Source organism: Grammomys surdaster, unplaced genomic scaffold (assembly GCF_004785775.1).
Source record: "Grammomys surdaster isolate TR1022 unplaced genomic scaffold, NIH_TR_1.0 149, whole genome shotgun sequence".
Taxonomy (NCBI): domain Eukaryota; kingdom Metazoa; phylum Chordata; class Mammalia; order Rodentia; family Muridae; genus Grammomys; species Grammomys surdaster.
Window position 1 is genome coordinate 6879482 of NW_021604607.1, and position 125918 is coordinate 7005399.

The window sequence follows — 125918 nt, forward strand, 5'->3', positions numbered from 1 at the left end:
ACCATACCACACCACACCATACCACACCACACCACACCACACCATACCACACCATACCACACCATACCACACCATACCACACCATACCACACCACACCCCCACATAGGTGAGCATTCAGAGTAGAATTCTAGCTTCAAGAGAAGTGGAGCAATAAAGCAGAACATCAGGCACCAAGGCCAAAGCCCATGGAGGCTGTAGAAAAAGTTATATCTCAGAGCTGATCGGCATACTCAGTGGTCAGCGCAAGAGCCCGCAGATCTCAGGTTCATTGACTAACAAGGATTAGCAGGGCAGTAAAATAGATGCAAAGTTCTTCAAAACAGACACCAGCTATGGCAACTGTCTGACTCTCCGCCCTATTGGATAGTGGATGATGAGCCAGAGAGGGCTATTTATGTGCTGAGCCCACAGAGCCTGTGTTGGACTAGGGAAAATAGAGGAAGAAGAACCAGCATATGAGACTGGCCATCCTTGGTCATAAAGGGCAATATATTTACAATTAAAGTAGCATCTCACTATTTTAATTCTGGTCTTCTGCCAGCCTGAGGTGGTAGAGGAAATACCAAAACGAGAGTCCAGAGATCTCTTGGCTGCTCTGGCTAAAGCCAGTCACCAGTTTGGGACTCCTAGACATGTCTTTTTATTAACTGTTGGGGGTCTGTTTTCCTTGTTTGTGAAAATCATGAAGTTGAGCTAAACTAAAGGTTTTCAAAGCATCCTCAAACTGGCATTACCAGTTATCTGGGGGGGGGGGGGGAGACTTATGGGAAATGTAAGTCCTTAGGTCCTACCTTAGTTCTAGCAGATCAGAAACACTGAGAGTGACCCCTGGAAACCTGTGCTTTAATGAGTTTCCAGGTGGTTCTGAGCCCAGCAAAGTCTGAGATTCGATGTCCTAAATAATTCTACATCTGTATGCCCAGACGCCTCTGTATCTACTAGGATAGATGAAAGGCCCCACCCCTGCTCCGGAACATACTGACACCCCTGAGCAGGTCTCAGCACACAGCCTTTCTCCCTAGTCTGTTGCTAAGCTAAGGCTGCCTCTGCAAGGGATGGATTCATACCGTAGCCAGCCAGTTAGAGAGGATACACTGCATTCTGTCTCCCTTACCTCCTGCCCAATTAGCCAGAGATAAGTTAGGAAGATTTATTCTTTTCTACAAGCAAGGTCACAACCTGAGGTTGTCATAGAAGCTAGTTTCTACCCTGGTTGCTCCCTGGAGCAGCGGATTGGCTAGTAGGCAGACGGCCCTGCCTGGCAGCAGAGATTTGATAGGCAAGGCGTGCAGGGAGAACCAAAGGGAGGAGCAGCTCTGCTAAGCCTGTTGCCTTTTGCTTACAAAAATTTATAGGTCTATTTATAACCTGTCTTGCTTCACAAAGGATTTCAGGCGGCTGCCTTCCTTGTTGGAAAATCCTTGATGCCAGTACTTGGCATCTGACACCAAGGACTTCCTGGTCCCGAGCAGGGGGCCAAACCTTTGTTCATGCGGCCTCAACAGAGCACATAATGGCAACCCTAGGTGTGGAGGGTAGATATCCATCTTCCTGCCCCTCCTTCTTGCCTGCCTGTCTTCACAGAGGATACAGTCAGCATCTTGTCTGCCCTTGTTTTCCATGGTACCGTCTGATAACCCCTGGTTTGCATCTTTTTCATTTGGGTTAGATAAGTAAGATCCATTAGGAAAAAGTACCAAAACCCAGTTTCAGGACTGGTTGTCTGAACTCTGTATGTAAAGGGACTTCTCTGCCTTTTCTCAGCAGTCTCTTCCTCATAGGAAAATGCCAACTGCTCAGTCATTGATTGAACTCATACTTGGAGTCAGTTTGGATTTTGAGGGGTCCCTAAGAAACATGCTTAGGAGAGAGGCAGCTTCATAGCAAATGCTCGATAACCATTAGCTTAAATAAAAAAAATACATCCCAGGGGCATGGGTTGATACTAGAGCCTCTTAGGAAGTTACTGATCCAACTAGGTTTGTCCCCTTGCAGGAATAATTGATCACAGTGAGTCTGAACCCCAAATTCTAGTCTTGCTTTTCCTTTTTCACTCATCTTCTTAGCCCAGAGCTGAATTCAACAGTTAAGTTATTTAGCTTCAGCTCTTTCAGAGTGAGAGGTTCTAGTTTTTAACAAATCTCCCCACCACAGGCTCAGTGACACAGAGTCACTGACACATGGAGACAGCCCCATGCTCTGACACTGAGTGAATGCCTCTCTAAAGGGCTGCCGTATTCTGGCTCCCCAGCTCTTGATCCTTGGACTTCAGCCATGCCTGCCCCACATGGCCTCCCTCTCACCGCTCTGTCTGTCGCTGCCTTCCCCTGCCCTTGCTGCTTACACATGATGTTCTCTTTTGGAATCTGACTAACCATGACAAAAACTGTCAGGAAACAGCCAAGAGCAGAAGATAGAGGTGATGCTTCTAAAGAAGAGAGGCTTAGCTTACTAAGTATCAAAACTCATCATTAGTAGCATCTGGGTGGTTTGTTGTTATTGTTGTTGTTGTTGTTGAGCTGGTGGACAAAGACTTAAAAAGCAGGTGTTAAACAAATATTCTTTTGTAACCCAGAATCCACTGTTCTGTTTGCGTTCTGGTAGATACAAGAAGGAATACTACCACAACAAAAGAAACGCACTCAGCAGTAGAAATGATAACTTTGTTATTAGTGCAGGGATGAAGTAGCACACGATAGAACAGAAGGGAGAAGGCAGAACAGAGCACCCCTGCACACACATGACAGAGGAGGCACTAGAGCTGACTGTAGGTGGTGGTGACTATAGGTGGTGGTAGCTATGGGAGATAGTGGCTTATAGGAGTTAGTAGGCTTTCAATGAGTGGTCCTAGAAATCTAGTTTTCTTAAACATAGAAAAAAATAAAATGGATCTCTACAAAGAAGAAAGAGGATAATGAAGCATACACGATATAGATGTAGAAACAAGAGACAGAGATAGAGGTGATGCGGCAAATGCCAAACAATGTTGAGCCTACATTTATTTGTTTGTTTATTTGTTTTTTGTTTGTTTATTCCTTTGTTATTCAGGGTGTGTGGTGTGGCATGTATACAGAGCTGAAAGGACAATTTGAGGAAGTCATTGGTTTCTCATGTTATCAGATTGGTGACAAGAGCCTTCGCCTGCAGAACCCCCTCTCTGCCCATGAGAAATGTTTACTAAGTGGGTCCTATAAAATAAACTGGACTATACTACCCACTCATAATGACAGCAGTAGTATCCACAAACCACACACAAAAGAACAGTTTTGGAGGGACAAAACAGTATTATTCTCATACATAAAGCACAGGGGTAGGTATGCAACAAAAACAGTTACTCATGGGATTAAAATGTCAGTGAAGTAATTAAGGGGAAGTCTGAGAAACATTAGAAGGTTGAAGGGCTGAGGGTATGGCATGACTGAGGCCATTCCTCACAGGTGTCTTAGTCACTGTTCTATTGCTGCAAAGAGATACCATGACCACAGCAGCTCTTATAAAGCAAAGCACTTAACTGGGGCTGGCCTATAGTTTCAGAGGGTTAGTCCACTGTCATCGTGACAGAGTATGGTGGCTCACTTGGCACTGGAGCTCAGAGCTGCATCCTGATCTGCGAGCAGAGAGAGACTGGGCCTGGGCCTAGGCCTGGCATGGGCCTGGCCTGAGCCTGGCATGGGCTTTTGAAACCTCAAAGCCCACCCTCAGTGACACAGTTCCTCCAACAAGGCCACACCTCTTAATCTTTAAAATCCTTTCAAACAGGTCCAGTCCCTGATGACTAAGCATTAAAATATATGAGTTTGTGGGGATCTTTCTTATTCAAAGACGACAGACATTCAAGGGCAAAGTAGACGGGGCACACATTTCAACACTATAGTTACCTCTGAGGGTAGGAAGGGTGAAGGTTGAGACAAGGGAGGTAGCCATGGGCTTCAGTTAGCATTAAAGCATTCTGTCCCTTCAGCTGGTGGAAGATGGGTCCAAAAGTATTTATTTCTTTCAGTAATATGCATAGTAAGTATATAGTCATGTGTAGATATAATCTATTTCATAGAGTTGTTGTTGTTTAATTGTCAAGGTAGTAACTGGAAAGCTGAGGCAAAAGGAAAAGAGTATTTACTGGCCTGGAGACCAACGCTGGGAGGATGGGCTAGAGGATGGACTGGGAGGATGGGCTGGGAGGATGAGCTGGGAGGATGGGCTGGGAGGATGAGCTGGGAGGATGGGCTAGAAGATGGGCTAGAGGATGGGCTGGATTATCTGGGAGGATGGACTGGGAAGATGGACTGGGAGGATGGACTGGGAGGATGACCTGGGTGGATGGACTGGGAGGATGGACTGGGAGGATCGACTGGGAGGATGGACTGGGAGGATGGGCTGGATGATCTGGGAGGATGGTCTGGGAGGATAGGCTGGGAGGGAGAATGGTCTGGAGGATTGGCTGGGAGGATGGACTAGAGGACGATCTGGGAGGGAGGATGTTCTGGAGGGGAGGATGAGTTGGGAGGATGGTCTGGGAGGGAGGACGGTCTGGGAGGGAGGATGGGTTGAGAGGATGGTCTGGGAGGTTGGACTGGAGCACAATCTGGGAGGGAGGATGGTCTGGGTGGGAGGATGAGTTGGGAGGATGGGCTGGGAGGAGCCATGCCTGCTGCCTCACCTTGGGCTAGGCTCTGCTGCACAGGCTGCATTTCACACCTGCTGCTCATCTGAACATCGAGGTAACAAGGTCCAGTTCTCTGAGTTGTTATGATTAAATGAAGTGTACATAGTCTGTGGAGTGAGATGTTCCACCAACCAAGGCCTAGCAAATATTTTCTCCTTCCCTTATCTTACCCATTTGATTCTGTGCCTCATGGTTTATGTCTTTCTGAGTTCTTGTGTTCCTGACCTCCTTGGTGTCCCTGGCTCTAACTCCCACAGACTGAGTCCTACATAAAGACCTGGGTCTGTGTCCTTCCACAAGTCCAGCTGCCTGGCTCAGCCAAGAGCCCCCAGAATGCTCAGCTCCCAATGCTGCCACAGTCCCTGACAAACTAGATGTTAACAAAAACAGAAATTAAGTTGCTATCATCAAATACAATTGGGACTGCACTAGCCCTACTTTGTCTAGGATCTCTAGAGGATGCCAATGGCCAGAGAGTACTAAGACCTGTGAATACTGCTTTCCCAACATCTGTGAACACTGCTTTCCCAACATGTACATGTCTATGGTAAAGCCTAACCTATCAGTTAGATACAATAAACCATTAACAGCAATATATAGAAATAAAATAACACAATTGTACTATAATACAACTGACAAATATTTACTTCTGAAATTTGTCCTTTAGAATTTTCAGATTACAGCTGATAGTTGGCAACTCAAGTGTGGGAATCGAAGCCACAGACAAAGAAGAGCTAGTGTAACTGAAAAAGTCACCTAGAACCGTGATCACTGCTGAAGGCCCCCTCCCCATCTCAGAAGGTAAAATGAAGCATGCCTGGCTTCAAAACTGTGGGCTGTGGCAGTGCATGCCCACAGCCCCAGAAGACACCTGCCTTTAAAAATACAGGCTGTGGCGATACATGCCTATAACCCCAGAACTCAGAAAGTTGAAGCAGGAGCACCAACAGACCAGCCTAGGCTGCACAGTACATCCCTGTCTTAAATAATAACAAATAAATAAACAACCTGAGTTGGACAGACATGCGGGTCCTTGACTGTCCTAGCATTGTTTCAGCCATGTGAGATAGCCCCATCATCATTTTCTTACACTATTTCTATAAAATGGAGCAAGAACACAGTCCCTCTGGAAGCCCAAGGTCAGAGAGCTTGCAACAGACATGTTACCAGGATGACTGTCTCTCTGAGTACAGTGCCAAGCTGCACAGTGCCCTCTAAGTTTTGTTGAGTTCAACAGAGCTGTTTGGCTGGCTGCCGGAGGAGGAGGCTTGGAATGGGAACAGAGGGTAAGCGGTGGGATGCAGGGTGCCAAAGAAAACTTGACCTGAGCTGTAACCAGTCCACAGTGGTTCTTGATCTGAAGATCAGGAACAAGGCATGGCTTCAGACATAAAAGCTTTCAACCTCACTTGTCCTTTTTTGGTGTCTAAGATGGGGCCCCTCAGTAAGGGAGGGGACGTCTGATGGTGGAGACAGCAGGCTTTAGCAGCCCTCATTACCCAGCTTCTTTAGAGTCTCCTTCATCTGGTCTGTGTTAGGAAGTCAGATCCTAGTTCACAGCTATTTGCAAATCTAGCCTGGCCCTACGATGCTGGTAGTGCTCTTGGAATTAGAACTTGTGAATGTAATTTCCTAGGGCTGGTGAAAAACTTTACAAATCCCTAGGATTACATACATGCGCGCGCACGTGTGTGTGTGTGTGTGTGTGTGTGTATATATGTGTGTGTGTGTTAAATATGAATATACACATATGTATGCATGTGTTCAGAGATCTTTGACTGTCTAAGCACAAATTGCACAGGAATTGACGTTAGGTGGTGTCCTCCCAGTTTACAGTCCCTATAATTTCTCACTGTTGTACAGACGGTCTTATTTTCCATAAATATCTTATTTTACCTACACAGATCTCCTAGCATCTAGGGGAGGCCATGCAAGTCCAGCCTTCTTGGCATAGCAGGACCTGGGACAACACATAAGCACAGGCTCTTGCTGGAGCACTGGCAGTCCAGGGGAGTATGGGAGCTACACGGGAGTGCAGGCAGGCGCTCCTCTGCCTACCCATAAGCCTAGTCAGGAGAGATGCTACCCAATAGAAGAAGGAGGCTCACTCTCTGTGGCCCCTCTTCAGCACCTCACCATTTATTGCCTGGTTGTGTAATTTGGGTTCTGAAGATGTTTGGATTGGGCAGGAGGCAAGTATGCTTGTCTTTTTGTTTTAAGTCTTTTTTCTCTAACCTGGCACAGAACAGAATTGGTAGAACTCTCTAGAATACTTTCCTGATTCGAAGATATTTGAAGTATAGCCCAGAGAGGCTCCTGACTTCCCCCAAGTCATTCTGCTAATTGCAAGGGTGCTACGTGTAGCTTTCTCTTTTCTTTTTTTTCTTTTTAAGAACTGAAATGTTAAATTTTTCTCATTAACTTTTACACTAAGAGGATATTAGCATCTCTGTCATCTAGTTTAGAGATTTTGTTCAAGTTAGTTGATCTCTGTTTTCTAATCTGTAAAATAGAGTAAATAATACTTTCTGGGTTCACTGTAAGGTAATGAGTATGACACACACCCCAAAATAAAAACAAAACAAACATCCACTTGGTCCTTATTTCTTCCTTCCAGCCTTTTCAAGGTCATAACAAACCAAAGAAAAGTCCCATTCCACGGGCAGGCTAAGTTCAGATCCGCATTGCTAAGCAGTAGAAATGGAAGTGTCCTGGGCAGCCAAGGGCATCTCACAAGGGCCATGTGTGGGCGACTCAAGGCTGGGCAGGACATGAGCTGATGGGAAAGAAAAGCCCTCCAAAGGGAAGCTAGAGAGGGAAGCTGAAGAGGTTATTCCCAGCTTTAAAAACAGTGCTGAAGGAGAGACCTACAGAGACAGAGGGTTGACTGTGACTGCAGAGAGCAGCTCCCAGGAGTGTGGCCAGTACTCTTAGTAGGCATAGACACCGGAGACTGGTGGCTTCCTGGGAGCCCAAATACTCTGGAAGGAAGACAAATGGGGCAAGCGGCTGCTGCTGTGCACAGCAAGCATGTCATCTCAGAAAGCTGTGCTGGGAGCATGTCTGAGGAGACAGTCCGCAGCTCTGTAGTCACACGAAGTAAGGGAGTGCACTGGAGTTCCTGAAGCCCCATGAGAAGAGGGACTTTAGTACCAGCCACCAAAGAAGTGACTTAAAACTGTTCTGGGTTCGTTGTTCTTCTGGTTATGGCCCCTGTGCCAAAGGTGCTTGCAATGTACAGAGGTCCTCTTGATTTGCATTGCTTTCATTCCCACACAGAGCACATCAAGAGACAGTAAATTTCATTAAAGTTTCAGCCTGGGAACTGCGGAGATGGCTTTCAGGTTAAGACTGCTGCACAAACATGGCAGCCTACGCCCTGACCCTCATCACCCATATAGAGCCTGGCACGACCCTGAATACCCATAGCCCCAGCTCTGGTGGGTAGAAACAGGAGGTTTGCTAGGGCTTGGCAGCCATTTAATCTAGTCAAAAAGTGGCAAGCTTCCAGGTTTAATGAGAGGCCCTGTCTCAAGAGGATAAGGCAAAGGGTGAGAACAGGACTCCACAAATCCTCCTCTAGTCTCCACACAGGGAACATGGACACGTGCACTCCCACAGACATGTGCACTCATCCACATACAGCACACATGTGCACACATCCACACACAGCACACATGTGCACACATCCACACACAGACATTCAGTTTGGTGCAAACAGCAGTGATGGGCAGTAGGAAGGTCTCATGACTATTGCTGGCCCAGAGTTACTATAGAACAAATCAAAGTTTAGTTGAAAGGAGTGTGCATGACATTGGGCTGAGGCAAACTGAAGTAGAAACACAGCTCTCAACTGCAATGCTGATGGAACACACTCAGGCTCAGTTCCAGAGCTCATTGTCTTCAGGCTCCTCTAGTAGAACCCAGAGATCACATGATGAGGTTCCCTGGCTCTTACTGGCCCAGAGGCCACATTGTTCTGGAGAGGCAATCCATTTTACATTTTGGAGGATGTCTTAGTTAGGGTTTTACTGCTGTGAAAAGACACCATGACCAATGCAAGTCTTATAAAGGACAACATTTAACTGGGGCTGATTTACAGGTTCAGAGGTTCAGTCCATTACCATCAAAGTGGGAACATGGCAGCATCCAGGCAGGCATGGAGCAGGAGGAGCTGAGAGTTCTACATCTTCATCTGAAGGCTGCTAGAAGACTGGTTTCCAGACAGCTAGGACAAGGGTCTTAAAGCCCACACCCACAATGACACACCTACTCCAACAAGGCCACATCTACCCCAACAGGGCTACACCCTCTAATAGTGCCACTCCCTGGGCCAAGTATTTACAAACCATCCCAGAGGACAATATGATCTATTCCCTCCCCACTGTGGTGAGCCTTCTGGTTGTTCAGCTCTACCAGAGTCATCCATCTGTAACCCTGAGAGCCAAGAACCCAAGGTTGAAATGCAAGACACCCAGGCTGATTCATCCATCTTTCTTGTCCTCTACACAGACCAGGGGTTGCCAGGCTTAGGCCAAAGCAGGAAGTACTACCCAGATGGGGAAAAGTACTGTCAAATGCTAGGGATTTAAGGAAGAGAGCATTGAGGGGTGAAATACAATGAATTAAAAATAAGACTGCCTAAGGAGCTGACTGATTCCGAAGAGAAAGAGGATGGAGAATCCATTTGACCACAAACAGTGCCGATGATGTGAACTCCTTGAAGCTGAGAGCACAGCTCCATCCCCAGAGAGGGAAGTGGGTATAGGTTGGCTGGACAGTTGTGTAGAACTGCTCTTATCCCAGAGAAAGGTTTCTGTTCTGAAAGTTGTTCCTGTTCTGAAAGGGAGGAGGCTCTTGTTTCCTCTCGGTAGCTACAAGACCTACTGGTGCTTTCCAAAATACAGTCCATCACCTACCCCCACCATGGAGAATGTGGGGTGACTTTGCCAGGACCCCAGGGCTATTAGAGAATAGCTTAACCACGTCTCTCTTAAGGGAAAATCCTCCAGCCTTACAGCCCCCATCTCTGGTCAATTGTCTTCGTTGGGGAGGTGCCTTAGCTTAAGGTGAATGGAATGTCTTGATTGGAGGGGTACAGTCAGATGTGGAGACGCTGAGGTGGGCCAAGGCATGTCTAGATAGACAAAGCCTGAGGATAATGGTGTTTGTGTCGGCAGGGGAAGAGAGAGTTACCATAACAGAAACATGGACCTAACTCAAGCTTTCTGTACCAGGAAGCTGCACACACGGCCTCCTCGGCCTGGCTCTTTCTGTGGCCTCAGGAATCTAAGTGCAGGTCTTCATGACTGTGCAGCAAGAGCATCTTGTTAGTCCACACACACACACCTCTTGTTCTGAAGCAGGGTTTTGCCACAGCCCAGGCTGGGTTTGAACTTACGACCCTCTCATGTCAGTCTATAAAATACTGAGGTTACTTGGCACCACTTAGCCTGGCTCTGTACTGTTGGTTGTTTTTGAGTCCATGTCTTACCATTCCAGTTGTGCAGCAGGTTGCTTTGGATTTAATACAAAGTTTACTTCGTTTTAAGCACTTTCCTAAGAATACTGTGTAGACTAGTTTATCTAATGTTCATAGCAACCTTATGGGGCAGAGGCCATAATGTATCATCCCTATTTTGTTGAGGGGAACAGAAGCTTCAACAAACTCTCTTAAGATCTTGTAGAAGATGAGAACATTGTAACTTTTCATCTATAAAATAGAACAGCTAACAGCAGCTGCTTCTTAAGAGTGCCAGGAGGAGAAAGTGAGCTATTGTGTGGAAAGCACTGGAAACAGGGCCTGGCCCCTAAGCACTTACTGAAATGAGGTAAGTAAATAAATGAATGAAAACCTTCATGGTTGAGCTCAGTGTAGCCAGGTGGTTTGATTCCTGAGAGTAAAGTCTTGTTTTCCAGTTCTCTCTTGTTGACTTTTCTCCTTTTTTCCTTCTGATATCTTTTGGCAGGGATCCTTACAGATGGGGAGAACCTCTAGAAGTCACAGTCCAGAGAAAGCCACACATTCATTCTTCTTCTTGAGAATGCCATGGCGACACTTCCTCCATCCTACAGGCCACACTCCTGTGTTAATTAATATTGCTGTTATTGTTATATTGTAATATTACTAACATTGTCTTAGGGATCAGGAGTGTCCGTCTGTTCTGTACATGGGGAAGATCAGGTGCAGAGTTGTCTTAGGGAATAGGGACTGTCCATCTGTCTTACGGATAGCAACTGTCCATCCATTCTGTAGACAAGGACGATCAGGCACAGAGTAGCCTGGCAGTGCTGCCTATGCTCCAGCTGAGCCCTCTGAGGGCTGGGACCAGCCAGTTCTGCCCATGATGCCCACAATAGGAACTGGTATGCTAATTTAGAAAACTACTTTTAAAAAAATGAATCCAGACACTGAAGGCAGATATACTCTTACTGAGGAACCTGTGCCAACTTTGTCCCACCTGTTTTGCGGTGGTCTATGACTAAACCTTCTGATGGACCCCAGATCTCGGTATCTGCCTTGGCTTGACTTCAATAGGTACATCAAATATGCCTGGTCTGACCTGTTGCTAAGCTGACCAGTTGTCTAGTTCATCTGGGACCAATCACTCGAAAGTCCTGTGTTAACAGGAAACACTTCAACCCTGCATTCTTCACAGAGATGCTTTGGTGATCGCTGCTCAGTAAAATTTGCATTTTCCTATGGATTTCCAGAGAAAGCATATCCTTTCTTCAAATGGTCCCTGTCTACAACACATCTATTTGGAAGCATCTATAACACATCTCCAATCACCAGGGCCTAGGGAGCAGCATGCGCTCTCTGTCCTGGGGGTGGGACAGATCCCTGGGGTTTACTCTTTATAGTCCTGCAGAGTTGCACAGCTTGTCAGCAGCTCTCCCCGCTTCCATGTGGCCCACGCTGTGGTTGCCCCCTTCACATCTTCATTCTCCCCGAGCACCTTTGAAGGTCTACTTCCCACAGCATTGGACAGAATAAAGAGAGCTGGGTTTGGCCATGGCTGATGGTAGGGGAGCATGTATAGAGGAAAGAGCACAGCCTTTGTGAGGAGAAAGATCTGGCATTGAGTCTTGTCTCTCACAGGTCATTCTATAACTGTGGGCGAATGTGTCTGCAAGATTATAATACTATTAAAAATCAGCAATGCTTCACGGGATTCGGCTTGAGCAAGAGGGTATAGTTGGCATTAAACGACGGACTCAATGCTTTATGGGACTTGACTTCGTGGACAGGGTGCAGTCAGCATTAAATGACAGATACAAGAGGTCCAGCTTCAGACTAGGGTACCCAATCACTGCCATGAGCCCAAATGGGGTTGCTATGTCTGTCTGTCCAGGGAAATGCTGCGGAGAGGCTGCTACGCGTCTAAGGTGACCCCATCTGCTCTTCTTTCAGTGTCACCGCCACAGACAAGCTTCAACTTAGACTCATGGCACCCCGTGCTCCTTATGTTTGTTTCTGTTATAAAATGAATTTATTTTTGTCAGTTGTTTATATTCAGACTTCCCTACTTGATGACAAACTTTCTGAAGGCAAGACCACGCCTATCTCTTCACTCTTGTAGCTTCAGTGACTAAACAAGGGACTGGTACCCCACAGGCATTATCAAGTGCTGTTGAACAAAACAAACTCATCAAATGACCATTCATAGGTACATGGAGAAGACCACGTAAGCCGCCGCTGTAATCAGCCACTAGATGGCGCAAATGCCTCTCAAGCAAACTGTCCCACAGGCTTTCTCAGACCTGAGGGATGGGTGGCAAAGGTTCAATTTCCAATTCCACTTGGAAGGGATTCTGTAGAACATCTGGCTTTACTGAGTGCCATGTTAGGCAATTTACAATGTGTACAGTAACTCTTACAGCTAACACAGGCCTGCTTTACAAGAGAGGAAAGCACCTTGAAGTAACTTTTCTTAAGATACACAACACACAGCAGGAACCTGAATCTGTTGGCCTCCATGTTTGAGTTCTTTCTAGCATATTCTAGTGCTTCTTTTACAGTGGCTCATAAGCCAATAGTATACTTCCTTCTATTAAAACAATCCTCACAAGTGATTGGTGTTTTATCACAGACTCAATAAGAAGTCTGGCTGGCCTTTGGTTTCTAAAGTCAACTTAGAGAAGAAGGGAAAACTAGTCAGAATAGACCCAGTATCTTTTGGGTCAGACCTTTAGTCTTGAGTTCATGAGTGATCTAAGCATAGTTGGTGAAAGGAGAAAATAACCCAATGTGTATTAACCAATCATGAATAGCTACTAAGTTAATTCATGAATAACTATTAAGTTCATTCATGAATAGCTAGCTACTAAATTCATTAATTCAGCAACTAAGTTGGTAACTGGTTTGGCAGAAATGAAGATAATCTAAAGAGATACTTGTGTCTCTCAATCTATCAGACTACTGAAACAACGGATCCCAAAGAAATGGGAACTTGCCTAGGAATCTCACTCTGGGAGAAGGAAGAACAGCTACCAGAAGGGGAATTTTTCTCTTTAAAGAGACACAGTAAGAGATGAGGTTAATGATGAATCAGTGGTGGACAGGACCACATCCTGACTGAGACTGCTTAAAGGTGCATATCCTTGGCCCTCTATTTAAACTGCAATCTGACTTCAATCCCCTAGAGACAGACTTAAAGGGTTCACTGGATCTTTTTGTCCCTTTTCCCAGTGTGACGACATGGAATATTTCTCCTTTTTCTGCTCTGCACTTACTAATTGTGCTGTCTTGATTGGCTCATTGAGGACCTGACTTGGGGCACAAGGCACAACCCCCTACTTCAATAACAGGTTCACACACAGGGCTGAGCAAATGGATGGGTTTACAACATGGTCAGTGATATGAAATGTGTGCAGGTAAGACATGTACACACCACGCTACTTCAGTGCCACACAGATGCTATTAATCACAAGAGCAGCATGAGTCTGGAAGCCAGAAAGAGTCCTGCGAAAGTCACAGGTCCGAAAGTCAGAGGTGAGCAGAAAACACATCCAGAAGACAGCAAAGAAAGTATGCCTTTTTTACTCAAGGTGCAAACCATAAATCAGAGGCATTGGTCCCAGTTGAGAAAGTAGGAGCACTGAGGAGTACTGTCCCAGACCTCCTGAATAAGAATCTGCATCTTAACACGCTCTCTAAGTGATCTGCACATGTTTAAAGGCTTCCAAGGACCACAATATACTAAAATATACTAGTACTTTAATTTAATTTTTAATTTTAATTTTGGACTTTTGTCTTGCTCATGAAGGAGTTGTACTGTATCCTCTGGACTCCTGCTCTTAAAGAAACCTCATAGTTACTTTTAATGGCTAAATTTTCTATAAGCTGGTAAATTATTACCTAGAAGAAAGCTCTTACCCAGAAGTATTTTTTTTGCATATGTTTATTTGACAAAGTTTCAGGAAACTAGGTAGGCCTTGAAAAAAAAAAAACTCCAAAGGATGAACTTTTTAATCACTAAAGAGACTTTAACATATTCATTTTAATTGTGGTATATTGTAATCATTTGGAGATCAATAATTTATACATGTTACATACATCAGGACTCCCCCGTCACTCCTTAGCTCCAAGGCTGTCCTTACTCATCATTCTGAGTTCATGAAAGTTGAAACATGGAGTCCATGTGTACTGTGATGGAGAGAGATCTCCTAGGAAACAAGCACATCCAATGGACGTGATTTAACACCTTAGTGAAGGTAGCACTGTCCTTATGTTCTTACCCGTGGCTCCTGTCTGCTCATCTACTCATGAACGTTGTGCGAGCCCACGTTGTGCGAGCCCACGTTGTATGAGCCCATTTGGATAGTCAGTGTGGTCTAAATGTTAAAAGCACTCAAATTTTCTAAACAGAGGAACACGATCTCTGAGCCGACAGGTCCCTGTACATCATCACTTTTCTGAGATTCAGATCCCTGTGTCTAACTACGTGGATGTAGATGGTTGCTAAGGACCCTTCCCTGGTCTAGTATTACATGCGCCTGGTTACCTAGGAGTAGGAGCATGGAACCCAGAATATATATTACCAAATAGAAATGGCCCACACTATCCTCACTCCCAGATATAAAAGTTGAGAATGCTGGTTACCATGGCAACTCACCTTCATGGAGTCATTTAGAAATCCAATTCTGTAAAGTGACAATATTATGTACCAGCACCTGCAAAGCTCCATAATATTTCCTCTACTTCTCTTCTTGCCCTGGGCTATGATGACAAGAATTGTCATAATCTGGAGAAGCAATCTGAGTCCTCAAGCTGCCTTTCGGGCTCTGGAACAGAAGGTGCTGAGCGGGTGGGAGCATCAGAAGGCCTCACTCTGGTTTACTAATTCTGCAGCCGCCCTTCACAGACTGCAGCAAATATTTTGTGATGTTGAAAGGTGTTATGAGGAGTGAAAAGCAAGCTGTGATTCAGCCAGCGTGAAGACTTTGCAAACACACAAGGGTGGTGTGTTGTGAGGCTGAGTTTTACCTCTGTGAGTGTGCAGAGCAGAATGTCTGACTAGTGCTTCCTGCCAGACACTGTGATCATGCATACTGGATTTTCAACCCAAGACCTATGTAAAATTATTTGATCAAGTAGGTCTCATTTGATGGATCCTGGGCCCTTGGGAGCTCTGAAGTTAACCACAAGGAGTCTACAAAACCCCTGTGTTCTTTCTGTAGAGGGAGTGAAACATGCTCATTTATATGAGTTAGTTTTCAAATGTGTATGTGTATGACCATGTCCAATGTGCATAAATTAAAATTAATTAATTTGCAATGTTACTATGTCTTAGCTGTATTTTTAATCAACTGATCACAAAAGCAGGGTCAAGTCATTCTTGAGCTTAAGGAAAGAGGTTATTTTAGGTGGAGTTGGCTGCTGAAGCAGTCTCACCTTTCAGGTCACATTTTGATCCTGAGGGCTGATGACAGGGGCACCTTACTGTTAGGAAGGGCTTTTCCTCAGTTACTGGCTTCCTTTGCATGCTATAGGTCCAGAGAGTTCATTTACCCTTGTTTTTAACATCTTTGGCCAATTGTGCACATTTTCTCCAAGGGAAATGTCATATCTGAATATAAGCTGTGAATGATGGATATAATTCTTAGTTCACACATTTTATGACAAATCTAACCATAGAACTAAGAATTAGACTCCTGAGGGGCAGACAGATAGGGAGGAGGGCAGTGATTAGGTAATATAGATTGTGAACTTCCAAGATGTCTGGCTTCTCCCTCCTGATCCCAAAACAAATCTCTCAGTTTAAAACAAAGGCCTTGTGAACCTTTTCTCCTGCAGTCAAGCACCCTACTGATGGACTGGCTCAGCAAGTAAGATGACATTAAGCGTAAGCTGGAGGCAGGACAGTTCACCAACAGAAACATAGCTACTTAGTTTCAGACTTCCTTAGTTTTGCATTGTCAAAGTGGAACCTCAGAGAAATTATGCCTTTCAACCTTGCTTTTTTCCCCTGAGGCCTTGTCTAGAGAAAGGGAGGGTTATGAGATATTCAGTGAGTGAGAGTGGGGGTGGAGGAATAGGGCCTGAGGAATCTGGTCCTTAAGTACATCCTTCCACGCCACTGTGTATTGGGGCATTCTTCATTGGTTCAGGGCTGCCTTCCTCTTCTCTGTCATTCTCTTGGGCCCCAGGATATGCTGAAGTTCCAATGGGATATAAAAAGCTGCACAGCTTCAGATGACAAAAAATATGGTGTGGTGCTTTGAACATGCCTGGCCCAGGGAATAGCACCATAAGAAGGTGTGGCCTTGTTGGAAGAAATGTGTCACTGTGGGGATGGGCTTTGAGAGACCTTCTTCCTAGCTGTCTGGGAGTTAGTCTGCTCCTGGCTTCCTTTGGATGAAGTTGCAGAATTTTCACCTCTTGCACCATGCCTGCCTAGATGTTGCCATGTTCCCACCTTGATAATAAAGGACTGAACCTCTGAACCTGTAAGCCAGCCCCAGCTAAATGTTATCCCTTAAAAGAGTTGTCATGGTGTCTTGGTCATGGTGTTTCTTTAGAGCAATGGGAATCCTAACGAAGACAGATGGTGTGTCACACGGCAGGACGGTGCTTCTGTTGGAGTCCAGGAACTGGAATCCCAAAACAATTTCTGCAGATATTTCTGTTGGATATTGTGCTGGTTATGTTTTGTAAATGTAACACAAATTTAGAGTCATCTGGGAAGAGGGACGCTCTAGGAATTGCCTTTGTAAGATTGATCTGTAGGCGTGTCTGTGGGCATTTTTTTTAAATAATATTTGATGTGGGAGGGGCCAGGTATTGAAGGTGAGACCACCCATAGGCAGGTGGGTTTCATAGGAAAGCAAGGTGAACAAGTCATGGGAGAAAGCCAATAAGCAGTGTTTCCCTCTATGGTTTATCTCAGTGATAAACTATAATCTTCGAGTCGGTTTTGGTCATCGTTAAATCACAGCAATGAAGAGGAAAATTAGTGTGCATGTATGCATGCCTCTGTGTGTGTGCGTGTGCTTATATGTGTGTCCCGTCATGCCCGCAGACAGACAGACAGACAGACAGACAGACACACACACACACACACGCGGAAGCACATTATTTCTTTCCTGAGGTTCTCCCACTTTTGTGAGGACCCTACTGAGGTCACAGGGAACATGTACTCTCTCTGTTCCAAGTCCTACAAGCAGCGGAGACTGCTCATCTTCCAGGTGAAGGTGAGTAATGGGGTAGAGCCCCTGACCCCAAATCCAATCCTGTCTTCCCAGAGGACTTACCCCACTTCCATGCTACTCTTTTCTTCCAAACATTGTCTGTGCCGCTACTTTGTTTTTTCCCATCCCCAGGGAGCTGCTAAAACCAAAGATTTCTGTTTGCTTGTTTCTCTGTTTCTTGCTGTTATGCTTTCTCTGGGCTCAGAGAACAAACTAGGCTATCCTGGGAGAATAACAACCAGGGAGGGACATGAATGAAGGAGCATTCATCACGGTGCTGGTGCCACGTATGCAGATCAGCAGAATTGCCTGGATCCAGGGTTTGCAGATGGAGCAAACAGCCTCAGATGAAGTTAGATACTAAACAAGAAGTGAAAATTTTGACTATAATTAAAATAGAACCCCCTTCCCCAAGCATCAGACACTTTGTCTTCAATTTTTTTTAAAGGGGAGTGGGCTTTCAGAACTCAGTGCCTGTGCCTGAGCTTTTGGACACAACACTAAAATAAGAATATTTTTTCAGGACTGGTGAAAGATGGAAGCTGTTGTTTGTGGCAGCCCCTCAGCCGAAGTCTTAGCAGGAAATGGGGGAAGAAACAGCAGTTACTCTGCTGTGGCTGCCCCCTCGAGACTCTCTCCCTCTCCCTCCCCCTTTGAACCCCCCCACACCCCCTCTTTGGAAATTCCCTAACCCTCAGACTCTTGGAAGTCCAGCTGCCTCTGATTTGAGTCATTTGTACCCTAACAAGAACCAAAATATCTTAAATCATTAATTTATTTGAAAACTTCATTTAAAAACTACTGACTTTCTGTAGTGAGCTATGAAGTGAGAATAGATATGTCTGTCTTCATCTTGGCGACTTTATCTAAGGGGCCTGTTGGACAACAAATATGCTATATTTGGCTGTATGAGTCTTACAGTTTAGTTGAGGGGATGAAAGGCCTTGTGTTAATTCGAATGGAGTAATCTTAATATTATGAGGAGGAGATATGGGCTGTAGGGCACAGATAAGACAGGATACATAGCAAGGCCATTGGGTATCAAAGAAGGCTTTGTGAGTAGGCAAAGAAGGTTGAACAGGTGGAAACGTAAGAGAGAGCTGCAAGGCTCTGGGTGCAGGGCAAGTTCTGACAGGCCAGCTGTAGGTAGACTGCTTCTTCAGTAGGAGAGGAACAGGAAGTCACTGGTGCGGCTCTGACTCACGTTTCTAGAACTGCGATGGGATACATATTTCAGCATTGGTCGTCATGAACACACCTTGTCTTTCATCAAAAGAGAGAGCCGCTGCAGGCCTAGGCAAGAAGACTCCACCCCCACCCCATCCCCCACCCCAATTATCGACATGTGCTGAGGGAATCAAGAGCTTGTGGAGGGTTCTTACAAAATGCAAAACCATGGGTTCTCTCCCTTGTTCCTGGGGAGGAGGAAGCAATGCCTTACAGGGTTTATATTTCAGGCAAAGGAGTTTTAAGCATGTCTGAGGCATTAGAGTGCTGGAATAGACCTTTTTCAAGGAATGTATTTTTATCATTAAACCTTTGGGTAACTTTGCCGGAATGGGCTGCCTTAGCTGAACGCTTATCTGAGTGTGGGGTAAACTCCTTAAAACACAAGCTGGTTGCAAATAATCCACAGAGAAACTGAGTTAGAATTCATTTTATAAAATAGGAACTGCCTGAGTTGTAGGCGGCTCTCTGGGCCACTGAATCCTGAGAAAGAATTGTGTTTCTGCAGCTGTGAAAAAGGAAACTTGCTTGGGAAACGCTGCACATCACCCAAAGGCCAACTTCACATCACGGAAGCGAATCAGAGGAGTTCATAAAGTCTAGATAACACAGGAAATAATTACATACTATTATTATTGAGTGAATGTAGCAAGAAATTATGATCCTTGAGTAAATAACCAGAAAAGTACATTTGTGCTAAGCTGCAAACACTCATGTGGATCAAATTACTGATAGTTTAGTTCATCAATGTACAATAATATGTGCTTTCACTCATGCCAGTAAGATAATCTTCAGAGATATCTGAGAGACTTCTTGCCCTAACATTAATTCATAAAGTTATTAAGGAATTGAAAAACAATAAGAATAAACCAATGCTGGGCAGCCATTAACCTTTCTATCAACTCAGTTTCTCAAATGTATTGATCAGTTCTAACTAGAATAAAAATTGGAACAGCAAACTTATTTTAAGGAACAAGTAGTAAATGTTTTAGGCTTTGTAATCCTGTCCTCTTACAAAAAAGCAGCCAGTAAATGTTTATGACTACGTTTCAGTACAACTTTATCTGTCAAATAGTTAACTTGCCCGTGGGTTGTAACATCCTCATGCCTGACACTGAACAACTACATCAATGCAGAATGATTATAAATTCTTTGAGAAAAATTAGCTCTTTGAAGGTTCACAGCAGACTTTTGTGAAAGTGTATTTTTGAGGGCATATTAGTCACTGGCAAAATAAACAGTGTCCTTTAATATTTATAAATATTGCACGAAGAAGCCTGGATGCTTTTGTCAGAAGCCAGATGCCTGATCAAAAGGCAGACTTGGTGCTGGGATTAGGGTGAACTGTTCATCTGAAGTATAAAACACTTAGGTGAAAGGAATAACTATAGCAAGCATATTCTTACACATTCAACTTCAACAGGGTTAATTTCTTACATCCTCATTAATCTCTCTCTCTCTCTCTCTCTCTCTCTCTCTCTCTCTCTCTCTCTCTCTCTCCACTCCAGTTTTGCCTTTGTTATGTCCCCATTATTTCTCCTGTTAGAGGATTACATTTGTGGGTCAAAAATCTAATCATTGGGTTGGTGGCATGGCTCAGTAGTAGAGAACTTGCCTAACATTTGTGAGGGCACCACAAACTAGATAGATAGATAGATAGATAGATAGATAGATAGATAGATAGATAGATGGAAGATAAACAGATAGACAAATAGATGGAAGACAAGGAAGATAGATATATAGCAAGACAGACAGGTGTGAGTATGAATGTCTGGTGAACATTAGGAAGATGACAAAACTATAAAATATATGAAAATGAAGTTTACGGGAAGTGTCAACAAATAAAATATCTAATTTTGATCCTCAACTTCCTCTCTAAAGCTACATTACCAGTATTTTGGAGGGAAATGGTGTGAACCCCAAAGATAGTGAGGGAAGGTATCAAAGGACACAACTTTGAGTGGGTGGAGAGAAACAAGTGGGAATAGACCTGTCACTTCTGGAAAAGCCAAACTGCAATGACATTAAGTGAATATGGGAACAAATTTGGCATACACTTGAGTGCTAACTGGCTCACAACCTTATGACACCTCTGGAAGTGGGCTGGAAAGCTGACTTAAAGAATACTGGCTGAATGAAGGACAAATGAGAGTCATAAGACTTCCTGACCCTGCAGCACAACTCCTATGCATACTGCTGGTGGAGAAGTATTGCTCCTCCTACACCATGGCCAAAATTTAGAGGTGCCAAAGATGGGGAAACAGATTTTTACAATGTGCAGCTGATGGTGGACATCAGACCTTAGAGCAGGAAGAGGCAGTGACTGAACACTGACTATTTAGGCTCTTTCCCTCCACGTTAACCTCCAGACAAGAGAAATGAAGAGTGCTAGTTACTGTCTTCCCAGTCAGAGGTATCATAGTCACTGTTGGAGGAGCTGGCCTACTAATCAGTGTGAGTAGAGATGCTGAACAATCTAATAGTCTCTCCACTGTTGGGTCTGCATGGGACAAATGGCAAAAAATGTCAGAGAAAGCTGTCCTTAGAAATAGGGAGGCGGAAATGAGAAAAGCAACTTGAAGGGGGCAGAGCCTGTGGGGGAAAAAAAGAAACTGTACAAGACCAGCCAGACATGGGCATGCAGACCTTGTTCATGCCAGCATTTGGGAGGCTAAGGCTGAATCAAGAATTCTAGGCCAGCCGAGGCTACACAGTGATACTCCTCCCTCCACCCCCACCCCCAATAAACCCACAGATAGTCCGCTACTTATGACAGCTTGACATCAGATCTGAGTTTAGGATGGTGAGGAAGCATTATACATTTAGAAGACATGTATTAGGATTTGGATGGGAATGTTGAGCTTTCCTCAGACTAGTGAGAGGTAGTACAATGCTTTTTCATGATGCTGGCAGCAGCATGTGGTGGGAGGAGGTGGGTGGGGGATGACAACTGACACTCCAGTGAACTATCTGTAAGCTGTGTTGTTCAGTTGCTGGGTGTGTTTGTAACATTTTCAGCCTACAGTGGGTTTACTGGGATGGGGACTTTATCAAAACACATATCTTAGTCCATCTGTAATGGTCATGGGTGACTATGACAAAATACCAAGGGCCGTATTTACCTTCCTGCTTTAATCAATTCTTAAAAAGTGGGCAAAAATGTGAAAACCAGTTTTGGATATTGGAAAATAGGCAGCACAGGGCTGCAACTCCTGAGAGGGAGTCAGGTCCATATAGAAGCAGATCCTATTCACCTTAGCGAGTGAGGACCAAGGCTAGAGGTAAGGCACTGCGGGCAGTTCAAAGTCCTCGAAAGGCAGCAGCACCACAGACGTTCAAAATCCTCCATCAGCATCCTCACGTATGTGTGTCACATATGAGGGTGACCATATCTACTGTGCAAGCCCACAAGGCTGGGGAAGATATATATCTATATACCTATATACCTATATATCTATATATCTATGTATCTATATATCTATATATCTATATACCTATATCTATATATCTATGTATCTATCTATGTATCTATCTATGTATCTATATATCTATATATCTATGTATCTATATATCTATACATCTATATATCTATATATCTATATATCTATGTATCTATATATCTAAATATCAATATACCTATATATCTATATATCTATATACCTATATATCTATATATCTATGTATCTATATATTTATATACCTATATCTATATATCTATGTATCTATGTATCTATCTATGTATCTATGTATCTATCTATGTATCTATGTATCTATCTATATATCTATGTATCTATATATCTATACATCTATATATCTATATATCTATATATCTATACCTATATAGTGGAGCAACTGTGATTAACCACTGGGCCATCTCTCCAGCCCTGAACACTGAATTTATCAAATAATCTTTTTCTACACTGAGATGGTCATGCATCTTTCGTTAATTTTCTATGTGGGTACCTTTAATGGGTTTAAAAAATGTCAGCCAACTTTGAATTCCTAGAATAAGCCAACACTGGTCACAAAACATTATTGTCTTATGTTGCTGGATCCGTTTTCTGATATTTCCCATCTTTGTTCTGAAGTTTGCCCTTTTAACACCATTTTAAACTTATTTTCCAGGGTTAAAGATTTCTTTTTATTTGTATGTGTGAGCCTGCTCATATGTGCAGGAGACTATGGAAGCCAGGGGTGAGGCTGTGAGCTACCATGTAGATTCTGGGAACCAAACCAGGTCCCGGGTAAAAACTGAATGCACTCTTAACCACTAATCCCCTACCCCTGCCCATCCCCACTTTAAAAAATATAGTCTTGCGTAGCTAAGAAATGTTAAACATTATATAGCTTAGTTCTTAAGCTACTTATATATAGTTCACAGCCTTAAACTTGTCATATAGTCAAGGGTCCTTTTGCCTCTAATCTTCCTGCCTCTACCTCCCAAGTGCTCATCAGCACACCTAGTGTATATAGCACTGGTAATCAAACCCAGGGCTTTGTGTGCTCAGGCAAGGGTCCTATCCACTGCCCTTATTTCCACACTTTAAATGTTTTATGATAAACTTCTCCAGCTATCTTACCACAATATAATCTGAAACTTAAGCCTACATGATTGATCTTTGGGTTGCTTTAACTGCAAATATTTTATCATGGTTGCAAATTAAAACCAGGAAGAGCATCGTTGCCCCCTGGTGGAAAGGCCTACTATTACCACATGGAAAAGGCCCATAGCTGCCTCTCCAGTCAGCTCAGTCTAGCCAGTCTCTCACTGGGACCGGCAAACCTGTATCTTTGTTTCCATTTACTCCCACCATCTTAGCTTAGCTCCCAACTTCATGGAGCTAAAATCACTGCTTTGAAACAGGCTCAGCTTCTACTTTATGTACAAACATTTTGGAGTAATAAAGCAGAAATCCAATAAACACTGGTTGAAGTTTAAAAGCACTCAGCTTCACTCACTAAAGTTACCTGGGAGAGAAGCAAAAACATACAAATTGTCAGGCTCTGCCCAGGGTGAACAGACGATACATGATAATTACACATTAACTATTTTGTGGGTTTGCCCAGACATTTTACAACTTGATCCAGTGACATCTGGACAAACAACTCACTGCAGGGCTAAGGTGGGAGGAGAAAGTAACGGAGCCCACGACCCAACAGAGCGTCCTGTGCTGCAGGGTAAGGAACCGCCATGAGTAGAGCACACCGACAGATCTGCGCCCAGCTGGGTCCTTCATGACTTCTCTGTGTTAAGATTTTGGTTTAAAAATCCCAACACTTCGAGAGGTCACCTTGGTCTACAGGACAGCCAAGGCTATGTAGAAAGACCTTGTCTCAAAAAAACTAAAATCCAATCCCTGAAAAATCCCAAGTTAATTAAACACAGGAGGATATTTTTTACACTGAGAGATACTATTTGTTTTTGTATTTTGTTTTTCCAGACAAGGTTGCTCTATGTAGCTCTGGCTGTCCTGCAACTCACTGCGTAGACTAGGCTGGTCTTGAACTCACAGACCCTTCTGCCTCTGCCTCCTGGGTGCTGGGATTAAAAGTGTGTGCTACCACCGCCCAGCTAAAAAGTATTATTTGTATTCTGTATTATTTCTGTAATTTTTCTTATAAACACAAATTAACAAAGCACCCTGGAAAAACACTGAAAAAATCTAGCAGATAAAATGAAATTAAGACTTTTTCCTCAAAGTAATTTTAAAACCATAATCAATGTCTATTTTTCATTGTTTATAGTAGGTCCCATATTACACAATGCTGTGTATTTAAGATCCTGCAGATGAAAATAGAGAATATGCTGTTGGTCTCTGAGGAGGCTGAGGGTGTTAAAGGTGGAATGCCCAACTCTTAAGAAGGCAAGAAGAAAAACCTTCATTTGAAACCTCAGAACAGTCCTAGCAGTCTACAATAACATCATTGAAGACACAGAAAGGCCAGGACGCTTGCTTTATTTCTGAGGGAGTGGCAGCGGGAGTGGGGGGAAGTTAAGGAAAGTTTTGTTTCCTGCTTCAAAGAACATTCCAAAACAGAAGAAATCTATCCCCATTTGATTGTAAGATGATGCTGAGAATGCACATCTCTGAACTTCAGTGCAAGCCTGGACGGTCGGGCCCCATGGCCCTCAGTCACACGTGAAAGGAACTGCACGACAGCATCAACAGCAAATTTAAATAAAAAATGCAACTTGTCTTAGACTTGCAACAGGACTGGTCACTAAGGAACCACTCTGCAATAATGGTCTCAAACATTTATAGCTCATGAAAATGCACTTAACTAAGGTGCTGCTTACTCTAAGAACTGTGATGTTTGTGAATAAGAGAGAAATCTGAAGTCTGGATGTCACATTCCAAGAAAAGGATCAGTAATTTCACATTTGCAATATCTATAAATAAAATGCATGGATCAGATAAGAATTATATGGACAATGTTGAGTAGACAGTGCGTACAGAAGCTGGGAACACCTTATTCATTAAGTATATAAATATTTTGAGTAGACAGTGCGTACGGAAGTCAGGAACATTAATTCTGTCACTTATCTAGTTCAGTAAAATGCTCACAAGGAAAATAACCACTTAAGGCAGAACACTGGTTATATCATTTGCTGTTCAAAATTTCATGAGAGCAGACAAATCAATACTGATCAGCCACCCTGCTTCAGACTGAGTCTTTCATCTTCAGACAGGTTATCTTGTAAGACGGACATCTGTGCTATGCCTTGACAGTTGAAGCACAAAGTACAATCGTGGACTCAGAATCTTCATCAACATATCTAGACAGAGGTCTGCTTGTAGTTTTTGGTATCCAGAACCTTTTTGCCACACATCGCACAGATGCCTGAAACAAAAGAAAACATGTGAGCAAGCAAGTAGTACAACTGCTTGGTTTATTTATGTTAATCTAAAGCTTAAAAGTTCACCTAGTGGGACTGGAGAGATGGCTCACTGGTTAAGAGCACTTGCTCTGTAATCATGTAAACTAGTTGAGTTTGGAGTTCAACATTCACATATGCTCACAAGGCCCATAACTTCAGATCCAAGCTGGGTGCAGACAGGAGGATCCTTGGGGTTTGCTGGCTTCTAGCCCAACTGAGAAAAAGGAGCCTCAGGTTCAGGGAGAGACCCTGCTTCAAAAGGTGCAGTAACAGAGAAAGATACACACTGCCTTCTTTTGGCTTCTGAGCACACCTGCCTAATGCCTAGGTGAGCTGCACACACATGTACACACATACTCACTCAGACACAGACACACAGATAGAAGGATAGACAGAATCTGTAAGAACTTCAAAACATCATAAAAGAGGAAAAGGAATATCCTTTTGACTACAAATTTATTTTAAATTCTATTTTCTCTTAGTAAAAAGGAGTATTTGACTAGCAACTTATGAAAGGTTACTCCTTTCTGTTTTTTAAACCAATAGCTAATGAGACAAATTTGATATAAGTCAAAAGATTAAGTTAAAGACACATACCCTTTTTGTAGGCACAGCCTTGACAGTAATGAGAACCTGGCTGGTGAACAGAGCTTTTACAAATTCTGCAAGTGGAGAACTTATTCTTTCCATATGGATCAAACCTAGAGAATTAAAAAAAAGATAAATATTTATACTACAATAGAAACTTTCGTGTGTGTGTGTATGTGGAAGCCAGAGGGTTCGGGTCCTTTAGAGATGGGTTACAGGTAGTTTTGAGATTCATAATGTAGGTGCTGAGAACCAAACTCAGGTCCTCTCTCCAGGACCACTCCCCTTCCCTGAACACCCCTCCCCTTCTTTGGTGAACCCAGCTGGATGACCTTGACCTCCTGATGTTTCTGTCACCAGCACACAGCACTGGGATCACAGGCACGTGCCATCACACCTGGCTTAGTGTTTGCTCCATTCTGAAGGTACAAAATATATATTCTAGTGATGGTTTATGTGAGAATATAAAACTCTCGTCAGTAGACCTGACTGTAAAAGCTTAATCTCAATATCCAACAATAGATGAATAGATCTACAGTTTGTTTTAAAATAAAACAGGTACATCTCCTAATGACTACTCACTTTAACAAGCATTTTCAAGTGGCTAGACTAATCCCTTTGGATAAGGCTTTTCTACTATATGAACATGGTATCCTATAGGAAACAAAGGGCAAATAACTTTATAAGAAATAATTCTCCCAAAACTGCTGTTTGCCTTCCTCCAAAATAGCTATTTATATTTTCTTTATGAAACATCATAGTCCTGGTATCTTGTTTGGGATACAGGATGGGATATTCTTTTCTTTAAAAAAAATTTTTTTACCTTTATCTATGTATTTTAATTTTATGTGTATAGGTATCTTGCCTACATATATGTCTGTGTGTCACGAGGGTTGTGCCTGTGGGAGCCAGAAAAGGGAACTGGATCTCCTGGGACCAGAGTTAGGGACAGTTGTGAGCCACCATACAGGTGCTGGGAATTGAACCCAGGTCCTCTGGAGGAGTGCCAGTGCTCTTAACCCCTGTGCCATCTCTCTAGCACCATTATTTTCAATATACCTTTTACTTGTTTGTTCCTTTGTTGTTTAAGACTTTTTGGCTCCATAACCCATATTGTCATGACATTTACTATCTTCCTGCTCAGCTTCCCACATGTACCATGATGGCTAGATAACAGCCATTTTTAGAGGTTAACTTTTCTAAACTGAGTCATTTTACTCCCACAAGAGTAAGTAAAATTTGTTTAGATTTGAATGTTTAGAGTCCTTTTCTGAAACAATATTTTTATTGTTCTAAAATGACATTTTAACCAAATAACTTTTACCATTAATTGGCAGGGGTTTTGTTCTTTTTCTAAAGATTCTATTATTTTTAAAATTATGTTTACATGTGTGTTTGTGAGAGGTTGTGCTGTTAAGGCCAGAAAGCAGTGCTGGATCCCCTGAAATTGGAGTTACAGGTGCTGCTAAGGCCAGAAAGCAGTGCTGGATCCCCTGAAATTGGAGTTACAGGCAGTTTGTGAGCCCTTGATGTCCAAACTGAACTCAGACAATCTGCAAAAGCTGTGTGTGCGCTTAACCTCTGAGCCACTTCTCCAGCCTCCCAGAGTTTCTTGCTCCTTATAAATAATGGTACTGAAAATTTAATGTAATACAGTAGTATTTTTTCTAAACCAAGCTAGCTAGAGTACTCAAAAATAATAGCTACACTTTAGAAATATCAGAAAAATTTAAGAGCATAAAGGAATTGACTGTATATGAAGTTGCACAATTTATGTAAGTAACTAGTAAAAACTGGTTTTGGAAAGCATCGTCAAGCAACAATATATAGCATGATGCTATGTGCCAGCCTCTTTATAAAGGAAGAGCTTTATTTTCACTTCTTTTAACTCCTAGGATAATGGCACACAGTGGCTACTTACTCATTTAGCAAATATCGACTGAGTAGTTACTATTCCCAAACACCATTCTAAATACCAAACATGGACATCACAAATGTCCTGCCCTCACCAAACTAGTGTTACAAAGAAAATCCCAGCTGCAAGCTGTGGTGGTGAAGAGATGAATGCTGGTTAAGGACTCCTCTCTGAGACCAGATCCCAGCCAAGTTTCAAGTAACAAGAAGTCAGGAGGAATCCCAGAGCAGCGAACATACACGTCCTTAGGTGACAGCAGGATCTCAGAAGAAGAAGCTGTCATATCATGGAAGACTTGTAAGAACGTAGTAGAGAGCTCAGATTCTATTCTACCGGAAAAGGAAAACCAATGGAAGGCTTTAAACAAAGGAATTATGTGACCTTTCTACGTGACCATTCTGGCTAGTAACCCTTCACTGTGGGAAAAGGAAGAAAGGCAGTGGGCAGCAGCGGGAAGGACTCATGTGAAAGTTTAAATTTAATATAATGAAGCATCGTGCCAAAACTGCAGAGATTTTGTTCTCATTCTCAGATGAAAGGTGCATTTCAGAAAGGGTAAGAAACTTCAGGTCATGTGACTAGAGAGACAGAGTCAGATTCAAACTCAGGGCCAACTCCAAGGCTTATGTTTTTTTCCCCATTTCCTTTGTGCCTTTGATTTGTAGGTGAATTAACAAGTAGATAAAATAAAAATCATGTGTTTTGTTAAAATAGTAGAAAGTAGCACTAATATCGATATATGCTGGTACAGGGTGGAGAAGTGGCCTATAGCAAACAGTCTGCCTTTGTATGCAAATATGACACACACTGGGATCAGGCGAGAGTGGACTGCACTAGGCTTGCCACTTAAAAACGGGACGTCATGACTGCCCCAGGGGTGTTCTCACTTACCTTGCTTTTTTTGAAGTCAGAGCTTTATTTTCGTTCAGCTTCCTTCCACCACTTTCTATATATTAAAAAGAAACAAGTGCATGTGTTGTCAGTCAATGTACTCTTGTGCATTTAACATATACCATGTAACACCCAAGTTCACTCTTTGACTTTCTATCAATAAACAACCCTTACTCTAATGTTTAAAATCCTCATACAATAGCCAGCTCTCAATGAACACTGCATAAAGTGTACTGGTTGAAAGTGGTGCTTTGACAAGGCTTACACGCTCCTGTATGTGTAAGATCTGTGCACTTTGATATCAGAGAATGAAAACAGAAAAACACTGGGTTCCCCCACCATTGAAGATATATTCTGCTGTGGTGGTGGTGGTGGTGTTTTCTTTTGTTTGGGGGACAGGGTTTCTCTGCGTAGCCCCCTAGCTGTTCTGGAACTCAACTGTAGACCAGGCAGGCTTTGAAGTCAAGAGCTCCGCCTGCTGAATGCTGGGAGGAAAAGTGTGCATTAGCACACCAGGCCTTGCTGTATGGCTTTAATAAAAAAGTGAAAGCAGTCTAGGTTTGTTCTAGAATGTAAAACTTAGATGTAGGAAGGAACTTTAAATACAGACCTTATTAAGCTGAATCAAATAGGCATATATTTAAATAATAATTTTAATACTTCTTGACTATATAAGGAATCCATAAATGTAACTCAGATGATGAAAAGATAAGACTTCACAAGAGAATCCGGTCCTCTTTGTGTTTAATGGACAAGATACTCAGCACCTAACACTGCACTCTGCAAACAGTGAAGCACTCCAGCAGTGTCCACAAGTGCTTGACCGAGCTCCTATCTCCTACCAGCAGACACTACCTGTGGTGTTCCGGGCACCATCCTTCCATGTGTCTGGAGTGATAACTCTGCCAAGTTTCTTTTCACCTGGGGTAGCAAGATAGCAAAAGAGTACAATCGTCATCTAATAAGCAAACTGTGTGGAAACAAAATAATGAAACTCATTTCTTTGCTAACTTTACAATAATGATTTAAAAATGATAAATATATTGTATCATGTCTGAAGTACATAATGCTATGAAAAGTCAGATTACAGTAGGAGCCTACTAATGCCAGGGTAGAAACCAATGAATGAAGACTTAAGACAGTAACTGTGGGCAACAGATATTGGTTCTAAATGAAACTAAAGGACAATAAGATGCTCCAACAACAGGCCTTCACTGATTACACTTTAAACAATTCTAACAAAGTTACTCATTCCTCCCACATTTTCTAATCACCTAGGATGAACAAAGCACTATTCGAGGTACTGATGCAAACAAAGCCACGAATCTAGATTCAGGGGCTCATACCCAAGTTCTCTAGTTCCTTAAGAGCTTGTAGGCAGATCATAGGAAAGAAATGAACCAGGCAGAACTGAACAGAAACCTAGCATGTGTGTTTATAAGCTTTTATTGCTAAGACTCTACAGCGTTCATTAGATTTTCAAAGTGATTAGAGACTTTAAAAAGTGAAGCCTTCAGTAAAAATATAAGCTGGGAAATAAAGTATAATAATTGTGAACCAATGAGATAGAGTTTAAACATCTGGTAAGGTACATGAGGAAGATGAAGTTAAACAGTAGCTAAAGTACACACCCCGAGGACAGGCACGGGATGTTCAGGGGGCACAACAGTAACAGAGGAATCTGGCTAACGCAAGCGTGAAAGGGGTGAACCGAGGTTGGAAGGATAAGCTAGGTCTTTGTCTGTAGAGGGCCTCGAACATCGAGCTCCAAACGGACAGTTATTTCTTACTGTTTAAGTAGGGAAAAGGTCAGGGTGGAGAAGTAGACTGGATACTCACTGGTATGGATGTGCTACCTGAGGCCAAACGTTCCTCAAGGATCTAACGGAGCAAGAGAAATGAAGCAGACGCAAACCAAACTCCCTGGAACTCAGTAAATGAAAGACATTTACCAGAGAACATTTGAAGGTTCATTTAGTATAGAAAGCAGTTTGTACTTGTCAAGTTCTAAGAAGTAACTCTGAAAATTTGGAGACAAAATAACTTTTTTGAACAATTTATGATACAAGGAAAGACAGAACTGAGGTGACTGCCTGACATTGCAGCTTCTGTATGAGCAAGATTTCAGTTTACTTACAGGGTGAGTTCAATGAGCAAACAGACTAGGAGGTTACAAATAATAAAAGGTAAGATTTTTCAGAAGAGAAGTAAGTAGTAATAGAAATGACCTTTTATGGTATAGCACAAAGGACACCTTCACAATCTAAATACATTTAAGCCACATTTAATAAAACATTTTCCCCACTTTCAAAAAGAATAAAAAAACTGTTTAAGAATGGTGGCTGAGTCTGATGGTACAGCTACCTTGGGGTGTCTGTGTCCAGAGTTCTACGTACTGAGGAGATGAATAAAATGGGTTGTGTATACGAAACAGTAACTGAGATGTGAGCTGAAATTTTGTCAGAGAAGGCTGTCTAGCCCAAGAAAGAGATCAAGAGAAGAAAGTTGTTTTTAAACAAATCATCAGCTTTTGCAGTTAAAAAAAAATCAAATATTTTCAACAAATTTCAAGGGTTTCATTGGAATTACTGAATGGTAACTAAAAGGGTTTAAAAGACCTCTCAAAAAGCTAGGGGTGACGACATAGATTTCTCCAGTGATGATGAGACTCTCTCCTGACCCAATGCTGTGAGTATCAATGAATTGACGGGATGGTACAAAATATTCAATTAAAGTTAATTTCAGATAACCACTTAAGTAATTTTTAAAGTAAAATCTGTATTAAATGCGGCATGTTTTTGTATTAAGGAACAACAAAAAGGTCAAGATTTAAGTATTATACAGGACATATTAAAATACTAGAAATTAATCATTGCTTGTAATCTTAAAAATGTAACTGAGAGCCTGGAATTTATATTTGTTACATCTGGCAACTCTAGATGCTACCAGAGAGATTTTGAAGATCCATTTTAAGCCTCTGGGAGCCAATCAAGAAGTTGTAGCTTAAGAGATCCAGGAAGGGCTCGAGGACAACAGAAACAAACAGAGAGGAGCAGAACTGAGACCATTCTGAACCCAAAGCATAGGGCTATATGGTCCCGGGACAGGCAAGGGCAGGGCAGGAAAGGAAGACAAAGGTTATATCACAGAGGGAAAAGCAAAGGCCGAAATCCCAAGAGAATTTCGTCAGGTTCCTCCAGCCTCCACCTCCCACAGAAGCAGCGCCTTAACTTACACTTTTCACACACCATTCTTCCACGGGGTGTCCCTATCCCCCTCAACCCGCAAAGCCGAGGCAGCTGCCAAAATAATCAACAACACAGCTGAGAAGACTTCCTCTTCCGGCTACGTCAGCTTGCTTCCGTAGTCTCAGCCCTCCTGCTCCGGCCTATCCAGCAACTCGAAAGTCGCGGGAGGGATAAACGCGAGTTGATGGGCGTGGCTTCTTTCGTTGGCCCGCCTCTCCTCTTCAACGATTGGCTGTGCGCTTGTGAGTCCCCGCCTTCTGGTCTGAGCCTGCGCGAAGGACCCTGGTAGCTATCACACCTGAGGGTGGGAGGCGGTGGCGTCCCCTTGCCTTCGGCGGGCGGGAGAATTAGGTAAGCCGGCCGGAAGCTTCTCACGCTCGCCTAGGGCGGGTGCAGGTCGCTCCGCGGACCGCTGCGGTGGCTTCCAGGGCGCCACGCTTCCTGCGGACCAGAGGATGCCCTGCGCGACCGACCCTCTGAGATGCCAGCCTCTGTCCGCGGCACCGACCCTCTGTCACCGTCTCGCAGGTCACCGGGTCAGCCGCACGGGCTCTCTCTGATGACGCTCCTCAGTTGTCCACACTCGCGCCGTCCGAGGTTGGGACAGAACCACCTGGGTGGGTTTGAGCTGTGGTCCCCACCTGGGCAAAGGCTGCTTAGGAGGGCTCGGGAGCAGCAACGTCTTTCGACTCGACTCTCGTGGATCGCGACTCCGGAGGGCGGCTTCCCAGGTGTGGTGTGCTGGGGGAACTCACCCGCCACTGTCCGAGGAAGGGCTCCATTCAACAAGCCTTTGCGTTTGGGTACCGCTCGCCCTATTAGATGGGAATTTACCGGTGGCCCAGAGACGCGCTCTGCTCAGAGGAGGGATTTCTGATCTCCCTACCTGCCTGACCCGGCAGCGGAAGGGAGAATCTGAAAAACTTTGCCCAAGTCTTTTCATTGCTATTCAGTCTTCTCCCGACCCTGAAGGATATCTTCATGTTAAAGAGGCGGTGCTTGAAATGGCTTTAGTGTGTGTAACCTTGACTGTATCTGCTAACTTGTTTATCCAGTTTGCTTAATCAGTATCATATTTGCTTTCGAAAACGATAGTGGTTATTAAATGAGGGCTAATAGGACAATGCCCAGACTTGCGCTTTTACCTTCCCCGCTGGTTCCTCTTCCCTGCTAGTTCCTCTTCCCTGCTGTGTGGATGTTCTTTTTGGGGCCAGATTTTTACCACACTGTAACATTTGTTACTTTAAGTTCTTATTTTAGTCAATATAACATAAAAACTGTTCTTTAAGTCAAATGTATTTAGAGACAGTAACCCTTGTTTCTCCAACCCCTCATGTTCTGCTTTTACTAGAATTTAGCATCTGTGTCAGACACTGAGCCCTTAGCATAATGACCGGCTTACTATGGTTCTTCACCATTTGCATATCTAAGTTGTCATTTGGATACTGCTGTGATTTCATCTTCCTGATTTTGGCCAAAAAGTAAAATTAGTTGCTTGTGTCTGATACATGCCCCCTTTGAAGAAAACAGTCACAAATATTTAAATTTTTACTGAGTTTTTCTTTTTGAAGCTCTGAAAGATATTTGTATCATATTAGAGATATCTAAAGGAATGATTAAAATCTACATATGCATGTTCTGTGTTTTGAAACAAATATATTGCTTATAGAAAATTATTAGTACATGGTTTATATTTAGCATGTTGAAGTGTTTGGGACATGGAAAAAAATTATTACATGTTTTTCTTTTCTTGTTTTCTACTAGATAGCTACCCAAGAAAACACCATGAAAGAGACTGACATCAAGAGACTTCTCTATACCAATCTTCTGTGCATATTTTCAATTTTCCTAAGCATTTGTATTCCATCCGTCTTCTTGGACAACTTCTCAGTGTTGGAAACTCACTTGACCTGGTTGTGCACGTGCTCTGCTTTTGTGACGGCTGTCAATCTCTTGTTATACTTAGTAGTGAAACCAAATGTGTCCTCTAAAAGAAGTTCATTATCACATAAGGTAAGGGTTACTTCTACAGAACCAGTTTTTAGGTGGAGGTTATAGTGTAAGAATGAAGTATTGCTATGTCCTTATCGAGTTATTTACAGTGTATGGGAACCAAGTCCCACCTCCCAAAGCAGTAGCCTGTTACTGTCCTACAGGGTTTGATAGATCCTCGTGCATTAATTGTGGAATTATGACTCCTTCAATGCGTCACAGTGTAAATGACCTGCATAAGCATGGTTTTATGTCATCACTGAAGATAACTTACCAGACACTGCAGTTTATTTTAATTTATTTTTGTACATTTTTTAGGAGTGTGCGTGGAGGGAGGGGTTGCATTACATGCAAATGCTTTTAGAGGCTGGAGGACAACTTCAAGTGTTATCTTTAGAAACACTGTCCACCTGCTCTGTACAGGACATTCAGTGGCCAGAAGCTCACCAGTTAGGCTAGATGGAGGTCCTCTGTCTCTCCCCAGTGCTGGGATTACAAGCATGCCCCATTTTACCGTGGTTCCAGGAATCCGGTCCTTGTTGCTTACTGACTGAGCCATTCCCTGGGCCATGTATATTTTTAAAGTATATTTGTTATTGTTTGATAATTTCATACATGCACACAGTGTGTTTTGATCACATGCATTCATCTCCTACTCTATTCCTACCCCTTGGCCAACTTCATAACCCTTTGTCGTTGTTATAACTTTGAGAAGCCTATATCTAAACAGATATGGAGCCATCCACTGGAGCTTGGTCAGCCTACCAGGGACCACACTCCCAAAGAAAACCGACTTTCTTTACCTTAGTAGCCATAAGCTGTCAGTAGCTCCCTCAGCTAGGGGTCAAGTCCAGGCCCATATTTTTGTACTCCTTAAATAAGTGAGTTTTCTAGAATTCATTTCAAATGAAGTCATAGCAACTGTTATTTCATATGTGGCCTTCCTTGACTAAACAGTTAAATGTTTTCAGATATTAGAATTAATTTTTTCTGGAATAGTCACTGTGCTATGCCACTGGACAATTATGTTAAATTAAAATCCTCACTGAATACTCAATACTATGTATAATTTCCTGTTAGAACATTTTAAACACATATGTGCGCGCACACACAAGCACACAAAATATATAATCCTTTTTCATTTAAAAGACAAATATCACACAATATACACTACCCACTATACTAGCATAAGAACCAAAATTGATTTCTATTTATATGGTGTGATTATGATATTATTAATTCTTAAGAAATATTGATAACAGAATGTTGAGATACAAAAAAACCACAGCGACCTTAATGAGACACATGAATTACCTATAAATAATAATGAATGCTATACTTTTTTTTCATTTTAAAACAAAACTGGGTAAATTACATCTAAAAAGCAAAACGCTAAATAATTTCCCAAATCATATTCATATTATAAACAATATTTAAAAAAGCCACACACACACAAAACACTTGAACATCTACTAATAGGCCCATGCCTGGAACATGATCTGAAACTTCAAGCGACGTATTTATAAAACACATGTTAACATTTTAAACTGTACATACAACACAGCTCTCATATGGAGGTCAGAGGCTAGGTCTTTATCATGTGGGTCCCAGTCATTGAACTCAGGTGCTCAGGCGTGGAGGGGAGTGCTCTTACCTCTGTTACTTGCTGGCCGCAGCTTTTAAGGTTTTTTTGTAGTCTGTTTTGAGAGCTGTGTATGTGGTAAGACATGTGCTCCAGTTTGAAGTTATCCAACAGAATGTTCAGCTGTTTTAGACATCATGGAAACAAGTTGTATTTATGTAAAATGGGAGAATTTATGGCTTTTTAGGTATCTTCTCGAGTCTTCAGATTCTTCATTTTTCTTTTAGGTAACCCGAATTTTGAAATGCTGTGTCTACTTTCTTATGTCCTGTTTTTTCCTTCATATCATTTTTGTTCTATATGGAGCACCACTAATAGAGTGAGTTTTGAGTATTTACTTTATGTCTTACTGTATGTAATAGCTAACTCTTAGCAGCTAGAATGGAACCATAGTGGGGTTGGTTCATGGACCAAGGTAGGGGACAGTTGTCATTGTCCTGTTTTCAGTACTGTTGTATAAAAACATCACGACAAGTAAGCTTCACACATTTCAGCTGGTAGCTTTCTGGTACCCAGCTGTACATCGTAAGCAGGGGATATTAATGCCATTACTATTTACTATAGCAGTAAATGTGTGCTTGTTACAAACCTCTAGATGCTCAGCCTGTGGGCATACACAGTGTGGTCATCTACAAAATTGTATTTAACAACTCTGGAATCGCATTACCAAAAATTAAAAAAAAAAACAAATCTGCCAGTGCTCTAAGCGGGTTATGATATGGGAGGTATTGAGAGCTGTCGCCAGCCAAGGCTACAGGCCAGCACGCCTGGATTCTGCAGGCAACTCACTATTGCAGTGTGTGCAGATCGGTTATAGATAGCATTTCAGTGATTCATAAATGTGATTCTAGATTCCTTTACCAAATACCAATGTTTATATTAAAATTTAATAGTTTTTAAAACTGGACCAAGTTCAAATTAGTGGAAGCTAAATTCATAAATATTTCTTACATGAGACATTTCAGTTTATCAGTGATTAACAATGATGGTGAAAGGAATGATTTCACATACACATGTAGCTACAGACACACACACACACACACACACACACACAGACACACAGAGGCATACACACAGTTGTATACACACATTAAACTAACAGATTGTTCTATTTTAGGCAGAGCAGGAAAGTCTTGTCATGAAAAATGGTTTCTGTCTGTTCATTATAAAAGAATCAATGAATGCACAATGTGTTTCATAGTTACAGGTTGTATCTAAATGTACATTATTAGACCTTAGTCATAAACTCCTGAGGTAATATTTGCTGATCTTTAGCCTCTTCATGTGGGAAAAAAAGACAGTTCAACTTTGAGAGTTCTGGAAAATGATAAGAAAGAAAGCTAATTATTTAAAATTGAGATGTCTTTTTCCTTTCTTTTTTTTTGCAAGAAGGCAAAAAAAATGAATCTTCAGATTTTTAACATTTTGAAATCTATGATTAAAACCAGGTAATTTGGCTTATAGAGTAATTTAGTCCTTATTTAACAGGGCTCAGGTAGTTTTTGAAGTGAAGTATAAAGGAGATACTGGAGTAGTGGGTGCACTTACCACGATAATTAGGTATGCTTTATATACATGTACCTCTACAACTTCTGAAAAGTAACAGTGGTTTTTTTCTCCTAGGTTGGTGCTGGAAACATTTTTATTTGCAGTAGTTTTGTCTACTTTTACTACAGTACCTTGTCTATGTTTGTTAGGACCAAACCTCAAAGCATGGCTGAGAGTTTTCAGTAGAAATGGGTAAGTTTAAAGTTTACACTTTAGTGACATTAGTAATTGAAAGGAATTAGAGAACTATTTTCTATTTGTGTCGCTATACTCATCCTATGAGTGTTTTTAGGCAGTGCCTGGCTCTCAGGGACGTCAGAAAGGGCCAGTGCGGTTAGAACAGAGACTGAAATAGAACTCCACACAGCCATAGCATGGCTCCTCCCTCCACGTTTACAAGATAAAGTACTACAAGTATAATTGTTTCTTAGCATTTCATGATGTGGAAATGAAGTTTATAGTCTACAAGTGTTTAGACTAACAGTCTCTTCTTTGGTTTTTTTCATGGTAAGATATGAAAGAACAGGCATTCCCAGATTTCACATCTGTAGCTACCATATATATTGTCAGCATAGCTAAGATTAATGTCTAGCTTCCTTAAAGCCCTTGCAATGATACATACTAAAAATGGTTAATTTTTAACTAAGAAAACCAGCTGAGTTAGTTCTCATCGGTTTGCCCTATTTGTGACTCAGCAGCCAGACTTTGTGAGCATTTACTGTGTGTTCCCCATTACCTACCTCTGTGGGGATTCCAGAATGCTCAGATTACCCCAGGACCTTGTCTGTTCAAGGGCAAAGAGTGACGTGAGCTGACAGTAAGCGACTGAAAGTATATAATTGTACAGTAGCAGAGAATGGGGCTTCAAGGGGACTGACTGATCTGTGGTGGGCGGGGTCAGAAATAGACGATTTGACGCAACCTAAAAAGGGAAAGATACTTTCTGCAGGGTGTTGAGGGAGCAGAAAAGCTGAAGTAAGCTTGATATTGTTTGTGTAATTTGGAATTCAGCTGCACAAGGAGCACACAGGATGAGTTCTTTGTAGCCTGTCTCTATAAATTACATTTTTCTTTGGGAATGAATATTAGTTATTTTATATATGTGTGTGTAGCTTTGGTCTTGCTGTGTTTTATTTATTTTCTGGAACTGTTGACTAATCATAAAGTTTCTAGGATCAAAAACATAACAACTGAATTTCCCTCTCCTACATTATTACCATGGAATCTCCAATGTAATTCATTTATTTAATTTGAAAATTTTAAATATGGAAACTGCCTGAAACTTTAATAGTTTATTTAGATTGTTGATTTAGCTTTGAATTTTGTTTCTCAGTTACATATTTGCTGGACACATTGTCATATGGTTTTACAGATGATTGTTCTGTCCATTGACTTATATGTTTTAAAACCTAGCTGTACTTTGCTAAAATGAGTCAACAAAGACCACAGAGATTTTGTATAGGAAAGGATGGAATTAGGTACATCTGCTTGGAGACTTCATTAATGACACAGAAAGAGAAGCTAGGAACTTAATACACAGTTTTATACTGAAATGGTTCAAAACATACAAAGATTACATTAAATAATATTTTTTCCAGGAAAAGACTTGAAATGTGTTCGTAGTCAATTATTGAGAAGCAGTAAGAGCTGATTTTTGGCGCAGACCAGCAGGTGCTATACGTAACTCAGAAGAGTTCATTCAGGGCAGTGTGCACATGGGCGTGGACAGGAGTGGAGCAGAAAGCATCATGGCTCCCATTCGCTAGTGTAGGCACATGAGGTGAAATGAGCCTGAGGTGTTGAGGGTGAGCAGGCCTACATTGAACTGACATGACATCAGTCATGACATGACCCAGTCAGATCAATATAAACAGTTATACTATTTTAGCTGTGATGACTAAAGTTTCATTTACTTGTATTTGTTTATTCATTCTTATGTATATGAGTGTTGTGCTTTCATATATGTCTGTACCACATGCATCCCTGGTGTCTAGAGGCCAGAGGAGGCTGTCAGGTCCCCTGGGACTGGAGTTGCAGATGCTTGCGAGCTGGCATGTGGGTGCTGGAAGTCAAACCTGGGTTCTCTGAAAGAGAATCAGGTGCTCTTAGCCAATGAGTCCTCTCCTACCTCTAGGTTTAATTCATTTATTTGCATATTCATGTACATTCAGTGCTGAGCAGAGGATAATCTTGTGTAGACTGAAAACTAAACTTTTGACCTTGAAGATTGAGAATTGTATCCTGAGAGTAAAGGATCAATTCTGATGCTTTTGAGATTTAGACACTTAATTTCATTATCTTAACAGTTATCCTTAAAGTTATTCCAGAAAAGTAAACAAAACCAACTGCAAGAGAATGTTTTGGGAAGAAACTGAAGATAAAAAGTAATTTTGTTTCTTCTTATTGGTATTCATAATATTAGACGTGCTCCATTTGTAAGTTTCAGTTTGTTGCCTTGTTAATTCCCACAAAGTGTGCTTCTTTCATCTGTGGAGTGTGTGTGTGTGTTCTTTTTTAATGTGTGAATGGTCTGTATGCACATATACCTGCATGCCAGATGAGAGCATCAGATCCCCCTGTATCAGATGGTCATGAACCACGTATGGTTACAGGGAATTGAACCTCTGAAAGAGCAGCCAGTACTCTTAACCGCTGAGCCATCTCTCCAGCCTGTGGACTTTGTTATAAAGGAGCATAGCAGTTACCTATCAAAGACCTATGTTTTGTATTGAAGTTTGCTTTTTGGTTTGTCAGTTCCTTTCTGCTGTTCTTTAAGCGTCTGAGTTTGGTCACTTGAGCTAAAAAACGTTCCTGGATAGGATGGTCAGTGGTCTTGCCAAAGTGAAAGCTCTCAGTAATGCCTGATCTGTAGATGAAACAGCTAAGTCTGGTTTTGTCATCTTTATATTGATACAGATTTTTTATTGAGAAAACCACCACAGATATTAAGAGTGAAAGGGGAGTAAATGGCCAAAAATTTACACATATAAAAATTGATACCTTATGTAGCTTTTATTTTTTTCTTTCCATTCAGTACTTTTTGAACTCTTCTGTGTCTCCTAGCAATGTCTTCTCTGGCTCAGCTCAGCCTCTCCTGTCTTGATTGTCACCAACTGTCATCTCTTCTCACTCTGCTCTCTGAACCTACTCTTCTGTCTCCTGGAACCGCCTCTCTGCTGCCCTTGAATCCTACTCTCCTGGCTCACCCTCTGCTGGCTTTTTATAGCCTCTCCTGTTCCCAGAATTCCAAGAGGCAACTGACACTGAGGGGCATATAGTCTTTTAAAGGACTAGGAACATAAAATAAATTCTGCTACACACTTAGCCCAAATGTGGTCAAAAAGAATTAATAGCAAAGAGGCAATGAATTTAATATTCATTCATTGTGGAAAGCCTGTACTTAATTGTGTAAAATGTTCTTAGTCACCAGGAGGGGTTGCACTCCCCTTTCTTCCAAATCTTTAAACATGTTTTGATGAGAACCTCTCTAAACCACATGTGTTTACTGTTAATTGCATTCAAGTGGCTGACACATTGACATACAGAAGGCACTCAAAGGGGCATATTACAGTTGACATTTGACATAAGGAATTTCAGTGAAGTCAAATAATATAGACGGGTACTTAGGCCTTTGTCATGAAGCGTGATCTATAACATTTCTTTAGTTACCTTAAAAGTTTATTCAGAGAATAATAGGCCATTTAGTCTGTTCTCAGCCCTATGGTTTATGTACAAATATTCTATAATTATGAAGTGTTAGCAGTAATCACACACTTCAGACAATTTATTATAAAAACCTGTGAAATGAGAAGCCAGTGTTGGTCCTGCAAAAATTAGTTAGTAGGAATTTGCCTGTTTCGATTTTTTTCTCAATTCTTTGTTAAAAAAGAATGCATGTTTGTATATACTTTTCACTCTAAGTAGCAAAATGTATAAATTTTGTAGTAAAAGTATGTAATATTAGATGTAGTTCATGTTAAAAGCTCAAATAATTAAACATAAAAGTCTAGAGAGCCTAATCATACTATTGAAGGGGTAATAACAGTATATGAACTCTAATTTTGTTTCTTCATAGAATATGCAATTTTGAAACAAAATTATAATTTACTTTATTCCACTGATGTTATGAACCACTATTGTTGTCTGTGCATATATATGTGTGTGATGTACCACTTTCTGCATAGCACATTTGCACAGCACAATTACCTAGCTTTAAGTGAAATGAAACCTCAGGCTGTGTTGTTTTGACCGTGAAGGAACATGGTTATGCTGTAGTATAGACAACCAGTGCTTCTGGATACAGATAGGACATGGCTATGCCTCTTAGAGATTCTTCTGGTCCTTGACCTTGTTGGAGGCGGGAGAAGACAGTAGGTTCCTTTCCTTGTGCTTCCTACCCTGATTACTAAGAAGGAAACTAAGTCACTGTGATCAAATTAGTCTAATCATCATATCATTAATATTCTGTGATTAATTTATTATTTAATGTTATAACATTTTCACAATTGTAAGTAAGGTGACATACATCTTTGTTTCATCAAACTTGAGCAAGGAGTTTCTTGTTTGTTTGTTTGCTTGCTTGCTTTTAACAATTGTAAGTAATGTGAGGTACATCTTTCAGCAAAACTTAAGCAAGAGTTTCTGTGAACTAAATGCCTGGAATAGAACTCAGGGAACAAAGGCAGCTGATTGACACTGTCAAATTAAGATTCTAATACCAAGAGTGTGTATACCACTACATAGATTTTTCTCACCAACACAGCAGCCAGTCCCTGACTCATTGTCAGGTCTCCTTGCTTTTTATGAATCCACAGGGCTGCTTTCTACTGGGCTTCTGCCAAGGACACAGACGGTACCATAATAGATTCATCTGGTTTCTAAAAGGGTGTATAAACCCTGGCCAGGATTTTTTTAAATTCTGAATCATGGATCCACCATTTACTACATTTCAGCTGAGTATTACTGTTGAGTCACAGAGAAAGCATCTACCTTGTTCTTCTCCTTTCTTTCCCTCTGACTTATGATTTTTTTTTAAAAAAGGCATAAAATAACATCCAAGGTTCAAAATACAGATTCATAACAGGAAAAAATAGAGCCAGTTAAGATGGGAAGACGGCACCAAAGTGAATTCATTTCTTGTATCTGAGCAAACAGTAGCCAAGACAGCTTGCCCATGGGAAGGATGAGCAAGAAAAACAGAAATGGTACAGCAGCCAGGAAGGGAAGGTGGGGATGCAGAGGAGCGAGAGACACATGCACAGGCAGATGAGTAACGTGATGTGGGAGAAAAGAGCCCTGGACCAAACCAAGCAAATCTCACACAGTTTACCACAAAACGTGTTATTATGCAGATTAGTTTAATAAAAAGAGCAAAGATGAAAAAAATCACCCAAAATGAAGACCAGATTTCAGAATCAATGCCATAAATTCAGAACCTAAACCACATGTATAAAACATACATTAGAAATACCGAGAAGCAGCTGAGTGGTGCACACATTTAATCCCAGTACTCAGGAGGCAGAGGCAGGCAGGTCTCTTGAGCTCAAGGCCAGCCTTGTCTACATAATGAGTTCCAGGACAGGGCTAGGTAGAAAGACCCTGGCTCAAAAACAAAACAACAAAAGAAGTATAAAGCAAGTTAGAAAATCAAATTTTGGCATGAAGGAAAGGTTTGAGCTAATCAGAACGAATAAGGGATACAAAAAGAGTTGGGGAACATAAAGTACTTACAGAACATGATAGATCCAGAGAAGAGACAAAGGAGAGTCATCAGTGTGCTACTGTAGTGCGAAGAAGATTTAAAGATGGTTCTCCTGACTGAAAAAGGTGTTCAGTTTTTGTCTGAAAGTGGCTGGTTATGTCAAGAGAATACTAGAATGAATTAGGGATATAGAAGAGAAGCTACTATACAAGCAACACAAGTTAAACCATAGAAGAGGAGGAGTGGAGAAAATATAATTACACCCCTAATAGCCTCAGCTGTTTCAGCTAACTCTAATGTTGGAGTTGTCCAGCTCCTTCAGGCGCTCCCTTACCCACGAGCTTCCCCAAGGAGCTGGCTTCTCCAACAGTTATAAAAGGCAGAGAAAAATAAAAATCTTGAAATATAATACATGAATATATATATATATGTATGTATGTAAGTATATATGTATGTTGGGATGCTTCATATATATATACATATATATGTACACACACACACATATATATATATATGGTGTAGAAATCAGGAGGAGACTTAATCCTGATTTTAAAGCAATATAAGTTATTTTTGATAAATATGTTTTCATAGAAATACAGGCTACAGAATTTTTATAGTTTTATAGGTCTTGTTTCTTTTTCTTTTTTTAACGTTTATTGTATGTAGGATCACAAACACTCATGGATATGCCAAACAATCAAAATTGAAATCAACCTCTTGGATATTTGCACTTTTTATTTTAATAAACAGAAGTCAGTTACAAATGTGCTGGAATAATGAAAAGACTGTGAAGGGAGTTGTTCTTGCCACCAGTGGCTCTGATCACATTGTTAGCTTGACTGAAATCCTTCAGTACTTTCTATAGCGTGACTTTAGTGCGGTCTTAACCATAAGTCCACTGTATTGAGATAGCATTTCACACTGGCTAGAATGACTGTAATGCACAGATAATTAGGAAGATGTAGAAAAATTGGAACCTTCACACATGACTTGTGGGAAACCAAATGTTTTGGCTGCTTTAGGAAACTGTCAGTTCCTCAAATGATTAAAGAGCAGGTGACCCAGCTATTTCTTTCTAGGTATAATCTCAAGAGACATGAGAGCACATGTCCCTACAGAGGTCTGCACACAAATGTTCCTAGCAGCATTATATGTAACACCAAAGGGCAGTAACAGCTCAGATGCTCATCAACTATTGCATGGAGAAATAAAATCTGCAGTATCTATACAACGGTGTGTGACCCACTGGGGTGACTGAAGTGTTGGCACACGCCACACTATAGATGAATCTTGGAAAGACTATTCTAAGGGAAAGAAAATCAGTAAGAAAATTCATGTCACAAGAGCCCACTTACATGAAATACTTATAGCAGGCAAGTCCATAGACATAAAATAAAATAACTTGGTTGCTTAGGGCTATGGGAAAGAGAAATGGAGGCTTACTGCCAAAAGGTGAATACTTTCTTTTTATAGTGATTAAAGTATTCTAAACATGGCTGGCAGTGATCATATAACACTGACTGTCCTAAAAAAGATTTTGTTATAACCTTTAGCTAAATAAGTTACATGGCTCAAACAGAATTTCCTAGGGGTTATTTTTGTTGTCATTGTTTTTTGTTTTTTTGTTTCTATACTCAAAGTTATTTTACTTTTTTTTTTTCCAGTATTCCTCCTGTCTCAGCCTCCTGAGTGCTGGAATTACAGGCAGCTTGAGGTTGTTTTACAAATGTATTTTTCAGCCTCTCGTGTCTTACACTTGACCTCTTAGCTGTAGTGCATTTTCTAGCTTACTGCCTCACACTGCTCATTCCTTCAAGTCTTGATGGTTTTCCTTGTCTATATACAGACAAGTCTTTCCAGCACTGCACCTCTCTCACACATCCCATCTCTGGGCACATTATTGCTGGATGAGCTGTGTGCTAATGTCATTTGTCACCACAAGCCTTGTCAAAACTTACCTTTGAGAATCCTTTACATTCCCTGGACAGTACCAGTCTCTTTATATTTAAGTCAGTTTATTTCCTCTTCAGTATAGGAATAGTTTTCCCTATTCCTGCTGGGTGCTAGTTGAAACTGGCTAGCATTTACAGATAGTACCTTAAATGCAGAGCAGTAGGTCCAGTACATAATACAAACGTGGACAGATGGTGATTGTCTGCTACTTCCTCCAAGCCCAGAGTTTTAAAAGAAGTCAGAGTCTCTTGGATGTGGGATGCCAATGGACAGGGCTGGCAGGACCCGACTGTCACCTGATGTCTGTAATCCACTGTATATGTTATGTGCAGTAATTGGAGAGTTCCTAATGAAAAGTTATCTAATCAAATAATTGTCCTTTTGCTGCTAGAAGATGCTGCTTTTCATTGACTCACTTAACCCCACCATGTATTGTGAGCTGGTGAGTCTTTGGCCGCACTCACTGCATTTTTGTGGGGCCTTTTCTAGACACTGTTCCACATGACTGAAGCATTCACATTATGAGACTGATACCGAATTCTCAAATTTTGGCATCTTTAAAAAAAAAACCACAGTAAATTATAATATTGTGCTTTTGTTTAATCCCAGGTGTGGGGATGTAGGGCTGCTTCAAACTGTCCGCTGCAGCTGACTATGATTTGCCTTGTGCTCTAGCAGAAGCATGATTTTCCAAGCTGCAGATAGTCTCTACAATTGTGTGACATTTGGAATTCTGGGAACTTTACAGAGGGTACATAAATGCTAGGACTCCAAGAGGTGGGTGAAAGGTTGATGTTCATTGAGGGAGGTTATTTGTGGTTTGTTAATAGTCATGGTCAAAGAAGAAATAAAAGGAAAGAAATTTGATTCAGGGAGTGCTGAGTGCTGGGTTTATAGGTGTGTGCTACCATGCCCATTATCAGGGGAGCTTTGGAAGTTCTTGTTCTTTGGCCCTAATTTGTCAAACAAATGAAGTCAAGTTGGGGAATGAAAGATAGCATGAGGAAGACTAGTTGAGAAACCATTCTCCATCCATACATGGATTATTATAGCTGTTCATACAGAAAACAAAGCTACATCAGGCTTATAGCATGGTGCATTTAAGTCTTAATTGGGAAAATACATCCATACACACATTTCATTTATGTAGTTATGCATAAGATAAAATTGTGTGCACTCTGGAGAGGTATCGTAACTTGAAAAGGCAGTTACCTGAGGGAAAAGGACTCAGGAGCAGTGATTAGAGGACTTGTTTGTTGCTGCTGTGGTCTTTTGTATTGTTTATCTCTCACAGTGCACATGTGGCACCTTTCCAAGGGAAAGACATTTGTATCTTCATGGTTCTATGTCATTTTGAGTTGTGTTAAATGGCTGAAAAATATGTGTGTAGCGTCAATTTGTTCAAATGCTTGCATGATTTCTAGCTATTACAACATAATCTGCCAATGACTTATATGTTGTGTCTTGCAGAGTTACATCTATTTGGGAGAATAGCCTTCAGATCACTACAATTTCTAGTTTCATAGGAGCATGGCTTGGAGCATTTCCTATTCCACTGGATTGGGAAAGACCGTGGCAGGTTGGTTTCAAAGACTTTAACAAATGTGTGTTGGCCCAGCAGTAAGAAAACTGGTATGTGATGCAAGGTATTCATTGTTCATGAAAGCAGGGAAGGCAGAACAGGTTAGGTGGGTGCTCACTGGGCCTGACCCAGTGCCACAGGCAGGCATCCATGCTGGCTGGGCTCTACTCTCCAGCTGTTTTTTCTGTATGCATAGGTGAATGCTTCTTAAAAGTGTCTGTGTATGTGTTGTATGCATGTATGTGCTTATGTGTGTGCAGATATGTGTGCTTATGCATTTATTGTGTGAAGGTCAGAGGCTGACATCCAGTGTCTTCTGTGGCTCACCTCATTTTTGGATGCAGTCTCTCCTTGAGCCTGGAGATTACTGAGTAGCTAGGCTGTCTTGCCATCGTATCTCTGGGATCCTCCTGTCTTCATCTTCTTGAGCCGAGATTACAAATATGTTGTCACCATGGCTTCTCACATGGGTGCTGGTGATCCCAACTGAGGACCTCACCTTGCAGAGCAGTCACACCCTAGCCCCCATTCTTAAACTTATAAAAGTTTATTTTGCCAATACCTACAGGGTGCTTTTTTCTTCTTTTTTTTAAGTTATTACATTTCTGATCTTAGATTATATATTCTTAACTAGATTGGCCACCTTGAAATATATTAAAAAGCGTTTAGCAAGGTAATTTTTTCTAAAAGCTTTGCCACATTTTTATTTATTTCATGTGTGTGCATGTCTGTGGGTGCGTGCAGGCTAGGGTGCAAGAGTGGATGTGAGAATAGGCTCTTGCCTTCCACCAAATGTGTTTTACAACCTAGCAAGAAGGTTATTGGGTTTAGCAGTAGGTACCTTTACCTACTGCCAGCCCCAGCATAATTTTAAAAATAAAGGCAGGTGATTTTGAGAGGAAGCCTGACAGTACCCTAACACTGAGCCACACCCTCACCTCTGGTGCTTTGAGGCAAGATCTCATGGCTTAGCTTACGACGGCCTTGAGCTTGTTCTGTCATCCAAGCTGGCCTGAAACTTATGATCCCTTCCTCCTGCTCGTGATTAGTAGGATTACAGTCATGCGTCATCACCCAGCATCATTATCTCAGCTTTTAAAATACGGTTGTTTTGAGACAGGATCTTATGCAGCCCAGGCTGGCCTTGAATTCAGTTTGTATTTGAGTATTGCCTTGAATTCCTGGTCCTCATACTTTTCCTTCCTTAGTATTGGGGATTACAGGTATGTGTCGCCACATTTTAGTATTTTCTGCTGTTGTGATAAACCACTGACCAAAAGCAATGTAGGGGAGGATAAGCTTTATTTGGCTCACACTCTAGGTTATCCGTCATTTGAGAAAGGTCAGGGGGAGCTCAAGACAGGAACTTGAAGCAAAAGCTTGAAGGAACACTGCTTGATGTCTTCTTGTTTGTTTCTAAGACTCATGCTTAGCTGGCTTATGGGATTGTGCCACCCACGGTGGATGGGCCCTGCTGCATTGATTAACAATCAAGGTAGCCCCCATGACATGCCCACAGGCCAGTCTAAACTGAGAAATCCCTCAGTTGAGGCTTTTCTTCTTAGATGATGTGACACACAAACACATCACTGAGATACCATTACCTTGCCTTTTTTTGTCCCCAAAATCCTGTTTCACTAATTTCTAATTGTTTTAGACTGTGCTTCTTTACTATATAGTTGTTCAATAATAAATTTTCACTATTGATCATTTAACTTATTGCCAGTATTTTACTATTATACACTGATAAAAACTTGAATCTACAGCATCATGAATTTTTCTGGATAATTTCTCCCAATAAGAACAATGCTGTTAAAGATGAATGTACTTTTTTTTCCAATATGAAGAGAATGTTTTTTCTTGTCACAAAGAGAAGATATATTTGCCTTTCAAATTTAAGCTGTTTTATTACAGAAAGTTAAAATTAGCTTTTTTTTATCCACTGGGAGAACACCATCATTTCTATTCTAATGCTAACATTTGGACTCATTCTCCGTGTGTTCATCATGTACATGTTTTTAATGTGTTTTCCTTTCAACTTTATATTATGGTGTTATTGTGTATTAGTGAAGAATTACATAACTGGAATATTCAGTTTTCTTTAGAATAATACCATTTTTAATGATGGGCACTTAGATTGTTATCGGTTCTCACTGGTAGTACCATCAATTTTATTATTGTCATAGTTAAGCATATATCCACATGTTTGCTGCAATGGTAAATTCCTAGGTAACAAGTGGGTGGGGCTGAGTCTTTCACGCTTAGCTCATCGACAGGACCTGAGATTTCAGGAGAGCAGACTGCCTGGTTTTAGTGCATCTTGTGTCCTCACTTAGATGCTGTGTCTCCCCTTTCACTCTGAGTGTGTCTGCTGCGAGCCCTGTTCTGATTGTCATGTGCAGGTCTCAGGAGGTGTGGGGACTGTGGTGGCTCTCATGTCCTTGTGGAGGTTTTGTGCATGAAGCAAGCCCTACCCCCACTTGGTGATCTAGTGGCATCCCCGTGCAGTCATCATACTTGACTTCATTCGACTGCTCCTCAGTTGGAGGGCAAAATTACTGAAATGGGCACAGGAATTGTTTCAGACTACTAGACTCATGACTTTCAGTTAGTATAATTAATCTAAATATAGAATAAGCTTTAATGAGTTGGTAAAATGTCAGTTTGTATATACATTGCCTATTTTATTGTATAAAAGTTTGATCTTACATGTTTAGAACTTCCCTGCAAGATTACAGAAGTAGAAACTGAATTGTGGAAAGCAGATGTACTGATTAAAGCATGTATTTAAGCTTGCTTAGAAGACATTAATTACAGTTCACGTGTCCATTTTTAGATTATTTCGGCTTCTTACTACTAATTTTTCTCCTTTGGTACTTACTTACAATAAAGAGTGAACTAGATTCAAACAGCAGATTTTTAAAATATTGTATGACACAGGCTCACTGTGTAGTCCAGGCATGCCTAGAATTCTGTATGTAGCCAAGGCTGGCCTCAAGCACTTGATCCTGCTCTCAGCACACCCATGTCCTGGGATTGCAGGCATGGCCATCATGCCTGATAGAACTGACTTCATCTTTGAGAGTGTGCGTAAGCATGCGTGCTACTACACATGTAGAAGTCCACTGACAAGGCCGCACTACCACTGCATACTCCAGGCTAGCCTGCTCTCCTAGCTTCCAGGGGTCTCCTGTCTCCACCTCCACATCCTAGGTTGGGCAACTGTGTGTAGCTTTATGTGAGTTCTAGGGACCAGATCTCATCTTAGCACACTTCTGTGACACATATCTTACCCAATGAGCTGTAAGCTCCTCAATTATGGACTTTTAAAAAGATTTTCTAGTAAAATAATTTGAAATTATTACAGTTGGTTAAAATATTTAAAAGATTTCATTTATCTGGAATACACTGGCTATTTAATTTTATTGTTTTTTGGGGGGTAATTTAAGTTAATGGTTGGATTACTCACTATAATCCTTTTAAAGTCATACTTATGGGGGAAGTACATATGGGGGAAAAATAAAAATGACATTTCTCAGATTTTATTCAGCTTCTTACTAGGTGCTTTTGGTTGTTTTCTAATAAGCGAGGCAGTTTTGTTTTTCATTTTTAGCAAACAAGGTTTTGTGAGGCTACTGTTATTTTCCAATAGTTCAAACTATACAGAACAAGACCTCATTGTGGTTAATCATATTGACAGAATCTGCCAGAAAGGCAGTAAACCAGATAAGAGGGTAGGCATTTCATAAATATGGAGAATTTGCTAGAGCAGAACTTCATGAGAAGATAGTACTGTATAAACTCTCCTGTCTAAGTACAGCACGCTGTTAAAAAAGAGCTTTTAGTTCTTTGTTCCCTGCAGCCTGAAGCACATTTGAGATTTTTAAATCATGTTTAAGCAAGCATCTCTGGGTTGTGTTTGTTATATTTTAGAGAAACAGGAACATCTGGTTTTTTTAAAAATACACATGCATGAACACATAGGCCCAAAACCTGTCTCATGTTTTGATGCCGTTTTCTCCACTCTGAATTCAAATTTGATTTTGTGTGATGTTCCTGTGGCCAGGCATCAACTGTGTTCCATAGTAACAAATCTCAAATATATATATAATTTTCAGATAGATTCCTCATCAAGTGGCAGAGACGGCCCACTGAAAGTTAATGTCATTGAAAACTTATTTTCAAGTTAATGAGCATTCAGTGATTTTAGTAGTTACTGGTAGATGGTGAAAGACCTGCGTACATGAAGGAAGACCTCTCTGTATAGAAGGCAGCAAAGGTTGGTCACAGAAAGCAGGGTAGGAGGCCAGCTACCACGCCGCTGTGTTCTATGAAGTGGTCTGCTGACAATACCTTCACACACAAATGCCAGCTTCATTGTGTACACTGAGCTCTCATTGCTCTGTCTTATTCTGTTTGCTAGTGCCCCTTTTGTGAGTTTTTTTCATTTGTTCCTTTCAAATTTTGTTAAATGAGTTTATTGAGTTACATAAATTTCATATCATGTTCAATTCTGTCTGACATTTCAGATAATAATAGAACACAGTATCATTTGTAGGTCTCTGCACCAGGTATGAGTCTGGTACTGTGCCAGAGGTAATGTAATCACGACGACTGTTGAACAAGGTAGATCTTATTCCTGTTATTACCACCACAAAGGCAAAGTGTGGGAGGGAGGAGACACATCACGTTCACTGTTATTTGATTGGCAAGAGGAAGATTTGGGATTCAAACAAGGCCTACACCATAATTGTCTTCTCTGCCGGAGACTGAAACTCTGTGTTTGTTTCTTTATTTAAAGCCAGAGCTTTTTTCTCTTTAGAATAGCTTAAGTATTAAATTGCTTTCCTTCCCACATTGTTTCTTCTAAATATCATAATCACTCTGGTGATGTCTGTATTTTTAGACCAAAATCTTAATACATTTATAGGAGCATATTTAAAGCTAATTTATAGTGTCTTTGAAAAACATGCCTTTTCTTCTGTGTGAGCACACGTGTGTAGCATGTGGCCATAGGAAGATGACAGGTACTGTGGTCTATCATTTTCTGACTTATTCTACTTGTTTCTAAGACTTTCTTGTTTGTTTGTTTGTTTGTTTGTTTGTGGGTATCTGTGCGCATATCTCCAAAAGTGCTATTGGGTTCCTTAGCTGGAGCTGCAGGTGTGTGTGAGCCTCCAGATGTGGGTGCCATCAGAGTAAATAGGAGAAACGGATGAGTCTGCAGAGGAGGAGTTACTCTCTTTTCAAATACAAAGGAAGGTAAGCCCAGGCTAGCCAGTCCTTTGTCTCTCGTAGACTACTTCTCAGTGGTTTGTTTATTGTGCTGAACAAATTTTCAGCTGCATGACTGTTAGAACCCATCTGTTAAAACTACTGTCTTAAAGTGATCATTCATCTTTCCTTTCAGTTTGGTCTTGAGTGCTTTGCTAGGTACTCCTAACATAAATACTGCAGTCTGGGTACTCCTGGCATAAATACTGCAGTCTGGGTACTCCTGGCATAAATGCTGCAGTCTGGGTACTCCTAGGCTAGATGCTGCAGTCTGGGTACTCCTAGGGTAGATGCTGCAATCCATTGTAGGAATACACGCACGGGTGACAACATCTGCTCTTCTGGCTCTAGTTTGCTAACTGTAAATGGACACTGACCTACATTTACTCTGACCTCTCTCCTCCAAAGAACACTTAGTTAGGAACTTATTACTTATGGAGCAGTGAATTCCTGGGCAGGACTCCTGTCAAAAGTATCAATAAATACTTCTGAACAAATGCATGCATGCATATACGTTAGCCTGGCCAGTAAATTCTCTCAGGAAAGTCCTGCCATTGTCCTGTCAGGAGAATTAGCTGACATGAGCACATCTTTAATCCAAACCATCTTCTGTTAAATATTAATTTTTTCCAATCTTGAACCATGTAAATTGTACATTAGCATTTTAGTTTAATACAGCATAGTCCCTTTGGTAAGGGAAATACCAGTTAACCTAACGTCACACAAGTCTTCATTCAGTCAGACCCGTGACCTGTTTTGTCCTCTACTCTGGCATTTTGCAGTAACCAATTCAACCACAAAGCCAAGATTCAAGTCCAGTCTGCCTAATACCCAAATCAGTATTCTTCCTCACTGTTCTACATTAGTAAAGCCCCTGTACAGCTGTGTTAAATGTTTCCTTTCCTAAGACAAAAGGAGAGATTCTTCCTAAAGCCAAAATGGACATTTTTGTATTGTTACATTTTTTAAAATTTTAAAATTCTCTTTTGTTAAAGTACTTATTTGGCATATTTTGTCTGCATGCATGTCTATGTCTAACATGCATGCAGCATGTCCACAGAGGACAAAAAGGGGTGCTAGATCAGGACTGAAGTCAGAGATGGTTGTGAGCTACCATGTTGTGCTGGGAGTCATACTTAGGTCCTCTGGAAGAGCAGCCAGTGCTCTTAACTGTTGTGATGCATCTCCCTAGACCATATTGTTCCTTTCAAACATTTTCATTTGACAGAAAAAAAACCCCACACATTCATGGTTTATATATCTAAAAGTGCTTTTTGGATCATGAAGATATTTCTTTAAAAACAAAAACAAAAAACCTACTACAGGTTTCATTTGCCCAAATTCTATGCTAGGTAATATAAAATCTTCATTAATTTTCATTATTTTGAGAAAACTGGCCTTTCTTGGTTCAAGTGATAAATAAATCCACAGTTACTGTATTTATACGAAGGACCATAATGGTGCCCTAACAAGGCTTCTTTGGGTTTTGTTTTACGGGGTGGGAAGGGCGGAATCGGGGATTGAGTTGGATTTTTTTCTTTTTGGTGTCTTGTTTTTAAAAATAGTATCTTGCCCTGTAGCCCAGGCTGGCCTCAGACTCGTGGTGATCCTCCTTTGTGGGTTACCCTGCCAGCCTCTGAAGTACAAGGTCACAGGACTGCAGCAGGGTGGGTTTTTGTGAGATAAAGTCTTGCTTTGCAGCTGTACTGATTTCATCTGTGAGGAGGGCACCTCAGTTGAGAAAATGCTTCTATTAGATCTCGGAGAGACAGACCTGGAGTGCATTTGCTTAATTAGTAGTCAGTGTGGGGAGAGTCCAGCCCATTGTGGGTGGTGCCATCCCTGGGTCTCTAATTCTATAAGAAAGCAGGCTGAGCAAGCCAGGAGAAGCAAGCCCGTAAGCAGCATTCTCCGTGACCTCTGCATCAGCTCCTGCATCAGCTCCTGCCTCAGGTTCCTGCCCTGCTTGCCCAGACTGCCTTAGATGGATAGCAAACAGTGATGTGGAAATGTAAGCCAAGTAAACCCTTTCTTCCCCAAGTTGCTTTTGGATTCTGTGTTTCATTCCAGCATAGTAACCCTAACAACATCATGGTTGGCTTCAAATTACCCATCATTCTCTTCCTCAGCCTCCTGATTGCTGGTCCGAGAGGTGTATGCATTATGCATAACTAGGATACTGGCTTCTCACTTGATGTAGCCACTCATCTCTTAAAAGAGGTTTTTCCTTTGGTACCCTTACTAATTTTATCTACTAAGTAGCATTGCATTATTATACAATTTCCTATTTTCCTTATATAAAACAATAATTATATGTAGCTATTTCAGATTATCATGATTTAGAGAAATACTTATATCTCTGCAGCTGAACTAGCTAATAGGTACTACAGATTTTTTTTTTAAATACTGTGGCATAAATAAAACAAAAATAGTATCTGTGAAACAAGGAAACTTTTGAGTGGAAAACTCAAGATCTCGTTGTTAAAATATAATTAATTAGGCTGACTGGATAAGTCAGGATGAATTCTGTGCTGCGGTGTGGTTTTAACCATGTTACAGCAATCCTAAGAAGGCTGGTAGGAAGAAAGGACCGTAAACAGTTAAGGGCTTGAGTGTTGTATTGCAGGAGGCTCACAGCAGCGCCCTTGTGTGCACAAAGCCTGGGGCATCACTAGGGAATTGTTTGAAAAGTTACAACATTTTATCTTGCGTTGACATGGATTTCTGAGTTTTATATAACAGTGAATTGCTGAGTGGTCCAAGCCTTACCTCCTGATAGGAGGAAAACATTGAAAACAACATTTGCTTCATTTTTCACGTTCTTTGGAAGTGAAGTATGGCAAGTGTGTGTGAATGTCTCTGTGTGTGTTTGAGAACAGTGGACCACACTGAAGTCACAGAGTGATTGAAACAGAACTTGGTACCCCAAATCAGAATATGGCTGAGACCCATAAGGATTGTTAATTTTCCCCACACCCTGATTAACAGAGCTTTTCAGGGGGTACAAGAGCTCACACATTGCCAGGAGTAAGCAATCGCACCGTAGAGGAAAGGAGATTAAATAAAAAACTCCTGAGGTAAGAAGTTCAGTGCTTTACATAAAACAGTAAACTATGCATCTCATTTTATTATGACCCCATACGTCAGGAGGGGGTGCTGTTGAAGTAACAATCATTTAAAAACAACAACCAACAAACCAGCATTTAATTTGGTATTTAAAACCAATAATTAAAAATCAAATGGAAGCAGTGTCTAAAGAACTAAGATAATTCATAACAAATAGCATGAACTCAAGCTCTACGTATTGGAAATATGATAATTCATCACAAGTAGCTACAATGTACCTGTAAGGACAGAGTAAGGGCATACATTAGCAAAGTAAGTGCTGTTAGATTTCAAGATTCCCCTAAAAATTGTAAAGGGCTTTCAGAACAAATTTTCTATGCAAACACTAACCAATTATAATTTTTTGTATGTTCTTTCACACATGACCTTATTTGAAGCAGTGTGCTCACTAATACAGTTCATGTTAATAAAATATTTTTGGAAGAGTTATTCCAGAGAGTAGTCTGAATTTCTGCTGCAACCTAAGCCATTAATGAAGATATGTGTCTAAAATAAGGCAGTTTCTCTATAATCTGCTCAGGAATAGAAAACAAATCTTTGGTTTTCTGGTTAAAGTGGCAGAGAAGATTTTGCAAAAAGAAATACTAAACAAACACAAAGAGCTCTTAACAAGCAATGGGAAACTCCAAACCCCATCAAGGTAAATTGAATACCTAAGGCACCTCAGGTTCAGATGATACAATCGTCTGCTTAGAGTTCAGATAGGCTATATACATGATTCTTACCATCTGGAAAAGGTGAAGTCCAACTATGACTGCTGTCAATCAGAGAGTGGTAAGACCTCGTGAATGACTGGGACATGAGTTTGTCCCCATGGTCACACATGAGGAGACTGAGGTGACAGCAGTGCATGTTCAGAATCTTAATCCATTTCTCTTGGAGCAGGAAAGTCCTTGACTTAAACTCATTGCTAACATACCAAGTGTCAAGGGTTTCACAGATGTAGATTTGAAGAAAATAAACAAACCATCAAATCTCCAAAGGCATCTTGGAAACGAATAATACTTTACTGTCTCGATTCCTTCATATCATAGGTTTGACAACTTAGCTAATATGTTAACCAACTATACAATTTCTTTCAATTCTATCTAAAAACAGACCAAAACTAAATGGGAATATTACAGAAGTCCCATTTGAGCATACATAAGGCCATGATATACTTAATGTGAACCACCACTGCCTGAAGACATACTACGTCCACTTCCAAGAGAAAGCTCTTGTCTAGCAGACTGTCCACTACCGAATGGGGAGTGTGGTGCTTATATTTTAAAAACTCCTACAAAGCTCACATGCAAGACAGTACATCTAGATTTGTGACTGGTATGAACATTTAAGGCTGTCATTTTCAAGTATAAATGTTTAGTGTTCCATTACCCAATCTGTGCAATAGACAAAGCTTAAGCACAAACCATGGAAGATAACAGAAGCTTGCTAAAGACAAAGAAGTCGTAGTTTAAGCAACAGCAAATTTGAACCTAAGGAAGGCTGGTAACAACATATGGATTAGATTTTGCTTCCCTCAACTGCAAGAGGTGGTTCACATGGAAGCTTTGCCTACACTACTGTCTGTTGCATGGCATTTAGAATAAGGCAGATCCATAGCAGACCAAAGAAGAAAGCCAAATGCGGTAACCAGCCAGTTATTAAGATGGTTTGCCTCCAGTCCACTTTGATGGCCTGTTCCCCAAAGGAGAGTTAGAAATGGCTGCAGTACACCAAATATGGTTTACAAAGGAACATGAAAGTTTGTTTCCAAGATTTTTCACACATACCCTGTCTATGGCATAAGAAAAACCCATTATATTTCGGATTCAGTGGAGTGTAGCATGGCTGGAGACATTGGGGAGCAGCAGTGCTCTGCTTGCCTCGCTCCAGATGTGTCCATAAGCTGTGCTTGTACCTCTGCTCTGGACACACTGCAGCTCCAAGTGCCTTCAGTTTCACTATGGAAGCAGATACCCACAAATGCCACATAGCATGCTTACCTTCCAGGTCTTCCCTCCGACACAACTGAAAGTTTCTAAGGTTTCGTTAGCCTATACACTTATTTCATTTGATGTACACAGCCAATATGGGAATTAGAAAAATGGCCAACTAATTCAGAGAGCTAAACTGAGTTCAGGATTATGGCAAACTATGACCCAATTTTTAAATGTTACTTTAGCATGTATTTCATGCAATTTGGATAACATCAAACTAAATCTACAATTGCCAGAAGGCTCGTTACTGTTTAATGCACGTTAACTAAAACGTGTACATTTTTAGTGTTCATGATCAATGCAGTTCTGATCTATTAAACTTGGCATTCTTTAAGAAAGCACGTTAAGCCTCACTATAGAAATGTTTGTGTTATACTTCATTTGTGCTCAAGTATAAGAAAGCATCTGTTGGTTTAAATCTCAATTCTTTCCTCAGGTGTGGCCCATCTCCTGCACACTCGGAGCGACCTTTGGCTACGTGGCTGGCCTGGTTATCTCGCCACTCTGGATCTACTGGAATAGAAAGCAACTTACATACAAGAACAATTAAGAGAGAGGAGAGAGTTATTTGTGTGCAGATTCGGTAAGGGCTGTGCAGAAGTGACATGGTCAAGCCAAGCAGTCCGTTTACAGCACTGTTGTTTTCTAAACATGATGTGATTGTAATTATGAAACCCCTGAGAGATTGTACCTTCTAGTTGAAATAAAGTATTTATAGTAGATTGTGGCTTCAGATGCTGTTTGCTGCCGCATAGACCCTTTATGAAACATTCTCAATGAACTCTGTAGAATGCTGAGGACAGGTTCCCTCCCCCCTCAAGTTAAACTGCTTCATTGTAAGAGGTCAGGACATCACTGTAGCATTTCAAATGCTTTCTGGGAGAAATGGACAGTTTCCTTGGCCACTAAAGGTGTCTCTCACGTAATCAAACAGCAGTTTATACATCTTGATCCTATTCTTTTTTTTACTGTGTGTTTCTTTGGAGTTAAAATGGCTATGATAGCCTCATCAAACACAGTCTTCAAACCCTTCTGGGTTAACGCTGAACACTCCACATAGCAGCATGCGCCTATCTGGGAAGGAGGGAAAAAAAGCCACAGTTATACCACAGTTTTATACAACTCAGTATCAACACATTAAAAGGGAAGTTATAAAATATAGCTATATAAAAAGAACCTCATTATGCATTTTCACAACACCCAGAGGGAGACAGTTGTTAACATACTAGTGTATGGCCTTCCAGATTTCTCTAGGGAAACTTACTCATCAGCTACTAGATAACCGCTGTACAGTAAGCAACTGCTTAGGTGCTGGGGGACACGTCAGTGACCAAAGTGTCCTGCTGTCTGCAAGAAAAGGGACACAGAGCAGACGCTGGTGATGGCTGTGACAAAGAGGAGAGGGAAACGGGAGGATGCTAATACTCAGCAGGGTCAAGGTTGAGCCGTGAGGGATCCTGAGGAGCCCAAACCCGAGACTGATGTGGGAGATGCTTGCCGTATCTAAGACACAGTAAAGAAGCCAGGTGGGAGAGAACACTTTCCCTGTGTAGACCTTAGTCATTCTCTAGACTGTCTGTTTCTCAGGGCTGCCCAGCTGCTTCATCCCTTACTTTATCTCCCTGTCTTCTTCAGACTCCACATTACCTTCTGGCTCTCTAGCTCTGTGCTCACTCCCTTAGGCTTGGTTTCTCTCAGAAAAAAGTCTGAGAGCAGGGTGGGGACTGAACGTATTCTACGGTGTTGTCAGACCTGCCAAGTAAGAATACACAATTTCCCTTATTGTTTGTTTGTTTGCTTGTTTTGACTTTTTGAGACAGTTTCCCTGTGTAGGCCTGGCTATCCTCAAACTTACTCTCTAGACCAGGCTGGCTTTGAACTCAGAGATCCACCTTCCTCTGCCCCCTGAGTGCTAAAATTAAAGGCTTGTGCCCCTATGCCCAGCTAGAATGCACAGTTTCTATTCATTCTCCTTGGAGTGGAAGCTCATGATCACGTCCTCAAACTTGGTGACGTTGGATGGATGTTCTTAGCCCACTTTTTGCTGGGGTCTATGCCCTCTTCTGCTTAAATCATTTTATGCAAGGGGTTCCTGTATACTAAAGACGTTAATGCCCTACACAACAATCTGATTTATTTCTGGCATCCAGTGTGAGCACAATATTTAGTACTCAGATAACTTGGATTTATAACTTTTAATTTTACGCATTTAGAAATTCCTTCTCTCTCCAAAATTATAAAATCAACGCAAGAAATTCCTGAAGTGCTCTGTTGGTGAAATCATCTCTCTTTTCCTTGGGAAAAGCTATCCTCCAGAAAGTTCTCTTGTTTCTTCCTATCTCCTAATAATACATTTAAAAAGACCTTATTAGATTGTACTTACACAAAAATCCTGCTAACCCCAAAACAGAAAAGAAAAAAAAAAGAATTTAATAATCTTACTGTCATATAGAGGAGAAAAAAATCTAGCTTTGGGGTAAGGAATAATGTAAATTAAAAGGTATGATATGAATCTGTAAATATTTTTGTACAAATCTACCCATAATTTTCTCTTTAGCCACAGATTTAAATTGTCACTTAAAGTCACTTAAACTGCACTTGCTGTAAGCTGAAAGCAGAGCCTAATTTGGCACAGTACATATGTTTAAATAATTAAGAGGAGTGTGAAGTCTCCGCCTCTGCTTCTGCTATGTCTTGCAGGTGCCTTTAAAGTCAGAGTTGTCCACCTAGTACAGGTGGGTGAGCATTCGAGCTGGAAGCCCAGCTCTGCCATTTTTTACTGAAAAATCTCAGGCTCCTGTTATTTAAAGGGCCCCATTCTTTCTTGTCTACAACCAGGGAAACTGACCTTCCTCGTTGTGTCAGTGCAGAGATGATGACGGTAATGAGAGAGACACCCAGCAAGGCTGGGACAGGAAGCATAGCACCATGGTCTAGCCTAGCCTGCATCTTCACATATTTGTTAAGCCCAGCAGGGATTCGTTACCTCTTTTGCTAGTTTCTGTCCTTGTTCCACACAGACAGGTTTTTCTTTCATGTCATTCAGTCTTGCTAAAGTTTTGGGGTCATCTCGGAGATCAATCTAATTAAGAAAAATTGATAATGTTCTATAATATGTATTTTAAAAGAAACCAATGCATATAGTTCCATTTAATCTCTACATATTAAAAGATACACAAAATAAGATTTTAAAGATATGAATACAATTTGGGGGAACTATTTTAATGTAGATATATGAGAGGAATTGCCAATTTGAAACTTACTTAACACATCATTTGCTAATCACAGGGTCTTATTTGAGAGCAGTCCCCCAAGGCTAACTATAGAGCTAATTCTTAAATGAATAAAATCAAAGCAGACACACCTGAGTTCCTATTAATAAGAAAGGGACATTTGGTGCATATTCCTTTAGTTCTGGTACCCATTCCTCCTTTACATTTTGAAATGAGGCTGGATTTACCACAGAGAAGCATATGAGGAAGACATCAGTCATGGGGTAAGATAAAGGCCTCAGACGATCATAGTCTTCCTATGGAAAAAAAGAGGGAAAGACATTATTTACATGTCTACGGACTAATAGCAATAACTACGTTAGATCACAAGATCAAAAAGAACAACCAGGAATGTATCTCTCTGTGAAGTAAGGTGATTCCACTTGGCTTTGGTTTTCTCCTTTTTTTAGTTAAAAAAAAAAAAGTACAATTAACAAATCAAATAAAAACGAAGAAAACAGGGTGTGGTGCTCACTGCTGTAATGCCAGTATTCCAGAGGCTAAGGGAGATGGGGAATTCTCGTCAGTCTAGGCTACACAGTAAGATCTATCTCAGAAATACAAAGAAACATACACACACACATTGTGATTCCTATAGCTCTCATGCTAAGTCTGCACAGAGAACCGAGGTGGGCTCTATACATAATAACACACACTTTAATGTACCACAAGTATTACAGTAGTACAGGTCTTCACCAACATGGTCTCATGGACTTCATCCTTAAAACTGGATGATTCCCATATAGACATGGAAGGCAAAGAACCTGTAAGGATGGATGGTCACAGTAAAGATTCCAGGCTTCGAAGTGGAGGCTAGAGTGGGGGGCAGTGTGCTTAGTGCTTTACGAACTTTCACTGCTAATCTTTATTTTTGCTCTTCTTGTTCTCTCTCTCTCTCTCTCTCTCTCTCTCTCTCTCTCTCTCTCTCACACACACACACACACACACACACACACACACACACCACACACCCCTTTTGTGTATATGAAGTGTGGATATTTAAAGACAGAAATGTATAAATCACAACCCTTCCTATTTCCTGTTCCTTTTCCAAATGTTTCCTTCTGTATTTGCCAGGGTTTTTTTGTTGTTGTTGTTGGGTTTGGTTGGGTTTGGGTTTTGTTATTTTCGGTTTTGGGGGGGTCATTTTTGAATGTATACTCCCAGAACTGCAAACATTCACAGAGCTACACATATGATCAATGATGTGTTCTGTTCTGTGACTACCTGGTCCATTCTGTCTTGGCAATCTCTCCAAACCAAAACACACTGGACTATTGTATGGGTTAAACTGCTGCTTCTTGGCTCTCTTCCTGACAGGTGCTTTAGTCTCTGCCACAAAATGCAGTGACTAACTCATTTTGCATGCACTATTTTACATGACACAAAATTCTACTTATATTCTAGCAAGAGAATGGGATCAGGGCCCGTTTCTTCCATGGCTGGATCATCTGGTTCCATGGAAACTGGTTTTGGTGTAGATTCCCTTCTTACATGACACACTTCACTACTAGAACGTATAAACATGGAGCTAAGACAGGATTTTAAAAGATACTCCATTTAGATTCTGCCTTACAATCTTCCTAGTGAAGTACGTTCCTTTCATGTCATCTGACATTTTTCTCACTACAACTTTCAATTCCAGCAACTCTCCCCTTACTTGTGAGTGATCAGTTCCAAAATCCCCATACCAAAATCTGCAGATGCTCCAAGCCCCTTCTATAAAAGGTGCCGTTATTTATATGTAACCTACACACCCTTGTGTACATCTTAATTCACTTATATATAGTTCCTAATGAAACACAAAGTTATCATATTATATTTCTTAGTGTCCTGGCTAGTTTTATGTCACCTTCACCAAGCTACAGTCACTGGAGGGGAGGGAGCCTCAATTGAGAAAATGCCTCTATAAGATCATGCTGTAGGACATTTTCTTAATTAGTGATTGATGGGACAGTCTCTGGGCTGGCGGTCCTGAATTCTATAAGAAAGCAGGCTGAGCAAGCACGAGGAGCAAGCCAGGAAGCAGCACCCTCCATAACCTCTGCATCAGCTCCTGCCTCCAGATTCCTGCCATGCTTGAGTTCCTGTCCGGGCTTGCTTCAGTGATGAGCAGCAATGAGGAAGTGTGAGCCAAGTGAAGCCTTTCCTCCCCAGCATGCCTTCTGGTCACAGTGTTTCATCGCAGCATTGGAGACTCTAAGTAAGACACTTAGGAAATAAGAGGCATAAAGTTCTGCACGTGTTACGTATATTTTCCGTAAATATTTTCAATCCATAGTTGGTTATAATTTCATAGTTGGCTGTGAAATCTGTAGACACTAAGAGCTGACTGTGTAACGTAGAACTTGTTATATAGTGTGTATATCACTCTCTTGTCTATGGAAGTTACTCTTCTACTTATGTCTTTCAAATGACAATATAATCTATGCAGCTCTATTCATGTTGCTGGCTTATCAATGGACATATAACTCCATAGCCATAGGCTGTGAAAGTTTTTGATAAAACAGGACAATAAGAAAATGCCATCCCCCACCTCCACAATCTTTATGTTTCTCCTTCCTTCCTTCCTTCCTTCCTTCCTTCCTTCCTTCCTTCCTTCCTTCCTTCTTTCCTTTCTCCCTCCCTCCCTCCCTCCCTCTCTCCCTTTCTTCTTCCTTCCCTCCTTCCTTCCCTCCCTCCCTTCCTCCCTCCTTTCCTTCTTTCTTTTTTTTCATGTGCATGAGTATTTTGCCTGTATATACCTGGTGCTCACAAAGCCAGAAGAGGTGTCAGATGCCCTAGAACTGGAACTACACATGGTTTTGAGCCAGCATGCAGGTGCTCTACAAGAACAGCTATTGCTCTTAACCACCGAGCCATCTCTCCAGGCCAAGCCTTTACTTTCAATGTGGAAGTTGCTACTTACATTTAACTAATTCTGTGCCCTGGGTTTAGAAATCAGGCCATAGACAGGAGTGTGGTTACTGCCCCAATTTGTTGCTCTTTGCAATGAACTACTTTTCCTATTCTGGTCAAAAAGGGTAAAATAGAGAGGATAGGGTGTTGGTAGTGAGAAAACAGGTAGAGTAGGTTTGAAGCACACTATACCCAGGCCAGCTTGGAAAAAAATAGTCAAAACTATAACAAGAACAAACAATCTAATCATACACTTAACCTAAAAAGAAGCCAAACATATGGCCAATAAATACCTGGCAAATGTTGAAATGTCTTCTACAGCCAAGGAAAGGAGGTCAAAATCACCTCACCCCAGTGAGAGTGGCTAGCATCAAGAAAACAAAAAGGAGCTACACTGCCAAGGATACAGAGGAGACAATCTTTATACTTGGTTGATGGAAATGTAAAATTAGTACAGCCACTAAGAAAAACAGTAAGTCCTAAGTCACCCATACAAAACCTCTAAGAACAGAACTGCCACATGAGCCATCTATACTGCGCCTGAGTACACACTCAAAAGAATCAAAGTCAGCATGCAACAGAGATATACATGTACACACACATGTATACATGTACACACACACACATATGCAATGGACTTTCTTTCAACAAAATCATGTCATTTCCAGGACAATGGATATAATTGGAAGTTATCATGTTAAGCAAAATAAGCCAGACAGAGAAAGACGGCACGTTTTCTTTCATGTGTGGAAAGTAGACTGCTAGGGAAGGGAAAGAGACTAAGGGAGAAAGGAGGATAAAGGATGATAGTTTGGAGGGTAGAAACAACCAAAATATAAATAAATATAAATATGTATGGAATGTCACAACAAAACATGATTCTTTAAAGTATAACGAGTGTGGGGGCTACAGAGTTGGCTCAGGGGTTAAAAACACTTGTTGCTCTTACAGAGGGTCCAGATTCGATTCCCAGCACCCACACGGCAGCTCCTAGCCATCTGCAACTCCAGTCCCAGGGGACTGTCCACCCTCCTGACCTCTTAGGGTACTAGACACACATGTGGTACACAAACATACATGCAGGCAAAATATTCATACACATAAAATAAATCTAAAACAAAGTCCAAAAACCTGATCTGGAAGAGCAGCTTGAGTGCTAAGTAGTGTGCACTGAGTCAGTCCACAGTCAGCAGCCTCGGTAGAGCAGCCAGCACAGAGGAAGATAGGAAGGAAGCCCACACTTTCACCACCCAACCTGCAACTCGAAGCTTCTCGGCAAACCTGTACTTAGCATGGACTGGAGGGTAAGGTGTTCTCATCACAAATCACTCTTCACCCACATTGAAATTTCCAATTCTCACAGACACAAAAAGTGTGGGTATTATCCCCTAGGATGACAAGGTGGAGGTAAGGCTGTGCCTCTGAGGTAGCCAGCACTGATCTAGAGCATGGAGGTCTCCTCCTGAGCTCCAACAGAACTCCCCACTTCCCCAGCGATCCTCCAAAGCTCCCCAAACCCCAGGCCCCTGGCTTTATCTCCCAGCATCTACAGAGAGGTTTCTTTGCTGAGAAATAAAATGTCCTACACTCTCATCAAAACACCCAAACCAGAGAGCCTTGAGGGCAAAGGCTTTTCTGACTGACAGGAGAACGATTTGTTACCACTGAACTAATTGGGCACTTTGGAACGCAACCAGCTTAAGACAACTGAAAACATCAAAGAAATATCTGTAGTTTTTAAGAATACCAAGGTACATATTTCTGTTTAGCCAAGTTTACTTCATCAGGGAAACAGAACTATGTACTTCTTCTTGGTGGGGGGGGGGGAGGCTGTGAAAAGAAAGAATAGTGGAATTCAGAATTCCCTAGAAATGCTTAGTCACATTAATCCAGATTCTGATTGGTTCATAACCACGGTTAATCAGGCCTGATTTTCCCCAGTGACAGATGTGCACATATGGGATGGGAATCGGATCAATTCTTTCTAGGGATCTATGGAATTGCATTTTTATTAGAACAATTACATGTGGGGAGCTAGGGCCATAAAAACAGATCAAAACTCAATGCTTGTACAGAACTTATTGGAGTAAATGATGCTTCTTCAACCTGGACCACCTAAAATGAACTGCTTTCGTCTGCCATCACAGGCTACATAATTGGTGGTTATTTTGAGAATGAGATCTCTTCTGCTTTCATCCAATCTGAGTAATTAGAAGGCTAATAATAGAGAACAAATTAAAAAATAAATCATCCCTTGTGCATACTGTATCACATCACATAAGACTGGTTCTCCCCATGGCACCATGTTTACAAGAATGTAATGTGAGCGGGTGGGTCTGTGAGTACAGACACAGAGCTGCAGAGCCTCATTTCAGGCTAGATATCGTAAACAGAAACACATGAGAGTTGTGTGTAGGAGCCTTTACTTTAAAATGACATATGTCCAAGTCAGAACTCTCAACTGAGTCTTCTGTGTCCTCTTAATTAGCAAACCAATTATATATCTTAGATCTACTTTTTGAAATAGTTACTTAAACATTTAATTAGAACATTCTAAGGAGTATGGCTAAGTGTATTAAGGGGTAACTATCCAACATCAAAATACTGAATTTCGTCAACAGGATTTTTGGGCTACCTATGTATCACAGAGGTTTCCATTTTTAAAAGCCCATGTTCTGATAGCTTACTGAGTGGGTTTTGCATTATTGAAAACTAGAACTGATAAAAATTATCATACACTTAGCACATGACAAGAATCCCAAACAAGAGAAGAAATGTGTTCCAAGAGAAAACAAAGATCATCAGGAGCAACAGTGAACTAAAGCAGGTGCCTTGTCTGAGACTCCTGCACACAAAGCCCAGCCACCAGGGCCCCAACCTTCACTCCTGCACACAGGGCCCAGGCAACAGGGCCCCGAGCCTTCACTCCTCAGTATTATCCTTATTGCCTGCATGCATTCCCTCCCACATGGCTGGTCTTTGAATATCTGTTTAAAATATACATCCAAAGTACAAATTCTCATCAACCACTGATACTGGGCAGCCTGCCTCTGCTGTGCATCAACAGTGAATATCCCGACTACCCTGGCTACTCCAGAGCCATTGGAAAATACTTGTTCAGATTAAACTGCATGAAGATGCCCTAAGGATGTGTACACACAAGGAAAGGATTTAACTGTACCTTCTGGAGTTTATGATTTAGTTGGACAATCAAGACATAAATAGAAAAGGATGATCGTAAACAACAACAGGACAGACAGAGTAGAGGCCAGATCTGATAAGTAGATAAATGGTTACTCCAAGTACACCATTCAACAGCCCCAAAGTGCTTGGGATTACTCTATAAACAAGGACATGACTCAAACCCAATTTACCAAATATGTTAGAGATGTTCACAAAGTTCTCTCATGAAAGATGTGTGTTTAAAACTCTGACAACGGTGTTACATGAACAGAATCCATGAAACACCTTGCAGCTCTCTAGGGTTTTGAAAACCAGAAAGCCACAGCACAGAAGGGATGAAACTTCAGGCTGCTGAGTCAGCCCCAAGGTAGACGAGTGGGTGGGAGGTGACACTCCAATGTCAAACAGCCATAGCTCTTAGAGAGTACATGGCAAGGCAGACAAGTTGTGTGTGAGCATTACAAGTCAGAATGCTGTATATGCCAAAGTGGTGATTAGGAGATACCAATAAGAGGCTTCTCAGAGCATGCACGTGAATCAGACCCTAAGCTGGAGTGACTGTACACATACAGGGGGTGTGGCCTTGGTCAAGCCACTTACTTCTGAGGCCCTTAGTGAAGTGGGAGGTTGTCAGTGACAAATACTTCGAAGGCCAGAAAATGCTGTTGCGATAAACTACACTCCCCAGTCATCCGGAATATAGCCGACTACCAAAGTCTACACGCTTCCCTCTGTGATACCCTTGAATGAGAGAAAGTGGAGCCACAGAGGCCTAATTCAGCCAAGCCCCAGCCTTCTAAGTCCTAAACAGCTGCTGATTATTCTTGGAGCTAGAAAAGCTGTCTAACAACCACAAATGCCCTGACAACTGTGACTCAGCTATACACGGAAAACAACTGTTACTCCCAGTGAGCGCAGTAGCCATCCCTCTCTGAAACATCTGTTTTAGATGAGAAGCCCAAAATAGGCACCCAGCCCTGTGGAAACATCCAGCCCTCAAGTATGCCCTGCAGAGGCCAAGCACAATAGCGTCTGAAACTTTGTTTCTTTTATGTTGTCAATTTTGTCACTTTTGAGTTTGTTTCCTATTGAATTTTGTCAAACAAAAATAGCACTTTTTTTTCACCTTAATTAGTGTAAAGCACTTGCTTGGCATGAACAATGTGGTACTAGGTTGGATTCTCCATTACCATAAACAAACAAATGAACTGCACTACAGATACACACTGCTCTTTCCGAGGACCAGAGTTAGGTTCCCAGAACCAGTATGAGGCAGCTTACAACAGGTCCAGGTGGGTATGAGGCCTATGTCCCCAGACACCTGTACTCACGTGTAAACCACACCACCCCCTACTGCACACACATCACTAAAAATAAAACTTCATCTTTTTTTTTTTTTTAAAGGTAACTTTGGGGCTGGGGCTGCAGCTCCGTGGTGGAGTGTTCCCTTAGAGTGTGAGCAATCAGGTGCAATCCTCATCACTGTAAACAACAGTAACAACACCTTGTTTTTTCAGAGAGTCTGGGTTGAGTCCCCCTCCCACTTGGAGACTATATCCATCAATATGGTTCAAAGCTCACCACTGAGGAGTTTCTGAGCTCACCTACTTACAGTCTACTACCTCTCTCTACTGTAGACTAAAGGAAATTTGGGGACAAGAAATAATATTTAGGATGCTATACATTCCTAAAAATTATTGTTTCAAATTATTATTTCAAAACCATTTTCCATATTTGGTCTTTTCTCTTCCTACTTTTTTCCATCTTCATTTTAGTTATGAAAGAGTATTTATAAGTCATGGGCCTGATTAGCTCTAGGCAAAGAATTATTGAACTTGAAGGCTTGAATTCTGACTTGTGTTTCATCTTTGTATGTGTGTGTGTTTGTGTGTGTGTGTGTGTACTGTGTGGGGGGTGTATGTGTGTGTGTGTTAACAAGTCAGTCTCTCCCATTAATTTAACAATTATTTTGGAGCTATAGACCCAAGTTGTGGGCTTTTCAATCAATATCTTCTTTGTGGTCACTTGACTGATCATGGCACCAGTTTCAGTTGGCTCAAAAGGACAGGAAATGCACATAATGAGGTGGAGCAGAACGACAACCAGCTAGGACCCTCATGGAACAATACTTCCTCTCTCTAAAAAGAGGGGACTGAACGAGCCATCAGGTTCCTGAATCTGTGCCTTTCACTCTGTGAGTAGCTCTAGGAAAAGACTTATTCTTAGATAAAGCTCAAGTCTCAGGGTTTGGTTTTATCTAAGCCAATCCCACAAGGCTCAAGGATCAAGACTCAGACAGATATGACCCTCACTGCAGCAAGCATCTCCCCTTGGTGGAGGGACAGTAAATTTGGCATACACATGATGAGAGGAAAAGAGCCGCTGGTAAGCGCTCTGTGCTCTTCTTGCAGATCAGCCTGACATTCCAAAAAAAGATAAGCCACAGCCTAGCTTGTGGCCAGTGCTCTCTTCTGTGCAGGGTGAGGTGACTCCCCTGCCTGGGGAGGTCTTGGAGCTGAAATTCTACACTGTCAGGAGCTATAATTACAAGATGCTTTTACTAAAACAGAGGTCAGCTGGCCTCCAGCACCAGGAACAGAGTTAGATGCCAGCTCACTCTCCTGGGTGTTTGTCTTGCCTGACTTGCCGGCAGGAATTTCATGTTGTCGGGATCATGCACTCCGACATATATATGCCTGGTAACAAGGTGCTAAGTGTGGCGTACACACGAGTGAGAACCAGGTTCGGATCCCGCCTTCCTGCTCTCTTCTGCAGAAAATGAGGGACTTAGCAAGGGGCTTTTGTGTAGGCAGTGTGACTCTGTCTGGAGAATGCTCTGGAACCTGGGAGTTGCTTTGGATTGTCAAAATGAAAATGCGGTCTCTAGAGGCATTTTGAAGTCGCTCTCCTGGATCCCATACAACTGCTTGAGTATCAGCATTCGGAAATATGAAAACAACTTAGTAATTACACAACTCTAGGACCTGCCATGATTTAATATATAAGCATAAATGATTCTTTTTTTTTTTAAATTTTTATTTGTTTATTATATGTAAGTACACTGTAGCTATCTTCAGACACCCCACAAGAGGGCATCAGATATCATTACAGATGGTTGTGAGCCACCATGTGGTTGCTTGGATTTGAACTCATGACCTCTGGAAGAGCAGTCAGTGCTCTTAACCTCTGAGCCATCTCACCAGCCCCAATGATTCATTTTTTAAAGCACCATGTAAATAAAATTTCTAGGAAAGTAATCTCAATGCAAACTGAATTTTGTTCAAAGCAGTGAAACATCAGAGGCTGATCTGCCATTGCCCAAGGTCACAGGCTGCTTGCAAGATTGCTCTTAGCATCCAAATGGCCAATAAAAACACGACTATGTCAGTCACTTCAGTGACTGTTGTTGCATTTATGGTAATTACAGGTACTTGATTATGAAATTATGATTTCAGGGATATTCCCACCCTGGGAGCCTAGGAATTTAGTACTGAAATAACTAACTTTGCGGTGGATTGCCTTCCCATAGCCCTCCTTCATCATGACCCTAGAGAGCACCCATCACCTATAGACTTCATTTGACATAAATAGAAGAGAAGCATTTGTTATAAATGGAAACAGGGAGCTGAGTCTGATGAAGCTTGTTGTTGAGAGAAGTTGTCCCAAGAATGATGCCAAGCACAGACTGGGGTCAGTGCTGGGAAGAGAAAGGCCCAGGAACTAGAAAAGGGTTTAAATGGCAAGATGGAGTCTGACAGGGAGAGCCTGATGTCTGAGGTTAGAGGCCATCCCCAAGGCCTGATGGTCACAGATGCCCCCAGAAAGGCCATGGGCACAGAGAGCTGGGCAGGGAGTCAGCTTGAATCACTGGAGGCAGGGGGATCACAGAATTGGACTTTTCTAAGAACCAGAGGTGAACAGGGACCCAAGACAGGTTATTACTGGATGCTGGAGGACAAAGACGGTGGCCTGGATCAAGTGGAAGCAGCTGGGCCCCAGAGACTGGTGGCTTCTCAATCAAGTCAAGAGGCACCTCAGGCTGGGAGATAGGTTAGACATGGGATTCTCAGTAGCACTTCTAGAAAGGTGGCTGGTTAGTTTTACAGAGCAGAGGAACACTTGAGTGAGCAAACCTTTGGGGAGGAAACTGGAGGTCGGTGTTGGCCATGCTGGGCTTGAGACAACTTCTAGTTAGCTCCAGACAGACTTCTGTACTCGAAAGTCCCTTCTGGCCTAACCAGAACCTCACCAGTTGACAACGCTGAACTAAATTCACTTCTCAAATCTGCAACTCAGGAGTTTGCCACATCAATAAAAGAAACTTCTACACACTCAAGCTGCCCAAGTTAGAAATCCAGAAATCCTCAGTAGCAACTCAAGTGCACCCAGGAATCCAAGTGCAGGTCTCCAATGAGCAGACAGCTCTGGAGGCTCATACCCCTTCCCTCCTCTCACTTCTTACCTGGGCAGCACCTACTCACTTTGAAAGCTTTGGTCTATAAATCATCTCATCTAACAGGTCTCAGCTGGATGCTGATTCAGATCCATCACCCCACGCTCTGCACTTCCACAGCACCAGTGGGCTGCTTCTGTTTCTGGCACTGTAACAATAGTATCTCTTATCTGTATTCCCTTCCAGACTCCCCAAGAGGAGGTCTGCAGGGCCTGATATCAGATATCTGCTGGTGGGAGGTGCAACCAGGAAGTTGCCTGCAGCCAGGTCATGGGTAGCTTGTACTGTGCTAGCTGGAGCTGGAGAATGTGTTTTAACTCTCTGAACTCTCAAGTGGTATACTAATTTGTCCAGTTGCTATTGTCACGTTTAAGGAGGGATTAAATTGGTTCCTGAGAGCAAGGCTATTTCTCTGCTGAATGACGTTTGCTCTGGGTTCACTCAGCAGTGACGTCATGTCCCAGGGGCTGCACTGAGGTACACCCAGCATCTTCGTTCTTGCTGCTGCACCTACCACATCCTTGACATCAACTTGACATTTATGTCACCAAGGTAAGGAGGACATTATCTGTCCAGAATCCTTGTTCCCTCCTTCTTTCCAGATCCCTGATTCAGTTCAAGGCCCATTTCTTCCCGTTAGACATTTGGTCCTGGGGAGTGTGATCCCCAGGGAGCTAAAGAAGGGCCATACTTGAGATGAAATAAGTGGCCAGTTCTACTCCTGCTTCTGATACTTGCATGGGCACATGGCCTAAGCTGTCCAATCAGAAAGAAGGAATATTTGCACACTCCAAAATGTTCTTGCCTCTGCTGCTGCTCCCTTGATACCCCTCTGTCACTCCCCCATCTCTGCAGTGATGGAGTCAGGCCAGGGTGTGCTCAGCACTGGGTCAGTGCCTGGCCTGTGCCCTTATCCACCTCCAGTTCTAAAGGAGCATGGGAAGTCTTTTGAGAACATCTAGTTCTGTATACGTGACAACTCAGTCACAGAAGCTGTCCTACCCACAGGATTTTTTCTTGTTATTATCCTTTAATAACACAGTAGCATAACTATGTGTTGTGTTAGGCTCTGGAGATGCAGCTCAGTGGGTAGAGTGCTTACTTAGCATTGGAGAAGCCCTGGGGTAGATCACCAATGTCACATAAGCCATTCACAGTGTACATGCCTATGGGCCCAGCCCTCAGGAGACAGAGGCAGGGGCATCAGAATTGCTATATGCACTTCCACACCCTGGAGTATGGCTTACCCTCCTGGCATGTCTAAGACACTACCTTCCACCCCCACGTTGAATTACTTCTTCAGCTGTGACCTTGCTGCACTGTGAGGATTTCTTCGGAGTCCTGCAGCCCTGGTCTTGGGAAGGCTAAGGGTCTTGCTTTCACTGGGCTTCACCATTACCCCCAGTGACAGGGCTGCTTCCACCTTACTGATGAGAAAACAGAGGCTCAGGGAAGCATCTCACTTGTCCAGCCTTACAGGTGGGCAGAACTCTAGGCCAAACAAAGTCCCCTAAACAGCAAGTTCGCCAGCAATACATCATAGGTTTGAGACAGACCTGAACTTGCTAGCTGGGCAGTCTCTAGTAGGTTACCTTTCCTGCTTCTTTTCTCTAGACTACTAAAGATCCTCACAGCAACTGGGGTGTGCAGGGGTGTGGTAGGGTGGGTGTGGGTGGGAGCTGTAAGATTAAAAGAGCTGGGGTGTGAAAGGCACTTAGCACACAGTGGCTGCTCGTCTGTAACATCCCTCCAGCAGGGTTCTTCTCCATTCAGTTCCAGATTTGAGGCAGAGGTATGAATAGGTGTGTGTGTGTGTGTGTGCACACTCGCAGGTGTGTGTGCATGCGTGCATAAATGAATTGTGGGTGAAATTGACTTTGAGAAAAACACATGAAGATGTTTTGCCAAATAAATATACCTCAGAAATGGGGCTAGGGAGACAGTTCCATCAGTGGAGTCTTCACTTACGAGTATGGGAATCTGAGTTCTATCCCTACCACCCACTTTAAAAAGCTGGGTGTGGTAGCGTTGCTGGTAGTGCCAGCACTGGAGAGACAGAGTCGGGCAGTCTCTCACTGGCCAGCCACATTGGCCTGCTTGGTAAACTCCAGGCCAGTGAGACACCCAATCTCAAAAAGTAAGACAAGTTACCTCAGGAATGATATACCAAGGCTGACCTCTGGCTCCAAACACATGCACACAAATGTAAGCTCAGCTACACAGCCTCTGTTCAACCAGTCCAGACCAGATTTCCCACTGACTGAACACAAGCTAAGAGCCAGCGTGACAATACTAACACGATAGCATTACAGTGGATGAGTGACCAGCTGCCATTAGAAAGGCATTGGAGAGACAGTGTCTGCATGTGCGATGGCTTCACATCTGTTCTTTGTGTAGTTTTTGGAGACAGTCTCATGTAGCCAGACTGTCCTCACACTCCTCGAATGTGCTGTGTAGGTGAGGATGACGTTGAACTTCTGACCTTCATGCCTTCGCCTCTCACAGTAACACGCAGAGCTTCACGTATGCCAGGCAAGTGTTCCAGCAATCCTTATACAATCTCAGAGGCAGGGTCAGCCTGGGACATCCCTCGTCCCTCCCTCCAGGGCAGTGAAGACAGCAGCCCAACTCTCGGTGGCTCAGTGATGAAGCTGTCCCAGAAGCAAAGGGTTCCCAGGGTAAATTCCAAATTCTAGACCATACCCTGTGACCTGGAGCCTGGAATTATACAGGAGCCTTTGGATTCTGGCTCCATACCCAGCCTTGGAAACCCACCAGTGAGTCCCTTTAAAGCCCACAGTCTATCATGAAAGTTATGTGCTACCTAAAAAAATAAAATTGGAGTCTTCCTGGTAACTAGCCACTGGACTATTTAATGAAGCTGGTGCGATCTGGTGGCATGAAGTCTCTAAACTGTGGGCTGCAGATCTGGAGTGCAGGGTCTGGGCTGAGAGCAAGTGCTGCCTCTCAGAAACCACAGGTGTGACTGTGTTCATTCAGTGTTCTTGAGCCCCTCTCCTCATTTGTGTGAGGGTGTATAAGTGTGTGCCGTGTGTGCATGTGTGCAGAAGCCAGAGGTCAACATCAGGCATCTTCTCATCACATCACTCTTTACCTTAGTTTTTGAGACATGGTAGATCTCTGAACCTGGAGCTCACTAAGTTGGCTAAACTAATTAGTCACCAAACCCCAGGAAGCCTCCTCTCTGCCTCCCCCAAACCAGGTTTACAGATGTGCCCTGTCCTGTCCAGTGCTTTATGGACTGCTACCAGGGATCCAAGCTCAGGTCCTCGTGCTAGCACAGCAAGCATCTTACTACTGACTAAGCCATCTCACCAGACTTCATTATCAAAAAAAGAAAAAAGAAAAAAAAGAAAAAAAGCAAAGGGACAGATATTTGTTAGATCCGGTAAGCCCTCTGTTGAGATTAAATAGTACACGAGTCTAAAAAAAGACCTTGAATCCCTGAGTGCAGGGACAGGTTGATGATCAGAGGCACGGCATCAGAAATCAGAAGACAGGAAATCTGTCCCCTCTGGAAGACTTAGAAGAGGATATGGAGGAAAATCACCAGATGAATCCTGTTACCTCTGCTAACAGTCCTGAGCCTCACACACCACTAGCTCCTGACTAGACCCTTTAGAAAGCCCACACTCAAGCAGAGTGTTCCAGACCTGCCACAGCCGACCTCCAGCTCCTCTGCAAGCTAACGAACATGGGATGCTCCCGACGTTCTCCACCGGCCCCAGCTGCTCCTGCACAATTCCTCTACTTTCCTCTTAGCCTGGGACACTTCTTCCACCCAGGGTGTCCCCTCTCCACCCCAACCCTCATACTCATGGCATCTCTGAATCTAGGAAAGTGTTAAGGCCTGTGTGCTGAACAGTTTTATGTCAACGTGACACAAGCTAGAGTCATCTGTGAGGAGGGCACCTCAGTTGAGAAAGGGTTCAAGCCAGTCTAGAGGACATTTTCTTAATTAGTGATTGATGTGGGAGGACCCAGCCCATTGTGGTGGGACTGCCCCTGGCCTGGTGGTCCTGGGTTCTATAAGAAAGCAGACTGAGTAAGCCACTGGGAACAAGTCAGTAAACAATGTTTCTCCATGGCCTCTGCATCAGCTCCTGTCTCCAGGTTCCTGCCCTGTTTGAGGTTCCCATCCTGACTTCCTTCATTGATGAACAATGACGTAGAAGTGTAAGCCAAATAAATCCTTCCCTCCCCAAATTGCTTCTGCTCATGGTGTTTTATCACAGCAATAGTAACCCTAACTAGGACAGTCTGCCCTTGACCCAAAGCAAGAAGTGCTCCTCCAGCCTTCCCATATCAACCACACTGCAGACAAGGTAAAGGGGTCACAGCAGGTCACCTAACCACTGACAATCAGGCTACATTTTGATATTTGAATGAATGGAAATCTGTATTTACCAGTCATCAGTAGTGCTGGTGACTAAGGTAACAGGGGAACGTGAAAGCAGCCAGATCTTATCAAGGTGATTCCACGGCAACCAAAGACAGAGGCAAGCTAAGGACAATATTTGGAATTGCATGGCAAATGTGTCCACTGGAAAGTCATGGTCTATACAGGCCCTAAAGAGTCCAGTCATAGCTGGAATACATTAGCTTTCCGGTTGCCAAGAGCTGAACTTGGTGGACACAGACTCTGGTCACTAGAAAGTCAGGTTCTCGTGTGGAAAGGAAAGGCCTTGCTGCAGTTCCAGGACTCAAAGGACAAAACCTCTGAGACATTCAATAACTTTTGTTCCAAAGCCTGAATGCCAAGCGAGCTTTTTACAAATTCATTTTCCAGTGTCTTAAGGCAGGCTCTGAAAGGGAGCCGCCGCTGGAACTTATTTATGTTTCTAATTATAAAGGGGGAAGACTCCAGCTAGATCCCAGCTGACTGAACACATACATTTACCTCTTATCTCTCCAGAGTCCTCTAAGATGGACCAAGGCTTTGGGGGTTTTGTTTTGGTTTTTGTCATTGTTGTTTTTTAAAGGCATAACACCACATGAAAAAACCCAATCGGAAAGGAGGTAACAGCCACAAAATTTCAGAATCTATAGGCAAGAAGAACAAACTAAAGCAGCTTGGCAGACCCAGGGCTGCAACTCCTGAGGAGGCCAGCAGAGTGGGACTCAGGGACAGCTGTCTGCAGCATCACCATGACCCAGAGCCTGGAGGAGTGAGGCTGGAGCAGGGTGTTCTTCCAGATATAGGACAAAAGTGAAGATGTTTAATTTCTGGTCCCCTTCTCTACCACGATAAACCCCTTAACCTTGCAAAAGGTGGAGAGTATGTGCTTAAACTCGAGCCCTCCAAGCTGCTTTCCCATCCACCTCCAGGATGCTGGCCACTTTGTATAAGCCCAACTCATACACCGTTGAATAACTCTTTTCTGGGAAAGATGGGTGTGGTGGTTTGAATATGCTTGGTCCATAGGGAGTGGTACTGTTAGGAAGTGTGGCCTTGTTGGAGGAAGTGTGTCACTGTGGGGTGGGTTTTGGGGTCTCCTCCTATGCTCAGGCTCCACCCATTGTGGAAGAGAGCTTCCTCCTAGCTGTCTGAGGAGGCCAGTCTCTCCTGGCTGCCTGCATGCTGCCATGCTTCCTGTTATGGTGATAATGGACTGAACCTCTGAACCTGTAATCCTTGGTCATGCTGTCTGTTCATAGCAATGGAAACTCTATGGCAATGGCCCTAGCTCTAGAGCAAAGACAGAAACCTATTGACTTTATAGAATTCCAAAATGAAAAGGTTTAGATGAGTTGTGGTGTAGTCATGGTTTTCAACTGGAAGCGAGTACAGGTGGTGTTGTCCAAAGAGAACATATGTCAATGTCTGGAGACATTTTGATTGCCACAACTGGAGGAGGGTACTATTAGCATATATGGGGAAGACACTAGGGACGGTTCTTGTACACATCCTATAGTGCACAAGACAGCCAATAAAGAACAATGGTTCAGTCCATACCAACAGTATTTATTGAGAAATCTTGACCTGCAAGGAGACCTGAGTTGAACAACCCCTCACATAGCCGTCTCTCACATGCTAAGCACCAGTAGAACCTTCAGAAATTCCAAGTTAGCCTTCTTGAGGGGTTGAGATGAGAGGCTATATAAAAACTCTGAAGAACAAAAACATAGGAAAGCAAGGTCCATTCAAAGGACTAAGCTATATCTACAGCAAGCACGCCATAGAAACCTAGACATCAGACTTGATGGAAGAAAAGTTTCCTTTGCTAGACTCAGTCACTCCCAAAGGCATGCATACATATCATAGTCACTAAACTCAGTCACTCCGTAGCATAATCCTCCTTGATCTGCAGGACATACAGTCTAAGAGTCTCAGACACAGGGAATTGTGGATGGTATCCAAACCTAATATAATGTATTTTTCCTATATACACATACCTATGATAAAATTCAATTTATAAATTAGACATAATAAAAAATCAAGAACAAACAATAAGCTAGATCAATATACTACAGTTAATCAAACTTCAAAGGAATTAACATCCTTAGAGAAATTACAGAAAATATTTCACCAAAAAATAAACCACTAGGTGTATTATGAAAATGGCCTGCACCACACACCCTGTGTGGTGGTGCATGCCTTTAATCCCAGCATTTAGGAGGCAGAGACATGTAGATAGATCTCTGAATCTGAGGCTAGCCTGATCTACATAGTGAGTTCAGGCCAGCCAGGGCCACATAGTGAGGCTCTGTCTCAAAGAACAAAAACCCTTAGCTGGCGGAAAAAGAGAACATCCAGAAAGCAAGAAAGGCAGTTCAACATTAAAAATAGAATCACATTTAAAAAACAAAATAGGGATATGCTGGTAAATAATAAAATTGAGGAAATAACCCTAAAATAGAGCAAAATGAACAGAGACAGTAAAACATATGGAAATTAAGAAGACGTTCCAGGAAGCCTGGCCTTTAAATCTAGGTAAGAGAAGTGAAGGAAGAGGAAGTGAAGATATCAAAGAAATGAATCAAAAGTGTTTCCCAGAAGCAAAATATGAGTTTCTAGACTGCAGCAGGGGTGCAGCTGCCAGCCGAACCCTACCCGACAGCAGATGCCTGCCACCCTTCAGGAGGGTGACATCGAACATCCCTGAAGACAGATCAAGACCCAATCGGCTTGAGATTCAAAGAACGTAACAGAAACTAGAGGAGAACAAGGTATGCCTTTAAAATTCTGAAGAAGAAAGAAGAAGTCAATCAAGACTGAAACAAACAAATCAGCTCTTAGGTCCACCGATGAAAGTGAGCACTTGGTTTGAGGCCAGCCTGGTCTACATAGTGTGTTCCAGGGCAGCCAGGGCTACACAGAGAAACTCTGTCTTGGGGAGGGGACAAAAAGTAAACAAACAAACCAAACAATCTACTTGGTATCAAAAACTTGCCCATGATAAAACTTCTTCACTCAGGAAACTGACTAAAGTATGTCCTTCATCAGAGTGAGGAGCTGAAGGAGAAGCCATGAAATCCTGAACATGAGGATTTAACTAAGAGATTGTGACCAGGAAACTCACAAGTGTACAGCATGAGAGGCACCAGGCCACCAGGAGCAGCTGGAAGGCTCAGGAGGGACGCTCCCAAGGACAGGCTGACAGAATGTTGGACGTAGGAGACTGCATGAAGGGTGGCCTGGAGGGGAAATGGTGGGGCCTGCGGTGAGAGCTGAGCAAGAGAAGACAATCCCCAGCTCTGCATAAACACGGAGACAGAGAGGGGACGTGGCACCCTACACAGCTCACCTCTGTCTGCCTAGTCAGAAGCAGAAACACACACCACCGGTCAGCCTGAAATTCTGAAACAGACACTGAAAAGCGTGAAGTGAAGACAGAACGTTTGCTCCTGAACTCACTTGGGGGCACACAGTGGAGATCACAGGAAAGGGGACATAGCCTTGCTACAGGAGAAGCATGAAGAAAGCTATTGGATCACCTTAACCAGCCCTTTCAGGACAGCCAACTCTTGAAGCATCTACATTAAAACTTTTGATACAAATAAAATGACTTTTAAAAACCCAAGGGAGAACAGAATGAAGAATCGTCTAGAATCATTCAGTATCACTGCTCAGAGGCAACATCTAAAACCATCCAGTACCACTGCTCAGAGGCAACCACTTTGACTCTGTTGTTCCAATCTCTCTGTTTACTGTACACACATTCACCACTGTAGCCACTGCTGTTTCTAATATTCATTCATGCTTTCACGCCGCATGGATCGTTAGCTTTCTATGTTTCTTCACAATTTTGTGAAAGCAGTTTCTAATGGCTGCTATTACCATAACACATGTCGTTCTGTGCTTAATAACTGTCTCTTTTCTTACCAGTCCTCAAGGTGTTCATAATTGGTCACTGTCGCAAGTACCGCTGTGAAGAAGAGCATTTGTGTGTTCACCTCTCTGTACTCTCATCGTTTTCTGGTTATAAATCCAGAGAAAAGGATCCCTGCTAATTCATGGGCTCCCAAAAACATGGTGCATCCAGCCTTTTCACTCATTCATTCATTCATTCATTCATTCATTCATTCATTCACTTTACATCCTTAAAACTGCCCCCTCCCTCATGTCTAACCTCTTAAAGCATCTGCATCTACAGAGTCTACATAGTTCGCACCCAAGGACTTTGTAATCGAATTAACAAAAATTTTTGTCTCTCATGCAGACAAAGATCTTAGAATGTTCTAAATATGTTTTATAAATTGTTTTGGTCCACATTTAGAGCTTTCTTGAGATACATGTAGCCCACAGGCTATAGGTTGGCCATGTCTGGTAGACTCTTCTGTCTCTTGGATATCACATTTTCCTACTTTATCTAGTCCAATAGATTAAAAATCTTTTGATTTACATGTCTTTGCACAGTGAGTTTTGATTGACTGCTCGCTTTTCTTCTTCTGTGACCTACTGGTTTGTGGCTTTGTCTTTTTCTTACTACATGCTTGTTGGCAACCCCACCGAGATTCTTACCTTTTACAGAATGACATAATCAAACCAACAGTTCTGACTATCCACAACTGTTCCCAATAAACCCATTTCTGAGTTGGGGCGACTCTCAAGAGACTCCACCTGAACATGAAACACACAGGTGTCCATGCCTGTCTAGGCCCACCTGAACAATACAGCCTTCCCGCCCTCTCCCTGTCATCTGCACAGGCTGCTCTAGAGGCACACCTGACATAACACATACTTCTGTGGGTCTGGGCTTACTGGAGAACAGTTCAAACCCACAGCCGGTAAATGAACCTGGCAGTCTGTCTGCTCTGGGCTCTGCAGTGAGTGCCATTGTGCCTACATGGACAATGTATTAAAACCACCACTTACAAGCTGATTTTAAAGCCTTCGATAATGTCTAGACAGGTCAGAATCCTCTTCCAAATGGCAGAGCCATTTATGAAAGTCAGGTTTTTTCCATAATAATCTGAATAACAGACTCTGAAATCCAACACTCACCTATTTCCTATGGCAATTTCCAAACCTTGTGTAAACTGCTATGTCACATACAGTGATCCTTAGGGGTTTCAGCAATCTTCGGGGGTAGTAAAGATCTACCCAGGAACAAAGCCAAGTGTCAGGTTGTGGCTTAGTCAGTTACTCAGCTAAAATTCAAAACTGGGGTACATGTTAATCTCAAATTCGAGGCAGCTGCAGAGGTGAGTCACCTCAGAATGACTTTCTTGACTGCTGGATGAGGCCCTGTGACTCCTCAGCCTGTTGGACAGAGTCACTGGTGTGGGAACAGACGTCTCCATCCCTCCTCTGCCCCTCCTTTGTCCTCTCCCCACATGTAGCTCTGTCCCCAGGTTTTCAGGGCCAAGGAAGCTTCTAGAAATACCTTCAGGTAATAAGAGTGAGTGAGCCCTGACCCAGCTGGCCAGGGAGGACAGCCTTTTCCAATTAAGCTGGGGCAAATGGACCTTGGATGGAACTGGGGAGTCAGAATTGAGTATTCTCAGTGGCAGCTCTGACAAGGGGCCCACAGAGCCAGCTCACTCACACTACAGACCATCACACTATTCAAAGGATGGTGCTTCTGAACCAGAATAAAATAATCAGAGAAACAAAAAGATAACATTTGAAGGGAGAGGAGCAGAGGAGTGGAGAGAGAGGCCACTCCACAGAGCACTGAGGTCAGCCATGGAAAGAGCCATTACTGCCAAGGTGGGCATTGAGCAACATAGCACTTCCTCTGCCTCCAGCCACATGACCTGCCTAGGGTTTAATACCAGAAGGGCACCACTGCCCATCTACTACTCTGGAACTAAGATAACATAAAATCAAGTCACCATCCTGGCTGGACACGCGGTTTGATACCACAAACAAACCTCAGCTAAGGAGACCGTATCTGTCGAGCTACTTAATGGGCAGGAGAGAACATAGCTTGGTATGTAGACTTACCTTATCAAGAAATACCCTTGGAGTCTACTATTTGCACACCCTTAGGACAGACATCACACTCATGGAACCACGGTTTGCACAAGGCGTCTCACCTCCATTTTTCTCCTGTGTCCACAGGCGGGCTGGGAGGAGCCCATTCATTATGCAAGTGTGGAGAGTCCCAACACATGTTCAAAATGAGGAAGGAGGCACGAGAATGGTTAGGAGAGCAGATTAGCATGAAGTCCAGTCATGTTTCCCAGACTACTGGGACGGTGTGTAACATGGTGACAAAGGTAGCTTGCTGAGAGGAAACACCAGGTCTCACAAACAGTGTGTGCACAACTCTGACTATTTGGTACAGTCTGGACCAACAGTGATCTGCCCAAGCTTGTGATTTAGGAGACAGGGTAGATCCTAAGATTCGAGCTGCCTAACAAGTTCCCAGGCAGGTCTTGGCATCAAGGAGTGCATTCTGAGAAGCCAGTATATGTAGGGAATCCAGCCTGGCTCTGTCCACCTAGGAAGCCCTGCTCTAACTTAGCTAGGAATTCCTTACAGAAGAGCAGACCCTGGCTTGCTCAGCTCCCCAGACACAGACCCCCTGTGCTTCCATCACAGGCCCCGCCCAGACTCGGTTCTTGGGGACTGCTTACTGGCTGGCTAGAGGGGGAAGCTAGGGGGATCCTTTCATCTAGACAGCTACCACAGAAAGCTAGAAGCTTGAGGATCTGGGAGCCCATGGATGGCGGTGGCCATGCAGATGGCTCAAGCAAGTAAACTATATAGGCAGCAAGTGGCAGAAGACACGGAAGATGCATCTCGATGAAAGAGACAGTTCTTTTTGGTGTACATAGCAGGCAAGCTCTTTACCACAATGTATACCTCAAGTCCCAGACATGCATTTGTGAAGAGGCAGCTTCCCCTAAATAAGAAAACTCTGAGAGGGATAAAAGAGGTGTCTAAGTGATCACGGTGGCGCAGTTCCCAAGCAGCAGACCGACATCAGGTCAGGCAGGCACAATGACACGGAAGCAGAAAGGGGCATTGAGGGATATTACCCTGTAGGCTTGAGGGGTGTCCAGTAACAGTTCATGACATGAGGCAAATGACACACGGCTTCATCCACTTACTCATCAGCAGTGTGTCTTCAAGCACCTCCAGGCATGCCCCTGTACTTCCAAGGAAGTACAGTGACGTATGGGCACCAAGACGAAACAGTCTCACGGTCACAGGAACATTTGCTGGGACAGTTCCAGCCCCAGACCCTGACATCCTACCTCCAGAAACCACTCCGCCAACTCTTCTGTCTAGAAAAGTGATTGCATTTTTTGCATGAAATAGTCAACACTGGAGCTTGTGTCAGGGAACAAGGCATTTGCTTACAGGCAGAGCTGGTTAGTGTCAGCTAACACAAAGATCCACGACTTGTAATCCCAAGTCCTATCCTAGAAACATGTCTTTTAACTTTCACCAACTACATGGCCTGGAGCAAATCACTTAACCTTCCTGACTCTGCGAAATAAGGCAAATGTCACTTAGCCTCTATGACTCACAGAGATGAAAAAGCAAAGAGGGTGACAAGCTCAGCACTGTGGGAAGTCACCATTCACAGCTGAGCCCCCAAATCTACCCTGGGGTTCCATATAGCTGGGGACCTGGAGGGGAGTCTGTCTCACCTCTCTGGCCAGTCACCACAAAAGAAATAGCAACAGTAAAAGCCTCCTCTACTTACTTTTCTGCTAAAAGCAAGAAGCAACAAGGCAGCCGATTAATATCTCTCTAATTACTAAGTTGTCAATCAAAAGGGGTAAGTCTGTAATTTAGTTATCAAGCCTACACCTCAAGCTGGCAGAGAGCAGGGACCCTAGGCCCACAAAGACACACGTGGGCCGCCTCCCTCCCGTGCCTGGCCTTTCCACACTGCTTCTCAGCACCTCCGCCAGGGTGTGAGTTTTCTCATGCTCTCTGCTGCACTGTCTCTTGTAGCGCCATGCTTCTCAGACTTGCACTTAGTGACACAGAGGGAAAGGAGCTGCTGTGCCCTGCACAAGCTGGGTGGAGACAGGGAGCACCAGTGAGCACCTAGAAGGGAGCACGGGCGAACAACTGGAAGGGAAAGTTGAACACCAGGATTTTCCAAGCCCCTCCTGGCCATCCTAGGAGAAGAGAAAATTCCTCTGTTGGGAGACAGGAAGATCTGACTTGGCCCCACAACTCTACCAGAAGGTACAATCATAACCCCATTCTATGGATGTGGATATCAGTTTGGGAGAGGTGGAGTTCTTGGTGGGAAGCAGCAGGGCTTGGCCAGGACTCCACCGCCCAATGAGATGGCTGGCAGTGCTCTTCTGCCTACTGCTTTTCCCTGTATCCTCCAAAGCAGCAGCCCTCACCCTCAGGGGGTCCAGCAGCCTGCTTCAGCCTCTCAGTCGTGCAATGCACTTCCCAGGGTCTCATCACCTTGTTTCTTCCACAGAAGGCACCAAATCAATATCACCAGAACCCAGGAGGTACAACATTCCTTAGGGTGAGGCAACTCTGTATGTAATTCCCAACCCTTGCAGCCAATCTGCAAGGTAGACACTGTCTCCCCTCACATCCGGAAGGAAAGAGGCTGTGGGAGGAGTTGGCTTGTCAACTGATCTTAGCCACACAAAAAGATAGACAAGGTATGGTGTTCACCAGCAGAATCCAAAATCCATCATCCCACTGCCAAGCTACCTTGTGGTCAGGGGACCTTGAAGATGCAAAGGCCAGAGCCTGGCAACCGTCAAGCCTAGCGAGCCAGGTCAGAAACAAAATTGGTGATTTGATGTGGCATCCACATGCTCGCTTCACAGTCCTCTCATAGATGACAGCTGAATCACCACAGAAGGAGCTGGACCTGGTTCTCTTAGCCACTGGTTAGCTTTTAGCTGAGCAAGTAGTGAGCCAAATGAACATAAAAATCATTTTAAGATATCTGTGCCTAGCATCATGAGGCCCTGGGCTAGGCTCTGGATGTGGTGGAGGCAGACACATAGTGCCCTGCCATCCTGGAGCTCATCAAAGTGTCCACAGAGACAATGGCAGGCAGTGGTCCCACACCACTCACTGGGGCACATGAAGGGCTGGGGCAGCTGGCCACCTGCCACCTGCCACCTGCAGGCTTCCCTGGGTGCAGAGCAACTGTGACAGGCACTGAAAGAGGAACAGCAAAGTTCTGAGGCAAAGAAAGCCACTCCCTGACCCAAACAGGCCAAATTAGGGCAAAATCAACCCCCTGGGGTGCGAAAGGAAATCCAGCCCATCACTGTCTTAAATAGTTCAGTTTTTTTTTTCTAAAGCTGCATTTGTAGGCTTTTTTTTTTTTTTTTTGCCTGGTTTCCCTCTCTGCCGCTTTCCTCTCTGAAGCACCACTGCTGTGCCTGAGGCCTCCTGGGTATCTATTGCTGCTAACACACGTCCTCACTAGAGACTGATACTCTCCTGAAGAGACGCTAGGCTAAAACCCCAAACTCCACCACAAAACCACAAAAGTCCAGCTCTCCAAGACCCTGACCAGGACATGAGGCTACAAGTTCAAATCCCAGTATTTTAAAAGGAGAGAGGGCTGGGGAGACAGTTCAGTGGTTAAGAGCACTGACTGCTCTTCCAGAAGTCCTGAGTTCAATTCCCAGCAACGACATGGTGGCTCACAACCATCTGTAATGGGATGCCTCTTCTGGTGTGTCTGAAGAGAGCAACAGTGTACTCACATATACATAAAAAAAAAAATGGTTAGCTCTGTGGCCATACCATGGCACGAACACAGCAATCCACGATCAGCTCCTCAGGCCCCCCACCTCACCAGCTCTTGTCATGCCTACAGCATTCATTCCTGGCATACCAGTCAGGAAGCATTAGTTTAAGGACTAGAAAGCTTATGAGACCTCAGGAAAATCATGTTGGAAGCTGATCAAAGTGCTCAGAAAGGTTGAGACACACAAGGCTCAATCAGACACTCCCCACACCCTAAGGTTCCTGCGTGACCTGAAACAGACCACCACAGTTCGGCCCAGGAAAACACAGAGTCCTTTAAAGAGCAACAGCTTATGAATGAACAGGCCATACACCTTCTCAACCCAGAGGAGGAAGCCTAGCATGCCTGTGTGATACAGTGCAGCCTGGGGTATAAATAGCTTCTACAGAGGTCAGCAAAATTCAGACAAGAAATCTACTGTGTGTTACCAAGGAAGACCAAAGGCTCGTACCACATCTCACCTGTTGCAGCTCACCTCTGAAAGAGGCTCAGGGTGTCCTCAAGGATGGATGAAAGGCTAAGGGCACCTGAGGCCTGTAGGATGCGAGTGGCCATGCCCTACAACCTACATCTACGTACTGCACACCTACACGGAAGTAGAAAACCTTTCTCACTCACCCGGCTCCTTCCCACCAGTTACTCACTTGCTGTTCCCTCTCTGGGTACAGTCTACCTAGAAAGGTGTTATGAACAAACCCTACCTAAAGATAAAAGGCATTTGATGAGGCAGCAGTACTGTTGTCCCTCCCCCCGCACACACGCACACGTGCGCACGCACGAGCGTATACACACACACACACAATGCTAGGTTCTTGGGTGCTATTCCATGAAATGTAGAAGAGGGGAGGACCCTCCTGTCTGCTACCTCCAGTTGAGATTCCATTTGTTGGAGGAAGTACCTTCCTGGATACCCAGAGAGCTGTCTGGGGAAGGGGGCAGCTACAGCTGCTGGATTATGGCAAGTGTGAAGTAAATCTCATTTGCCATTGAAAAGCTACCCCAGGGGATACAGGAGCAAGCATATTTATAGCTCTCGTGGATGCAACCCTGAACTCTTAAGTTGCCAAATATAGCAACAACGTGCCTAAAGCAGACATGTGAACCCGGACGCAGAGACAGTGGCTAAATCTAGAACTTTAGGGATCCCAAACTCACTCCACCACACACCCATCTGAGTGTCGGTATTCTGAGACCTGGGATACATTAGACTTTGGTGCTTCCCTCTTCAGAGTATCAGGTTCTGCCTTCCTGCCAAGGATTAAGAGATCAGGCCTGGAGCCTGCAGGCAGAGAGCAGCCTGCCAAGCAGATCCCTGCTGGCTTGTTTGGGCACAGAGAAAGTTCGCCCCACTTCCTTTCATTCCCAAGAGTAGAGGCAGAGACAATCCCACCTTTCTAACCCTTCCTAGAGCAGGCAGAGGGCAGTGCAGAGCCTACACTGAAGTCCCAGGGCCAGGCACAAAAGGAGAAGTTCCACAGAGACCTAGACAGAAAGCCAGACCTCCCAGAGTAGAGAGAGGTGCCTGTGTTGACTTCCACTCCAAAACGCTTGGCAGACAAAATGGCACGCTGTCCTTGGACCAATCTAGGATCCAGCCAAGAAGGGGAGGGGGGCTGCCTTCAGCAGCAATGCTTGTGAGTGAGTAGAACATCAAGGGATGTCCCTAGACAAGGCACATGTCAGGGACCACTGTCCAACACACTCTTGTACCCCATTCTCTCTGTCTCTCTGCTGATAGCAGCAAGGGTCATATAGACATGAGCTGGTCAAGAAGGCCAAAGGTTATCTCCTAACCATCCTCCCTTGACTGGTAGATTCCTAATAGGTCAATTGGGCAAGCGATGCTTGTGGCTATGGACTTGCCTGGAGTCATCAAGAAGGCCAAGAGTAAAAAACGTGGACTAGAGGTGCTGACCTGAGAGAGGCTTGGCTGCATTTATTTGAGTAGGCGTGTCAAGCACCCACACACATGAGCAAACAGTTTGGAGGGAAGGCCAGTGCTTTCCAGCTCTGTAATCTTCCTCCTCATCCCACTGTCTCTGGAAAAAGAACCAACTGAAACCTACACGTGCCCCTGCTTCTCAACTTCTATGTGGAACCTGAAACTGTTTCTCTGGCTCCACACCTCTGCTAACAATTCTAGGATCTGGCATGGTAGCTGAGTCTATCAACTTCAGGCACAATACATTGTCTTCCTCCACTTACGACCACCCCCTCCAAACCCCCCAAATTACCCCGTCCATAGCAGAACACAGTAATTTCTTGTGATACCATTTGCACGCCTACTATACACAAAGAACTGTTCATGCCAACTGTTTTTGCAAAGGTTAATGAATTTAAGGCAGCCTACATCTCTGCAGTGTAGATCCTAATTATCCACATTTTACTATTACAGAGAAAGTAAATAAATTCAGTTAGAATTACATGCCTAGCATATGTAGATATGACTCCAGGATGTTTTAGTCCCAAAGCCCAGAGACATCCCTCTTTTGTCTATCTGCCTCAAAGCCCCTGACATCTGAGTATGTGCATGGATGCCTATGTACTTATTTACCACCATTATTATCATCAAAGGAATCTGCTATCTACTTATAGAGAAATAGGGTCTTAACAATCAGCATGGAAACCTACATAAGACACAATCATTTGATCTAGACTCTTACATACACTCCTACCAGCAGTGCTGACCCCATAACGTAAATGTTTTCCTTTGCACACCCCAGATGTTTACTTAGCACGATACAGCAGCCCTACCACTTTGTCTGATAATGGCTAAGTTTGTGTATTACAAATGAAATTAATTATCAATAACTTTAGCCCCAAATTCTAAGTATTAGTCTGTGGTACCCCTGATCACACCCTCCCCATCCTCAGCCAAATTACTGTCACCAGGAGAATGGCTGTAAACGTCAAGTACTATGTGCACACAAACCATCTGACCGACCGGAGGCACTTCAGGACTTCCCAGGAGCCCATTGGAGTGGTACGGGGTCCTTTATCTCAGCAGCAAGCTTTTGTAAGCATGTGACCTTAGATGTGTATACACGTGCACATGGTTGCCCTGGTCTCTGCTATGCAGAAGGCAAATATTAATTGGGCTTGCTGAATAAAGTGCATGCTTAAAACATGACCATTGCAACAATAAGATGAGGTAGGATACAAAATTAACATTGGGAACTACTTTCTTCTCCAAAATCTCTATTTTCAATTATTGTCAACACCCTCTCAACAGCACTACTTGAAAGTTGGAAGTACTTGACTACAGTCTACTCCTTGCCCTCCAAAACTGACGAAAGGGGTGTTGGTGGGGCTAAAGAATAACCAAAACAGGCCCTAGAAGCTGAGAATCAGCCCCGGTAGCATTGGTCTGGGCAACTTCAGTGAATGGAGTGTTCTCTGGCCCTTTGCACGGCCAGCAGGTCTCAGTCCTCAAATATTCCTCTGACTCAGTGCTCCTCCACCTTCTTATTCTGTTCCCCTTTAACACAATTCCTCCTGTTGCTGCCCCCAACCATAAAGTTATTTTGTTGCTATTTCATAACTGTAATTTTGCTACTGTTATGAAGCTTAATGTAAGTATCTGATGTGCAGGATATCCGATATGAGATCCTTTCCCCACTGGCTGAGAACCACTGCTCTAACAGTTTAGAAATCAAGGCCAAATCAAGCCCCTCCCCTCCCCCAAAACCCACAAAATATTTGTAGATGTCAGTATAGAATCTGGGAGCCTACAATGCTAGAAGGCAAATCTAATCAAACACATATTTAACATATAGTATCTGTGGTGGTATTTCTCTCCCCCTGCCCCCCCCACCTGTCCCCCCTGTTCACAAATAAAGAAGCTGAATGATTGGGGTCACTCTCAATCGTTCAATGGCTCAGGCGTCCTCAGGGTTCTCAAGTCTGCATAATACACAGAAACTTCTTCCAGAGACGTAGGAACAAATTACCAAGCTGAATTCAGCAAAACTTTATCACCTTAGCCCCAGAAGAAAGAAAGTTCGTCTGGCAAGGCCAGCTGGATAGAGAGACAGAAACCCAGAATACTCCTTAGCCCTACAAGAGAACAGCCTGACCCTTATGATTTGCAAACACTAGCCAGAGGTTGCAGAGAAAAGAAAGGGTTCCTTTCCCTTCTGCACATAATCTCTCCAAAGAAAACACAAAGTCACCTGGCCCTCCAAGGGGAAGAAAGCTCTTCCTCCAAGACTCCTGCTGAACTCTTAACCCTACCCGCCCCGAACCCCAGGGAGTGGCTGATGGTTGTTGTTTCTTTTCTTTTTCCCTGTGCTCCTCGGCTAACACCACAAATTACGTTTTCAGGGACTGGAGTCCCAGAGTGCAATGATGTTGTAATAAACATAACCAGGACCAAATGCCTTCCCATCATCTTAGATGATGCCATTTCCCACCAATCAGGTTCCTCGGGCAGGCAGACCACTCACCAATGAGGGACCAGACAGAGGCTGTGAGGGGGAAACCTGGTCATCAGCAACTAAAAATAAGAACGCTTTACCATTGGCCGCTGCCACTTTTGCAACAGGAGTTGGGACCCACTCACCAGGCAACATACAAAACGACCCATACAGTCAAAAACTTTCACATCGCGGGGTTCACGCTGGTCTGCGTTTTCTTTTGGGTTTGTTTCCTTAATTTGCTGACTTAAGAAAGAACCTGATCCTGAGGCAGCCCCTGGAAGACACACCCTCCCACCTAGACACCTCAGTTTCCAAAGGCCCTCCACAGCCACACAGAATTGGCGAGAGATGGGGGCTAAAGAAATCGGCCAGAGGCCAAAACACTCACCTGTCCAGCTGTGTCATAGAGTCCCAAGAGGTACTGCTTGCCCCCCACGGTGACGCTGACTGCAAGGACAGAAGTGGGGGTGGGGAGAGAAGCTCACAATGACCTGAGGTCTAGCAATTTCGCTCCCCACACAGTACCCTCCTTTCCCAAATAACTGGGAAGCATGTGGGTGATCCCCAGGAGAGAACATCCCCTTTTACTTGAGTCCAGTTGACTGCCAAGTGGCATGAGATATAGGTGTGATGTGGCCCCCTGCCATCCACCCCCCCCTTCTCCTAAACCCTGTAGCCACGTCTACCCTAGTGTTCCCAGATGTTTCCCCTACAGGGGTTTCGGGCAGTAAGAGAAGAGACCGCGGGAAGGTCAAGAAGGGCGCTCAGGGGACTGAGAAGTGTGGGAGAAGGGGCGAAGGGGAAGATAGGAATGGGTGGGAGTTGCTGCGAGGGGTGACCAGAGGCACAGCCTCTGGGGGGTGGAGCCGTCAGGCAGAGGGCACGGCGGGGGAGGGGTGCACGCTCAGGGGAGGCAAGTCAGGGGGCTCAGCCAAAGTTGCTCCAAAGTTCCCAGCCCGGGATCAGCCCCTTCCTTAGTCAGCAGGACAGAGGCTTACCTGCGTAGTGGTCGAAGACAGTGGGCACGTACTCCTCGGGGAAGGCGTCGTTGGCATAGCTCATGAGTAGGCATGTCTTGCCCACCGCCCCGTCGCCGACCACCACGCACTTGAGCATCAGCGCGCCGGGCCCGTGAGCCATGCTGCGGCCGGCCGGCCTCGGGGCATGGTCCCCCCGGAGCCCCCGCCCTGGCCCCGGGCTCAGCCCCAGCCCGCCTGGGGGGTCCGCCGTCGCCGCCGCTCGGCGCAGCAGGGCCGCCCCCCCAGCCCCATGCAGCGGTTCCCCTGACCGGAGGGGGAAGGTGCGGCGGGCCCGGGGCGCAGCCGCCGCCGCTTCGATCGCTGTCCCGCTCCCCGCCCTGGCCCTGCTCGCCGCGCCCGCCTGCTGGCCCCGCTGCTCGGAGCCCGAACCCGCTCCCCGGCCCGGCCTCCCCAGGAGGATCCGCCGGATCATAAGACCGTCCGGCCCCAGGGGAGTCGGCAACTTTGGGGAGGGCGGAGGAGGGGAGGGGCCAGACGGCTCTGCCCGCCCCGCGCCGCTCCGGCCCCCGCCCGCCTGGGCCGGGGGGGGGGCGGGGAGGGCGGTCCCGACGGCTCCCTAGTGCTGCGCGCCCCGCGCCCCGCGCCCCGCGCCCGCGCCCGGCGTGCGCTCCTGCGGCTCACCCTAGCTTGACTCCCCGCGAGGCGGGCGCGGAGGCAGAGGAGGAGGCGCCCGGGAACCGGGAGGACGGGGGCTGGGGGAGGGGCGCTCGGGCGGCCGCTCGGAAGGAGCCCAGGGCTCCTCGCGAAAGTGCGGCCAGAGCCCGGAAGCGTCCGCAGTCCCCGGTGCCGGGAGGAGACGTGGAGGCCTTTCGGGGAACCACGACGACTTCAACGGTGACGCAATTGTGCAGAATTATACAGATGTATATATTTAAATTCTGCCTGGAAGGCAGGAGCCATCCCGTCGGCCTGCAAGTGCTCCACGCAACTGGAAATCAGGAACAGCGGCCAAGAGGGTTATAAAAATAATTAGTAACAATAATTAGAAAGAAAGATGCGCGGAGGCTGGGAGGGTGGTGGGTCTCTGAGCTGGAAAGCTGGGACTCCTGGCTTATTGCTTGTTCTTCTGCATCGCCACCCCACGCCTTTCGCAGCACGAGCTTGAGTCATTTTCTATGAAATTGGTGACTAAGAGATGCAGCATATTGCACCCCCAACCAGCCACAAAGGGGCGAGCCCTTGTCAGAAGACCGCAAATGTTATTTGTGCTCCCCCTGGAGGCGACATCGTCCGAGGCTTCATTTTGCTTCCAAGTGTCTCTCCAAAAGTATTCAGTTGTGATCTTGACATATGATGTATCCTCATGCTCTGAGATTTGGCCAGTGATCCAGGACCAACCCTGCGCCTCTCTCTGGCATGTCCGGAAACACTTGTCTGGCCAGGGCCAGTCGTGTGGCGGAGTGCCGCTTTAAACGTAGGGTCCTGGAGCTAAGGCTCACTCTGTGCTGACCCCACACTGCACCCTAGCCGCAGCTTGCTGACAGGGAAATCGTTTCCTCTCACCAGTTCATAGTGATAGAAAACGCTGCATGGAAGGGTGCGTGAGTCGATCATGCCCTCGCCCCTGGGATTCAGGTGGGGAAACTGGGACCTGGGAAGTGGTTACCAAAAGGCTCCCTGTTACTCCCGTGGTTCAAGGACTTAAGGACCACCTGGCGAGATGGTTACTATGATGTCCTCATTTCTCTTTCGCGAATTCCGGGCGCCAATTTTCAAATCATAATCCTGATTCCAATTCTACCAGGAAGATTTCGAGTATTATTTAAAGTTTCTTGTGAATGTAGGAAAGTGTCTTTCCATACCCTGCCCATTCATTGCATTTGAATGGAGGTACTTGCATTGGCTACATCAATAAATTTGAAAGTTACTTCATAGATTCTGAAAGGTTAAGCAAGGTAGCACACTGTCTTGAAGTCAGGTCTCGACACTTTCCCGTGGAGGTGAAGAGAGGAAGGTTTGCTGCTTGCACGACCATTAGCTCTGACTGTGTTTGCAAAGACTAGTCTTCTGAAAGGAGGAACTGTGGAAAAGGCTAAAGAGCTGTGGGAACCAGCTCTGCCGGAAAGCTGAATTTGGTCCAAGCACCACAAGTTAGCAGTGTGGCTGGCTGCCTTTCTCTAGGCCTCGGTTTTTTGCTTCAAAAAAAAAAAAAAAAATGTGAGCTCATCTGACAGGGACCCCGGGTTCTGGATGGCTTGTGGGAAGTTCTGAGGATCTCAGAGCACACTCCAAGTTGGGAGCTGATGTGGGATGAATCATGCAGTGGTGACTTCATTGGCGACAGTGACCTCATTCCCTTGGCCCACAGTAATGCCAGACAGACTGCCAAGAATATTAGAGCTCTGGGGACAGTCACACCTGGTGGATGTGGGGGTGGGGGATGGGGCGGCCATCCAGAACACTGCCTTGACAGTCCATGCACCCTTCAGCTGGAATAATTAGACCTCTGCAAGACCCTCACTTTCCCATGGGGGAAAAATGCCCAAGTGGAAAAACAGAACAAAACCAAAACCAGTTCTCAAATGTCAAGGACTGGGGTACAGGAAGCAACTTTGTTTCTAGGCATCCCAGAGGCCTCTGCTCTTTTCCATTTGTTTGAACTGCAAACATTGAAACAGATACAGGTCTGTGTGAGAACAGTGAACTTGTCTAGGCGGCCTTCTCTTTTTCCTCTCCTCCTTCCTTCCTCCTCCTCATTCAGTATCCTACTCAACAAGCATGAATTGAGGTCGACTAGAAGCCAGGCTTTCTTCCTGGGCAGAGGACTTGGAGCTGGCAAGCTACAGTCACTGGGGTGGGGGGGGGGCGGAAAAGAACGGATGGGCAAACAGATAGTTGCTATCTATATAATGTAATCAGTACTGTGGGAGGGAATAAAGAACAGGCTTCTAGAAGAGCCGGGAAGGCAGCAGTGCATAGCTGACAGTGTGCCGTGGAAGGATTTGCAAAGTGGTGTTATTGGCCCGGGGTTCTGAGGCCAATAGGAAAAGGCCTGGGAAAGGCAGACAGCACACACTGGCCAAGGAGAGCAGCACAGAGCTTCTTGGGAACTGCAGTCATCTGAGGTGGACAGGTTGTTTGTCAAACCTTATTCCCACTGGAGTGCATCATTGTGAGAGCCATACCTTTATCTCCATAGCAAGAGATAAAGGCACCATCTAGGTCAGCAGTGGTCCGAAAAGAAAGGGCATGGTCAACAGAGGAGAGATTGGCAGCATACTGCTATGTGCAGTACCTGTGTGGCTCTGAGCACCTGGTGGTCAGCGATGTAGGTAATCTTATTCTATCTCTCAAATGACTGCAAGATAAGACGTGTAGACAGCAGCCATTAGTTAGTCTGTCTAGGTCCACACCATTGGCTTCAAGTCTGTCATCAGGTAGTTTGATTGGAAGCTTTCGTCGTACACATCCTGCCTGAGCCCTGACCCAGCAACCCCTGCCTCAGATACTAAATCCAAGGCAAGAAAGACAAGCAAAACTCTTTTCTGGAATTTTTGAATTTTGGGTTCACAGCAGGATTTTCTGCTCTTTTGCTGTGTGAAAACTGTTGGTCACTCAGGAACTAGCCAGTGAAAGAGAATGAAACCAGAGAGGGAAGCTGAGAGGTGCTGCCTGTCCTCAAGGTACAAGCATGCACACATTTCCACGCATGAGCATACTTGCAAAGTGCATATAGATAATTTTAAGTTCATTACTCTGCTGTTTCTAAGGCCTTACTGGCTCCTTCAGACAGGCAAATTGAACTCATTCAGCTCTCCTTTTTGTCTGATGAGTTGAAGTTAGTTTTTAGCCTCTGATAACCAAAGGAATTCTGACTCTACAGTGTTCACATTATAGGCAGGGTAAGAAATATACAAAGACACTAAGAACCTTGCTCAGTCTCACAGTCCGGTAGCAGAGCTAGGGTTTGAAATGTGGTCCTCCAAGATCATGCTACTTGCTGTATGTTCCCTGACAAAACATCAAAGATGGCAGATAAAGAAAATGACAAATCCAGGCCTGCCATTTGAGACCACTCTGGGACTAGGATTCGGGTTTGGAGAATAGAGATAAGGTCAGACAGAGGAGAGGAGAGACTGTGTAAGATTGAATGAAGTATGCCATGGATATGAGGAAAAGACTGAGGTTCATGGCAGGATCCATGGGGTTTGGTAACAGCCTGGGGATGGTTGGTATCTTCTGTTTGTCACTCTGACCAGCAGGTTTTCCTTGACTGAGTAATTAAACTAAAGCCTTAGACTTCCTCTAATTATCTCCATTCACTTCATCCTTGAGCCAGTCGGGGTAGCCGGTGAAATGCTAGGTGGCTTTTGCCTGACACCTGGACTACACTCCATCCATAAAACCATCATTGTGAGAAGGGGTTGGGACCATTTGATCTCTTCAGCCCTTACTACCAAGGCACGAGGTTCATTCTGACTAGATTCTGTGCTCCTGATGCGACAGGCAGCAGTTATGAGGGAGAATCTCTGCCAGAGAGGCAGCCAGAGACATCTGTGGCATCTTGGGTCCCTAGGTCTCCCAAAGCTACAGTGGAAATGACAGTTTAATGGAGATGTGAAGGGTGTGTCAGGTCCAGTGGGGAGGAAGGTGAGCAGGAGCCATCTCAATCCACAGTTGGTTGCTTATTCCAGTAAGTTGCTTTGTCCATACAGGAGCCATGCTCACTCCAAGTCTCAGTGAGTCTCCCCTCCCTCTCTGAAACTCATCCTCAATATCATTCTCATTATCAATAAGGAAATAAAGTGATTGTCCCCTTCCTCTTACACATCGTCCCTGTCCTCAGATGGAGCCACATACCTGCCGAGGAGTCTCCTGTCACCTGTACTCTACTGACTTTGTGGCATCTGGTCATGTATCAGACCTATGCTTCCCCTTGCCACACATCCTTCCTGCTGCATCCCTTTTTTTTTTTTTTTGGTAACATACATTGTACTGTATTTTGAACGGAGGTACTAATGGCATAAACATGGTGGCGAGTTCTTAAAAGTCATTGGACCTTAATGAGCAAGTCTAATAAAATTACCTCACTTGGCTTTCATTTCTGAATGAATGTAACTAGATCCTCCTTTCCAGTTCAGCACCTCCCAGAAATTCAGGTTATACCCCATACACGAGGAGTCAAGCCCACTTACCCTCAGTTGACAGCTTGCAGTCTTCTGCCTTCCACTATGCCTAAGCTTAGGAAAGCAGACATTGGGACCTGTGTTATCAACCACCCACTGATCAACTGATCAAGGAGAGGGCACTTCCTTGGAGATCACTGCAAATACAATTTGGAAATTGTCCCCTTCCATAAACTTCAAAGAAGGATGGGTCACAGGTTTCCCTGAGAAGTGAAATCAGTATTGTATCCCATCCTTCGGTACTGAGAGTGCTGTAATTGAGTTCTTGGCTCAGAAGTGTCAGATACTTGAGGTGTTTAGATATAGGAGGTGGCAATGACACCAAACAGCCGAACTCATTTGTCCCTATTCTGTCACAGTGGATGTTTTGGTCAGTGAGCATCAGAAACTCATTTTGAATATTAAGCATCTTCTAATTCAGTCAATCTCAACCAGTGGGTTGCAACACCTTTGGGAGTCAGATTTCAGATAGCCTGCATATCAGATATTTATATTATGATTCATAACAATAGCAAAATTTCAGGTATGAAGTAGCAATGAAAATAATTTTATGGTCGGAGGTCACCACAACATGGGGCACTGTATGAAAGGGCCACAGCATTAGGAAGCTTGAGAACCACTGGCCTAGTTTGTGAATCTCAGTCTCAGTGGGAAGAGAAGAGCTAACCTTAAAGTGTAGCTATGTATTACAGGCGTTCCATCCTTGCCAAATTCATGAGTTAGTGAAACTTGAGTTAACTATAAGCTGCATCCCCTCTGGAAGTTCAGCTTCAGTGGTGGGTACCTACGTCAGTTCCTGACACAGGAAGTGGCACCTCAGAGCAGGCAGTGGTTGTAGATGTGGTATGATTAAGTTCCTGGTTCAAAGTGACAGGTGTATGCACGGACTGTGGACAGCTGGGGGATAGCAATGGTGCTGGAAGTGGTTTTCTGGCCAGAAAAGCTCTGAGGTGTGTGCTGCACATCACGCTGATCTCCAACAGTTCCTCTAGCCCCTCTGCAGCCCTGTATGCTCTCCCTGACTCTCTCAGGGGTCTCCATGCCTTCTCTGTTTAATCAGCCATGGGTTCTGTGGCTTGTAACCAACCTCCTGAGAAGGGGTGGACAAGCAGATAACCACACTAAATGTACTTCGTGTAAGCAACGCCGCCTTGTTCACTTCCACCATAGAAGCAACAGCACTGGACTGTTCTTCCTAATGTAAGTAATTTGAAAATGGCACCAGTTGCATAAAACTGCTGTTTTCCAACTACCAAACTGTGTGTAGTCCAGGGCCACGTTCCTGGAGAAAGGGATGGAGTAGTGTAAGCCATGCTGCTTCCTTAACTTTCTATAGGAGTATTTTCTTAATGGAAGCACTAAGCAGAAGAGTTGGGAGTGGGCACTGGGGATACTTTCCAAGGCCAGGTATCATAGAGGAAAAGGTATGGATGCAAAAAGGGCCCCTGGACCCCTGGTCTGTTGCTGACTACCAAATTACCTGTGTGTACAGTGAACTCTAAGCAAAGGGCAAAGGCTCACAATGCTTCTGATGCCTCCAATAGAATGGTTTTATATAGCTCTAGTGTCAAGGTGACTTTAGACATGTCCCCAACAAGGTTTAGAAACAAGCCTCAGAAGGAGCAAGCTCACTATAAACACTGCCAGGTTAAAAAAAAAATTGCATCTTTTAAATGACAAAATACAGGTATCTGGCCAAACAAACAAACAAACAAACAGAAAGCCAGTTTCACAGTGTTAGAAGTGATGGCACACACACGAGGGTGGGATGCTGTAGCAGTCACAGGAAATGCAGTCAACAGAAACAAGCCAGGAATGACAACACAGGCAATTAGCAGATAAGTACTTACTGAGAAGTTTACAATATGCACAAAGAGTTAAAGGAAAGCATGAACATAATGAGGAAAATAGGAAGGTTGTGTTTAGAACCACATAGAGGTTTCAGAGCGGAAATGTTCACTACCAGATGGGAGTAATTCACTGGATACTGAAAAGAAAACAGTAGTTGACACTGGAAACTTAGCAATAGAAACTATCCAAACTAAAGAACACGTACACAGGGAGAGAAACATGCATACATCATCCAAACTAAAGAACATGTACATAAACACACAAACACACATGTGTGCACATACCCACACATGCACACTCACACACAGTGCGTACGTGTCCACGCACACACACACACACACGCATCCGCACACGTGCACGCACGAATACACAGACACCTCACACACGACAACGTTAAATGATTTTATGTGCACATAAATTTGGAGTCTAAAAGGACTGGGGAGGTAATGATTTCAAGTCATTCTAGTTTTATGAAAATTATTAATCAAGAATTTGTACATATGCAAAGCAAGGGAAAGCACAAAATAAACCACATCATAAAAGCACTTCATAATGGAGTCACTAAAAATTGGTAATGAAAAGAAAAAATCAGTAACAAAAAGAAAAAATTGTGAGAGCAAAAAAAGAAAAAAGGAGATTATGTACCTGGAATAATGGAAATCTGAGTTTATTGTAACATAATCTTCATAGAGTTGAAAAGAAAGAAAAGAAAGAATCAAAATTTAGACTCTGTAGTCGGCAAAAACTATCTTCCAAAATGGAAGGCAAAAGTAACTTGCTTTTTCAGATATCAAAAGGCTTAAATATTTCTAATTAAAATTTTGTTATTTTATTTCTTTTTATGTATATGAGTTGTCTTCCTATATGTATGACTGTATACCACTTTCATATCTAATACCCAAGGAGGCCAAAAGCAGGCATCAGATCTCCTGCGACTGGGAATTGAACCTGGGTCCTCTGGAAGAGCAGCCAATCTCTAAACTCTGGACCCATATCTCTGGGCTCTTAAAGAATTTTTTTAACCATAAGATCATCACCTAAAACTGACCTTAATACATGCATGTAATTAAAATGGCATAAAAGCAAAAAGGACAAGGGGAGATGGGGAAAGGGAATGACATCTGAAATGTAAATAATTAAAATATCCAATTTAAATAAAAAGATCTTCACTCCAAGAAATGTTAAGAAAATTCTTCAGTTATTGATAACAGATGAAAAGTCAGATCAATACAATGAAATTAAGAGCCCAAAGGTGGTAAAATATGTAGACAAATATGACACTTTTCTATGCCATTAAAACAATTTTAGAAGATAATTGACCATCTAAAGCAAAAATAAAAGATTTTTCATGGTTTATAACATCTACAGAAATAAAAATATAATAAAAATAACACACCACCAGAAAAACAGAAGCAAGTACATTTTTTGTAAAATATTCTATATGATATATTAAGTAATATTATGGCAGTTTGAATGGGAATGGCCCCCATTGGCTCATATGTTTGAATACTTGGTCCCCAGTTGGTAGAGTTGTTTGAGAAGGATTAGGAGGTGTGGCCTTGTTGGAGGTGGGGTGTAACCTGGGTGAGCTTTGAGGCTTCAAGAACCTCTGCTCCACCACAGTGACTTCACCCGCAGTGACTTCACCCGCAGTGACTTCACCCACAGTGACTTCAGCCGCAGTGACTTCACCCGCAGTGACTTCACCTGCAGTGCACGATCTGTTTTCTACTCAGCTCATCTCTGGCTTCCACTCCTCCACTCTGCCATCTACGAATCCTAACCCTCTGGTACCATAAATCCAATACGCACTCTTGTCTATAAGCTGCCTTGGTCATGGTGTTTTATCACATCAATAGACAAGTAACTGAGACGATACAGTGTGATTTGAGTGTTGTCCCCATAACTGTATTCCTGATCTTTAAAGAAAAGGTGCTAGATTGGCTGATTTATAATTAGCAGACATATACTGCTCATATGGATATCTTGGGAAGCTCAGGATCAAGACTTTACTACGTCTGGAAAGGGCCAGTCTCTGCTACCAGGATGGTGTTACTGCATCTACTCTTGAGGAACAGAAGGGCAAAAGGAGCATGGAAAAAATGGGGTGTATGTGAACCCACAGACCTTCCTGCTGCATGTTCTTTACCCTTCAAAATCATGTCATGTATAATAGCATGTCACACCTAAGAACAACAAGGAATAATCAAGATGACTGGCCTATCTGTCCATAGAGTGGGGATGTAGACATGAGAACCTTTGTGTTTCAGGTCCTAACAAGTGAGAGTTGGTGAATGGGGAAAGTGGATTCTGGGTTCCTAAGACATAAGTAAACATATGCCTGACTAGGAACATTTCCAGTGCTATCAGCTTCTGTTCAGTCCTGTCTGCTTCCCTACCACCATCCTGTCTCTCACACAGGTGTCCAGGTGTCCTGGTCCCACAGGTCAGAGGATGATCGATATTGCTGGTATTAGGCTACAAAGTATGGGAAGCAAAACACTTTCGTCCTACAGTACAGACCTTTAACTAAGTGTGGGGACTTTCAGAAGTTTGCATAGATCCACAGCTAACTTTTGGCTTATAACATCCTATATTTCCTGGCTAAACAGGTTGCAAACGTACTGAAATAAGTTTTCTTTGCTTGGTAAAACCTCTCCACCTTGAGCTCCCTTAGGGAAGTTATCCCAAGCCTGTCCTTGGCTCCCTCTGACCTCCTGATTCAGTATCTGGCGGCCTTATGCAGGGGGCTTTGGGACACAGTTCCAGCAGGACCACTCTGGTTAGTCTCATCCTTGAGTATAGGTTAGAATCATGACAACCTTATAGTTAGCACTTTGAGTAGCACAGTCTTAGGCCTCCAGACAGCTCCATGTAACTCCATCATACTCTACAAATTCTCTTGGCTCTGTGCCCCAACAGTCTAGGCTGCACAAGAGGAGCCTCGCATGGGCAGGCTACTGTGTCTCCCCCATCACCCCACAGTGCATTAGGTCCTCTCTCATTCTGACAAAGGGCTGAAAATCCCCAAGGTTGTTGGCAATTTAGAGGGGGCATCGTGTCTTTCCCAGCCAGTAATTTACGTGTGGGCTTAGTGAGTAGTCATGATGAGACTGCTGCATCATGCTGGCCTCCAGGGGAAGCAAAGAGATGAGTAGCAAAAAGGGGAGGGGGCTGGAGAAATGGCTGGGTGTTTCGGAACACTGGCTTCTCTTCCAGAGGTCTTGAGTTCAATTCCCAGCAAGCACATGGTGGCTCACAACCATCTGTAATGGGATCTGATGCCATCTTCTGGTGTGTCTGAAGACAATGACAGTGCACTCACATATATAAAATAAATAGATAAATCTCAGAGAGAAAGAAGGAAGGAAAGAAAGAGAGAAAGAAAGAAGGAAGGAAGAAGAAAGAAGAAAAAAGAAAGAAGGAAAGGAAGGGAGAGAGAGGGAGGGAGGGAGGGAGAGAAAGAGAGAGAGAGAGAGAGAGAGAGAGAGAGAGAGAGAGAGAGAGAGAGAGAGAGAGAGAGAGAGGGAAATAGCTCCCCTCCCAGAAAACTACCTGGAGACCCTGGACATGCTTGGGACAGTGTGGAATAGATATTTATATTCTCTTCCTTGCAAACCAGAACTTTCCCTGTGCCAGAGGTTGAGCTGTGTCTCTGAAGAGACACACGAGGAGAGTGAATTTGGTGACAGAGCAGTGCTTCCACTGGGCATGTCACTTAAGGCTGTGGCCTAATAACAGGCATGACTGCCATGTATCTCTGAGGCTGAACATTTGTATTCTTCCTGGCTTCGTTCTCAGCTGGTAGGCTAGAAGCTCAGACATGCCCTGGAGACTTCCCCACAGGTGGTTAGAGGAGTCTGGTTCTGTGAAGATGACAGGGGAGGGGCCTTGGAGCTGGAGGCCAGGGAAGCTATGCTTTGCAGTATCAAACTCACACAGCACTTTCCAAAGCTTGTTCAACCTTTGCTGTTTTGTCCTGTTCAGCTCTGTTGTGAGAGTGGCAGACTACTCAACGGCATCTCTCTTTTACAGATGGGACTTCTCTGTGTCAAAGCCATCTGACTCTGTGCTGTCACCACAACACAAGCTAGAATCACCTAGAAAGAGGCAGTCTCAATTACAGATCTGCAGATGGCCTAAGGGCACATCTGTTGAGCTAACTTTCTTTCCTCCCCCCTCTGTTTCTTTTTTCTTCTGTTGTTTGTTTGTGTTTGTTTCTTTTTCTTTTCTTTTCTTTCCTTTCCTTTTCTTTTCTTTTCTTTTCTTTTCTTTTCTTTTCTTTTTGTTTTTCGAGACAGAGTTTCTCTGTGTAACCCTGGCTGTCCTGGAACTCTCTCTGTAGACCAGGCTGGCCTTGAACTCAGAGATTCACCTGCCTCTGTCTTGCACCTGCTAGGATTAAAGGTATGCACCACCACCACCTGGCTTTGTCGACCATTTTCTCATTTAATAATTAAGTGGGAGGGCCCAGCCCACTGTGGGCTGTCATCCCAGCACAGGCGGTCCAGGGTTGTATAAGGAAGCAGGCTGAGCAAGCCATGGGGCAGAATGTCTCTGTGTCTTCTGCTTCAGCCCCTGCCTTCAGGTTCCTGCCTTGACTTCCCTCATGATGGACTATGAGCTGTAGGAGGAAGTAAACCTTCTCAAGTTGTTTTTGGTCAGTGCTTTATCTTATCAACAGGAAGTAAGTTAGGACAGGAGCTGGTATTAAAGAACGGGTTGTTAGGGTGACAGACTAGGCCGAGTTGTTTAGGGGAGGATTCTTGAAGTATTTGTAAGTTTTGTCTGGAAGTGCTCGCGATTGCCTGTGGGGGCGTAGAAGATAATGCCAGGAAGATGCTGGAAGCCTGGCTTGTGAAATGTCAGAGGGAAGCAAAGACTATTAGGGCTGTTGGTATTTTGAATTGATAATCTGTGGGTCGTGACCAACTTAGACTGAAGAATCAGGTGTGATTTTGCTTTACTGGGAAAATCAATGCAGGTTGGCTAGTGCCAGGAAATTAGGACTGATTAAGAAGAGACCAGCATCACTGCAGTGAAACCTGGGAAGCATTTCCTCAGGATCAGGACACAGAGCTGCGGTCCAGAGGGTTCATGGCTGTGTTTTGAGCTGGCAAATGAACTTGGTAACTTGTAAAAGTATCCCACGTAGTATTGGTACTGTTGGCATGAAAGTTTCAGGACTGAAGGGATCATGGAGGGCAAGGCTGAGGCATGGTATTCTGAGGTGTCAAGAAAGGTCATTGGTAGAGGGGCAACTTCAGTTGAAGTGAGAACCCCAAGATTGGAAGGTTAGGAAGAGAAGCCAAGGCTTGTTACCATGTGGCACAGTTCGAGTCCCTGAAGATGCCAGGCAAGGCCATTGGTGAAGGTGCAGCCATAGGTGTGGTGGGGAGCCTAGCATCTTGGAGATGCCCTATTTTTTCCAAAAATAGGGTTTGTATTGTATCACCCGGATGTAAGATGGAGCTGAAGGGCTTTTCTTGTGGAGGACACTGTCCCTGGAAACCAAGCTATGCTAATCTGAAGGACTTTGTTCTTAGGGAGAACCCAGACTCTTGAGTGCTTCTTTGAAAAGCCTGATCTGCAGATGTTTTTTAGAAGAAGCTTAGTCGTGGATTCTTAATGCAAATTACTTTAGAAGACATATTTCCTGTCCTTGGCTGGCTCACTCTTCCTTTTTCTGCTTGGCCCCTACAGGCATTCCACTTCCTGCAGCCCGGACCAGAACTTGCTTAGCCACTGGGATGGAGTCTCTCAGACTGTATGTTGTCCTCACTGTCCGCACTGAAGACGTCTATGCTTTTCAGACACTTTTCTCTCAGGGAGTGGACTTTTACTTCTGGTCTTTCCTACTTTCCCTCCTTCCAGCTTGCTCCTGAGGGAGAACACCATGGCATATGGTCCCTGCTGTCCCACAGCCTCTCCCCCCAGCCCAGCTGCTCTGACCTGTGAGGGCAGCATCCAAGTGTCAAATCTGATAGATGGTGTCTCTCTTCCCCTTTCATTACTGACAGCTTGCTTCTCATCCGGGGCCTCAACTGTGCACAGGCCTAACTGCTTTACTAACTTCTGCCACTACCTGGTGAATCTTCCTAGACCAGTGTTTGGGCAAATTACAACCCTATTTGGAAGCCACAGGGTGTGTCACTCAACTGAAACCTTTAGCTACGTTATCTGCGCTTCACCTTTCCCTTTCTCCTTTCTCACTTGAGTGGCAGGTACATCTTAGCCAGAGGCCTTTCCGGCAGCTCAAGTCACTCCTAAGAACTGGGTGGTGAAGAATACCCTGATGTTAGTAGCCTGCACTGTCACCTGAGGCTGTGACATTCGAACCCATGCTGCCGCCTAGGGTTGTGTCTGGATCCGTGGCCCTGCAGGTACTGTAAGAGTCTGTGTCTGTGTCTGTGGCCCTTCACCCACCACCAAAGGCCATGTGGACATCTCTGGTCTGAACTGCTGCCTGGGCCATGTTGATGTCTCAGGGCTGACAGAGCTGACCCTTCCCCTTGTCTGAGAAGAGCAAAAGAGCTGGCCCTGGTGCCATGGGTGTCAGAGAGTTGATTGGCTGACCAACTTAGCTATCACCCAGATTCAGATCCAGGGCTTTGAGTTGGCCGGAGCAAGTGCAAGAGCTGGTCCTACAGATCCAAAGCTGCAGGATTTCCATGACACAGGGCAACAACAGAATGTCCAAGAGGAGCCCCAGTGAGGATCCAGCCTGAAGCATAGCAGAAAGCAGAGGCCTGGGACCAGACCAAAGACTCATTACAATGAACATTTGCAGTGAAGCAAAAGGACGGACTGTGGGGCACACCACAGCTTCACGCAAGATTTGTTGTTGTTGTTTTATTATTTATATTTCTTTGTGGTTTTGTTTGGGGGAGGGGAGGCCAGATATGGAGGGACAGAGAAATGGGTAGGATTGAGGTGTATGACGTAAAAGTCACAAAGAATCAATAAGAAGTTGAGAGAGAGAGAGAGAGAGAGAGAGAGAGAGAGAGAGAGAGAGAGAGAGAGAATATGAATGGGAATTGGGGTCTCTATGAAGTCTTGACCATTCCTACCAGTTTGGATACATTTGCAATTGTGAATTCTATCCATGTCCTGTCTTTTCCAGGTGGCTTCGCCAAATTAGGGCACTGTACTGGATCCCCCTGAAACCACATTTCGGGGGGAGGGTTTGAACCTCTCTAAATGTCTGTGTAGCCTTCCGTTTACCCCCATCCTATTGCTCCTCCATTTGTATCTTACTATCAACACCCAGACATTTGAAACCACGCGATTGCATGACTGAGAGGTCTGAGGGCAGCACGCTATAACAGAGCCTGTGACGGACTTGGGAAGGGACTGGGGCTGGAGCCCTTCATTCATGTAGTTCTGTTGACATCGCTGATGCCTAACCCTCCGGTCTGTGATTTCCAGTTTACAGATTGAGTCTCCCATCACACCAAGGCTTTGGAGCCAGAGCTGGCATCTTCATTCTTGTCTGTTCTGTTGCCTATACTTGCACAGTGCCTCACACGCTGCTCAGCCAGTGTTTGCTGAAAGACAGAGTAGAGGATGCCCCCTCCCATGTATTTAATTCTGAAAACCCCCAAAGGATTTCCTGAATTTCTTCACGTACTTCCTGGGCCCTACATGTTGCCCCATACGTCAAGCCCTAGAAACCCCCTTCCTCTTGATACTTGACAATTTCTAAGTGTCTGGAGGCCGTAGTCTGGTCCTGCTTCCCTTTTGACAGGGTAGAGAGACCATGCCACATGCATCTGACCTCAGGCATGCCTACAGGCACAGCTGGAGTGAAGGACGGCTGCTTTAGGACTTGGGTGAGGTTCCTGGCTTCCTCTTGGGTGCAGAGTTCCTCACTTTTCTAGGATGGACACGGCTTCACATGGGTGAAGGCCTGAAGAAACAGGGACTTCCAAGCTCAGACTTCCTCCTAGGACCTTTCCCACACTCACAAATACAAAATCATGAGTTCTGAAGTGTCCCCACCACGGTGACAGTAGAGCCATCTGCAGGGCTGTCAACATTCCTTGCTAAAAAATTAATTTCTTTTATGTGGAAGTGTTTGTATATTGGTGTGAACATGCCATGCACATTTCTGGAGGTCAGGGGACAACTTGTGGGAGTCTGTTCTCTGCTTCCATCATGTGCGTCTTAGGGACTGAACTCAGGTCATCAGGTTTGCTGGCAAGCACCTTTACCTACTGAGAGGCCCTTGGAGGCCCTTTATCTTGGAGGCCCTTGACAATTTCTTTCTTGACCTGGGTGATAGTTACTAAGTATTTGCCTGGTAATAATTCATTAAACTGCACATTTGCATTCTCTGTACTTTTTCTGAATGTATGTTGTATTTTGCAATGTGAGAAGACAAAAGAGAAAAAACATTTTCCCTGACACCAACTCCAATCACAGTGAAGAAGCATCCATATGCACCTGCCTCTATGGAGTCCCAGGGCCCTGGGCCCAGCTCTGAATTGTCACTGTCCCAATCCCTGAGACACAAACACTTCCACACAAAATAAGTTTTTTTTTTTTTTTTTTTTTTTTTTAACAAGGAATGTTGACTGCTGGCCCTGCAGTCATCCCTACTGTGACTGTAGAGGGCACACTTCAGAATTTGTGATTTTGTATTTGTGGGTGTCATTTTGAGGAGGAGCCCAGAGGCCTGAGAAGCAGTGTGACTCAAAGTCTGAAAGTAAAGGTAGGATTTAACCAAATGGACATTTTACTTGAGGGAACAATGTGAACAAGCACTGTTAAGTAGAACTGGGCTTGTGTGTTTGGGGTCTGAAGCAGCAAAGTTACCCTGCTACTGTGTGTTGGGTAGATGCTGGTAGGTCTGTCTGTCTGCCAGAGAGGCCTGACCTGCTGCCCCGGCCCCAAACATGGACAAATGCCACTTCCAAGCCCTTGTGCTAAAGCAATCATGAGGTTTTCTCAGTTTGGTTTGCTGTTTTGCTTAAACCACAGGCCTGTGTGAGCACATAATCTCTATCCCAGACAGGCAGAAAGTTACATCTGCCCAGACTCGTGACATGGATACCGAATTCCTGCAGACACATTGGCTCCAGTCCCAGCCCATCCAGCCCTGAATTTCATCCCAGCCCACCCCACAGCTGCTTCCAAGTCCAGGACCAAGGAACTCTGGTGCACAAAGAGAGGGCCACAAGACCTGTGGACTGCAGCATCGGGCAGGGGGCTTGCAATGAGCTATAAGATGATCCACCCCCACCCCAGGCCAGGGCCTTGGAATCAGAACTTTTCTATTTCTGAGGGTGTGGCTGTGTCTGGTCTGGGGATGAGGGCACAGAGACATGTTGGAAGAGTTCGTGAACTCCAGACAGGGCTACTAAGTTTAATAAGGAGACTAAGCTAGTGAGAGTCAAATCTGATCTAGATCCTTTACATTCAAACAGGGGCTTCGATGAGGAGCCGCACCCAAACCTAAGCAGGGTTGTCTGTGGCAATTACTGTCCATGAAGACCGACTCTTCGCACTGCTATGATAAACCCTCCCTTTCATTTAAGCAATGAAATGCTGTAGATGCTGCCACATTCCATTATACTCTTGAGGAGGCTGGGGAGGGGATCGGAGCTGCTTCAGACAATTCATGTGCATGGTCAGTGAAGAGCAGGGCATTCGGGCAGCCTGACTGGGGAGCCTGCACAGTGGAAGCCAGCCCCGTCTGGGCATGGAGAGGTGCCTTCATCATGAAAAGGAGCCCAGCAGCCCTGTGGTTGGAGTGGCTCTCTTAAAGACCATCTGGTGAATTGCCACTAGACTGCTTTCTCATTAAACAGCCTTCAGAATTGGCTCCACAGGCAACTTGCCTTCAATAAGAGAGGCCATGACCCACCAGCATGGCAGCTGTATTTTTCATTAGTAAATTAATAAACTGGCTGCCTGGGTCTATACACATGTCTGTTAAGGGAAGCGTACCCCAGAGTGAGGCCAACTCTGTGCCTACTTAATTGAGATTTTGAGTGTGCACGGACAAGCCCCAGCCACAGTCCAGGTGCCAAAGAACCCCCTCCTGGACTCTTCTTGGCAGAATTGGCCAGCCATCCAAAAGGGTAGACTGGTTCTGTGAATTTGAGCTGCCTGGTCAGACAGCCGGAATCATCTGTACAGAAGGATATGGCAGTGCCAGGTTCCAGTGAGTGTTCCAAGTTCCACATTCTGTGTCAGACTCCCGGCGCCAGACCAAAGGTGGCTCCTGGCAGGGAACCGGTAAGGACTGGTGTGTTTGTTCCTCCACACACATGCCCGGGGAGTCTTACATTTCACACTACTTACCTTGTCATCCACGGTGGCTCCAAAAGCTGGTGACCATCAGAGACACTCGGGGAGTCTTTTAAAACTGATATAATTGGCATGTCTTGTGTAGGAGCTGGGAGTGTTTTTGCTCTATTGACAAATAAGCTTAGTTTCCAAAAGTATACCTCCAAATAACTTGGGATGAATAATATGCTTTTCAGATAAAAAATTATTTTCTTTAGGAACTTGCTACATAGACCAGGCTAGCATCAGATTCTGCCTACCTCTGCCTCCCAAGAGCTGGGATCAGAGGTGTGAGCCAGCACACCTGGCCTTTTTGAGAATTTAAAATTACATGAATGTGTATCAGGGCACAGGCGTGAAGTTCAAAGGAAAATTGACTGGAATTGAGGACTTTGCTTCTATCATGTGCATCCCTGGGATCGAACTCAGGTCTTCAGGTTTGGTGGCAAGTGCTATTACCCACTGAGCCATCTTAGTAGTCCTGTTTATGCCTTGGATATCTTTTTAATTCAATTATTCTTTAGGTCTAAAATTTATTTAGTTCTTTTTATATTTTGAATATTCTCATTTTGTTTAGGTATTTTCTTGAGCCTGATGGGATTCTTTTTAAGATTTTTTAATCAATTTCTTTGATAATTTCATATGTGCCTATAATACATTCTTCTCACAGGCATCCCTTCACCCTCCTTACCCTCCCCCACATCCCCACCATGCCTCCTGTCCTCTCACCAAATCTCCACCACATTTTCTTGACTTCTTGCTTTGTTGATTTTGTTTTGTTTGTTTTTGCTTTGTGACCACTGGGTTTAACCAGGTCAGTCATGTGGGCATGGGTGGAGTGATGCACTGTAGCATGAGTCACTCATGGGGGGCTGCATCACTAAAGAAAATGACCTTCTCACTTGCAGCACTTCAGGGCTTCCATTAGCTTTCCTGGGTGTGTGGGACCCTACGGACCTTCCTCTGTCTTACGTGGGCCGTGTGCAGACAACTTCAGCTGTTGTAAGCTCTCCAGTGTCATAGCCATGTCATGCCCATGGGACAGCGTTTTATGGCCCTAGTAGGAAAGATCTTTTTACTTCTTGTGTTTTCATCTTTGTTTTTGCTTTTTGTTTTGTTTTGTTTTGTATTTTTCTGGTGTGCAAGGATGAAAGCCGGGGTCAAGTGCATGTTAGGCAAATGTTCTACCACTGAATCAAAGCCCCAATCTGAGGATTTTTCTCTTCCTCCTTCCCTCTTCCTCCTGCTTCTCCTTCTTCTCCTCCTGCTCTTCCTCCTCCTCCTCTTCTCCTCCTGTTCCTCCTCCTCTTGCTGCTCCTGCTCCTCCTGCTGTTCCTCCTCTCCATCCTCTTCCTTCTCCCCCTCCTCCTTCTCCTCCCCCTTACTATGATCACTGGAGAAGGGTGTGTGTATGATGAGGGCTTCTTAAAGGTCTTTCAGGTGACTGAAATATTAACAAAGCTTGGACACTATTCCCGGTGGAAGACTGCCTCCAGTCTCTTCAACCCCACACCTCTCCCCAGAGTGCTTTTATCCATTTAGCCATACCCTATGTCATAACAGGTCCCATGAAGCCTTCTGCCTCTGAGCAGTCTTCCTGGGTTGAATCCTGCATCACCAGGTTCTCATGATTCTCCTCAGCCCTTCCCATCCATAATGTGTCCATTTATTTATTTTAATCTTTGGTTTTTTAAAAATTTTGTATGTACGGGGGATTTGTCTGTGTATGTGTCTGTGTACCACATATGTACAGTGCCTGCAGAGATCATAAGAAGGTGTCAGATCCCCTAGGATTAGAATTCAGGTAGTTGTGAGCTTCCATGAGAATGGGAATTGAACTCAGGTCTTAATAGCTGAGTCTTCTCTCCAGTCCCATGCTGAGACATTCTTTATGCTTAGGTATTGATTTGGAATTTCCACTCCATTGACTTTGTATCTGAGTCGTAGGTCATCGCTGCCTAGAGAACTCTGGACTAGAATGACCCTGACTTGCTGCTATTGGGTAGCAGTGAGTGAACAGGGATAGGACTGCACAGGTCCGCTTGGGTTTCTTGGGATTGTCTCTGGATGCTGGTTAACTTATCTTCAAACTGAGAGCTATCGAGACAGTTTCTGCTCTCCTTCCTTCAGACTCTGCTTTCCCCTTTCTTTATGTTCTGCACAGGGAAGGAGCAGACATCAGTGATACTCTGGAAACTTTGTTCTGCACTGAAGGCTACCCCCATCCATTTCTGACAGTAGCCATGGCCCTGACTGACATCGATGTGCAGAAGCAGATCAAGCACATGATGGCATTCATCGAGCAGGAAGCCAGTGAGAAGGCCGAGGAGATAGATGCCAAGGCAGAGGAAGAGTTCAACATCGAGAAAGGCCGCCTGGTGCAGACCCAGAGGCTGAAGATCATGGATTATTTTGAGAAGAAGGAGAAACAGATAGAGCAGCAGAAAAAAATCCAGCTGTCCACCATGAGAAACCAGGCTCGGCTCACAGTCCTCAGAGCCCGAGACAACCTCATCTTGGAATTGCTCAGAGACGCGAAGATGAGACTCGGCAGAATTGTGTCAGATGAGGAAACCTACCAGGATCTGCTGGATAAACTCGTGCTCCAAGCCTCGCTCCGGCTGCTGGAGCCTGTGATGATTGTTCGCTGCAGGCCACAGGACCTCCACCTGGTGGAGAGTGCGGTGCTAAGAGCTATCCCTCAGTACATGATGCTCTGCCAGAAGCATTTGGAGGTCCAGGTTGATCAGACTGAATTCTTGGCTTCCAATGCTGCTGGAGGGGTGGAGGTCTATAGCAGCGATCAGAAAATAAAGGTTTCTAATACCCTGGAAAGTCGGCTGAATCTCGCAGCCATGCAAAAGATGCCAGAGATACGAAGGACTTTGTTTGGGGATAATGTCAACAGAAAGTTCTTTACCTAAGGCTTCTGGGAAGGGAAGCCTACTTTGAACTGCAGAGTCTTAAAAGTCTAAGTCATTTAGACAAAGAAAACTGGGGCGGGGAGGGGGTCTCTTCCTCTCTGCTCGTCCTCTGCAGTCATTTCCTAGCTTTGAATAGCTAAGAGCGTTATACATTGTTAACTTTGGAATAAATCCCAAATTATGCTCAAAAGTCAAATTGTAGCTCATCTGTCTTGACAGTTTCTGGGACATTTCGAAGTCTGGGATGAAGATGTGTCTGTTTTGCCTTTAGTGAGGCGTGTCTTGACCTTTGACCTAGGCATCTGAAGCTCTAACCTTATTCAAATATGAAGTGTGTTTTTTCCCTCTTGTTTCATGTGTGGTAACTTGGGACATAGTATTTGTTGAGGGTCAGCATCATGGGTGTGTGTCTGATATACCTTCCCCAGGCTCATGCTCAGAAAAGCCCCAGGCAAGCAGAAATCGCACCTGCAGTTTAGTGTCCCCATAGCCACTGCCTTGAGATTCTTGCTGATATCTCTGGATCTATGTAGTGTAGGGGAGGCTACAGTGGGACACTGGGTATGTACCATGGGTTTAAGGCCTTCTTTAGGCACACTACTGATTCCAGAAGCCGGCTTGTACACCTGAAATTTGTTCTCGGCCTGTCTCTCCCATCTCCCTGGTGCTCAGAAGCCCAGCCTTCTACATTACCAGCTAACATTGTCACCTCTCTGACACTATATGCATGGTGGGTAAAAGGTAGGTGTGCATGATCTATGGCATTCAGAGGCTACGATGGTAGACTGCTCTCAGCTCATGCTCAGTGTGTAGTTCTTGAGGCTGATGGGACAGAGAACCCAGAAGTCATCGAAGTATCAAGCATCAGGAATTGAGGCAGGATCCTCAGGAATGTCTGAGGGTATATGCCTGTAGCCTGCAAAGAATCCCTACTCCTGCTTGGAGTACCCCCTGGGATAGTTGAATGCCTGTGGGATTTGGGCTATCTCTCCCAACAGCTTGAAGTACTTTCTTGGAGAAGCCAAGAAACACAGACTGTGGTCATTTCGTTTACATGTGGACATTACGTAGTGTAAAATGAATAGTGAGGCTAGAAATAGAGATAGCCCAGTAGTTAAGAGCACTTGTTGCTTTTTCAGAAGACTCGAGTTCAGTTCCCAGGACCCACATGGTAGCTTATAACTGCCCATTTCTAACTCTAGTTCTAACTCTAGTTCAGGGGATCCAATTCATTATGGCCTTTGCAGACACTAGGCACACGTGTGGTGCACACACACACACGAGGCAAACACTCATAAATGAACAGCAAAATCTGTGCTGGTTTTGTTTTATTTGGGAAGACGTTAAATAGTAAAGGAAAAGCAGAAAAACTAAGGAAAGAAAGCACTTCTTACGGCAACACGCTTTCTTCTCCTGCCTTTAAACAAAGGACACTTCACTTTTACTTTATATTGGATCCCACTAATTCCATATTTAGTTCTGTGTGGGTGTGCATTCTTTCAGATTGAATGTGTGTCTGAGTGTGTGCCATTGATTAAAAGGTTTGGAACAAAAGAAACCCCAAACAACTTTCCGGATAAATGCTTATGCCCTGTCTAATTAGAACTGTGTACTGAATAGAAGACCTGTGAGACTCAAACATCAATCTGGGTCAGGTTATTAGTAAGCTGGGTTGCTTCAGAGGACCCAGAGGCAGAAACCTCATGGGGCCTCAGGAGAGGCCTGGAATTAAGGCTCGGAAAGCCACCTGACCCTTTTATCTCCTAAGTCCTGTCTCCGTGTCTCTATGTCTCTATGTTTTGACAAATTCTCTTTCTCACAGAGTTGCCATGCTATGCATTACTCCTTGCTCCTCCTCCTCTTCCTCCTCCTCTCCCTCTTCCATCCTCTCTTCTTCCTCCTTTCCCTAGGTTCCAGTACAACCCTTCAAGTCGCCTCAGCAATACAAAAAAGGGGGATGTTTAATCAAGCCCCGACATTTCTCCAGTTCCCAGCCACAAGGGCAGTGTCCCCTGAGGGGTCAGCACAAGATAGTTTTTATGTGCTGGCACCTCTTTCCCACCAGTCCCTTCTCCCACACACTGCCTTCCAGACAAGGATGCTCTTCGTTCTCTGTTGTCCTGCTGCTTGTGACTTTTTCATCTAGTGTTGGGCGACAGAGGAGGCTCTGGGTGATTCATGAACATTCTGGATGGGGGAGTCCAGGGTATCTCCCATTCTGGCTTATAAGAAGGAAAGGGGCTACGACACAGGAATCTGGGGAAAGGCTTCTCTGTGGTATTTCAGAATTAGAGCTTGACAAAAAACAAAACAAAAACAAAACAAACGAAACAAAAAACAAACAAAACCCCAACCTTTCTCCACTGTTCCTGGAAGGAAGGGCTGTAACAGAGCAACTGACTGTAAGGAAGACCGCGTCTCCTGCTCTGCTTCTCACTTGGATGCATCTGGGGTCTTCTGCGAATCTTCCTTCCATGGGCATGGCTTTGTACCTGTGTGCACAGACTGAGGCTGTCTTAAGGGCCTGTGCCTGACCAGCGTCCTCCGCAAGTGCAGTGGGAAATGCATATTCCAGCCTTTGAATCTGCATGCCTCAGTACTAACTTGACAGTGGTAGTAGACTGCTTCACCATGGAGAGCTGGTGTGCCCTACCGCAGGGTCTTTGCTTTAGAAGTGCTCATGAAATCGCATCCTGCCCCAAAGAAGGTGTTTTCTTGTGAGATCCCAGTCAGGCACTGCTCTCCCCCATGTTCCCTCATTAGCGCCTCCTCCTGAGGTGTGAGGCAAGCTGTTGGCTGTGAGGCAGAGTGGCACTGGGACTGTGGAGACTCCTCCCACGGAGGGAAGCTGGGGAGTGTCAGCCGTCACCAGCAGTGTGCTTCAAGAGTTAGGTCTGTCCTCAGGCAGAGGAGGAAAGCACATTCAGTTCTGCTTCTTTGAGAGCAGCCGACAGAGGTGGATGGATGGGTGTGAGGCCAGTCCCAGAGAAAGTTGGGAGACCAGATCTGAATCAATGCAGATGCAGTAGGTAGGGCTCTGGCACTGACCCTAAAGTCAAAGGGACCTTAGAAATGGGTCACCAGATTACTCTAGAACCAACCGCAGCCCTACTGGTACCTCTGAAGAGCAACTGTGGTGCCTTGCTTGACTGCCTGTGGACACTGCTCTTCACCCTTCCCATGCTTTCTACAGTATACACTTTACTCCTTCCACCTCAGACCCCTCCTCAGAAGCTACCCTCACTTCTGACAGCATGGAGAAAGACAGCTCAGCTTGCCCTCCTCCATCACCACCCCTAGCTTCTGTTGTAAAGCAAAACAAAACAAAAGAAAACAAAACAAAAACCAGCTTCTTGAGCAAACTCATAGCTCATAGGGCTTTTCCTGCAGGGTGGCCCTCTTTTATGGGAAGGTGGGGTACTTCTGCCTGAAGACACAGCTAAAGGGCCCCTCAGGCTCTAAGATGCAAGCCTTCTGACTCTTGGCCCACATCCTTTGCCATCTCCTGAGATGAATGTGAACCTTTTTTCTCATTGGGCAATGAGCCTATGGACGGTGATGCTGGGTTCATCCTGGAGGCCCCCGACCCCTTGTAGACTTGTCCTGGGGGTTACTGGAGGCTCCGAGGTCCAGGACACCCAGCAAGCCTAACACCTGCTTGAATCTGAAGTCCCTAAGGGAGTAAGGAAGCAGTTCGGCCAGGGTCATAACCTGCTGATACAGCTCCTGGGATCGAGAACAAGTCTGAAAAGCCTAAAGTTGCTGCCATTTGTTTTTATAAAACACACTGTGTGCCTTGGTGGCCAGTGGGTCAGATATGACAGTAACTGCATAGCCATAGATGGACCGCAGAGAAACCTTCATTTTTTTCACTCTCAGGTCAGTCACAATGAGGACCCACAGACCAGTGGTACCTGTACAAGAGTAGAGGGCGCCAAGGAAGGACTGAACGCCCAAAGAAATGGAGTGGGCAGGAAGGTGCGCTCCACCCACGACACCTGGCCCAGGGCTATCTCCCAGTGGGTACTGACGAATCTCTGAAAAAGTGGGAAAGAAGAAAGGAAGATGGGGAGGGAAGGAAAAAAAATATAGACATGCAAGAGAGGAGGGGTGGGAGAAGAGGAGGGATGGACGGGAGGGGAGGGGAGGGGATGGGGAGGGGAGAGGAAGGAAGAATGGAAGCAGGATGGGGGGAGGAAAGCAGAGGGAGGTATTTGAAGATTTTTTTTGTCTTTTTTTTTTTTTTAATCTGAGTCCTGGCTTTTCACTTAGTGAAAACGGAATATTAACAGACATCTTACTCACACAGTTTGAAAATATTTATTGCCCCCTTACTAAGTGCCCTGTGCACGGAACAGGACAATTAAGGCCCAGCCTTGAGGAACCTTCTGCTATAGATGGAAAGGGCATCAGTGGGAGGAACCACCAGGAGCGCTAAAAGGGTAGCCAGTGGATGGACCTGGGAAGGTTTACACTGGTCTGAGAAAGTATTAAGGAGTTATAGTTCAAGAAGTCTTCCATAACCCCAGCTCAGGCACTGCCCTCCTAACTGTCCCTGACATGGGGGGGGGGGGAACAGGAGGGAACCATATTAGATGAGCAGAGAGAATGGGGGCGGGGCTGAGCAAGTGTTCTCAGCAGAGGGAGCTATGAAGTGGCCACTCTTGTCTTGGTCTGAATGCCTTAGATATCAGAATGCCCTTGATATGATCATTTCTAAGCATCAGAAAGTTGTGGTTCACAGTCTGGAAGCTGGAAAGTCAAGGTCCCAGAGATTTGGTGTAAGGGGTGGCTGCTCATCACAGATGGTGCTTTTTATAAGATTCCCTATGGTATAGTAGTCAGCAAGCTTCCTCAGGTTTTCTTATCCCTCTCACAAAAGTGTACCCCTAATTATGATCTAAACACTGCCCCCCAAGATGTCATTTGTTTTACTTTGTGCTTTGTGGTGCTGGGGATGGAACCCAAGCTTCTGCCTACATCCAAGGGCAGGCCTTTACCCTGGAAGCCAGCTTTAGGATACAAGGGTTACAAGTATCTATGGGGTTAGAAAAGAGGCAGAGAACGCTTCAGACCTTAGGTGTCCCAACACAGTATGATTAGGGCATGCTTCCTGCTTGCAGGCTCACCCACTGGAAACGCTCACCACACTAGGATCTTAGAGCTTGGGGTCTTCATAATAGCCGGCTATATTCCCCAGCAGCCCTTGCTATAAAGAAATCAGTATGTTAGAGGCTGGGTGGGAGATTGCTGACAGAGGCTCTTGTTGCAGAGTTGTGAGCCATTTGCTGGAGTAACCTAGTAACCCACCTTCTGTCCTAACTTTCCTTTAGTATGATGGGAGAGAAATGCTTCTTCTCGTTGGGGTGTTTTGACAGTGAAATGAAACAAAATAGAAAGCTCTCGAAAACAAACCCAAAGAGAGATCTGTATGTTCCATGCTAATTTTGATACCAAACCTTAACTCAGTGGAATTATTTTTCTGACTGCATTATACAAGAAATAAGAAAACGTTATGGAAGTCTAGAACAGTTAAAAAAGCCTTAAAACTTTGAAAGTTTAGTATTTGAAGTTTATAATTTGGCTATCTTTTTAAAGTTACCATATGTTCACTTTCCCCATTGGGGGGAAAATTATAGCTTTAAATAATTATGCACAATGTATTTATTATACTTATCACTTTATACCCAGGTTTTCACATGAAATCATGAGTCTTTGTAATTTTCATTTTCTTTGCTTGTTTGTTTCAAGACAAGTTTTTTCTGTGTAACCCTAGCTGTCCCAAAACTTCCTCTGTAGACCAGGCTGGCCTTGAACTCACAGAGATCTGCCTGCCTCTGCCTCCTGAGTGCTGAGATTAAGGGCGTGTGCCACCACTGCCCAGCTGTAATGTTCATTTCCAATTGTCCATAAACTATTGCAAACAGCATGCTTCACAATTTAATGAACCCAGCAGAAATTGACAGCTGAGCTACTTTCAAAGTTTCATTTCTGTAAATAATGCTGCAGCACATTTTTAAAAAGTAAAATAGATCTGTATGTAGTATTTTGTCGAACTGTTCTACTGAGAGATACCACAGTAAAACTATGGAGATCTGCTTTTGGAGAAAGATGGAGGAAGATTCTTGTAGCATTGGTCGGTCTCAAACTCACTGTGTAATCAAAGCTTCAAATCCTACTGCTCCTGACTCTGTCCCCCAAATGTTGGGAATATGTCACGCGCGCCCACCTCGCCAGCAAGGAAGACACGGCAACACACCAGGATCCTTCTGCAGCAAACGTTTATTCCAATGAAAAGGAGGAAAGACCCCGGGCCCGGAAGAGGCACTGTTTATATACCCTTGGAGCGGCGTGTTCACTTCTGATTGGCTGCTTACTCGTTACCCGCCAAAACGCCCCGGGATGGGCTGTGACTTGGCGCCTTTTTACCATAGCACATGCGCGGTTTACTTGTTTACTTGGAGGAACACCGGATGCTAGCGCCATCTTGTAATGGCGAATGCTGTCACCACAACACATGCGCGGTTTTCATGTTTACTTGGAGGAGCACCAGATGCCAGCGACATCTTGTAATGGCGAATGCTGTCAGCACAAGCCACGGCTTTCCACAGGAATACAAGCATGGGCCACCACACCTCGTACCCTTCCCTACGTGTTTTGTGTGTGGGGCTCCTTTGTACGTACATACATACATACATACATACATACATACATACATACACACATACACATCATTGCATAATGGTGCATGCACAGTGTTATACTGTGACTTAAAATGGTCTTATTCATTTATTTCACTCACTGCAACTGTGGTAAGCAGTAAGAGCATGAGGGTTAGGAGGTCAAAGTCTAGACTTACTAACCAAACTCAAATCCAGACCCTGACACTTCATCCTTTGACTAAACGCTGAGTCTCAATATTCATCCATTAGTCAGCTAGTTAGCCTTGGGCAACTTTCTTCTCCAAGTCACACTTTAGAAGGATAATTATAGTACTTGCCTTTTCAAAAGTGTAAGCCATTCCATAGAAAGCCTTCATCAGAACTGGCACAAAGTAAGTGCTCCATAAATACCAGCCACTCCTAATTTTTTTTAAATGCATGTTCCATGTCAAGAAGCATTCTTGGAGAGAATTTTTTTATTGTTTTCTTAATTTTTGTCTTACATGTTTAAGTGTTTTATATGCATGTATGCATATGATAATCCTTATATGTGGGTGGTGTCTGGTACTCCCAGAGGTCACAAGAGAGTGTCAGATCCTCTGGAACTGGACAGACAATGGTCAGTGCACCACATAGGTGCTAAGAATCAAATCAGGGTCCTCTGGAAGAGCAGCCAATGCTCTTAACTTTGGAGTCATTATTCCAGTCCCGAGGTCATCATTTATAGTGACTTCCTAGTATTGTGTTGTTTTATATACCTTAGTTTATTAAATGAAATGTATATTTTGTTTATCTTAATAAGACAGTGATTTTTGCATACCTAAAGTTCTGTCCCAGTTTTAAGTATTTCCACCCTAGACTTGTAATTGGAATTAAAGAGTATCATAATTTTTTAAGAGATTGCTTAAGTATATGCTAAATTGCTACAACAGAAGAGATTTTAAGTTCAGGGCTCAAGGGTGGTTTTCAAACTGCAGCAGCAGGAACTACAAACGTGGATGTTTTCGTCCCTCTCCTACCTCCCTTTTTAAAGTTGTCGGTCTGGAAGGCATACACTTCAGATTCCTGAACTTTTGAGATGGTCCCTTGGTTGTGAAACGGCCTGTGGAAGGGGGAGGAGGAGGAGGAGAAAGAAGAGGAGAAGGAGGAGGCAAGAGCAGGTTTGAATGTCAAAAACGCCCTGTCTGACTGTCTTAGTAATTGTATCACGGTTGACAGATGCAGCAGCGGTCACGTGGCATGAACATGACCTCATAGCTCCCCGGCCTGTGCCAAGGTCCAGGAGCTGTGGGAGGAGGGGAAAGAAGGTTGGCTGCATCACCCCAAGTTGGCAAGTTACTTAAAGGAGACTTGAGGGCCTGGGAACTCTTCTTGGTCCCCTGAGTACAGAGGAAGGAGATGCTCCGATTTTTCTGATAGATTGGAAACGATATTTCGCTGCTTCGTTAGCAACTTGTGCTGCTTGCAGCTGGATGCCCAGCTCCGACTGCAGGCCAATCCCTGTGCCAGGCGATCTGCCCATTTCCTCTCCCTGCACTCTCATTCTCCACAGCTTCTTGCCTGGAAGTAGGCTTGGAAACAGAATGAGAAAACTTTAGGTTCCAGCCAAGAAGTGAGGACAGGACAGGCAGCTTTGGGCACCCCCATCCACACCCTGGCCTTTGAGGCTGGGACTCCTGGGGTGCCGGAACTTCCTGAAAGAAAGGAGAGAGACAAGATGGGACAGGGCAGAACAGCAGACAAAACTGGGTCTGTAAGGCAGAGAGGGCATTTTTGAGAGAACCATCAGCATAAACAGACCACAAGACAAAAGGAGAGTATTCACAGAGTTAAGGATCGCGCCCTTCCCACCTCACCAGTCTATGACAGTTCCACTTCCCTCTAGAATGCCTGCGACAGATTGGCAAAGACCCAGGGAACAGTTACAGCCCTAGGTTTTGCATGCGTTCTAGACAGCTTCCTATTGCATGCAAATGCCAATCCCACACAGGCAATGCCCTCGAATGTTCCAACCCCTGGGTGCCCGTGTACAACACACACATAGATAAATACACACACACATACACGTATGCGCAGCATGCACACACATACATACATATACACACACATATGCACACGGGTACACACACACACACACACACACGCATAGGCACACACACATGATTTTCTTAGACTTCTTAAGAAACAAATCCATGCAGCTCCTTGTACATTTTTAGGCTTAAGCATTGAAATATCTCTCCTCAGTTTAAATTGTTACATGGAATACACTTTCTGGTATATTGCAAATATTGACATTTTAAAATAAAATGGTTACAGCACTCTGAAAGATGTTTCTAAATGCAATGCCACAGTGCTTGGCTACCCACCGCCATCCCTTTTAAAAATACATGAAGACGTTGGAGCTGTTTCATCTCTCTCTTGCCACACATTTCCACTCCACTTCTCGGTTTAGCCCACACTTTTATGAATGGAAGTCTCCTGGATCCCTATCCCAGCCTCACTCACTCCAGCACGGCTGTTTTTGTACCTGTGTTCATATGAAGTGAGTTTGTTTAACACATTTCTTGTTACTGTACACTCTTTTTGTCATTTTAAAAATCACTTCTGACAACTTTATATACCATTAGCCTCTCTAAACCCCTGAACTCTTCTTCCCAACAACTTCCTTCCTGTTTTTGTGTATGTGTGCACGTGCACGCGTGCATGTGTTCATGTGTGAGTGCCTGTGTGTGTATGCATGTGTGTGCATGTGTGTGTTTGTGAGTGACTTGTGCACATGTGTATGTGCGAATATATGTGTATATATGTGTTACAAATTTGTATGCATGTGTGTGTGTGAGTGCCTGTGTGTGTATGCCTATGTGTGCATGTGTGTATTTGTGAGTGACTTGTGCACATGTGTGTGTGCAAATGTATGTGTATATATGTGTTACAGATTTGTGTGCATGTGTTCATGTGTGAGTGCCTGTGTGTGTGTATGCATGTGTGTGCATGTGTGTATTTGTGAGTGACTTGTGCACATGTGTATGTGCAAATGTATGTGTGTATACATGTTACAGATTTGTGTGCATGTGTGTGTGCCCTAATTCAATTTGCTTGCCTGGGCAGGGGTGAGGGTAGGTTGACATAGGCAGGGGTGAGAGGTGAGGGTGGGTTGGCATGGGTAGGGGTGAGGGGTGAGGTGGGTTGGCATGGGTAGGGGTGAGAGGTGAGGGTGGGTTGGCATTGATAGGGGTGAGAGGTGAGGGTGGATTGGCATTGATAGGGGTGAGGGGTGAGGGGTGAGGGGTGAGGTGGGTTGGCATTGATAGGAGTGAGGGGTGAGGGTGGGTTGGCATTGATAGGGGTGAGGGGTGAGGGTGGATTGGCATTGATAGGGGTGAGGCGTGAGGGTGGGTTGGCAGGGGTGAGGCGTGAGGGTGGAAAGGCATGGGTAGGTTAAAGGAGGCCTCCAGGAGGCACTGGGTAGTGTGTGGAGCCTTGCCCTTAGAGGTTCCCAGTGAGCTTCTGTCAGTTTGATGCTGTTGTTTTAACTTTAAAAGGCAAAGTCAAGAAAGCCAAACTGACAGGGATTCCTTAGCTCAGCTCACAGACCCCTCTCACTCTGTGCCTCTCGTTCCCAACTCTATGGGCTCAGCTGAGGGCCAGTTGAGTGTAATTGTTAAACTTCAAGGTTTCAGGCAGCTGTGTGGCGGCTTTCGGTTTAGCCTGGAACAAGGAATCTATGAACCATGTTTTCAAAATCTGTAATCACAGTCTGGGAAACCTCACACCCTGATTCACTGGGAAGACAAACAGGGAGAGATTCCTCTCTCAAATGTACCACTTTTTAAGGACCTCAGCTCCTTACTTTTATAGACGCCCAGCAGAAGCTTGCAAATGGAATGCCACAAAAACAGGCTTTTAAATGCAGATACACAGTGGACAGACACATGGCCCAGTGCTCTAGCCTCTCATCCTGGTGAGTCATACCCATACTGACCTGACAGGTCAAGGTTAAATTTACAATCTGCGTACTCCTCAGATGGCTTCATGAGAGTGTTGCTGAGTGAGCTGACCCCAGCCCGGGCTCAGGGCTCAATCCTCCTCAGCTGCCCATAGGTGGCTCTTCTCTCAACACCAGCTCTGCCTCAAGCTTTGAGAGCTGGCTACATTCCGTCCACATGGGGGACCGCCTGGGGAAGCACCTGCAGATCTTAGAAACAGGCTCTAGGCCTCTGAGGTGGGGAACTCCATGGTTTTATGTATCCCAGGGAATGGTCCAGAAAAAGAAAGCATGGTTGGATTTGTTGCCTGGGTGAGGTACATCCCATAAGAAAGACTGAGGCTGGAGTGGTTAGTTAGTGTGCCAGCCTAGAATAATGTCTCCATTGCTTGTGACTAAGTCAGTCTACAGTGGTGGCAGCTACATGATGTATCCTAGGGCTTTCTGAGGCTACTCCCTGCCCCCATCCTGCCACACAGAGACTGGGAACCTCAACTTGCTTTTCTTTGTTTGGGAACAGCTTTATTAAGAGACTATTCACATAGCATTTAACAAGTGTACAATTCAAATGCATTTAGTGTATTTGTAGAGCTGTCTAGCCAATTACCACCACAATCAGTTTCAGAACATCTCAAGACCCCAAGGAAACCCTGTACTCTCTAGCTGTCACCCCATAATTTCCCTGTTCCTATAATCTTGGGCAACTACAAATGCATTTCCCATTTCTAGAGTCTCCTACTCTGGATATTTCACATAAACAGAATTAGACCAAATGCAGTCTTTTGTGTCAGGGTTTGTCTTGCCATAAATGTTTTCAGGGTCTATCCAGGCTGTAGTGGGGTTAAGTACTTTATTTCTCATCATCGTGGAATAGTATACGAATGACCCACAATTGTGGAATCGTATACAGATGACCCATGTTTGTGGAATCATATACGGATGACCCACGTTTGTGGAATTGTATATGGATGACCCACAATTGTGGAATCGTATACAGATGACCCATGTTTGTGGAATCATATACGGATGACCCACGTTTGTGGAATCGTATATGGATGACCCACGTTTGTGGAATAGTATATGGATGACCCACATTTTGCTACCCACCTACCACACAATGGCCATTTAGGTTGCACTGTGCACTGTGCACTGGCAGCAACAGTCCCCTGAGTTGCAGAGTGGACTTGCCTTCCCGGTTGGGCCCTGCTGTGATTCTCTTGGCACCATAATCAATGCCATCTCTACCTTACCTTGCCAGTGCACAGGCTGTTTAAACCCAAGGATGGAGCAGACAGGGCTACTCCTTGCAGATGGGCACATGCTCTCCTGGATACTCTGGGAGCTCTCCCTGTGACTTGGAAACTCCCTTGTTTGGATTCATCTCCACCTCTTTCTCCATAGAGGAGGCTGGGAAGAGATGCTCAGTGTTATCGCAGAGCCCTGGTGATACCACGTAGAGAAAGCATCTGCCATCGAATGACTTAGGGTTCTTCATTACAAGGGACAGAAATGAAGTTCAAACTGAAACCTGGGCAAGCAGAGCTCTCAGGGATGTCTCTCACTGACATCTGGGGATCTAGAGCTCAACTATTCCATCAAGGAGTCACGTTTTCTCTCCTCTCCCCCATTTCCTCTCCCTATATCTTCGTATCTCCAGGTTTTGCTTTTTGTTTTTTTAATATTGACTTCATTCTCAAGCAGCTTTCCTGAGGTAAACAAGACAGCTACCAGGCGTTCTGCACATTTCTTCCCCCAGCTTTATACTCAGTCAGAAAGTGAGAGGGGACTGTGGCTGCTGCCCAGCAGCCCTCCTTGGTTTCTTTTTTCTTTTTCTTTTTTTTTTTTTTATTCAGTCTGTGACTTCAGCTCATGAACACTGCCACCTACACATCCGGGGTTCCTCCTCATTTAAGCCTATCTGGAAATGCCCTCAAAGACACACTTAGAGGTGTGTCTCTTAGGTAGTCAAAACCCAGGGCTGTTGATAGTGAAGATTAATACTATCTCGAAACCATTCCAGTCACCATACTTTCTCTGCCTTGATGGACCATATCTTTTGAAATGTAAGCTGAAAGACATTTTCCCTTAGGTGGCTCCTGTCTCTTGGTTATAGACACAAGAAAGGTAATTAACAAGTCAGCTCACCTGAACTTCATAGGGGAAGAGGGAGTCCGCCCAAAGAAAGTCAGAGGAAATAAATTTGAATGAACATATAGGGACTGTGATGATTTGTATACATATGGCCCAGGGAGTGGCACTATTAGGAGGTGTGGCCTTGGAAGAAGCATGTCACTGTGGGGGTGGGCTTTGAGACCCTCCTCCTAGACCCATGGGAAACAGTCTTCTGTCTGCCTTTGGATCAAGACGTAGAACTCTCAGTTCCTTCTCCAACTCCACGTTTGCTTGGATGCTGCCATGTTCCTGCCTTGATGATAATGGACTGAACCTCTGAACCTATAAGCCAACCCCAATTAAATATTGTCTTTTATAAGAGTTGCCTTGGTCATGGTGTCTCTTCACAGCAATGGAAACCCCAACTAAGACAGTGGCTGTCACTGGTGCCACCTTAGGCAATGCCCTGTCTGGAGTCTGCCCACTAGTGTCTTACACACTCGGAATCCTGATGTGGACGTTCCAAGATGACACTGAGGCCCTTGTACACAATGATCACCTACTTCCAAGAGCCTAGAGATGGATTAGCGAGATGTTAAGCCTTCTAATGAAGATTTATAGTTGAATAGGAGCGAAGTCTCAGGAATTTCATAGTGGACTCGGGCTTCCTGGCTGCACAAGTGCTGGGAGCACTTTGAATCCGAGTGGTCTTTTGGAGGCCCAGAGATTCACTAAGATTCACTAAGCATGTGCCCACTCATCCATGTTTAATGTGTTTTTGACTTAATTTCACAAGTAGCTGTTTATGCTGAAGATGAGCAAATTCAGAGGGCCACGGAGTCTTAGACAAAGGGAGGAGTGTTGTAGGCAGTAGCAAACGCAGCTCTTCCTCCAGACACCCCACCTCTCCTTCCCCTTTCCTTGGTTCCTTCATTACCATGGCAACTAGTGATGCTCCGCCTCTCTGGCTCTCTCTGGTCCCTAGGCCCCACCTGTCTTTGTCTTACAAACTTAAAAGAGCAGTTGCCAGCCTCTCCCGATCACAGCCTGGGTCCCCAGCTTCTCTGCTCTTTACCCCCCTCTAACACCTTCTCCACCTCACTCTCTTCTCCCAGGCCTCCAAATTGAGCCTTCCTTAATCTTGATCTAGGCTTTATTTAAATTCCCATCTCTAAGATGTTGTATGAAAATTAGATTTTTGCCACTCTAACCTGATTTGAAATGCATTAGGAGATCTGCCTCTTGGAACACCTCAAGGTGAGATAACTGCTTCTCTGAGCCTAAACATTGTTAGGGGGTGAATCACATTCTATTTCTATACCAGGGTGCTTCTGTTTGGAGAAATCCCCCCTTGTCTCTGACAGAGACTACCCTAAAAGAAAGTGTCTTAAGTTCAGGGATTCTGAGCTGTTGGCCCCACATACTTTTGTCAGGGGCACAGAGTGACCGAAGAAAATTGAACCAGCATTTGAAAGCCAGCAAGTTCTCAGATGAAAGTTAGCTCTGGATGCTCTGGGCTGGGCATGGTGTGTGCATCTCCACACAGTGAAGGGGTGGCTAGAACATGAGCAGGGCTGCCTGCTTTTCCCGTGCTTGGTTTCCTGCTGGCTACACCAGCACACCTGGGTTCCCTGGCATCCACGTGTCTGAGTACGTACCCTAACTGTTCTGATGTGTGTGTGCATATGTGTGTGTGTGTGTGCGTGTGAGTACATGGTGTGGTGTTTCTGTGGTATATGTGTATGGTGTGTTTGTATGACATATGTGTGAGGTGTGTAGTACTGTGATATGTGTATGTGTGGTGTGTGATAGTATGTAGTAGTGTGTGGTGTATGAATGGTGAGTGATATGTATGGTATGTTTGAGGTATTCATGTGGGATATGTGTGATATATATCTGTTGTGTTTGTGTGGTACGCATGTGTATGGTACTGTGTGATATGGGTGATATGCGTGTGTGGTCTGCGTAGTGTATATGTGGTTTATGTGTAGCAGTCCGTGGAATGTGTGATATATGTGAGGAATATATGTGTTATATGTATGCTGTGGTGTTTTGTGTATATTTGGGGCATATATAATACATGTGTGGGTACTTGTGTGGTATGTGTAATTGAGGAAGCATGTGTGATAGTATATGGGTGGTATATGTGTAAGTGTGTATAGTGTGTGCTTGAGCAGTGTGTAATATATATGGTGATATGCATGTTCTATATGTATGTGTATATTAGTATGTAGTAGTGTGTGGTATATGTATGTTATATATAGTGTATATGTAGGTAGTGTGGCATGTGCAGTATGTAATATGTAGTATGTAATATGTGTAATATGTAAAATTCATAGTGTATTGAGGTGTATATATGATGTGTACATGTATGATATATGTGTGCATAGTATGCCTGTGTGGGATAAGGGGCATATGTGCATATGTGTACTGTGTGTGTGAAATGTTTCTGTGGTATATGTATGATATGTCTATGTGTGTATGGTAGCATTCAATAGTGTGTGGTCTGTATAACTGTATGTTATGTATGCATGTGTAGGGTATGTGTATTGAGTAGAATGTATGTGCGATGTATGTCTGTATGTTTGGGCAATGTGTGTATGTGTGTGTATGTATAGCCT

At 44.0% G+C, this 125918-nt stretch overlaps 4 protein-coding genes, 1 long non-coding RNA gene and 1 other non-coding gene across 10 annotated transcripts in view; 4 read left to right on the forward strand and 2 right to left on the reverse strand.

The window, feature by feature from the left end:
* LOC114619296 overlaps positions 1-5730 on the forward strand; it is a 27563-nt gene extending 21833 nt beyond the window's left edge. Inside the window, exon 3 of the long non-coding RNA XR_003711107.1 lies at positions 5332-5730. This is a non-coding gene — a long non-coding RNA (uncharacterized LOC114619296). The remainder of the gene's footprint in view (positions 1-5331) is intronic.
* On the forward strand, positions 2499-2622 carry LOC114619345. Its single transcript, XR_003711125.1, has one exon. It is a non-coding gene; the product is annotated as a small nucleolar RNA SNORA40 (small nucleolar RNA).
* Positions 5731-24524: 18794 nt separating the features above from the next.
* Cript (CXXC repeat containing interactor of PDZ3 domain) lies at positions 24525-32196 on the reverse strand. The gene is made up of 5 exons (XM_028765121.1): positions 32094-32196; positions 29714-29779; positions 28859-28913; positions 26062-26165; positions 24525-25427 (listed from the first exon to the last, which is right to left on the reverse strand). The coding sequence occupies exons 1-5, from the start codon at positions 32107-32109 to the stop codon at positions 25363-25365; spliced, it is 306 nt and encodes a 101-aa protein (XP_028620954.1). The 5' UTR covers positions 32110-32196; the 3' UTR covers positions 24525-25362.
* Positions 32197-32357: 161 nt separating this feature from the next.
* Pigf (phosphatidylinositol glycan anchor biosynthesis class F) lies at positions 32358-57625 on the forward strand. 3 transcript variants are annotated; one of them, XM_028765060.1, is made up of 6 exons: positions 32358-32457; positions 33871-34119; positions 35968-36059; positions 37364-37480; positions 46413-46521; positions 57340-57625. In XM_028765060.1, the coding sequence occupies exons 2-6, from the start codon at positions 33892-33894 to the stop codon at positions 57451-57453; spliced, it is 660 nt and encodes a 219-aa protein (XP_028620893.1). In that variant the 5' UTR covers positions 32358-32457; positions 33871-33891; the 3' UTR covers positions 57454-57625. The 3 variants fall into 3 exon arrangements, with proteins under 3 accessions (XP_028620893.1, XP_028620894.1, XP_028620892.1); XM_028765061.1 differs by lacking the exon at positions 32358-32457 and adding an exon at positions 32492-32723; XM_028765059.1 differs by lacking the exon at positions 32358-32457 and adding an exon at positions 32493-32837.
* On the reverse strand, positions 54884-90444 carry Rhoq (ras homolog family member Q). Its single transcript, XM_028765062.1, has 5 exons — positions 90303-90444; positions 89693-89751; positions 60268-60432; positions 59890-59985; positions 54884-57977 (listed from the first exon to the last, which is right to left on the reverse strand). Exons 1-5 carry the CDS (start codon positions 90442-90444, stop codon positions 57822-57824), a joined length of 618 nt encoding a protein of 205 aa, XP_028620895.1. The 3' UTR covers positions 54884-57821.
* A 17081-nt stretch (positions 90445-107525) lies between these two features.
* Positions 107526-110728, forward strand: Atp6v1e2 (ATPase H+ transporting V1 subunit E2). Of its 3 annotated transcripts, none has more exons than XM_028765167.1 (2): positions 107526-107563; positions 109779-110728. In XM_028765167.1, the coding sequence occupies exon 2, from the start codon at positions 109858-109860 to the stop codon at positions 110536-110538; it is 681 nt and encodes a 226-aa protein (XP_028621000.1). In that variant the 5' UTR covers positions 107526-107563; positions 109779-109857; the 3' UTR covers positions 110539-110728. The 3 variants fall into 3 exon arrangements, with proteins under 3 accessions (XP_028621000.1, XP_028621002.1, XP_028621001.1); XM_028765169.1 differs by lacking the exon at positions 107526-107563 and having other exon boundaries at positions 109791-110138; positions 110229-110613; XM_028765168.1 differs by lacking the exon at positions 107526-107563 and having other exon boundaries at positions 109858-109878; positions 109945-110613.
* The last annotated feature ends 15190 nt before the right edge of the window (positions 110729-125918 follow it).

Excerpts from the sequence above, each read along its gene's own strand:
- Atp6v1e2 (XM_028765167.1), top strand. The coding sequence starts at position 109,858 with ATGGCCCTGACTGACATCGATGTGCAGAAGCAGATCAAGCACATGATG.
- Rhoq (XM_028765062.1), bottom strand. The coding sequence starts at position 90,444 with ATGGCTCACGGGCCCGGCGCGCTGATGCTCAAGTGCGTGGTGGTCGGC. Across the intron at positions 89,752-90,302 it reads TGTCTTCGACCACTACGCAG|TCAGCGTCACCGTGGGGGGC; the intron begins GTAAGCCTCTGT and ends CTGTCCTTGCAG. Across the intron at positions 60,433-89,692 it reads TCTATGACACAGCTGGACAG|GAAGACTATGATCGTCTGAG; the intron begins GTGAGTGTTTTG and ends TTTTTTCCATAG.
- Cript (XM_028765121.1), bottom strand. Across the intron at positions 28,914-29,713 it reads TGGTGCCCGGAACACCACAG|AAAGTGGTGGAAGGAAGCTG; the intron begins GTAGTGTCTGCT and ends TTTAATATATAG. Across the intron at positions 25,428-26,061 it reads AGGCTGTGCCTACAAAAAGG|GCATCTGTGCGATGTGTGGC; the intron begins GTATGTGTCTTT and ends CTTTTGTTTCAG.
- Pigf (XM_028765060.1), top strand. The coding sequence starts at position 33,892 with ATGAAAGAGACTGACATCAAGAGACTTCTCTATACCAATCTTCTGTGC. Across the intron at positions 37,481-46,412 it reads AGAGTTTTCAGTAGAAATGG|AGTTACATCTATTTGGGAGA; the intron begins GTAAGTTTAAAG and ends TGTGTCTTGCAG. Across the intron at positions 46,522-57,339 it reads ATTGGGAAAGACCGTGGCAG|GTGTGGCCCATCTCCTGCAC; the intron begins GTTGGTTTCAAA and ends TTCTTTCCTCAG.